This window comes from Cervus elaphus, chromosome 21, assembly GCF_910594005.1.
Source record: "Cervus elaphus chromosome 21, mCerEla1.1, whole genome shotgun sequence".
Lineage (NCBI taxonomy): Eukaryota > Metazoa > Chordata > Mammalia > Artiodactyla > Cervidae > Cervus > Cervus elaphus.
In genome coordinates, this window is record NC_057835.1 from 45,799,349 (window position 1) to 45,923,689 (window position 124,341).

The following is a 124,341-nucleotide window of genomic DNA, read 5'->3' on the forward strand; positions in this document are numbered from 1 at the left end:
GGCTATATTCCCTGTGCTGTACAATATATCCTTGTAGCTAATCTATTTTATACATAATAGTAGTTTGCTTGTTAATATCTTGCTCCAATCCAGTACACAACATTTTTATTTCAAATGTGGCAGTATCTATGATTAACAGATTTATTTGGCTGTATCTTTTTTTTCTTTAACTGCAAGCACCAGACCCACAGACTCCAACAGGAAAATACACTAATATTTCTGCTTTACCCTAGGCAAACTGATGGGAGGGCTTTGGGGTGTGGGCGGGAGGACACCGGGTTACAGGAGTGGAGGGTAGCTGAAAGCAAGGTAACCACTGAACATCGTGCCATAGCTCTCCCAGGTTGAGTGGAATACTGTTCCTATAAGGAACTTCCCAGGTGGCACTAGTGCTAAGAACCCGCCTGCCTATGCAAGAGAAATAAGAGACTCGGGTTCCATCCCTGGCTCAGAAAAATTCCCTGGAGGAGGAAATGGCAACCCTCTCCAGTATTCTTGCCTGGAGAATCCTATAGACAGAGGAGCCTGGTGGGCTATATTCCATAGGGGTGCAAAGAGTCGACCGCTACTGAAGCAGCTTAGCAGCAAGAGGTCTCATTTTCCCCAGCCCAACATCAAGCTCTTAGCACTGGACAGAGAATGGGTTAATTCCTTGTTGTCCACAAGGAGTAAGGTGATGTCAGGTGAATGCTTCACTCAATGCAGTTAATTATCTCTTATATTAAATTCTGCTCATGTCCCTTACAATTTTTAAAACATAGACCTTTCCATTTGGATACGGAGAAGCAAGCAAGCAAAAATAAAAATAAAAAATAAAACCCTTTATTTTTAATGCCCTTGATCATTCATTCAGTGAAGTCTTCTGAAAATGAATGTAGTACAGAAAGATAGGGAAAAAAATGTATTAATAGGGACCAACTGAGATGAAACTGAGCCATTACTTTCATCTGTCAACTTAAAGGGTTTCTCAGCCTGTTGTTTACCTGGTTTTAGTCGTTTTTAAAGGGTTAACGTTTATTCTGAACTCAGATGCACTCCACCTCCCAAACACACCCAGAGGCACGCACGCACACGCATCTCCACATCGGGTTATGTAATGATGCCAAAACTGACAAGGAAGGGAAGTCAAGATTAACAGCAACAAGGATGCTGCTGATGAAAACAAGCTCAGCAAGTTGTATTCACACCGCATTTTCCTTCAAGAACCGCAGAGCTCTAGGCAGATAGGATCTCGCTAATCCTCAATGGAGCTTTCTCAAAGCGGCTTTATCCAGGCTCTCTCACTGGAGGAAGCCAGGCACCGCGAGCCTGCGGCGAGGTTGGAAACCGAACCCAAGGCTCCGGACTTGCAGGCCATTGTCCCGTCCCTTCCCCCAGGCCAGCTTCCTGTCAGGGGTCTGTAAACAGGTTAACCGATCCGGTGATTAGGGTGCCTCCCGCCTACATGCCAAAGGGACTGGGGGAGTGCAGCTTTTCCTTATTAACACATCTTTCAGTACAAACCGGTGAAGCTGGAGATCCAGATATTGTCTCTAATTGCAGAAAACTGGCTCCGACCAAGCTCGATCTGGGCACGGGCGTCAGGAGCTGGCGGGGAACCGGTCGGACCCCGCGAGGTCGCTGGGGAGCGGCGGCCGCCCGGGGGTACCCCTTAGTGCGAGCCCAGCCCAGGGGAGGGAGAGACTGAAAACCAAGCCTCATTTGTTCTTTTTCTTTTTTTTTTCCTATTCGCAAATGCCACTGGCACATTCCTTTAAAAAAAAAAAAAAAGAAAGAAAGAAAAAGAAAGAAAGAGAAAAGGGGAAGGAGAAAGGTCCTGAGAAATGATGGGAGCTTGAACTGCGGGGCGGGAGGGAGACAAGCATCCTTTGGCGGCCGCGGCGAGGCCAGCGCTTTCCCAGGCGGCCGGGGGCGATGGGGTGACGACTCCGCATCGTGGCGGCGGCTTTTCACACCAGCACCCAGCTCCCCGCGGCTCCCCGCCCGGCTCAACCCGCCGCCGAGCCGACCGCGCGCCGCGGTAATTGGGCACAGGGGCCTTTTTCAGAGTCGCTCAGTCGGTAAATGAAACGTCCGTTCCCCGGTGATCCCGCGTGTGTGGGGCTGCAGAGCGGGGCTGCTCTTTCACAGCCCCGAGCCCTGCGCTGCCGGCGGCGGCTGGCGGCCTCCGGTCCCTCCCGGGCGCGCCCGCTTGGCCTCTGTCCTCTACCGCCCCCAGCCCCCACCCCCGACACAGTCGTCTAGGTCAGCCCTCCAGAGATAACCAGATTCGTTTTGGCCTCTGCCTTTTATTTAACGTGTATCTCAACGGGGACTTGTCACTCAATTCGATTAGACGCTAGCCCTCCTAAAGTCATTTCATTGGAAACTGTCAGAACCGGAATGCACTTGGATCAACCCAAGCCAGCCCTGGCCTAGATTAAATTTCTTCTACCTGTTCAGGGATTAGTAAATCGCCCAGCCTTTCTTAGTCTTCTCTGCGGCAGCCACTGAAACGTGGCTTCTTTCACCATCGCCTTCATTCTGCTTCAGGAGAGAGAGCTTGAGCTCTTGGGAAGGACAGGAGGTCCTTATTCTTCTCAGCATCACGCACAATTAGGGGCTAGAGGGGTCACCACTGACTGCCTTGGGGTATCTGGGCTTCCTAACTGGTGTGATGGCCTCAGGAACAGGCCTAAGGGAACAGATGCTTCCCACCTAGGAGAGTGACTCTTTGCGACCCCATGTTCTGTAACCTGCCAGGCTTCTCTGTCCATGGAATTCTCCAGGCAAGAACACTGGAGCGGGTCGCCATTCCCTTCTCCAGGGGATCTTCCCCACCCAGGGATGGAACCTGGGTCTGTCACTTTGCAGGCAGATTCTTTACCACTGAGCCACCGGGGAAGCCCACACCCATTTCTGCACCTCCCAACGAAAACAGAGCAGCACCATTTACTTGGTACCCACCATGCACGATTTATTGTTACCTTACCTCTCACAGCCATCTATTTTGTGGTGGAGGTTCAGAAACTCATTCAAGCTGCAGTTAGTATCAGGTTTAACTGACTCGGTCATAATGGCTTTCTCTTCCTCTTCTTATAAGGCTACAGTCCCGGAACACCCACCCTTAGGACTTCATTTAACCTTAAATACTTCTTCAAGGGGCTTCCCTGATAGCTCAGCCACCTGGGAAAAATCCGCCTGCCAATGCAGGAACCATGGGTTTAATCCCTGGGTTGGGGAGATCCCCTGGAGAAGGAAATGACAACCCACTCCAGTATCCCTGCCTGGAGAATTCCACAGACAGAGGAGCCTGGAAGGCTACAATCCATAGGGTTACGAAAGAGTCGGACATGACTTAGTGACTAAACAACAACTTCCTAAAGATCCTGTCTCTGATACACTCACATTAGGGGTTAGGGCTTCAGCTATAAATTTGGGGGGAGGGGATACAATTTGGTCAATAGCACCAGTGATTCAGGACAGATCCAAAACTCAAATTTGTGGTACCCAACCTCCAGCTGTAAGATAAATAAGTACTAGGGATGTTGTTTATAACATGATCTCTGTAGCTAACACTGCTGTATGATATATATAAAAATTGTTAAGAAAGTAGATCCTGAATTCTGACCACAAGGAAAAATATTTTCATTTTTTTCTTTCTTTAAAATTGTATCCATATGAGGTGATGGATATTAACTAAATCTGTGGTGATCATTTCATGACATATCTAAGTCAAAACATTACGTTATGTACCTTAAACCTATACAGTGATGTATGAACTTATATCTTTATAACATGGGGGAGGTGGGGATGCTGTGATACCTTATACAGCAACAAATACTTAGATATTCATTAATGCATTGATGTTAATGGAAATGGGGTAGGAGTAAAAAGGAGAGAAGAAAAGTGATGCCCTTGTTGCTGCTGTAGAATCATTTTATATTTTAGAAGATATGACTTAATATTCATTATTTGGCATATACCAAAAGCACAGCTTAAAGCCACCTTCAGGGTCTGATACCATGAGACCTTCTTCAGGATGGAATTATTGTATAATAATGCCTCTGACACTTCAAAAATTAGATTCTTTTCCAGAAAGGGAAATACACTCTGCATTATAGAGAATCATATTTTCAAAAGTTTTTCTTGTAGCTAGAAGTAACTTACACAAACTTACTTCTTTACAAAGCTAGAATCATTTCTTTAATAGGGCACTATTGTTTATTTTTTACTATTTATTTATTTATTTGGCTGCATTAGGTATTCATTGTGTCATGTGGGATCTTTCCCTGCAGCCCACTTTTCCTCTACTTGTAGCAGGGCAGCTCCAGAGTGCGTGGGTGGGCTCAGTAGATGTGCCAAGCTGGCATAGTTGCTCCACAGAATGTGGGATCTTAGTTTCCAAAACAGGGATAAAGTCCATGTCCCCTGCATTGCAAGAGAGATTCTTAACCACTAGACCGCTAGAGCAAATAGAGCAGCTTGGGTTCAGGCTAATATGTCATGCAGTTCAGTTGCTAAGTGTCCGACTCTTTGTGACCCCATGGACTGAAGCCCTCCAGGACTCCCTGTCAATCACCAACTCCCGAAGTTTACTCAAACTCATGTCCCTTGAGTCGGTGATGCCATCCAACCATCTCATCCTCTGTCATCCCCTTCTCCTCCCACCTTCAATCTTTCCCAGCATCAGTCTTTTCAAATGAATCAGTTCTTTGCATCAGGTGGCCAAAGTATTGGAGTTTCAGCTTCAGCATCAGTCCTTCCTATGAATATTCAGGACTGAGTTCTTTTAGGATGCAGTGGTTGGATCTCCTTGCAGTCCAAGGGACTCTCAAGAGTCTTCTCCAACACCACACTTCAAAAGCATCAATGCTTTGGTGCTCAGCTTTCTTTATAGTCCAATTCTCACACCCATACATGACTACTAGAAAAACCATAGCCTTGACTAGATGGACCTTTGTTGGCAAAGTAATGTCTCTGCTTTTTAACATGCTGTCTAGCTTGGTTGTAACTTTTTTCCCAAGGAGCAAGTGTCTTTTAATTTCATGGCTGCAGTTACCATCTGCAGTGATTTTAGAGCCCAAGAAAATAAAGTCTGTCACTGTTTCCATTGTTTCCCCAGCTATTTGCCATGAAGTGATGGGACCAGATGCCATGATCTTAGTTTTCTGAATGTTGAATTTTAAGCCCTGGATGTTGTTTTAAGCCAACTTTTTCACTCTTCTCTTTCACTTTCATCAAGAGGCTCTTTAGTTTTTCTTTGCTTTCTGCCATAAGGGTGGTGTCCTCTGCATATCTGAGGTTATTGATATTTTCCCCAGCAATCTTGATTCCAGCTTGTGCTTCATCTAGCCCAGCGTTTCTCATGATATACTCTGCATATAAGTTCAATAAGCAGGGTGACAATATACAGCCTTGAAGTACTCCTTTCCCTACTTGGAACTAGCCTGTTGTTCCATGTCCAGTTCTAACTGCTGCTTCCTGACCTGCACACAGATTTCTCAAGAGGCAGGTCAGGTGGTTTGGTATTCCCATCTCTTTAAGAATTTTCCAGTTTGTTGTGATCCACACAGTCAAAGGCTTTGGCATAGTCAATAAAGCAAAAGTAGGTGTTTTTTCTGGAACTCTCTTGCTTTTCAATGATCGAACAGATGTTGGCAATTTGATCTCTGGTTCATCTGCCTTTTCTAAATCCAGCTTGAACATCTGGAAGTTCGCAGTTCACATCTTGCTGAAGCCTGGCTTGGAGAATTTTGAGCATTACTTTAGTAGCGTGTGAGATGAGTGCAATTGTACAGTAGTTTGAGCATTCTTTGGCATTGCCTTTCTTTGGGATTGGAATGAAAACTGACTTTTCCAATCCTGTGGTCACTGCTGAGTTTTCCAAATTTGCTGGCATATTGAGTGCAGCACTTTCACAGCATCATCTTTCAGGATTTGAAATAGCTCAACTGGAATTCCATCATCTCCACTAACTTTGTTTGTAATGATGCTTCCTAAGGCCCACTTGACTTCACATTCCAGGATGTCTTGCACTAGATGAGTGATTACACCATCGTGGTTATCTGAGTCATGAAGATCTTTTTTGTCCAGTTCTTCTGTGTATTCTTGCCACCTCTTCTTAATATCTTCTGCTTTTGTTATGTCCCTACCATTTCTGTCCTTTCTTGTGTCCATTTTTGCATGAAATGTTCCCTTGCTATCTCTAATTTTCTTGAAGAGATCTCTAGTCTTTCCCATTCTATTATTTTCCTTGAATCTATTTCTCACTTCCATTGTAAGGGATTTGATTTAGGTCATACCTAAATGGTCTAGTGGTTTTCCCTACTTTCTTCAATTTAAGTCTGAATTTGGCAATAAGGAGTTCATGATCTGAACCACAGTTAGCTCCCAGTCTTGTTTTTGCTGACTGTATAGGGCTTCTCCATCTTTGGCTGCAAAGAACATAATCAATCTGATTTCAGTATTGACCATCTGGTGATGTCCATGTGTAGAGTCTTCTCTTGTGTTGTTGGAAGAGGATGTTTGCTATGACCAGTGTGTTCTCTTGGCAAAACTCTATTAGCCTTTGTCCTGCTTCATTCTGTACTCCAAGGCCAAATTTGCCTGTTACTCCAGGTATTTCTTGACTTCCTACTTTTGCATTCCAGTCCCCTTTAATGAAAATGACATCTTTTTTGGGTGTTAGTTCTCGAAGGTCTTGTAGGTCTTCATAGAACCATTCAACTTCAACTTCTTCAGCATTACTGGTCGGGGCATAGACTTGAATTACTGTGATATTGAGTGGTTTGCCTTGGAAGCGAACAGAGATCATTCTATCATTTTTTAGATTACATTGAAGTACTGCATTTCAGACTCTTTTGCTGATTATGATGGCTACTCTATTTCTTCTAAGGGATTCTTGCCCACAGTAGTTGATATAGTGGTCATCTGAGTTAAATTCACCCATTCCAGTCTATTTTAGTTTGCTGATTCCTAAAATGTCAATGTTCACTCTTGCCATCTCCTGTTTAACCATTTCCAATTTGCCTTGATTCATGGACCTAACATTCCAGGTTCCTATGCAATATTGCTCTTTATAGCATCAAACTTTACTTCCATCACCAGTCACATCCACAACTGGGTGTTGTTTTAGATTTGGCTCTGTCTCTTCATTCTTTCTGGAGTTATTTCTCCACTGATCTCCAGTAGGACATTGGGCACCTACCATCCTGGGGAGTTCATCTTTCAATGTCCTATTTTTTTTTTTTGTTTTTGCTTTTCCATACTGTTCATGAAGTTCTCAAGGCAAGAATACTGAAGTGGTTTGCCCTTCCCTTCTCCAGTGGACCATGTTTTGTTAGAACTTTCCACCATGACCCATCCATCTTGGGTGGCCCTACATGGCATGGCTCATAGTTTCACTGAGTGATCAGATTGGTTAGTTTTCTGTGATTGTAGTTTTCATTCTGTCTGCCCTCTGATGGAGAAGGATAAGAGACTTACGGAGGCTTCCTGATGGGAGAGACTGACTGAGGGGAAAACTGGGTCTTGTTCTGATGGGCACGGCCATGCTCAGTAAATCTTTAATCCAATTTTCTGTTGATGGGTTATTTACCTGGGGCCAAGCTCTGGTGGAGTAATGAAGACAATGGCGACCTCCTTCAGAAGGTCGCATGCATGCACTGCTACGCTCAGTGCCCCCAGCCCTGCAGCAGGCCACCACCAACCCACACCTCCGCCGGGACTCCTGGACACTCACAGGCAAGTCTGTTTTGGTATAATTTTCATTTATTTAAAAAAACAGATCCAGGGAGGCCAGATTGATCAGGAAATTGATTATATTTCTCCATATGTGAAAGAAGAATCCGATTGAGAAGGCTTATCTTAGTCGAACATAAGGACAACAGAAGGAATGATTTCCTGTTTGCTTTCTAATGGCATTTTCTGTATTGGGTTGATTGTGGGAAAGAGCTAGGAACTAATGGCTGCCACATTCTAATAAAATTCCTCTCTGACCTCAATGCTTGGAAAAGAAAAAGTATTCCCTGAGACCCCGAATGGCCAAGGAGGACAAGAAATGATGGCTATAACACTGACCTAAAGAATTGCCTCCTTCTGCTAGTAAACCCTTCAGTCATTTACATCAGTAGTGTGAACTTGCTTTTCTCTTAAGTGATAGATGGAATTAATATATTTCCCCACAGTTTAATCATTTCACAAATCATTATATAGTTTATAGTAGAGAGTGTTTATTTCCATGACCTCCAGTCACTGTGAACACCTATTATTAGATCACTAGAAGCTTTGATATGATAGAAAGAGGTGCAAGTCAAGATAATTCTAGTTGCTTATGCCTGGCTTCCTGGATGGCAAGTCTGAGGGTAAGATGAGTATCTGATGGCACGAGGATTAGGACTTCAAAACTTAGCCACTGAAGGCATTTTACTGTCCAGTGGGAAGGGGAAATAAGATTTCAGCAGATAGATAATGAGGAAAGGAAGGGAATTGTAAACCAAACTTCATATGCTTTATGATTTAACCAGATTAGGTCCTGAGTAGGGGCAGAAATATCGTACACCAACCCTGGGACATGGCCCACTCTTGGCAGGAAGGTTCATGCGGACCTTTACAGCACTACTTATTAAGTCAGAAACAGAGGTTACAGAACTGCTATTATTATACATGATTGAGACAATTATTGCTCAGAAATAATCAAAGCATGGCATCCTAAATTATGGGCTTCCTAGGTGGCGCAGTGGTACAGAATCCACCTGTAATACAGGAGACGTGGGTTTGATCGCTGGGTCAGGAAGATCCGCTGGCAAAGGAAATGGCAACCCACTCCAGTATTCTTGCCAGGATAATTCCATGGACAGAGGAGCCTGACAGGCTACAGTCCATGGGGTCACAAAGAGTCAGACAAGGCTGAGCAGTTGAACACACACACACACATCCTAAATTATAACCTTTCAACTTTCCTGGGTTCCTAGGCTAGCTATACCCCTAGGTTTACACATTCGTCTTTTACTTCAATAGACAGACCATATTAAGCCTAATTTCCTGGAAAAAATTAGGCTCTATTTCTTCTTGACCAACAACTACAGACTAATCACTTAAAAACATTTTTATTGTGGGAAAATATCTATAATACCATAAAATTTATCTACCCCCAAAGAATTACAAGTATGATAGTAAAGATGATCCAAGATCTTGGATAAAGAATAGAGGCACAGATTGAGAAGATACAAGATGTTTAAGAAAGACCTAGAAGTTAATTACAATTTAACATTTTAACTATTTTTAAGTGTAGTTCAGTGCCATTAAGTATCTTGTGTGCATCCCTCACCACCATCCATCTCCACAATTTTTTCATCCTCCCAAACTGAAACTCTACCCATTAAGCAATAGCTCCCCACCCTCCCCTCCTCCCAGCCTCTGATAAATGCTGTTCTATTCTCTGTCTCTATGTATTTGACTAGGAACCTCATAGAAGTGGAATCATATCTGGTTTATTTCACTTAGCATAATGACTTCAAGTTTTGTCCACATTGTAGCATGTGTCAGAATTTCATTCCTTTTAAAGGCTGAATATTGTTCTATTTTATGTATATACGATATTTTGTTTACCCACTCATTTATAGACGGAAGTAATTAGTTTTTAACAAGCATGCCAGTACTTACATGTAAAAACTACACAGTCTTTCAGGTTAGAGTGGGGCTTTGCTGATAGCTCAGTTGGTAAAGAATCCACCTGCAATGCAGGAGACCCTGGTTCGATTCCTAGATTGGGACGATTTGTTGGAGAAGGGATAGGCTACCCACTCTGGTATTCTTGGGCTTCCCTTGTGGGGCAGCTGGTAAAGAATCCACCTGCAATGCGGGAGACCTGGGTTCGATTCCTGGGTTGGGAAGTTCCCCTGGAGAAGAGAAAGGCTACCCACTCCAGTATTCTGGCCTAGAGAATTCCTTGGATTGTATAGTCCACGGGGTTGCAAAGAGTCAGACAGGACTGACCGACTTTCACTTTCACTTTCAGATTAGAGCACATGTAAAGCTATACACTTACTCAGTGATGACTGTTGATAATGGCTGAATTGTGTTAAGGGCTGAATTCTTCTATACAGAATTCAAATGCTGAAACACTAACCCCACATATCTCAGAATGTGACTGGAGATAGGGCCTTCAAAGAGGTGATTAAGTTAAAGAAAGCTGTTAGGGTGGGCTCTAAACTAATCTGACTAAAGTCCTTGTAAGAAGAAGAAATTTGGACACACATAGATACACCAGGGATGCACACGCAGAGGAAAGACCATGGGAGGACATAGCAGGAAGATGACCATCTACAAGCCAAGAAGAGAGGCCTCGGGAGATACCAAACCTGTCAACACTTCCGCCTTGGACTTCTAGCCTCCAGAACTGTGAGAAAATAAACTTCTGCTATTTAAGCTCCTCTGTCTATATTACTTTGCTATGGAAGCCCTACAAACTTGTGACAAAAATACATTTAGGGAATTGCCTCAGAATTAGCTTAAGCCCAGGTACCAAATCAGCCCTGTTGTTTTCGAGTGACAAACAATATTAGCCAGCTTAATTGCTAGCTTTATTCCATCATATTTTGCTCTAAATGGCTTTTGACTCTTTAACAAAAAAGTAAATCCTCTCTTAAAGGAAAAAAATGCCTTCTACTGAGCATATTCAAAAGAATACTCTGCCAACTTCACGGGCACTTCTGAAAGGAAATTGTTTTGAGCAATAGCGACAGAATTGAAATGAGTATTTTGTCTACCATGGTAACTTGCACTGAAGGAAATAACACTCAGTAAGATATGAATGCTCTGTTATATTTGCTAAAAGTCTATCACTTAATTTTATTTTTTAAAAATTTTATTGAAGTAGAGTTGATTTACAATGTTGTTTAGTTCTTCTGTATAGCAAAGTGACTCAGTTATACATACACACACACATATATACATATATGTATATATTCTTTTTCATATTTCTTTCCATTATGGCTCACCACAGAATATTGAATATAGTTCCCTGTTCTATACAGTTTGACCTTGTTGTTTGTCACTTTATATTTCTTCCTTTTTATCTAAATATGATGCATGTGCATTTGGAACTTGCCTCACCTTTTTTTTTTTCCTCCCAAAGCTCAAACTCTTCAAAGAGTGCCATGACCTGACACTTAAACCAAAGCTTCAGAGCCTTCTGTTTCCTTAATCTGCAGCTGGATTGCTTTGATACTGTGGTCAAAGGATCAGCTCTCAATGGGGCTCAGTTCACTGGCAAGCTCCAGGGCGACCCTCTCTGCCTTGCCCTCAGAAGGAGCAAGTGAAGGTGGGGGTCATGATGAAAACACTGAGAGGTAAGGAGGAGAAAGCAAGTTCTGGGAAACTAGGCTTTTGTGTCGTGAGGGGAAATGACTTGAAGTTGGGGAACTTAAGCTATTACATGCACTGAGATTGGTGGAGACTTAATATTCTTCAGGTACTCTCCAAAAAGCTTTCAATTACATAGTCTGGTAGAGTTATTCCACCAGGAAAGAGGAGTTTGGAACTAGGAATCATGGTCACTGTCATAATCACATTGATCTCCGACTTTACCCACTGTTCTTGTCTGCCAACATCCCATTCGAAAAATTTCAAAATTGGTGCCAACTAAGAATTGCATTTATTCTTCTAAAAAATTGAGTCCTGTTTCTCACTGGGCTGAGCTCCTTAAGGGTAGGGTCTGTGCCTTCATCGCCTTCCTAATTCAGCACAATATCGGGCACCTAGTGCATGCATGCATGCTAAGTCGCTTCAGTCGTGTCTGACTGTGCGACCCTGTGGACTATAGCTCACCAGGCTCCTTTGTCCATGGGATTCTCCAGGCAAGAACACTGGAATGGGTTGCCATGCCCACCTCCAGGGGATCTTCCCAACCAAGGGATGGAACCCACGTCTTTCATGTCTCCTGGATTGGCAGACAGGCTCTTTACCACTAGCACCACCTGGGAAGCCCCAGGCACTTATTGGCACTCTGTAAATGAATAATGACCTGTAGTCCTTCACCAGGATCTCAGTTCCTGTAATTCCAAAACCCATTATCCTCCATTGTGGTCCCTGTTTCTGTTCCATTATCACTTGATTTTCTCTCATTCTGTAATCTTCATGTTGAAGCCCAAATTTACAGTAAAATGTTGCCCCTGACCAGAATAGTTGTTAGGGTCCTCACAGCTGTGAATCTGAATTGTAAGGTGGGTGGGGGCTATGAAAAGGAAATGGGTGCTATAGAAGTCTGGATGTGAATCGGTTGAAAAAGGACTTAGATTCATGCTGTGTCCTCCTTTGGTTGACCATCTCTCAGACTGGTAAAGGTGTGTCCAAGTCAAAGGAACCTGACCATTACAGTGGACTTAAGCTCCTGTAAGTCATTTAGACTTCAGAAGGTTCATAAAATTAGGTTAATGCAAGAGAATTCTTTTGGTTAAGAAAAAAGAAATCCTAGTGCATGGTGACAATTCTTTTCATGGGAAAGAGACAAATGGACCAAAATATCCATTAAAAGATCCACCTTTGTCCTTGGAGTTCCATGGCTGGTGTGAAATTGAAAGAACTCCTTCCACTGTTAATAACCAACCAAAACCTATTGTACAGCGCATGGAACTCTGCTCAGTGTTATGTGCCAGGCTGCATGGGAGGCAAATCTGAGGGAGAATGGATCCATGTACAGGTATGGCTGAGTCCCTTCACTGTTCGCCTGAAACTATCACAACATTGTTAATTGGCTATACCGCAATACAAAATGGTTTTGGCTTTAAAAAAATTAAGTTTAAAAAAATGAGATCAGGTGAAAGAACTCTTTTCACCGTTACCCCAAAACATGCCACATATAGAATGACTGTATGTGGACAGAGGTTAAGAAAGATACCCCCTGCCCCATAGTGAAAGAAGTGTGAATTCTTTACCCTTAGGAAAATACTTTTCCAGCAGACTACCATGTAGGCTGGCAGGGGGAGGGCAGTCCCTTTGTGGACACCAAATTCCTAAGCAACTTAACTGTGCCTGAACTTGGCAATGATGCCTATTGAGAAAGAGTTCTCTTTTTTTGCGGACTGAGGAATGCAATATGTACAATGTACTTTTTTTTTTTTTTGCTTCAGGAATTATTTTATTCCTCATTAAAGCCAAGACAAAGGGGTTATAAGGGCCCTTGACATGTAAATGTCTAATTAGGAAATTTTCAAAGCTGACATCTAAATCTAAAATGCTCATTTTTTTTTAAAGTCAAGAAAAAGACAAGAGTTTGTCATTATATGGCTAAAGAAGCCCTCAAATAAAATAAGCTTTTTTATTTGTATCGTCCATGCAAGCGAGGCTAGGCTGCTGCTTTCATCCACTAAGTCAAAAGTGCAAGTTTAAAAAAAAAAAAAAGTGCACGTTTTCATTTAGAACAGCCCTGGGGGCAGGTGGTATTTATTCACACACTCCTGGTCTCAGCTTGGGTTTCCCTGGAGGAAGAGCTTGACACCAGGGCTTGTGTGCAAATAGATAATTTGGGAGATGATCTTGGAAAGGAAGAGACAGAAAGTAGAGACAGAAAGTAAGAAAACAAAGAGAACACAGGACTATGGGAAACAAGGGCTTCATTCTTTCCAGAGACCACCCAAGAAACCCATTTAATGCCTTCCAGAATCGTCCTCTTGAAAGACAGGAAGTAGGTCCATTAGTTCGCATCCCATCAGTCAAAGATCACCTTTAGGAGTGTTAACTTCCTGATCTATGCGAACGCTTGGGCCAAGCCAACAGTCATCTTATCTGTGGTTCTCCAGGGGAGAAGGCAAAAACATGTGATATATTAGCTACTGCTGCCTGATAGATAACCTTCAAAGTTAGTAGCTTTAAACCACAAGCAATTATTATTTCATAGTTTCTGTGAGTCAGGCATATAGAAGTAGCTGAGCAATTCTAGCTCAGGGTCACTCATGCTGCTGCAGTCAAGATGTTGACCCAGGCTTCTGTCAACAGAAAGCTTCATGAGGGCTGGGGGGATCTGCTTCCAAGATGGCTCTCTCACATGGCTGGTGGCAGAAGGCCTTGTTTACTCATCACTGGGTCTCTCCATAGGGCTGCTTGAGTGTCCTCACAGCATGGCAGCTAGCTTCTCCCAGGATGAAGTTTCCAAGACAGTAAGGCAGAAGCTATGACGTCTTCTATGACCTTGCCAGTAGTGTCTATACTATTGGCCACACAGACCAATCCTGATACAATATGGGGAAGGACTATGCAAGAGTGGGAATACCAGAAGGTGGAGATAATCAAGGGTCATCACTTAGGCTGGTTACCACGTGTGATTATGTGCTGAAGGGGCTCTGGCAGCACAAGATATACCAAAACCTACACAGCCAACCATGACTGAATAACAACATGAGACCATGAAGATAAAAGTCATGGCGTCCAGATATACCTTTTGGAAACTTCCATCACTCAGATCGGATCGTTTCTTGGGCTCCTCCAGTTCAACCCAGAAGGATGTTCAAATTAAACAAAGATTTCAGAAAATACTGATGGGCAGAGCTAAGCTATAGAGTTCTAAAACACAAATGCAACAGATGATCTGAAAATGGCATGCATCTTGGATTAATTAAACCACCTCAGAAAGTTTATTCCTTGGTTTTCTTTCACTCTGAACCTATAGCAAACAGGCTACAGAAGCCAACACGAGACTGTCTGCTTGTAACAGGGAGAAAAGCTGATCTGATGCTCGAGTTTTAGGGAACAAGGCAAAACACAGCCCTAAGGGGAAGCAAATTTGTGTTAAAACACTAATGTGAATTGAATGATTCATCAAAGAAGATTCATTTTGGTTAAGTCCAGTTAATGCTGCAACAGACTCTTTCAGATTGTTGGGAGTCATTGAAATACATGTGACAAATTTTGCATGGGTGTAGAAAAAAGCAATTTCACCTGCAGAATAGGCTTAAAAACTGTAAGTTGCAAAGACAACTAATTGTCCATCCAACACCTATCTTCCCCCTTTTCCTAATTACAGAAGCTAAACTTAACTTTCATACTTAGCTTTAAAAAGTTTCCCATCTTCTCTGGCAAAGTGAAGTGGTCATGTGACACTGTTCTGACCAATAAAATTTATATGAAGTCTGCTGATGGACTCTGTCTGAAGTTTTGCTTTCCTGATACACAAGTCACTGTTACTGCCTGGAAAACTGAGATAGTGACTCGAGCTGGAGCGTAAGCAGCTATCTTGTAGCCATGAGGAAAAGACCAAGAATCACAGATACCTTGAACCACCAACCAGTCACTAAGAACAAGAAACCTCTCTGTAGCTTTAGCCACTATCGTTGACTTTTCTCTTACATACGGTTGAACCTAATCCTTAATAAACACAGCTCACACAAATACTTTTGGATCACCCCTAACCAAGTGGGTTTCCCTGGTGGTTCAGTAGTAAAGAATACACCTGCCAATGCAGAAGACACGGGGTGGGTCCCTGGGTCAGGAAGATCCCCTGAAGAAAGAAATGGCAATCTACTCCAGTATTCTTGCCTGGGAAATCCCATGGACAGAGGAGCCTGGTGGGCTATAGTCCATGGGGTTGCAAAAGAGTCAGACACAACTTAGTGAACAACTTCAACAACCAAGTCATAATTTTACTGCATTAGTTAAAATTTCACATTTTTCTTCAGCTTCAAAGAAACAGTTTCAAAGTTGTCAGTTTTGTAAAACCATCATTATTGATTTTCTCCTGAAAAAATACTCTCCCCAAGATAATCCTGACCCTTCTGCCCATTGATATTTCTTCAGTCTTTGCATCTGGCCAAGCTCTTCCACAATCCAAGGTCTTCATACGTGTGCCTGCCCCCAGTTTCCCCCATATTTCTTTGCTGAGATTCTTCAATCTAAACCAAGTCACCCAGTTATAGTTTCATGTAAACTGAACTTTTTCTTTACAGAACTTATCAAATTTCTGCTCATATATTTATTTTTGAAAGTATGTGTACCCTATCTGTTTCCTCACTGAAATGAAGCTCTGGGAGGCCAGGGCTGTACCGGCTTGGCTCACCCTTGTAGCCCAGTCTCCACAGTAGTGCCAGGGGGAATGTGATGGCCACACTATCTTTCAGGTAAGCCCTGGAAACTTCCAGTGTCTTGCTCTTGTTCTGAGGATGGAGAAAACTCAGACACTGTCAGAGGTGTTCCTCATACTGGATTCTGCTCATCAAGATTTTTAAGCTTTTCTACTTGTTTCTCTTTGTCGAGTATTCCTCACTGAAATCCTCTAGGTAGCAGGAATACTCCCAGGAACGGGGACCTCCACCACACAGTCCAGGTGGGTTTCCATGAAGTCCAGACAATTGGTCAAGCTTCCAGGGGGACAGGCCAGGGTCTTACCCCTCAGTCTCCCTAAATAGCGGAAAAATACTACTAATTGTCCAAAGTTAGAGACGAGAACCGCTTAAGGCTTTTGTGAGTGTGTGTGCCCACGTGTGTGTTTTAAAGTGCTGCATTTTGAAGAGGTAAATACAGACTGGAAAATATCTGTTTACACTCTGGTGGCAGAGCAAGCATCTGGAGAGCATTTAACTATGGTGATACTTTGCTCCCAAGTAAAGGTTCTGCTTGTTACAATATGACAGAGTTATTTGACTTTTCAGAAAGATGCCATTCTCCTTCTGGGTTCTCTACAAAACCAAAGACAAGATAAGATATTTTGAGAATATTAAAACATGTGCAAACCAAAGTGAAAAGACCAGGAAAAACTGGAAAGGAATCCAACAAACCATGAGAAAATTTGAAAATATATTACCTACTTGGAAAACATGTTATCATTTGCTGCTGCTTCTGTTTCTTTTACGCACCTACTACCACAGAAATGCGCTAGGTGAGTCTTGCCTGCCCCGAAGTCTAATTAAGCCAGACCATCTGAGGCTTGAATGATGAGGAGGCAGGAAGTGAGATAAGAGAGGTAAGGAGGAAGAGGTTGGTTGGACGCTGCATCTCCAGGCAGAGATTACACAATACGAGGCTGAGAGGTCTTAGTTACAGTGGGTCAGCTTGGAGACAAGTGTTCTGAGATATTTGGGTGCTTATATATTCAGATCAAGGAGATCAAACTAGTCAATCCTAAAGGAAATCAACCCTGAATACTCACTGGAAGGACTGATGCTAAAGCTGAAACTCCAATACTTGGGCCACCTGTTGCAAAGACAGGGTCATTGGAAAAGACCCTGATGCTGGGAAAGATTGATGGTAGAAGGAGAAGGGGACGACAGAGGATAAGATGGATGGATGGCATCATCAACTCAATGGGCATGCATTCGAGCAAACTCTGGGAGTCAGTGAAGGACAGAGAAGTCTGGCGTGCTGCAGTCATGGGGTCACAAGGAGTAGGACACGACTGAGCAACTGAACAACCACAAGTATCCAGATAACTCAGGTTCCAAAGGAGCCAAGGAGAAGAATTTCTATTGAATAAATTAAATCTTAGCAGTGACTGAATTCAAGGTAGTAACTTTTATAAATTGCTCATTTTCTACTGGAATTTTAGGATATAAATCCTAAAAAATTAACATTTAAATAATTAAAAGTGAACATGAAAGTAGGCTATATGAGGAGGGACACAAATCAACTTATGAATCCTTTAGTATTTGAGAGATAACTACTTGAAGAAGGAAAATATACTATTATTGAGATTTTTCAGTGTAACCTCAATACACTAAAAATACAGTGACAAAATAACATTTTGTAACTGATGATACTTTTCACTGCCTTTTACACAAGAACTTATCAAAGGTTACTGGTAAGTTATCTACCACAGAGGTGACTTATCATAAAGCATTGGCCAGATGGAGAAGGAAATGGCAACCCATTCCAGTATTCTTGCCTGGAAAAGTCCATGGACAGAGGAACCTGGCAGGCTGCAGTCCTTGGGGTTACATGACTGAGCATGTGTGCACAAGAGTGGAAGGAGATGGGTTGGTAGCAATAAACTGGTAGAACTAAAAAAAAAAAAGAATTAGCCAGAAAATATCAGAAACATGGACATAATAAATCTAAGATAGAGAATTGTATACTTTTGTACTTTCTATATCTCTATAACAAGGGTAATGGGTTTAAATTCAAATAGGAGGTGTTGTCTTTGCCTGAGACAGATATACTAAGTCTGAATGTTTTTCCACTGGAAAAAGTGTTTTAATTTTTAAAAAAAATTTAATATACTTTTAAAGGTTACTCTCCATTTACAGTTATTACAAAACATTGGCCATATTCCCCCTGTTATCTGATATACCCTTGAGCCTATCTTATCCCCAGCAGTGTCTACCTCCCCCTTCCCCACATTTGTATTGCCCACCCCCCACCACTGGTAACCACTAGTTCTCTCTATCTTTGAGTCTGCTCCTTTCTTGTTATGTCCACTAGTTTGTTGTATTTTTTAGATTCTGCATATAAAAGCTATCATATAGCCTTTGTCTTTTCTGACTTCTTTCACTTAACTTAATGTCCTCCATGTCCATCATGTTGCTGCAAATGGCAAAATTCCATTCTTGTGATGGCTGAGTAGTGTTCCACTGTGTACATATATAACCACATCTTTACCCATTTGTCTGTTGACGGAGACTTAGGTGGCTTCCATTTCTTGGCTATTGTAAATAATGCTGCTATAAACTTTGAGGTGCATGGATCTTTTTGAATTATTATTTTTTTTTTTGGATGTCTACACCAGAATGGGATTGCTGGGTCATATGGTAGTTTCTAGCTTTTTGAGAAACCTCCAAACTGTTTTCCATAGTGACTGCACCAATGTACTTTACCACCACCAGCGTACAAGGGTTCCCTTTTCCCCACATCCTCGCTAACACTTGTTATATGGGTGCTTTTTGTTTAAAGCCTTTCTGACAGGCGTAAGGTGACACCTCATTGTGGGTTTGATTTGCATTTCCCTGGTGATTGCTGAGGTTGAGCATCTTTTCATTTCCTCTTCGGAAAAACGTCTATTGAGGTCTTCTGCCCATTTCTTAGTTTACTTGTGAGTATCTAACACACACACACACACACACACACACACACACACACATATATATATATATATAACTCATACAATTCAACATCAAAACAATTTTTTTAAAAGCCAAATGGGTCAGAATATCCATCTAGAAGTTATGTACTTATAATTAAAGTCACTTTCAAGTCCACAAAAGCAAGATGCCCTCTCTTTATCTATTCCCTGGGGGATCAGATGCATAGAACTGAACTTCCAGCATATAGATTATATTAGTGACAAAAAAGCTTAGATAATGGCTTAAAAAACCTTTTTTTAATTGTTGTTGCTGTTTTGTGTTAACTACAACTTGGGATGAACACAAAAAAAGAACAGTTGTACATATCTGTTCTGAAGTTCTAATAGATAAATAGATGAATAAATTCCTAGACCTTGCCCATGAGGGTACATGTAAGAAGACTGATGTCATAAGTGAGTCTAGCCGGGCCTTTTACATATCTTCCACTGCTTACATTTTTAGGTAAATAATAGAAATATTTTACCTACTATGTCACAGCTTAATCCGTGGGACTTGGGCTAGAAGAAACACAGATGGAACGGATGGAAGTTTTACTGTGTAGACCGTGCAATTACTCACTATGTCTGAGTGACATTGTTTTGTGTATAGACGTGGAGAAAAGTTTAACAAGCCATTGTTAATTATGAGAATGGTGGCATAAGAGTGGTTCTCAAACCAAAGAGCAGAGATTATCTCTTCATGAGGACAAACTTGACTAAGAGGCATTCTTGTTCACTTTGGGGGCCATTGAACAGGGAGTCAAAAGATTAGCTCCAATGGAACCATCTTTCCAGCATCCTTGAGGAAAAAGCTGCTTGTCAACATTTGGGTAAACAACATCTCTGAGTGATGGAGGGAAAAGTACCGAGAGGCAGAAAAGCAGTGGGCACTGAAGCACCAGACCCACAGGCAGCTCATGAACATACCAGAAAGTTCCAAAAAAAAAATGTGGAATTCAGGCCTTCCTCTCTTCTGTCTCCTCAAACTTCCCACATCCTTTAGGCTCAAGTACTCCTTCCCTGGTCACAATAAATATAGTGACTACTCTAATGTTTGTGCCAACAGAGAAATAAAAGAGCCCAGTTAACATAAAATAATGAGACACCCTTTCAAGTAACACACACAGTTACTGCCTCTGTCCCTGCTCTGCAGGCCAGCAAAATGCTAAAGTAGGAGACATGAGCCCAGCAACCAGTTTTTGCTAGAAAATTATTAGGAGACATGAACCAGACTCAGATGGATACATAAAATCTGTTCATGTAGCATCACCTCTCAGAGCTTCTGTTCAAAGTCTCTAAAACAAGTGGTGGCTTGGAAAGCATGGGGTGGCAGTGAGGGGAGGAGGGGGGGTAGAGAAGAGCAACGTGGAAGGGAATCCAGGAGATTACTTGTACCAGTCTCATTGCTAACTGTCTGCTTCCTACCATGGTGGGCAGAGTTTAGAGACCATCTAAACTTTCTCTGTTGATAGAGGTTTTTCTACAGTGATGACAAAATGAAACCATTCAGTGTACACTGCATCAACTAGATTACATTAAACAGATACAGATGAATATTTCCTCTGTGTCTGACACTGTTGAGCACAGAAGACACGAAAATGAGTAAAACATAATCCCCATCTTGGAGATATTTACAATTTATTAAGAAACTGTAAATAACTCTCTAAGAGATAAATTTACAAAGTACAGTACTAATAGGCTTCAAAGCAGAAATAATTAATCAAACCATTCATCCATCACTTATTTACTTAGATGCTTCAGGCCTAGAAAATTGTATCAGGATACTCTTAAAATTGATCTAAAATCTCATCAATTCTTTTCTTTTTTTTTTCTCTTTTTTCTAAAACCTCTCATTTCAGTGATAGACTGATAGCAATTTTTAGCATCTAAAACAGAGATGTGGTCTTGAAAATAATGGATTAAAAGGCTTCAAATAGAAAAATAGATATCACGAAACATGTGCACATTTCTACAGTTCTACAAAGTGTCTCTCAATCCTCTTCCAAACTAGTGTAAAACAACCATTTAAATTAGACACAGAGAAGAACACTGACATGAATAAAAGTGACAGCTGACAGAAGAGGAAGGAAGGGGCAAAATGTTTGAAGCAAACAGAATAGCTGAAGGATAGTCACTGAGACTCATTTGGTGTACAGCCACAATCCACTGAAGTTAGATTAAGGGCAGCATGGGGATTATGAGAAGAAGCAGGTACACTGGCATAAGTAAAAAAGCATCGGGCAATAGCAAGGGAGGTGATAGGTAACAAGTTTAAAAATTTCAAATAGTGCAATGGTCCTGGACCACTCAGTAGGAACTGGCAATTCTACTCACCTTCTTAATCCCTGGGAAATCACATCATTTTGAAACTGTTTTCCATAATGGTAGCCCTGAGTCATCAAGGGAAACTTTAAATCCTGTTCAGTATTCTCTATTTTGAAAAGCAGGAAATGTCTGGGGGTGGGGGTGGGGCAGAAGACTGAGTAATCCATTTTAGAGGTTTTTAGGCAAGATTTGGTTGTGTAGACATTTACATTTTTCTGAGCAACTGACATGTCTCTGATTAAACAGGAGTTTACCGTATTTTGGATCAATAAAATTTTAAAAGAATTTTCTTTAATAAATACCAAACGTGTTAACATATAATTAGAAATGGCTAGTCAGAAAAATAATAGATTGTTTTCCATATATCTCTAAAATTATTTTTAGGTATAAATGTGGCTTATACTGGAGAAAGCATTTTGTGTTGAATGTATATTGATGAGAGATGACAGGGAGAACATTGAAAGCAGCAAAACAACTTGAAGAATATGTGGTGTTTTGGTACCTTTGCTAAGGCTCGTATGAACTCACTGAGCTACCAGGTCTGTACTGCTCAGCGCATAGTCCAATAAGTCAAGAGGCGTCGGGGCAAGGAAGAGTGACTTTATTTAGAAAGCCAGCAGATTGAGATGATGGTGGACGAGTGTCCCAAAGAACCATCTTGCCCTGGTTTGGATGCTAGTTTCCTTCATGGAACAAAGAAAGGGAGGTGAGGAGGTAAAGCAAAAAAAGGCAGTAAATTGTTGCAATTATTTTCTGGTTCCGGCCAAGACTCTGGAAGGGATGTGTTAATTTCTTGCAGCCATTTACAGGTTGGCCAGGTCAGGCTGTTTCCTGTGAGCTAAAAAAGAGGTATTTTAACTTAACACTCAGGCATGGGAGGCAGAACTCCCAGAGATGGACCATTATGTGTACTTTAAGCTATATATAGGCAACATCCCTTTGGTGATTAACTTCTATTGTGTGTTGGTCCCTCAGTCATGTCTGACTCTTTGCAACCTCATGAACTGTATCACCTACCAGGCTCCTCTGTCCATGGGATTCTCCAGGCAAGAATACTGGAGTGGGTTGCCATTTCCTTCCCCAGGGAATCTTCCCAACCCAGGGATTGAATCCGGGTCTCTGGCATTGCAGGCAGATTCTTTACCAGCTGAGCCACCAAGGGAAGCCCTTGTAGCAAAAGCAATAGATACAAAGGTTAAAGTAAAAGAAAGGGATCTGGTATGGAGTCGGATTTGGTCTTCCCCATTACCACTGCACAGAGACTGTGGTGGAAAGTGGAGGTGGGACACCGCATGTGAGGCCCTGAGGTTTGGAGAACGTGCTTCTATGTATCTCGCTGCAAAAGATGTGAAGACTACAGTGTTTTACCCCAATATGCAAATCCTGTCCAGGCCCTGGGGAAGTGGTATACTTCTGGGAATGGGAAATAAACCTGACAAGCAGGTCCTTACATAAGGGAGAGAAGACACCTAAGTGTCTCAGAGCCTCGTTTTTCTGGGCTTTGACTTGGAGCTGTCTAGATATGCTTGAGGTGCTGTGTGAAGGAACACCTGGATGAAAGCAGAAGCTGCTGTCTTGAGACAGGAAGGTAGGAACATAAGCCAAAACACACCCTCGGGTCTTATAAGGATAAGCAAATCTCGTCTAATGAGCTCAAGTTCTTTGTTACAGGTGGGTTCTGAGTCTGTTTGCCTGAATATCTGTGGACACTTTGTAGAGTCTTCCCTAAACATTACAGCCTCTTCTCAAGTGGTCATCCAATCCACACCGTAAATAACCATGATGGATGACTTCCTACGCTTAGAGAATTATTTAGAAGGTAGTCACTGTGAAGTTAGTTCACCTCACATGAGTAAGACCTTAATTTGTGGTTTCCCAGAGGATCTCACTTTATAATCACTCTTCTCGCTCTTTGTGGAATCATGCCTTTTTTGTTTTTTCTAGTTCTGCTCCACACCAATCAAGGAACATTTAAGTTAGAATATGTGGAGGCTGATTATAATATCCACTTGGTAGATTTTCCAGGACGTTTTCTCATCCTTTAGTCACAAATTTTAACACCTGCACCAGAAGCTGAGTGGGAAGGGAAAGGTGTTAACAAAGATAGAAATGACTAATGGACCAGGATTTTTTTAAAAAACAAAATTATAGGCATGGGATTACCTTAAATTGTCACCTATCTTGTGTGTTTTTATGGAAATTTACTAGTGTATTGGTCATCACTAAATATACCTAAAAGATAGTCCTGCTGCCACATAACTCAAATGTACCACAATTTCCCACCAAGAGGCTTGCAGGGTTTTCCCACAATCCTTGTCTCAGCTGCCTGCCTGAATGGAATTCCCACTCCTTTGGTCTGGTTTTGGGAGTTAGGACATCATTTTTATCTACTGGCTTCTGTGGTATCTACTGCATCTAAAAATGAAAGACGCTGTATTTAAATGTTGCCTGGAAAAAAACACAGTATCTTGCTTTCTTTTATTCATTTGAAGTAATTATTGCTATCACAGTCTCATGTGCATTTTTCTCAAACCATAATAATTTGAGACTTATAGAGTATGGTAAAAAAAAAAAAAAAAAGTTGGACTGTTTTTTTCAAGCAGGCAATTTTGTAAAGCAAATGGTTGTAATCTGAGCCACTTTTTTGGTTTCTAAAGATTTCATCTGTCCACAGGATGATTTTAGGGTCCCATGCAATTTCTTACCTGGAGGCTAAGACCCTGTATTCAAAATCCTGTTTTCCATTTCCTACACATAGAATGCAGGTGTGAGAACATAAAAGCACACACATTCATTCATAAGGGTTTCCTATATCCTTTGGCTTAGAGCATTTCTGAGTTCTTTGTAATTCATTTAAAAGAAACATGGGGGGAAAGTTACAGTCATTTCAAATAAACTACAAGCTTCCCTTAGGAATTTATACTAAAATGAGTATTTATTTTTAAAAACCAAATGATATAAATATAAGACATGCAATACTGGGTCAACCCAATGGTCTAACAGTCTGTGGTTTCAAAGTCTCGTAGTAGTGCATTAATGTTGGCCTCAGAAGTTTTCGGATTCATTTCAAACTCCCTGGTTTCCTTTATTACTCAAATCTGGATTTACCATTCATAGATTCATATAAATGCTTCCTGAACTTACTCATATCTTTAGGTTATATCAATTATGGAAACAATGAGTTCCCCAGCAGCAAGGGTTCTACACCCCATACATCATGAGACTAAGAGCAGGGGTTCTACTACAGAGGAAAGAAGAAATGGGGTGAAAAAATTCAACCTATTATGGTTGTCCTCTTGGATACAACTATTCACATCTCAGTCACATGAAAAACTTATTCACGCCCATCCAGTGACCACCCTCTCCCCTAAGCCTCATCTAATTATGGTATTTGTCAAAAGTCCAGGATCCTATGATCTGCATCAGGTCCAGACTCCGCTACTCTCAATCCAGAGACCTATACACTGAATAGAAAATTATGTCTTCCACATACCTGAGGCAGGCAGCCTCTAAGATGACCCCAATGACCCCCACCTCTTGGCATTCATGGCCTTGAGCTATCTGCTTCCTTTTAGTAACCTGCTTCTAACCAACAGAATATGGTGATGGCAAGGGGATGCCAAATTTGTGATTAGGTCATATAAAATAGTGACCTTCATCTTGCCAGCAGTGTCTTTCTCTTTTATCTTGATGACTTTGTTGAAGCAAAGTGCCACATGGAAGATGCTCTGAAGGCGACCTTTACTCAACAGCCACCAGGGAGTTGAAGTCTTCAGTATAGAAACTCCCAGGGAACTGAATCCTGCACCTGCCTCTTGAGAAACCTATATGCAGATGATACCATCCTCATGGCAGAAAGTGAAGATGAACTAAAGAGCCTCTTGATGAAAGTGAAAGAGGAGAGTGAAAAAGTTGGCTTAAAGCTCAACATTCAGAAAACTATGATCATGGCATCCAGTTCCATCATTTCATGGCAAATAGATGGGGAAAGAGTGGAAACAGTGCCTGACTTTATTTTTTGGGGCTCCAAAATCACTGCAGATGGTGGCTGTAGCAATGAAATTAAAAGATGCTTACTCCTTGGAAGGAAAGTTATGACAGCCTAGCCAACCTAGACAGCATATTAAAAAGCAGAGACATTACTTTGTCAACAAACGTCTGTCTAGTCAAAGCTATGGTTTTTCCAGTGGTCATGTATGGATGTGAGAGTTGGACTAGAAAGAAAACTGAGTGCCAAAGAATTGATGCTTTTGAACTGTGGTGCTGGAGAAGACTCTTGAGGGTCCCTTGGACTGCAAGGAGATCCAACCAGTCCATCCTAAAGGAGATCAGTCCTGGGTGTTCATTGGAAGGTCTGATGTTGAAGCTGAAACTCCAATACTTTGGCCACCTGATGCGAAGAGTTGACTCACTGGAAAAGACCCTGATGCTGGGAGGGATTGGGGGCAGAAGGAGAAGGGGACGACAGAGGATGAGATGGTTGGATGGCATCACCGACTCAATGGACATGGGTTTGGGTGGACTCCAAGAGCTGGTGATGGACAGGGAGGCCTGGTGTGCTGAAGTTCATGGGGTCGCAAAGAGTCGGACACGACTGAGCAACTGAACTGAACTGAACTCTGTAAGCGAGTTTGGAAGAGAGTCCTTCTCTAGTCACACCCCCAACTCTAGCTGACAACTTGAATGAAGGCTTGTGACAACTCAGAATCAGAGGACCCAGTTAAGTTGTGCCTGGAGACCTGATCCACAGAAACTGTGAGATAATAAATGTGTCTCATTTTAAACTGCTAAATTTGGGGATAATCTGTTACTTAGCAATAGATAATTACTTTAACACCTAATGTGTAACGCTGGAACATGATGATGACAAATAAATACTCCAATTTGAAAAGGTAAAGAATTGAGGGCACACAGCAATCACTGGACCACAGCAATTCTAAAATCCCACTAGGTGTTACAGACTCCCTATTGTTAACCAGCCAGGCCCCTCTACCTTAAGTTAAGAAGTGTTCCTTAATTAGACCCCTATTCTGCCTCACAGGAGTAGCTCTCAAGTCCATTTTTCTCCGTTGTTCCTGGCTTCTCTGAGGTTCTGTTCCATCATGCTCCTTGCTATCTTGTGACAAGAATACAGGCACATAAAAACATACCAGCTAAGGCATTTTTTAAAGACCCCTTTCTTGCTGTAGGGTTCAGGCCCAAGAAGTCTTTTTATATCTTGAACAGTTTCAATCTAGACTGGAAGCACTTTTGTCAAATTGTGTCTTCCCAAAACTTTATGGGCTTTCTACTTATTTGATTTCAATAACATCATATGCCAAAAAGCACATCCACTTTTTTTGTTGTTCTGATAAGCCTTTATCTCTCTAAGCTTAATCACCTCAGTTTGGGCACAGTCAGGCTTCTATGACACTCTGACCTTAAGATTTCTGAGTTCTTCTGTGCATCCGAAAGAATCTACTAGACATATTTTAGTCCTTTTGAAAAGTCCTTTCAAAATGTTTTAGTTACATTCTAGATTTGGTCTTTACCCTGGGATCATGTCAACATTGTGGATTTCACTTTTGTTTGAGGTGTTTTAACACCTACACCTTTGATAAAATTGTCCCTGAATTCATTTTAGTACCTTATTAAATGCAGCTTATGCTTTCAACATTCTGCCTCAAATGTGTCTGTTAAATAGGTAATTTTTCTGCCTTCTAAGTTACCTTAGGTGACAGTTTTAACAAATGTTTTGCTACTATTTAACACAGACTGCTATTTTTTCAGTCCCCCATAACATTTTTTTTGCTGCCCACCACTTAATCCCAGGACCAGTGTCACTTTCAGGTACTAATTTCTGTATCAGTTAACAAAAAGCCACAAAAATGTTAGTGGTTTACAATAAGCTTTCATTTCACTCACTGGTCTACAAGTCTGGGATGGTTCTGTTTTAGGCTTTACCCTAATGTGGGTCCATCAGGCTTGGCTCTACTCTGAGGGTCTGTGCCACAGAGCAAGACCAAACATTAAGGCATGCTTGTCTCTGCTCACTGCCATTAAGATACCATTGGCCTGACAAAGTCATACACCCAAGTCCAAAGTCAAGGGGTAGAAAAGTAAACTTCACCATCATGAGACCATGTTGAGAGCATGCATGTACAATATTACTACATTGAAGGGAAGAAGTGAGGTCAATAATCCAACCTTTCACACCAAATAAAATTTTATTTGAATAAGGGTTTCTGTGCTGACGGATGTTTTAAATTCCTAGCCTAAATGATTTCTAAAGTCTTTCCTAGTTGTTTGAAACACCATGGAAATAGAAATAACATTTGGGTGGAAAAGGGTAAATCAGAAAATACAGAAAGAATGCAGTACTTTTTGTCAAAACATTGAGGGTGGTTATAGATTTCATCAAACACCTGAAGGAGTGCAAAAAAGGAGTTTGTGAAGATGCTGCACAATGAACCAGCTTATCTTGAATCAGCCCATTATTTATTATGGGATAGCATATTTCTCTTGCGTGCCCCAAATTGTTCAGGTCACAGACTCATTTAATTGCAGGTTGAAAACTATATTCTTATATATAGACCATTCAGGTATGGTCAAATCTCTTATGATTATACAGTGGAAGTGACAAATAGATTCAAGGGATTAGATCTGAAAGACAAAGAGCCTGAAGAACTATGGATGGAGGTTCATGACATTGACAGGGATCATGACCATCCCCAAGAGAAAGAAATGGAAAAAGACAAAATGGTTGTCTGAGGAGGCCTTGCAAATAGCTGAGAAAAGAAGTGAAAGGCAAAGGAGAAAAGGAAAGATACACCCATTTGAATGCAGAGTTCCAAAGAAAGCAAGGAGAGATAAGAAAGCCTTCCTCAGTGATGAATGCAAAGAAATAGAGGAAAACAATAGAATGGGAAAGACTAGAGATCTCTTCAAGAAAATTAGAGATACCAAGGGAACATTTCATACAAAGATGGGCACAATAAAGGACAGAAATTATACAGATCTAACAGAAGCAGAAGATATTAAGAAGAGGTGGCAAGAATACACAAAAGAACTATACAAAAAAGATCTTCATGACCCAGATAACCACAATGGTGTGATCACTCACCTGGAGCCAGACATCCTGGAATGTGAAGTCAACTGGGCCTTAGGAAGCATCACTACGAACAAAGCTAGTGGAGGTGATGGAATTCCAGTTGAGCTATTTCAAATCCTGAAAGATGATGCTGTGAAAGTGCCGCACTCAATATGCCAGCAAATTTGGAAAACTCAGCAGTGGCCACAGGACTGGAAAAGGTCAGTTTTCATTCCAATCCCAAAGAAAGGCAATGCCAAAAAATGCTCAAACTACTGCACAATTGCACTCATCTCACACGCTAGTAAAGTAATGCTTAAAATTCTCCAAGCCAGGCTTCAGCAATATGTGAACCGTGAACTTCTAGATGTTCAAGCGGGTTTTAGAAAAGGCAGAGGAACCAGAGATCAAATTGCCAACATCCAATGGATCATCGAAAAAGCAAGAGAGTTCCAGAAAAACATCTATTTCTGCTTTATTGACTATGCCAAAGCCTTTGACTGTGTGGATCACAATAAACTGTGGAAAATTCTGAAAGAGATGGGAATACCAGACCACCTGACCTGTCTCTTGAGAAACCTGAATGCAGGTCAGGAAGCAACAGTTAGAACTGGACATGGAACAACATTTCCTGGAGTTTGCTCAAATTTGTGTCCACTGAGTTGTTGACACTAAACAGCAACTTTCAAATGTCTGATACAGTATTAGTAATTATAGTCACCATGCTGTACATTACATCCCTGTGGCTAATGTATCTTGTACCTGAAAGTTTGTACTTTTTAACTGCTTTCACTCATTTTGCCCCCTGTTACCACCATCAACTCCTGCCCTCAACTACCAACAAGTTCTTTATATCCATGAGCTCTTTTTCTTAGATTCCACATATAAGTGAGATCATACAGTTTCATCATTCTGTCTGACATTTCACATTACACAGTGCCCTCAAGGTCAATCCATGTTGTCAAAAATGGCGAGACTTCCTTATTTTTTAATGTCTGAATAATATTCCATTATATATATATGATGCATGTGTGTGTATTTATATCACAATTTCTTTATCCATTCATGTATTGATGGACACTTGCAAGTGTTATTCACTTAGTCGTGTCCGACTCTTTGCGACCCCGTGGACTGTAGCCTGGTAGGCTCCTCTGTCCATGGAATTCTCCAGGTAAGAATACTGGAGTAGGTAGCCATTTCTTTCTTCATGGGATCTTCCTGACCCAGGGGTCAAACCTGGGTCTCCTGCACTGCAGGCAGATTTTTTTTTTACTGATGGAGCGACCAAAGAAAACCAGTTTCTTTATCCAGTCTTCCATTGGTGGACACTTCAGCTGCTTCCGTACCTTTGGCTATTGTAAATAATGCTGCAATCAACACAGGGGTGCATATCTTTTTGAGTTAATGTTTTCACTTTCTTTGGAAATACACATAAGTGGAATTGTTGTATCATGTGATAATTCTATTTTTAATTTTTTGAGGACCCTCCATACTGTTTTCCATTGTGGCTGCACCAATTGACATTCCAATAACTAGTGCACCAGGGTTCCCTTTTAAAATTCCACATTCTCACCAACCATTTTTACTTCTTGCCTTCTGATGACAGCCACTCTAACAGGTGTGAGGTGGGATCTCGTGGTTGGACTCATTTCCCTGACGCTGATCACCCTTTCATGTGACTCTCGGCCGTCTGATGTCTTTTCTGGGAAACGTCTACTCACATCCTCTGCCCCTTCCGCTCTACTCTTGTCCTTAGCACCCATCACTGTCTAACACGCTATATATTTTACTTACTTGTCACCGTCCCCAGCCAAAGGTAAGCCCTACTAGGCAAGCAATTTCATCTGATTTGTTTACCACTGTTTCTTTTGTATTTAGAACAGTGGCATACACATAGAGAACACCCAAAACATATTTATTGAATGACAGAATTTCTCAGTACAGTTTATGCTATTCCAATCCAAGGAAAGAACAGGCATAAAAACAGGGGGAGGGGAGATACAGCTAAAGAAAATTCTAACAAATAAGAGCTATAATTATAGCTTTCATTTACTATGTCTTTTTCTAATCATTTATTCATAATTGTCTAATTGTGTTCTTGATGAATATATGCTTTCCACATAAAAGGAGTGAATGCACTCAGCAAACTTCATTTACTTTTCACGACGTTCCTCTTTTGATTTTGAGTCTTTACTCTCCTGGAGTCCTAACAGAATTGCTTCAGCCTCTAGGATGGTTGTGTCTGTTGTCGCTCCCAAGAACCTAGACGTAAGTTCAAGATCTAATAGTCGCAGCCGGACTCTGGTTCCTTTCTGGTATTTCCTAAATAGTAAGAAAAAAATTCTGTTAATTCTTCATATCATAAAATGAACAACTGAAATCAAACTCAAATTCTAATTCTAATTTGTGTTGGCTCCAGATAAGGAAATTAACACTGGTATCAGGGAAATAGTTGTTTTTGACAGAAAAGTTATTTAGTTGTATCAAAATTTTAATGTTAAAGTCACCTTTAAAGATTTTATAACTGAAATGAAAATGTATTCCAAACTAAATTCAAACAAGTTGGTTCTTGAAACTGACATTTATTTTAATGTCATTCATTTTTAAAGTCAAAGAGTATCAAGGGGAAAAAATGTTTTCAGAAACATTTTGTCTTCTAAAATTAGTATCTTCTTTGAAAAACAAAATGGAAAAAAGTCTCACTGCAAAATACTTACTATAGGGGATTGACTACACTGTAATTAAAATATAACGCTGGCCATACAATGTATGATGGCTCAGTTTGGTAAAAATTAAAATATTCAAGTATTTCACAATACCAAATGAAAACTGATGCTCATTTGTCTTTCTTCCTTGATCAATCATTTTAAGAGCTTAATATCCATATTATGAAAAGGTACGGGAGAGTGAAAATATTGCTACTGAATGAAAATCACAACTCTTTCTTAAAAACATCTAAATACACACCTCAAACACTCTAAGGTAATTTTAAAATTAAAATAATTTTATATAAACAGAAAATGAAGAAACAGAGTTCTCCCAAAAAGAGAAAATGATTTTGGTAGAGCATATAATGAACAGTCTCCATATAATGTTTGATTAGGTATTCTGGAGGAATTTATAGGTAATTCATCAAGTAAACCTTTAGGTTATTTGGCTTTTTTCTAAGTCATTTTTCTTTCTGATTACAGAACAAAATGTCCTTCTGTAAAATTTGAAAAATCACGTCAGTCACACTTCCTAGTCTTTCTATATGTGTATTTATATATATGTACGTGGGTGTGTGTATATGATGGCATAGATCATACTTCTTTGTTTAAAAAAACTGAAGAGATGTCCTAGAATAGCAAGGTTTATACTCTTAGTTGGCCTTTTGCACTGCAGCGCTGATTGGACTTTCCTTATAAAAAAATCCTATTGGTTCCCAGGAATCCAGGTAGAATGTATCAAACGCAGCCCTGAGAGCTTCCACATTTCCCTTATCAGAATGTAGATTCTGTCACTGGAATTTCCAAGAAAGACAGCATAGCCACAAGTAAGCACAAATGTTAGTACCCTTCACTCACCTCTACTGGTTATTTGTGTAAATCTCTGATTTCTCATTAGATCAAACGCTCCCCAAGATCTGTCACTGTTTTTACATCTGTATCCTTCTAGGGCCAATGCAGCAGGAACGCAAATGTTTGTCAATAAATTAACAAGACACTTGCTGACAAAAGCCACCACCTCATCGACAGTCTAGATGCTCCATTCTCTTGGCTTCAGCAGCGGTGTGGCCTGGCTTATTCACTCAACCTCTCCGAAGTTTGCCAGGCACAGTGCCTGGTGCATAGTGGTTAATACATGTTAGTCTTCTTCTCCTTCCACTGTTCAGAGTTGGACAATAAACTGACCATGATAAAGGAGAACAGTGATTTTTTTTTTTTTAAATGAAAAGAGTTGAACATTCACAAACACTTGGGACACGCTATCTGGGCATAGTCACACTGAAGGGGCAGCTCTCAGTGGAGACAGTCCTGTGTCTTGTAAATGTTAGCAATCTCCTGTTACAAAAATAAAATCAGAAATACCATGAGTGCCCAGTATGCTTGGTAGTTTGTGGAAAGCAAAGCTGTCCCTATGTTTAGGTGCAGGAGCCTTTATTTATTTATTTATTTATTTTAGGAGCCTTTAATAATATGAAAGTTTTGCCTTCATCTCTAAAAAGCATGGAAATTCTAGAAGCAATCCAGTGAGTTGTAACAGAAATGAAAAGTGAGCTGCAGGCCTTTACGTGTGCTGAATGAGTTAAGAGTCACCCACACTGTGCACTAAACAACAACAAAAATACCTCTAGAAGATTCGCTGACTTCAGTTGTCTGGAAGCAGCTGTTTCTACTTCTAAGGTACTTAATTTTCACTGTGCATTATTTCTCTGTGTTATCTTCCCTAGCAGACCATAAGCTGGTTAAGGGCAGGGCTTTTATCTCACCTGTCTCTTACAGTACCCAGAAACCTATACATTTCATACATCAAAAGCAACTGCGGTGCTCCTTAAAAATGCAAATGAGGGGAGAACCCCCAGAGAGTGAGTTGGCAAATCTGGGGTGGGACTCAGGAATTTGCCTTTTTTTTGTTGTTGTTAAGAGTTATGTTTTATTTGGTGGGAATTTTTAGGACTTCAAGCCTGGGAGACAGCATCTCAGGTAACCCTGAGAGAACTGCTCTGAGGAGGCAGGGGCACGGAGGGGCAAGGAGCGGGGAGAAGTGAGGTTACAGAGAAGTTTGCAACAAAGGGTGGGTAGTCTGAACATCAAAAGTATTTTTGTGAATTAAAGAAAACCAGATTATCTCAAAAGTTAAGGAATTTAGTGCTTTCTACTTTTCTATGTATGGGAAGATGCAAGTGCTGGGGCTCACTGAAATCATTCCTTCCACAGGCATCGCAGCGATCCGGAGCCAGTATGCTGAGATTTTTCACATCCTGAGTTCTTCAGGGCTCACTGTAGGGAGGGACTGCAGGGGAATCTGCCTTTTTAAAGCTCCCCAGGTAACACGGAGGCAGTCTTCTCTGATCAGCATTTGAGAAAAGTCTGGCCTAGAATTACCTGTATTATATACAAGGCATGGCACCCTACGTACACACAAAGGGCCAGTAAAACGAGGCCTTCTGATGGACTGTGTGGCCACCATGAACAGCCTTTGAGAGTAACAGACGTTTTCCACAAGTGATGACAAAACCAACAAACTTCAGGATGACTAATTTAGATAGACCAAAATAATAATAATAATAGAGCCAGGCAATGACAATATATAGTGGAGAAATGCGTCTTAAAAGAGTCCCTTGAACAAAGCCTAGTGACCACTGGGGCGGGACTGACTCTCCCACACACAGACTGTCATCTGAGAAACCTAGGCCGTGGAAAGGTCAGAAGTCCTCACTCAACAGGGACAGCAGCCATACCTTTAATGTGGAGTTCATCCTTGCTTTAAGTTTGAAATAATTCATTAGAGGGCAGTAAAGGAACGACTGATGTACTTCGGAGAACTCCATTTCTGCCAGTGTAATTTGAGGTGAACCTCCAGTACTGCGGTCTCTGATAATCACTTACAGGGCTTAGTCTTCCCAGTCGGGTTTCCATTGTTCCACATAACAAGATTTAAAACGAATATGCCAGCACACTCTTTCCCCAAGACTGCATTGTTCATACAGTTTCCAAATGCTCCTTTTAGTCAAAGATTTTGGCCTAAGTATAAATATCCAGAAAAAGCAATGAGGTGGTGAAGACTGCAGACTCTGGAGCCAAATGACTAGAAACGTGCCCAGCTCCATCCACAAACATGCAGCTCTGAGCTAGTTACTTCATCTCTGTCTCAGTTTCTTCATCGGTAAAATGGAAATAATAATTATGGGCTTCCCTGGTGGCTCAGATAGTAGAGTCTGCCTGCAGTGCAGGAGACCCAGGTTAGATCCCTGGTGCAAGAAGATCCCCTGGAGAAGGAAACTGCAACCCACTCCGGAACTCTTGCCTGGAAAATCCCATGGATGGAGGAGCCTGGCAGGCTACAGACCATGGGGTGGCAAAGAGTGGGAAAGGACTGAGCGACTCCACTTTCACTTTCAGGTTACTGTGAGCATAAAATGAGTTAACACCTGCCAAGTCCTTACACATGCTCAATAAATGACAGCTACCATCATTAATCACCACCACTACCACCACCATCACCATCAAAACAAACCCAGTCACAGCAGATGCCCCAGCCTTGGCATGATGGAGGGTACAAGAACACTCTCGGGGATACAGGTATATGTAAGGCTGACTCACTTTGCTATACATCAGAAACATCAGCAGTGTATAGCAACTATACTCCAATTAAAAAAACTGACTACAAGAAAAAAAATAAGAACACTCCAGATATAATTTCAAGTTATAATTAAATCAGTAAAGGATTTCTACAGACAGTAAGCTTTGGGGATGGGTTTTCTTTCAATAATTTGCTTTGATTCAAATCTTACTTATTTTAGTGGTATAAACATTCCTCTCTTAAAATATATTATAAATGTCCTACCAAAAAGAAAACAACTATTTAAAATGAATGTTGAATTTCTTTTGAGGATGTGAGGCAAACTAGCACTGAACAAAAGCAAGTAAAACTCACAGAACTACATGCCACATTTAAAGGTCCACATTTCCCCGCATTAGCTACATTATACCTGAAACAATAAAAGCAGAAATATACGGTGAGTCACAGAAGGGTCACAGTGACTCATACTCCAGCATTCCTTTTGACAGGGGTTCAATGAACACTGAGGGGCAGGCAGAGCTGTCTAATTTTACCTTCTCCTATCACTCCTTAATTCTTGACGGATTTCAATGAATCTATTTTTAGCACATAACTATTTCTTGGAAGGGGAAGATGATCCTTTCTATAGGTTCATAATTTTTTCTTCTAAGAAGCAATTTTTAGCTCCTTTTAAAATTTACCATTTCAATAACAGACTTAACTTCTAACCTGTCAAATATCCCTTTCTTTATAGAACTGACTCTACTTCCTCTGTCTTCTATGTGTGTTGGTCACTTGATCATGTCTGACTTTTTGTGACCCCATGAACTGTAAGCCCCAGACTCCTCTGTCCCTGGAACTCTCCAGGCAAGAATACTGGAGTGGATTGCCATTCCCTTCTCCAGGGGATCTTCCTGACTCAGGGATTGAACCTGGGTCTCTTGCATTGTAGGAGGATTCTTTACCATCTGAGCCACCAAGGAAGCCCTTTTCTATAATGAGGTTTTATTCTTCTTTTGGACTTCCAAGGAGACACAGTTGGTAAAGAATCCACCTGCCAATGCAGGAGATGCAAGAAACACAGGTTTGATCCTCGGGTTGGGAAGATCCCCTGAAGGAAGAAATGGCAAACCATTCCCATGTTCTTGTCTGGAAAATTCCATGGACAGAGGAGCCTGGCATGTCTGTGGGGTGCATGGGGTCGCAAAGAACCAAACACGACTAAGCATGCACGCACAACAAATTATTTTTTTAATTATTTTTCCCTCATTCCTTTTCTTGTATCAGTGGACTTTTCCTTCTAAGAGTCACACAAATGCCCATAAACATACCTGGGCTACAATTTCAAGAGGCTCACAGATTACCTGAAGGTCATCTACGGAACTCTAAGATTAAGAAGTTCTGTTCTAGATTTTAAGTCTGTTTATATTTCTGGATATAATATAATTGGGAAAGGAGTACAACAAAGCTGTACATTGTCACCCTGCTTATTTAACTTATATGCAGAGTACCTCATGTGAAATGCCAGGCTAGGAGAATCACAAACTGGAATTAAGATTGTTGGGAGAAATCCCAACAACCTCAGATATGCAGACAATACCACTCTAATGGCAGAAAACAAAGAGGAACTAAAGAGCCTCTCAAAGAGGGTGAAAGAGGAGAGTGAAAAGGCTGGCTTAAAACTCAACATTTAAAAAATACCCTAAGATCATGACATCCAGTCCCATCACTTCATGGCAAATAGAAGGGGAAAAAGTGGAAACAGTGACAGATTTTATTTTCCTGGGCTTCAAAATCACTGTGGATGGTGACTGCAGCCAGGAAATTAAAAGATGCTTGCTCCTTGGAAGAAAAGCTATAACAAACCTAGAGAGTGTATTCAAACATCGCTTTGCCGACTTTGGATAGTCAAAGCTATGGTTTTTCCAGTAGTCGTGTACAGATGTGAGAGCTGGACCATAAAGAAAGCTGAGTGCCAAAGAATTAATGCTTTTGAACTGTGGTGCTGGAGAAGACTCCAAAACTCCCTTGAAAAGCAAGATCAAACCAGTCAATCCTAAAGGAAATTAACCCTGGATGTTCACTGGAAGGACTGATGCTGAAGCTGAAGCTCCAATACTCTGCGTACCTGATGAAAAGAGTCAATTCATTGGTAAAGACTCTGATGCTGGGGAAGATTGAAGGCAGGAGGAGAAGGGGCTGACAGAGGATGAGATGGTTGGATGGCATCACCAACTCAATACATGAGTTTCAGCAAACTGCAGAGATGGTGAAGGACAGGGAAGCCTGGCATGATACAGTCCATGGGGTCGCAAAGAGTTGGACACGACTTAGGAAATGAACAACAATGGGTTCTCATTCTATTACACAACAACATGGCCTTATGCTAATTATTTCTGTTGTTTTATTTCCAATGTGTTTCTTAAGGAAACTCAGGACTTCAATGAACAAGCTCACCGGGCCACTGCTTGCAGCCACAGAGCTATAAGTGGTAGAGCCAACCTCTACCACAGCCTCATTTTCTAGTGGAAATAAGACAAAATTCACAGCATATGTAAGTAAAAATGGAATTTTTCTTTTATTACCCCTAGTCACTTCCTTAAATCTAACCCTATTATGAATGAATAAGGACAAGTCTTAAAGAGAATTAGGTGCACAGCAGCATAATATTTTCAACTTAAAAAATATGGAACAGGGTGGGGAGGAGAGATAAATTAGGAGTTTGGGATTAGTAGATACAAACTATTATATGTAAAATAAATAAACAACAAGGTTCTACTGTATAGAGAATGATGTTCAGTATCTTATAATAAACTATAATGAGAAAGAATATGAAACAATATATAACTGAATCACTTCGCTGTATAATGAAACTAATACAATATTGTTAATTAACTATCAGTTCAGTTCAGTCACTCAGTTGTGTCCGACTCTTTGCGACCCCATGGACTGCAGCACGCCAGGCCCCCCTGTCCATCACCAACTCCTGGAGTTTACTCAAACTCATGTCCTCTTGAGTCGATGATGTCATCCAACCATCTCATCCTCTATCATCCCCTTCTGCTCCCACCTTCAATCTTTCCCAGCACCAGAGTCTTTTCAAATGAGTCAGTTCTTTGCATCAGGTGGCCAAAGTATTGGAGTTTCAGCTTCAGTATCAGTCCTTCCAAAGAATATTCAGGACTGATTTCCTTTAGGATGGACTGGTTGGATCTCCTTGCAGTCCAAGGGACTCTCAAGAGTCTTCTCCAACACCACAGTTCAAAAGCAACAATTCTTCAGCGCTCAGCTTTCTTTACAGTCCAACTCTCACATCCATACATGACTACTGGAAAAACCATAGCCTTGACTAGATGGAACTTTGTTGGCAAAGTAATGTCTCTGCTTTTTAATATGCTGTCTAGGTTGGTCACAACTTTTCTTCCAAGGAGTAAGTGTCTTTTAATTTCATGGCTGCAGTCACTATTTGCAGGGATTTTGGAGCCCAGAAAAATAAAGTCTGTCACTGTTTCCACTGTTTCCCCATCTATTTCCCACGAAGTGATGGGACCAGATGCCATGATCTTAGTTTTCCGAATGTTGAGCTTTGAGCCAACTTTTTCACTCTCCTCTTTCACTTTTATCAAGAGCCTCCTCACTTCAATTAAAAAATAAAAAACATGGAAAAATTAAATTAAAAAATGTATGCAACAAAAGAACAGGCTTCAGATGACGATCTTAAGAAGTTGAAGGAGGCTACGATCCTGAATATTTATACCAAATATTTCTATCAAGATATGTTCAGAGGTGCTGTCTGGTTGTCACAAAGATCAGGTTGACATCTGGGAGGTGTGGATGGGATGGAGACATTGTATAATGCAAGGAACTCTTCCATGCAAGAGTTGTCCTGCTAGCCATTGATAGCAGTGAGAAATCTGCTTGTAATAATCTAAGCCTGGAACTCTGCCTGCTAAATATTTTTTAAAGGTTGGTTTTTTAAAAATAAGAGTTTAAAAAAACACTATATTTTCAAGAATGAGATTACAATGTGAATTAGGGGAAGACTGATTTTGTCCAGAATGTTAGCAAGAGTTGTTCACAATTTCAGAAAACTCACACTGTCATAAGCAACACCATCATTTCATTTTTGTGTCTTGCTACATGGGTTAAGGGCTTCCCAGGTGGCACTAGTGGTAAAGAACCCGCCTGCCAATTTCAACCTGTAAGAGATGCAGGTTAGACCCCTGGGTCAGGAAGACTTCATGGAGGAAAGCATGGTAACCCACTCCAGTATTCTTGCCTGGAGAATCCCATGAACAGAGGAGCTTAGTGGGTTATAGCCCATGGGGTCACAAAGAGTCAGATACAACTGAAGTGACTTAGCATGCAGACCCATACACATGGGTTAAATGTATCTTCTTTACAGCTTCAGCTTTGGCTTATCCTTTGCATTGGGAGGAGATCAGTCTCCTTTATGCCTGCTATCTAAAAACATACAGTTTATCTTCTTGGCTTTCAATGGAATACATTGATAAAACTTGGCTTCCCTCCTAGCTACGTTGGTAAAGAATCTGCCTGCAATGCAGGAGACCCGGGTTTGATCCCTGGGTCAGGAAGATCCCCTGGAGAAGGAAATGGCAACCCACTCCGGTATTCTTGCCTGGAGAATCCTAATGGACAGAGGTGCCTGGTGGGCTACAGTCCATGCAGTCACAAAGAGGCGTCGGACACGACTGAGTGACTAAGCACACTGGCACACATACCTACTATCCAAAAATATGCAATTTATCTTCTTGACTTTCAATGGCATACATTGATAAAACAATTAAAATATCAACAATTCCAAAACATAACTTTCTATAATGACAGAAACATTCTACATAATGTGGTCGTGGAACTCTTGAAATATAACTAATGTGGAGAGGAACCAATTTTCTAATTTTATTTAATTTGAATTAAATTTAAATAGCTGCTTGACACTGCAGCTGTAGACAACTTCAAATTGACAATAAAAATAGTAAAATACTTGTCCTACAAATATATAAACACAACACTGACAGAAACTCTAGTTTTACAGGAAAAATAGCATTTTGAGGTAATTTGTTATAATAAATAGCTATTCCTAATTAGATTCCACCAAGAGTAAACCATCAGATCCACGCTTGCCATTCCTAACTGCTCATGTGTTTCTCTCCATTCTGTTATGTTTTATATTTTTCCTCATATCTGTGTGGCACTGCACTAGACACACAGCAATTGAACTATCTTTTAGATATTTGGAGGTTAAAACAAAATTCCCTGTAAAGATAGCTTACTCCATGTTATAGGTAGAAACTTAAGATACATGAAGTCATTTGCCAATACACAAAGTTGTATAAGACGATTTACAGATTTTTTTTTCCACTTCCTTTTCTTCAGTTCTCAATTACCTTGATTTCTTCCAAGAAGTGTAAACCTAATCCCTTTGGGAGTGATAAGAAGTTACCACTTCATGTAGTCCCATAATGTCATCTCTTTGAAATAAAATGTAAACCATGTTGCTGCCACCCAAGTCATTGTTTTAATTAGAAAAATGGTTACTTTCAGTGGTAACAAGCAATAAATTATAAAAAAAAAAAAACAAAAAAAAAAACCCTGAAACTGTATGGCTTCATGCAAGGTTGTCTATTTTTTATACCTTTTTTTTAATTAGGAGGAAAAAAACTTTAGATATTAGTTTTTCAGAAATGCTGTATTTCATATCAGAACTGTTGAATACTGCTGTCTTGAAAGCAAATAGGACGTCTCCAGTGAGTACGTTCAAAGTGAAAATAGTCTGTGTTTTCACTGGTCAATGTGTTTCTTTAACTTTGAGCGCTTGCCTCTGCTGGATCTTTGTGAATTCCAGCCTGAACGGATTCAATCTCAGCCTTCACCATGACTGCTCTCTTCCAATGTGCACTTTCGCAGACCATATGCTGCAGTAAATGAGTCTGCATGTCTGAGCTGTTTAGGAAAAGGGCAATTAAATCTGGTTTTGCATTTCTGCATTAAGGACATGGTTTAAAAACTTTCCTTTTGGGGGAGGGTAGTTTGACATTCTTTCCACAGACATTCTTTAACATCTGTCAGTGCAGGCTGGTGATGGTTCTTGTAGACTTAAAATAGAGACAGTGTCTTGACTAGTTCTTTGATATACATAAATTAAATAATACAAAGCCGACAAATACAAGTCTTGGATTGAATCTCAGTACCCAAAGAGAAATTTTGTAAGGAATTCTGCCTTTGGGAGTCAATTTAGCTGCCTTACTATAATCAAAGTTCACAGAGATTTCAAGAACAGTTGTTTTGAAATCATTAACCATCCATGTTTTCATCCCAACAAGGTAAAATATTTTAGAACTTTTCCTGATTTTCTTACAATTTGTTATTTTAAAGTTTTAAGATATTGGGAGTAAAATTGTCTTTTCTTTTTTGAAGAGAAACAGCTAAGCTATCTCTCATGGTTTAATTACTCCCTATTTGCTTTTTCTGATTCATACAAACGTTCCCAGTAATGCTGACCTCTGTGTGAAGCCAGCACTTCGTGTGCGTACGCTCGCGCACGTGTCTGTGAGAGCACCTGAGCAGGAGCGTGAAGGAATGTGTGCACTGTGCTCTCCCTTAATTGGACTCCCTGGGCATCAACTTCCTCATCTTTGAAAAGCATAATCTTAGAACAGACCTAAGGTCTTCTGCAGTTCAATGATTTTATTCTACTTTTATACAACTTAAAGTGTTTGAAAACTAATACAGTGCAGAGAGCTACTGAGTGTCAAACTGACTGGATACACAAGCAAAATGCAAACTGTTAAGGCTTCTTATTAGCTACATAAGATACTATTACAGTCTTAAATATTTGATTACCAAGTAAAATTTCATATGCAGGCTCTCTGATATATTTCAGATATGTCTCCCTTTTTCAGATACCAGCCCCTGGGTTTCTTTGACTGTGTTTCTAGTCTGCTGCTTCTTTCTGCTCAGTCTGCAGGACGCCTATGAGACTGACTCACCACCACACTATTCTGTCTTATCAAGCACAACAGCCACAGTTTTAAAAAGTAAACGTAAAAAGTGCTAGCTTTCTATAATTCCAATAATTATAACTCCAATAATTCCACTGATTAAAATTTAAATTATTGTTCATAATGCTAAAATGTACCTCCTTAAATTGCAATCATCCTGGAATTTAATCTTTTTCTGCAACTCTACGATAAACATAGAATTTTGTTTTTCCCTTAAACAAAACGCTATTTAACCTTGCCCTGCTAGTTAGTATTTTGTACCACAAACAAGCTTTATCTCTTGTTCAAACATTGATTTATTTTATGAAATGAAATATTTTTAAATGTCCAATAAAAAATTTCACTTTTTAATAATGTGGAACATGCATTTAATGTAATACATTACATATAGCATCAATAGTGATAATTATATACTTTTCTCAGAGTTAGCAAAATAAGATGTGTCAAGAAATTAGGGAAAGAAATATCCTAAAACCTAATGACTATATGGAGTCTATTTTTATTTTTTGAAAAAAACCAAACTATGTGTTGCTGGTCAGAATATACATATGTAATAAAAAAGAATATATATATTTGGAGGGACAAAAAAATCCAAAGGAAACAGAAGGAATAAATGCTTTCAGGCACCTGAGATATGCTGATAACTAACATTAGAACAAAGCTGGAACTAGAATTAGAGTATCTAAGCAAAAAAAGGATATACCTTGTGGTATACAAGTTTTGTTTTATGAGAGAAGAAAATATATACTTATATTGTCAGAGATAAGTTTTGTCAGGGTACAGCAGAGGAAGGAATATGAGTTTTAAAATGTCGTAGAAAGGTCTAGATTTGACCATGACTGGGTATGAGGCACTTAGCTCGTATGGACTGCCTGCCTGAGTGCTCAGTGCTCAGTTGCTCAGTCATGTCTGACTCTGAGATCCCACGGACTATAGCCTGCCAGGCTCCTCTGTCCACAGAGTTTTTCAGGCAAGAATACTGAGTGTTGTCAATTCCTATTCCAGAGGATCTTCCCAACGTGGGGATCGAAGCCCCGCCTCCTGCATCTCCTGCATTGGCAGGTGTACTCTTTACCACTGAGCCACCCTGGAAACCTTGGGCTGCTTACTTAGCTGTAAAGTGAGTATATAACACTTGGCAAAGCTGCTGAGGTGCTTAACACATTATAAGGTATGGCACATAGTACACGCTCAATAAATAATAGGTATTATGAAAGTCATTACATTGATTCTTATATATAATATAAAGTGTAACAGATAACTGAAAGGATAAAAATTTCAAATATAAACTAGAATATTGCTCCAATGGACAAGTCTGACAGCAGCCTTCAATATATACAAAAGAAAGACAAAACGGACTGAAGGCATTCTTTGAGTCTGAATTTGGGGCTGAGGGATGAGGATAATAAAATCCAGAAGTTACTTTATAATTTATAGGGACCGACTTGATGACTCTGCAGGGAGTCAGGGCTGGGAGGCAAAACACAATCAATTGGCTGTGGAAGCTTTTTATAATTTTTTTCTTTCCTCTTTTTATTTTTATTTTTTCTTTACTTTTCTTAATAAAAATACTGATGGCTGGGGTCTAACCCAGACCTACTCCATCAAAATCAGTAGGGTGGAGCTGGAGATTCACACACATTTAGGAAAAACTCCTCAAATGAGTCTGGTTTGAAAAGCATTGGCTACAGTATTCATAAGTTACATTCTCTGAGTCTCTGTCTCAGTCAAACTCCGGATAAATGGTTCATGACAGTCAGGGACTGAGCTGAATCTTGGTCAATTCAAGCTTTAGTCTCACTAATGAGTGCATGCAGTACAGACATTACATAGAAAGTCAAAGTTAGAACTGCACATTTTAAATATTAAATATGACATAAGCAAAAAGTTGTTTTCCTATTATGAAACTGAAGAGATTAATAATATGTATTTCTCTCTAAACAAGGGACTTTGCTGTTGGCTCAGATGGTAAAGAACCTGCCTGCAATGCAGGAGACCTGGGTTCGATCCCTGTGTCAGGAAGATCCTCTGGAGAATGGAATAGCGATTCACTCCACTATTCTTGTCTGGAGAATTTCATGGACAGAGGAGTCTGAAGGGCTATAGCCCACAGGGTCACAAAAGAGCTGCACACAACTTAGCAACTAAACAACAGCAAAGTACAAGTTCCACATTATATTTCCCACATAATAATTCCAATCTCCTTTCACTTTTCTGACCACATCTAGGGAATTGTCATCTGTTTGGAGAGAAGACAGTCAAAGAATCTTGTAGTACGTGAATGAACAATTAAGGGAAGGAGCAGTTTGAACAAAAAGTAGAAAAGGATCTTATACCTGTCTAAAGAATTTGGAAGTCTTTAATACTAAAGAGGTCACAGTATTTATTTTGTGCATCTATTTTGTATGCCTCCAAGAAAGCAGAAATAAGAAAAATAGAAGTTATAGGGGAGGGCAGATTTATAGCAGATTCAGCTTTAGTATGAGGAAGAACTTGTAATAGAGTTGGCTGGAAGGGGAACTGGTTGTTTTGTGCATTACTAGAGGAAATCACAGGGAATTTTCTTGACAGATGAGCACTGTGGCACGGTCATCTCATGACGAAGTCTGAATTCAGTAAGGGCTGAATTAGATGACTTCTAAAATTCCTTTCATTTCTAAAATTTTATGAGTCTATGATTCAAGATACTTATTAGGTCTCCCACCATCAGGAAGCACAAAAGCTGGGAAGCAAGTTAAAGAAAGAGCAGCCAGTCAGAAAGTAGGCCAGGTATGCAGTAAAAAATTTTAAATCAGATCAATTTTTAGTGTACCTTTCAGTACTTAACTCTTTTAGACCATGAAGTACAGTTACTCTCATTAATGACTTACTACCTCCTTTGGTGCCTCGACTTATTTTTGGATAGCAAGACCTGTTAGGCACAATTAACTTACTCCTCTGTCTTGAATTTGAAACTAAACGATGCTTCTTGACATGACTGCTTGCCAGATGGCCAGCTAAATTTTGTTTCAGATAGAATATACACTTAATTGAACACAAAGATATTTTACCCTTTCTACTTGTCACTTCCCCCTGCTTGGATGGACTTCCCTTGTGGCTCAGCTGGTAAAGAATCCCCCTGCAATGAGGGAGACCTGGGTTCGATCCCTGGGTTGGGAAGATCCCCTGGAGAAGGGAAAGGCTATTCAGTCCAGTATTCTGGCCTGGAGAATTCCATGGACTGTACAGTCTGGGGTCACAAAGAGTCAGACACGACTTGAGTGGCTTTCACTTTCACTTCACTTCTGCTTGGATACAAATGAGAAAAGTGACAAATAAGCCAAACATAGCTACCATTTCCTGTTACCTATGGTTCTCTCTTTAATAAATTTATGTTAATGTGATACTTTTAAACCTCTACTTTGTAGCACTGTGCTACACTATACATAACAGGCATTTGATCACATCTGTGGAAGACTATAATCAATACACTGGAGAAGGAAATGGCAACCCACTCCAGTATTCTTGCCTGGGAAATCTCACAGACAGAGGAGCCTAGCAACCTACAGTGTGTGGAGTCAAAGAGTCGGACACGACTGAGTGATTGAACATGCGCACATGCGCATACACACACACACACACACACACAGTGAATACATATTCTCAAGTGCTGCACAAAACTTCTGCAACTGGCTCTGTAAACTGGGAGCCTACATTTGACCCCAGCGCATCCCACCTCCAGTCACACGTGCCTTAACTGAGCTCCAGGCTCAATGCCACATGGATTTATTCACAGTCCTGAGAGCAGCCTTCGTGCTGTCAGTGTGTTACAGGATCTGCACACGCTGCCCAATTGCTGGGTCCTTCCTAGCAGAACAGGAATGTGACTGCACAGTCACCAGGGGCTTCTGCTCAGCCAGTTGAGGATTTTTTTTTTTTTTGCTTCCAATTTAAGAAAAGTAAATTTCTTAAATTGTTGTTTCCTATTAACAGCTAAAGAAAGCCGCTGTTTATTGGTTTATTGTTCAGCGATAATCAGGACCATGGTAACAAACTGACAGTGTCTAAGAACAATTCTGTTCCCCAATTTACTCATCTTATGCAAACAATTCTATGATCATTATGTAATGCTGGGCAAGGTTATCTTTATTGTAAAAAGGGAATCACCACAGTATCTACCTCTTAGGACTGCTGAGAAGATGTCCAAGAGAATGCAAATAAAGGATGGAGGAAGCATTCAGCGTGAGTCTAGTTTGCACAGGCCTTGCTTTAACAAAGCAATAGTTCAGGCATATAACTTGCTCTGTCACAAGTAACGCAGGCCTGGCTATAAGGCTCACTGGGGCCGGCAAGTTGACTTGGCAGGTGGGTTGATCTGGGGATAGACACCAGTAGACAAAAAAAGTTTTCAAAGATCTCCTGCTCAAAGAGATTAGGTTTAACTTTTGACGGATGTCGATTGCTTATCTACTGGCTAAGCAGCTGGATTCTTGATGAAGAAGTGTGTTCCTAGGCCCTAAATGGCCTTTCTGTGGCTAGCAGGACTCCTGTGACTAAGGATACAAGAACAGTATATGAACCCTGAGAAAGGTGGCCCTCATGAGTGCTTGCCAGGGACCTGGGGCTCCAACTCGTCAGTTCATTGATTGCTTCATTCATTCAACAAATATTTCTCCAAGGCCCATCTGTGGCAGGCACTCTTCCACATGCTGGAATAACCAACAAGACAGACAAGGCTCCAGTGCTCACTGGCTCATGGAGCTTACGTCGTGGTAGGAAGGAAAAGACAAATAAACAAATCAGACAGGAGTAAGAGCTACGCAGAAAATTAAAATAAAGTGGTATTATAGAGAGGAGACATATAATGGGGTAGTGAAGGAAGGAATCTCTGAAGAGTGACATTTCAGTGGAGCCCAGAATGGTAAATCAGGGTCCAGCTGTGTAAAGATGGGGGCAGAGCCTTTCAGGCAGAGGCACGGTGAGTTCAAAGGCTCAAAGGCAAGGACAAGCTGGCATGTTGAGAAAAGCAGGAGAAGGCCACTGTGGCTGGAGGGCAGCCAGTGACAGGGACACTGGGAGGAGTCAGATGGCAGAGAGGAAGGCAGGAGGCAGGCCACCCATAGTGCCTCAGATGCCAATGGAAAGGGTTTGGGGAAATGCACCATCAAGTTTGTTTTTAAGATCATTCTGGCTACTCTTCGGAAAGTGAATTGTAGGAGATGAGGATGGAAAGACGCTGGGTCTGGAGGGCTGAAGTGCTAAGTAGGAACATATCCGTGGGCAAGGGTGTTGCACAGATACACCTGTGTTGGCACACCACAAATCCAGGCTCAAAGATCTAATCCTACTGATAACGCTGTGTGTCTTGGTTACACTTCATCCAGGGTCACAGTAGAACTCAGCTGAACCTTTTAATACACCGCTTGTATTCTTCTTGTTTTAACAAACAATTTACCCAGTGCAGAGTCACCTACTTCCTGTTATAATTGGCAGAGCCTGGCTGCAAGGTCCACTGCGCTGGCAAACTGCCTTGGAAATGGAGTCGGATTCTTATGAAGATAGACAGCGGTTGACAAAAGTTTTCAGAGATGTATGGTGGGATCTGGGGAAGCATGGCTTCTGAGATTTCCTAAAACAATGTCTGCTCCTACATTTGTTTACGGAAGTGCATACTAGTGTGTTTGGGCTGCTGTAACAAAACTGGGTGTTCAAACATCAGGAATTCATTTTCTCACAGTTCTGGAGGCCTGAAGGCCAAGGTTAAGGTTCTGGCTGATCTGGCCTCCGGAAGAGACTCTCTCTCAGCGGGCAGACTGCTGGGCTCTTGCACACAGCGAGAGAGGACTCTCGTGTCTACCCCTCCTTTTGTTGCAGGAAGGGGGACCCCTTCCAGGGCCCAAAATGGCACTCCTGTCTAACACTTGGAAATGAACTGTCTGAGGAGAAACACATACTGACAAAGCAAGAGACTTGACTGGGAAGGGGCGTCCAGGTGGAGAACAGGTGGGCAAGGGAACCTAGGAGGACTGCTCTGCCACCTGGCTCACAGTCCCGGGTTTTATGGTGATGGGATTAGTTTTTGGGTTGTCTGGCCAATCACTCTGATTCAGGGTCCTTCCTGGTGGCACATGCATTGCTCAGCCAAGACAGGTGCTAGTGAGAAGGATTCTGGGAAGTGGTAGGACACGTGGGGTTTCCTTTTGACCTTTCCTGAACTCTTCTGATTGGTGGTGGCTTGTTTGCTCCACGTTCCTTACTAGAACCTCCTGTCGTAAAATAACTCATGCAAATATTCATAGTTACTATGGTGCCTGGCCAGGGTGGGCAGTTTCAGTCAGTGTGTTTCCCCTAACACTTTTATAAGGACACCAATCCCACTGGATACCAACCCCACTTAACCCTTAATGCCTTAGCCTCATCCTGACCTCACTTAACCTTTATTACCTCCTCATAGGCTCTATATAGTCATAATGGGAATCGGGGCTTCAAAATATGAATTTGGGGAAGACAGTTCAGTACATAACATTGTATTATTATGAATTCTTATTTGTGTGAGTACATGCAAATGTTAAACTTATTTGAAACATATTTATTGCCATTATATGTCAAGGAGATATTCAGTATATGAAGAATAAATCTGTGCTCTCAAGAAGTTTTACTGTTTATTTGCTCAGTTGTGTCTGACTCTCTTGCAACCCTATACACTGCAGTCCACCAGGCTCCTCTGTTCATGGAATTTTCGAGGCAAGTATACCGGAGTGGGTTGCCATTCCCTTCTGCAAGGGGATCTTCCAGACCCAGGGATGGGACCCGTGTTTCCCGCATTACAGGATTCTTTACTGCTACTGCTACTGCTAAGTCACTTCAGTCATGTCCGACTCTGTGCGACCCCATCCCTGGGATTCTCCAGGCAAGAACACTGGAGTGGGTTGCCATTTTCTTCTCCAATGCATAAAAGTGAAAAGTGAAAGTGAAGTCGCTCAGTCATGTCTGACTCTTCGCGACCTGTGGACTGCAGCCTACCAGGCTCCTCCGTCCATGGGATTTTCCAGGCAAGAGTACTGGAGTGGGGTGCCATTGCCTTCTCCGCTTTACTGCTAAGCCACTTTATATTAGCTTAAAGTGAGTCACTGTGCTTTGGGTAATTGATCTACCATGAGGATTTCCTTTTTCCTGCTTCCTTTCCCTAAACTATCCCTCCTCCCCATCTGCCCATACCTCATCCTTGGCCCAACAATGAAATGTGGAACACTATACTAGAGGTTAGAGGCCATTTATACTAGAGGCCATTTCCTTCTCCAGAGGATCTTCCCAACCCAGGGATCGAACCCAGGTCTCCCGCATTGTAGGCAGACGCTTTACCATCTCAGCCACCAGGGAAGTCCATGCTAGAGGTAGTATATATGAATGCAGAGAATCCTCTTAGGGGAAAAAATGTCAGGAAACCCATAAGGAGAAGAACTGAAAGTTACATTAAATTTTAGAGAATAAGTGGGAATTCACCAGTGAGGCAGACAAGAAAATCCATACCTACTTCAAAACTCAGCTTCTATGAAAAAGATTTTCCTTGGACACTCTCAGCCTGAAGACATATATCCTTTTACTGAGTTTCAAGAATAATTATTGTTTGCACAGTTCCTTTGGCCTTTAAAGTACTGCTTCAAGATACAGCTTCTAATATTATCTTAAATTATTAAGTCTTTCATTATCAGTAAGTTTTAATGAGTGTATGCTTATGTTTCTTTAAGGTGAAAAACATATCTGATGAATTGTTCAAGAATAGTAAATGAACATTCTTTGATTTGATGAGACTGAAGGATGTACAAGAGAAGACTAAGATAAGAGAATTAAGAGCGTTACAATCAGGTTCTGACACCTCATTCACAAAGAGAATATTCCTGGTTAATTTCTCTGGGTCTTCAAAAGAGAGTTGACAGTTTTTGCCGAAAGAAAGAGTTGACTAGGTAGGTATCTATGGTTCTGTCAAAGTCTATGAACATACAAGTTGAATCTCCATGAACCTTCATGTACACACTAATTCAATCTCTTATTCAACAACCCTATTTAATTAGGGGTTTCTTAAAGGTACTAGTCTTCACTACTTTAAAAAAATTTCCTTTCCCTTCTCATTCAGATTTTATACAATCAAAAAATTCACCCAATATGATATTTAACATAAACAGAGGGAAGGAAGGAACAACAACAAAAAATTCAATTATCAATCCTTCAAGTTTAAATGTTAACCTTAAAATACAGTTAACATCTAAGGTAATCGTTCTATTTCAGGCAAACCATATGGAAAATCATGACAGAAAACACTGGCAAGCAAATTAAATACTCACTTTTGCTTTCTAATGATTAGATTTAAAACACATGGTCCACGCATTTCACAATGTAGTATTTATGTTTAAACAAAAACACACTCCAGCTATACACAAAGAGATTGCTAAAATGTAAAACATGTAAGCCATGCACCTTCTATTTTGTAACAAAAGCTCATCCCAAATGATCCAGTGGGTTGAGAAGCAGCAACTCAATTAAAAAGATATTTTCTACAACAATTCAGAAACAGACTAGTTTAGTAATTATCCAAAAACTGAAGAGTTCCAAATTTGAAAAGTTGGTTACAGTTCTAACTTTACATTCACAAACTCTTTTGTGGGGTGATGTGAAACAAATTGGTTGTTAAAAACTAGTGCTTGCAAAAGGAATTCTGATGCCCAAGTAAGGGACAGGCTCCATGACCACAAACCTACGCCAGCTCTACCTTTTCAACAGAGTTTGCCAAGATGAGCGTGTTATTAGCCAGGCTTGGCTGGAACAATCCACTGCCCACAAAGTTACTTTAATGTACTGTCTCTATTGAAAATCACAGTAATCCAACAATACATTACGATACTTTCCCATCACTGCGGCAATTCCCACCACAGGCAACACGTTGTCTCCAACAAAGAAGCCTCACATCCTACGTCTGCACAGACCCTGAGCCTGCCTCGTCCTGTGTGGCTGCCAAGTGGAACAGCTGTGGGCTCCACAGCACACAAAACCGGCTCTTTTCTTTTTCTTTTTCTTACTTTCTGTTTTCTTCTTTTTTATTTCCTAGACAATAAACCGTGTGATTGCTGGTAAGGAATGGTCTTTCATTCCCTTCCTCTTCCCTTTTATTTACTTGTTTGTTTGTTTAAAGTGACAAACAACTACATCTGCCATTTACCCTTACTTTAATTCTAAATCCCGAAAGCACATTATTTTAAGTCCAAGCCCTGATTCCCTACGAGTTTAGACTTGTGATCATCTGAAGAGTATTGACTTTAAAGATAAAGATCCTTACAGGTATATTAACAGAAAGAATATATTCAATTCTAAGAATATTCTAGAACTTCATTTATATTTACAGAGTGAAAAAAAAAAAACACTAAAAAATGGTAATATACTCACGAGAATAAAAAACTCATAAACCAATGTTCCTTGTAGAACATTACAACAAAAAAGCTTACAACAAAGCTATTATTTCCATAAAAGATTACATTTTGATGTTTCATGCCAAAGAAAGACTTTTCTATTATGTTTTTCCTACTATATTTCATCTCAAATAAATAGTTGGGCTTAAAAAAGTAAAAGAAATTAAGGCACACCAAGAGACAACTGCACAAAGAATATGACTAGGAGTTTACTAGAGACAAATTACATATTATAAACCAACAACTTCTATCTGCTCCCCAAACAAAAGAGGAAAAACTGCTCAATTTCATTAGTCATCAAACAGACACAAGTCAAATCTGGATACTTTTGCTATCAATATGACTAATATTAAAAACCAGAGTACACAGGTTTGCAAAGGAAGGGAACAGTGGGCATTTTAAATTAGCACTACCCTTCCAGAGAGCAATTTGGCACTATGAGTGTTTATACCAACTGGCCCAGCAATTTCACTTTTTGGATTTTATCCAAACCAAGTGAGAAGACAGGCATCCAGATGTCTACTGTAGCTTTATTTAAAATAGAAACAATTTAGAAACAGATTAATATCCAATTATAGTGGCTTTGTTAAATAAATTATGATATATTTCTCTGAGAAGTACTATACAACCAAGAACAACAAAGTTTAAGGGAATGTATAATTCATGGCATAGTTGAAAAAATTTATTGCATAGTTACATGAAAATAGCAGGTTATAAAATATGATACATAATGGCAATCCAACTTTTAAAAAATGTATGCCTGCTTAGGAAAAATAAAAAATGTTAACAGTATTTTTTCATGGTGATGTAAAAATAAACTTCTCTATTTTATAATAAACATCCCTTTAGTTTTAAACCAGAAAAAAGTCCCTGAATTATTTCTTCTTAGAATTGATGGAAAATTTTAATTTATTATTATTAAAAAAATAAAGGGTCATTCATTTCTTCTCAAAGATACATTAACATTTTCCCAGGTTTTCAAAAACCTGTTCCATTGAAAATCATGAAAAAGTTCACATGAAAGCAGTACCAAGAAACAAACAGAGGGAATCTGTACAATAATTTCAGATTGAGAATGGAAAAATCTCTTAGATTTACCACTTTAAGTAGAAGTTGGCAATCATACAATTGTAGCTCAAAAAGTTTAATGAAGATAGATAGAGCTGACACTGATTTCAGAGCCTGAAAGACCAGTCCATGTGAAATGTATCTCTAATTTTAGTAGATTAAAACAACATAAACAAACAACTATAATTTATGTGTGTGTGCTTATTGACAGAAATGGAACAAATAGAAAATAATGAAGTTTTTAGTCTTTAATTCAAAGACAACATGGAGAGCATTTTTTTTCTATCTGTCTTACCTTATACTACAAAACTGGATTAATAAGGAAGTGACTTTCCAGTTTTATTCTAACACGATAAAAGGAATTTTCTGCTACTTTATATTTAATATGTTTACTTTCTTCTGACATCTTGCACAGGAGCCAGAAAGCTACAAAGAGAAGATCTGTGAGTTCTGAAAGCAGACAATGTGTGAGCTTTATCCTTTGAGTTATATCATTCTTATTCTATGACAAACTCTATAAATTAGTTTTGTGCTACAATCATCTATGTATTTCTTTTGAAAAAAAATAAAGTTAACTGCTAAAATGGCCATACACAAAAAAAAGTGTTTGCAAAGCAGCTGTTGAAGAAATGAGACAGGCAGAGCTGTACTCTATTAATTGACACCAGTTTACTACGTGGTATTTAAAAGCCATCACAGGAAAAGCAATAAAAAGCGTCCTGCTTTGTGATCTGGATTTCCTCTCACTGGACACAGAGTGCATGGGATGTTTTTTAAAGTATTATTATTCTATATGCTAACTTGTCCATCTATTCTTCACGTTCACTAGCATATGACCAAATATGTTCATAAGTAAAATTAAAGTTCATAAGTAAAATTATGTTCACTAATATATGATCAAATACATTCAGAAGTAAAATTAACCCCTTGCGTTGGAAGTATGGAGTCTTAACTCCTGGCCGCCAAGGAAGTCCCAGTCAATGCTCTTTTTACCAAGTTATCGTGTCAAGAGAAATTGATTGATTGAATTCTGAAATTGTAGGACCCCTTATGGTTGAAGGTTCAGCAGTGACAGCATCAAATCAAAGATACCTTACTTCTTGCCAGTGTTTTCCCTCTCCTTAAGACACTGGCTAAGTCCATTTGTTATGGCACAAGTTAGATCTAAACCACGTGTTTGACATGAGAATTTATAAATAACTGGACAATAACCTTTTTTTTTCCTCTTTCTCTTTTTTTTTGAAAATCTGTCAAAAAGGCATAGCAGACTGTCAAGTTCTAACCTGACATCCAGAGAAGCTGTAACTAACAGATAAAAATGGGTTTTCTGTTCAGGGAATTTTGATTTGATCACGTAAACAAATGAAAAAGAAACAAAATTAATCTTTACATACATTTGAGAATATTAAGTGAAACCAAACATTCAACATAAAATCCATGAGTGGGGCACTCTCTGCCTGTGGGAGAGGGGAGGAGGGTGGCAAGATGTCTGCAGTGACGACTACTTCCACTTCTAGTTTTTGTTGATAGGCATTAGCAATCATAGTTTGAGACATTTATTGAAAGATTAGGGCAGAGTTTCTCTATGAATTTCTTAAGACCGCATTCAGCCACCTGGTTTCATGAATGATTTTCATCCTTCCCTTCAGGATAATTTTGCTTACATTGGAATAAAATACCTTTTGGGGTCACACCACATTCTTACACATTTCAAAGTCACTACTTGCCGAGGGGCTTATTGATTCCTAAAGTCTCATCATGATACAGTCAAGCAATCAAATATCATCCAAGTCATCAGTTGGCCATTTATCATTTTGTTAATCTGTTAACACTTTGCCTGCATGATAATTTTATTTATTTATTAAATTTTTCTTGGTGAATAGGTGATTTACAATGTTGTGTTAGTGCTAGGGGTACAGCAAAGTGAATCAGTTATACATACACATGGACCCACACTCACTCTTTCTCTCTTTTTTTTTAAAGATTCTTTTCCCATATAGGCCATTATTGAGTATTGAGTAAATACATGGTGATTTTGAAGCAGAATGTATACCTAGTCAGAGTTGCCTAAAATATACATAATATCTTGCCTTTTTTAGGTCACTGAGTATACAACTGCATTTAAAATATTATTGTACAAGCAATGTTATAATAAGAGGTAAAACTTAAAAAAAAGCCCAACATGGTCTCAGTCATCATTAAGATGACTTGGTACTTGCCTCAATTTCCCATTTAGTTTTTACAAGTAAACCACTTCTGATCTCCTCTTAGCTGAGAAACCAAAAAAAAAAATCTTACTAAGGAATACAGGTTAATGAAGGTTGGTGAAGCTCTTTACAAGTGTTGGAATTATACAAACATTCATTTGGAATGAGCACTTGAAGTAGCTGGGGGATGTGTTAAAGGCGGATTTCTGGGCCTCATCCCCAGATGTTCTGATTCTTTACATTTGGGGTAAAATTAAGGGATTACATATTGAGCAGAAAATGTCTAATAAGAAGATATCAGGTTTTAACACAGAAGTTCTATGGCCACTGTTTTCAGAATTCCACATTATTTTCAGGTTCTCTGCTTTGTTCTGAAGAGCTATCATTATTGGAATCTTATTCTAGATAAGTGAGTTTTAAAGTTTTTCTTATAAATTTTGCTTTTGAAATCAGTTTTGTAGGATGGGGTGCATACTATAAATTTGGAAAGAACAACAGGCAAATGGTTAAGAAGCCCTGACTTTATTTCACAGCCAAAGAAACTACACAGCAGAACTATATCCTTCTATTTTTCTGTATATTTATTCTATTAATTTTTTATAAATTTATTTATTTTCTAATTGAAGGATAATTGCTTTCCAGAATTTTGTTGTTTTCTGTGAAACATCAACATGAATCAATCATAGATATACATATGTCCCCTCATTCTGTTATTTTTGAAAGTTTGATACTGAAATTCCAACCACAAATCTTAATTTATCTACTTACAAAATAATTGTGATATATAGTGGAACTATCCATAACTTTGTTCTGTATTTTCCAAATCTCCTGTAAATGTGTTATCATACTTTCATAATTGAAAAAAATAAAAAAACAAAGAGAAAAAAGAAAAAAAGAAACTATACAGCAGAATCTTTCTTTTTTCACCATCTCCAAAGGTGGCGTGTAGCTTTCCCACAGTATCGGGTTGCTGGTCTAGGTACAAGTACAACTTAGGTGATAATTCACTCAGATTTAAACTACTCTTTGCAAAGCCAACTTTCCCCAACAATGCATCATCTACATTTTAAACGGTAGGTGAAATTCTACCACCACTCTCAAAGAAAGGGAAAAGGAGGTGTATTGTACTGGACAAAAGAAGTGGAAGAACGTATTGACAGTACAATCTATAGTACCCCTGGGTAGAAAGATTTGTTGAAAGTTTTCTCACACGAGAAAAATGCAATGAAGCAGGTAACATTGATTATATTTCATGATTATTTGGACCGAGGTGTTGAAATACCTGAAAAGAAACCATCATTTGTGAATATGTGTAATTCCTTTTCCCCTACTAGTAAAGAAATCAGTGATATAATCCTATGCTTAAATATAAAATTAAAATGTTAGATTAGTAGAACATTAGAAAAATAGGTGTCTCTAGAAAAAGTAAGACATATAGTCAATCGCTGGTTGCTGCTTTATAAATTTAATCATTTGGAGAAATCTATGAAAGGCTCAACTATTCCAGTCCTTTCTCAGTCCCAAATGTGGGAATGTAACATCTTGATCTATTTGTTCCCTCTGAAAGGTGCTCCGAAGGGCACAAGGATGGAACTGTTATTCTCCACATCCTTACATTTGTGTAACTTTTTTTGCATTTGTATAATTTTTTAAAAAATTTTTATTGAAGTATAGTTGATTCACAATATTGTATTAGTTTCAGGTGTACAGCAAAGTGATTCATTTTATATATATATATTCAGCTATATATATAGTTTATATATATTTAGTTATATATGTATATATATGTTCTTTTTTACATTCTTTTCCATTATAAGTTATTACAATATATTGAATTGAGTTCCCTGTGCTATACAGTAGGTCCTTGTTGTTGTGTTTGTCCAATCTCAAACCCAGAGATGTTCAATACTCACACTAAGCTGACACTAAGTTCCCTACACTAAGCCATTACTGATTAAGAAAGGCATCTGTAGAACAGAACAAACTAAATATAGTATAAAATTTACATTCTTGAGGCTCTGAGAAGTCACCCAGTCAAACCTCCTGCCCTTGGTCCTCCTAAATCAAAAGGCTGTATACAGCCATCCTAAATCAACAGGAGCCTGAAATACAGCTCCTTCAAGATTTTAGGTTCAATTTTTTTCATTAAAGTCAAAATTAGCTGGCATCAACTAATGAGCTGGAAATGAATTTGAGAAGTTTGGTTTTATATGTTGAAAAGTTAAGTTCAGTGTTACTTGCAAAAGAAGGAGAAAACTGTCAACAATTTATTCAGATCTAAAGAGGAGACAGATATATCTTCCATTATACCATCCATCACAAGAATTTATAAATTGAGTACTGGAGAGCAGGGCGAAAGGGATTAAGGTGAAAAATGTATTTCATGTTCATGCTCATGCTAAGTACTTTGACCATTGCTATGGAAGAAGGAAAAGCATAGTATGTGCATTTAACTTGGATTAATGTGGTCAGATGGCAAGAAAATTTGTTGAAGAGGTTAGTAAGGAAGCTACATCAGATAAAGCACCTGGAGGTCTGAGACTCGACTTAAGACTCCCTAGTGCACACAGAATTTCTTACTGAGGGGACAAGATGTCTGAGAATGGTGACCTTAAAATCTGGGGGTAAGACATGCCGGGTGCAACTAAGTCCGCACACCCAGGGAAGCCTGAGAAATCCTGCGTGCTGCAGCTAAGACCTGAGACACACTCAAATAAATAAACAAGTATTTTAAACATTTTATCTGGGTAAAAATGAGAACATTTTGATTTGCTTGAGGAGGTTCAGGGTCGGTCTTCTAATCCCGTAGAGACGTGGGTAAGGAGATGGTGATAGAGATTACACTGCCTCCCCCGGCCAGGCCAGGCTGCACCTAAGGAAGCGATACACTTGGAAGATGGGTAAAGGTAAAGTCACAATTTCAAGAGAGCCATACATTTTCAACAGCATAAACTGTGCTTTGCAGCTACCTCAGGATGGCTCGGGTTCAAGAACTGATTCTGCTCAAAGTGAAGGCATGACATTTCTGGGATTTTGAAGATGAGTCTCAAAATCCCGGAATTATCCTCAAATTTCTGGCTAAACGACCAATTCCAGGCAATGTTTGTATCTATCTGGTTCTGTGACACTAGTTTCTTTCATAAAATTTCTGTGAACAAAGTCGAGAGGACCAGTACTTCTAGGCCTGGAGTCAGAGTTGTTATGGGTCAATATGAATTTACCCAACCATTCACAAGAATACCAGTGTATTCACTGACTTCATCAAAACTCATCTCTGGGCAATACTAGACCACTATTTGTACACTTTTATCATCCAAAGTTAATTAAGCTGGTCTTAAGATTGTTTTAAAAATACTTTAAAAATTAGTATTTTTAAAGTTTCTAACAAGTCATTATAACTATGGCTAACCTAAGATAAAACCTCATGTGCTGTCTATAGGTAAAAGCAATTTTGAATATGTGGACCTACTTTGAATAAAACAAACAGTTGTATATGTCCCTGTCCTAAGTAACTCGGAAAGGGTAGATTGTGAGGGAAATAAAAGGCTAGCAAGAAACTCAATTAAAACTACTTCACTCTCTGTCCATTAATTATCTATATTTTTAGAGGAATAATAGCCCTATTCCATTTGAACTGGCCAAGATCTAAGATTAAAAGACTCAACCCAGCCCCTGCCAATTGTCTTTTTCATACTTCTGTTAAATTTTGTTGTTAATACCAAGTGCTATTTCCCCAGCTGTGAAGTCAGGCTAGCAGCTGCCATAGCAAACTATGCCAACCAACACTACAACAATACATAAAGACAGCTGCCTTGCCTGTCTTTACAGATGAAAGAAGAGTGCTGAAGGCCTAGAAAAATCTCTAGTACTGGCAATGGCAGTGTAGGCAGCTGCCTGCCCATCATACTGCTGTAGAGTGTGCTATGTGACAATAGCTACAAGAGACCAAGAAAGGATGAATACTACTAATTTCTACCAATGACACATCCTATTTCCAAACTGTTTTCTCTTTGGGATATTACATGGTTTTTGATATTTAAAATTTTAGATTCGTCACCATTCTATGCATAGAGGCAAAACTTCACTATTACATAAACAGTACTGATTTCTATTTTAATTTTAATAAATTAAGCAATAAAGGATCTTATAGATTTATACACAAAAATTTAAGAGTTACAAACAATAATAGATTTTTCTAACATTAACACTGTTATAAAGCTTCAAAATAATCTGACAATCATCCCAGGGTACAACTGACTTTCAGATTGATAAGAATTTGATGGGAACTAACATGTGTAAGAGTGTTTCTGTTTCATTAAAATGGTCCACTTTGTATACATTTCATATGGATTAACGTCTACATAGAGTTTATAAACAGATCTGATATTTAGATTTCTTTTTTAGAAGACATGTTTACTCTAATAAAAATATTGCATACCATACTTGATCAGGATGCCTGCAATTTACTTTGAAATATTTAAAATTATACTTACATACATTTCAGAAGATGGTTAATTGTAGTCATTAAAAAAAAAACAAAAACCATATTCTAAAGGTAGTCCCTATAAGTGCCTCTAACATCTGTATTTCAGAGGACAACTGATCTTTTGCTTATCACCATACTTGTCAGAAGAGGTTTTGCTGGTGAATATAGAAGCTTATAACCAGTATGATGAATACTAAAAATGGGGTCCCATTTGGGAAATAAAAAGCATATAAGAAATATGGGTTGGATAAATAGTATTTTATCAACTTGTGTCATTCTTTCATGAGAAGAGCCTAGGGATCAAGTGGGCATAAATGCTTTCCTTGATGGAAAGTACACTATAAAGCCCTAATTTAAAATGAGAAATCTTCCTAAAACTACTAAATCTAGTTTGTGTTAGGAACCAATCCAAAAAGGTCTAACACAATTTCAAGACCAAATTTTGCTTATCCAAGGTTCTTAAAATGGAAATCTAAAAAATCTTTTTGACATCAATGTTCAATTTTAAATATCAATTCCATGGCTTAATACTGTCTAAATATTTCATGAATCCATTCTCGCCTTACATCTCCAATCAGTTCAGTCCAGTTCAGTTGCTCAGTCATGTCTGACTCTTTGCAACCCCATGGACAGAAGCACTCCAGGCTTCCCTGTCCATCACCAACTCCCGGAGTTTATTCAAACTCATGTCCCTTGAGTTGGTGATGACATCCAACCATCTCATCCTTTGTCGCCCCCTTCTCCTCCCTGCCTTCAATCTTTCCCAATCTTTCAATCAGTTCTTCGCATCATGTGGCCAAAGTATTGGAGTTTCAGCTTCAACATCAGTCCTTCCAATGAACACTTGGGACTGATCTCCTTTAGGATGGACTGGTTGGATCTCCTTGCAATCCAAGGGACTCTCAAGAGTCTTCTCCAACACCACACTTCAAAAGCATCAATTCTTTGGTGCTCAGCTTTCTTTATAGTCGAATTCTCACATCCATACATGACTACTGGTAAAACCATAGCTTTGATTAGATGGACCTTTGTTGGCAAAGTAATGTCTCTACTTTTTAACATGCTGTCTAGCTTGGTCATAGCTTTTCTTCCAAGAAGCAAGTGTCTTTTAATTTCATCGCTGCAGTCACCACCTGCAGTGATTTTGGAGCCCAGAAAAATAAAATCTGCCACTGTTTCCACTGTTTTCCCATCTATTTGACATGAAGTGATGGGACCAGATGCCATAATCTTAGTTTTCTGAATGTTGAGCTTTAAGCCAACTTTTTCCCTCTCCTCTTTCACTTTCATCAAGAGGCTCTTTAGTTCCTCTTCACTTTCTGCCATAAGGGTAGTGTCATTTGCCTATCTGAGGTTACTGATATTTCTTCCAGCAATCTTGATTCCAGCTTGTGCTTCATCCAGCCCAGCGTTTTCATGATGTACTCTGCATATAAGTTAAATAAGCAGGGTGACAATATACAGCCTTGACGTACTCCTCTTCCTCTTTGGAACAAGTCTGCTGTTCCATGTCCAGTTCTAACTGTTGCTTCCTGACCTGCACATACCACTGCCCAAAGTTAAATCATTAAGTAAAGTTAAATCACACCTTGACCATGGCAGTAATTGGTACCTCTCTTCTGGGCTTATCTCACCCTTTCCTCCACCTAGAAAAAACTCAGACAATTCTGTGACAACAGTCATGCTCTGATACACCACACTGTGGATTCTCGGGTTGCTCTCTTAATATGTGTTTGCTCGACGGAAAGAAGGAATAGATGTTGGAACATGAGTTCTTTCCTACTACTGAAAATACAAACAATCCTCCTAGCCAAAAGAGTCTTACTTTTTTCTTTTTTTTAAACTGAAATCCAATTTAATATTCACTTGGAGGTTCAAAATCTAATAGGATGAGAACCAATTTGCCAAAATCATAGCTAGCTTTTAAAATTATCATTCAGTCCTTCTCTGTTCAAGATATCATACTTGGGAAACAAATCCTTAGACTGCAACACACTGTTCTATTTCCAATGGTCATTTGCGAGTGGTATGACTCTTTTTCTTCTTTGTTTTTACATAATTTCTAAATTTTACAGTAAAAAAAAAATATATCAGCAAGTTTGATCCTAGCTGTAGGTTTTTCATGTGTGCGTGTTAAGTTGTTTCAGTAGTGTACGACTGGACCTATGGACTGCAGCCCGCCAGGCTCCTCTGTCCATGGGATTCACCAGGCGAGAATGCTGGAATAGGTTGCCATGCCCTCCTGCAGGCGATATTCCCAACCCAGGGATCAAACCTACATCTCTGTCAACTCCTGCATTGCAGGTACATTCTTTACCACTGAGCCACCAGGGAAGCCCTGTAGGTTTTTCACATATGTCTGTATTAAGTTGAAGAAGTTCCCTTCTATACCTAGCTTGCTGAATGTTTACTATTGAATGTGTGTTGAATTTTGTCAAATGCTCTATGGCTGATTATATTATTCTAATAACATGATAAATTACACTGATTGTGCAAAGCTTACATTCCCAGAGGAAAAACTACACTTGGGTCAAGACTCCTTTAAAAAGTTATTTTTGGATTGCTAGCATTTTAAGGATTTTTACGTCCAAATTCACGAGATACTGTCTGCAATTGTCTTTTCTTGGGACACTCTGGTCTAGTTTTGGTAGTCTACGTGCATGCACACTCAGTCTCTCACTCCTGTCCAACTCTTCGTGACCCCCATGGACTGTAACTCGCCAAGATTCTGTGTCTGTGGAATTTTTCAGGCAAGAATACTAGAGAGGGTTGCATTTCCTACGTCAGGGGATCTTTCTGACCCAGGGATTGAACCCATACCTCTGGCATCTCCTGCACTGGCCAAGCGGATTCTTTGATACTAGTGCCACTTGGGAAGCCTTTCTATTCTGATCATTATGAGTTGGTGGAGAGTGGGCCACCCCACGGAGATCTCTTGGTGTGTGCCACTCAGGGCCTCATGCACAGAGAGGCTCTGTGTTTGGGGTAATGCTTTAAGGTCCTTGACTTGAAAATTTTAATAAATTGACCTTTGCATTTGTATTTTTAAGTGAAATATGATGAAACAATGGTGCATGCACTCAAGGCTTCAAGCCTTGCCTTGCGTGTAGCCTTGCCTTCCTAGGGCAGGGTCTCAACTCCCCTCCTCCAGGCCAGGATCAGGGAGGAAAAGCCCACACTCCATTGTCACCCTCCAACCACGGCGGGGGCGGGGGGGGGGGGGCCTGGGCACAAGTCCAGGAGCCTCTCACTCATCCGCAATCCAGGTTCCCCTGGGCACCATGGCATACAGGTGGCAATCCTTTGGGGTTGCCCCCCAAGGTGAATTAGGGTTGTGGGACCACGGGAAGGGAAGATTAATTTCCCTGCTCCTGATTTGGGCATCACACTTTCAGTCTGTACTGAAATCTCGCAAATTTTGCAGCCAGCCAGAGCAGATCCTGACAAGTCTGAATCAGTCATGGTGGTCTCTTCCACCAATTCTGCTTCATATCTTGGCATATGTTGAAATTCCAGCCAATAACAGAAGGAGAAATATTTGCAGGGGAACCTTTGGAAACATTTTCTTACTCTTAAAAGAGACATAAGAGATACTCCCTTTTTGCATGTGTAATCTGTCAATTCTGGATGTGATACTTGTACTGTCACCACTATTTTATAATCAAAAAGAGACCAGCCTGAGTACAAACCTATATGGAGGGGAGAGCTAGTTAGACTACAGAATGACAAAGGGGAGGACCCAGGGCACTTACCACAACTAAATTACAACTGTCCTACCTCTGGATTCCTTGTGATGTTAGTTAATACATTTCCCTATTGTTTAAGACAGAGTGGCACTTTCTGTTAATTGCAACTGAAGCATTCTAAGTGCTGAAGACATTTTGATATATAAGATACTACAGCTTTGATAGCAATACAGACCTCATAGAACCTACTTTACCAACTGTGAAAAATAACTGCCTATTCGTCCGAGTGAATTCTATGTATTACACTGCTCATATTTTAAACTAAACCATTCAAAAACATGCCCTTTCAAAACTTGTGAGAATATTCTCATGGTTTCTAGATCATAGCTAGCTAGATAGAAAAAAATTATATTCCTATAGATTCAGGTGAATCATCATGATGGATTTAACATGGTATATTAGAAAGAAGCTAACTTTCTATTAAATCTATTTTCTTTCTCTTCCCATCTTGGCCTTCCAAAATCAAGCTCATCATCAGTGAAGAGTGAAAGTGTTAGCCACTCAGTCATGTCTGACTCTTTGTGACCCCATGGACTATAGCCCACCAGATTCCTCTGTCCATGGAATTCTCCAGGCAAGAATACTGGAGTGGATAGCCATTCCCTTCTCCAGGGGATCTTCCTGACCCAGGGATCGAACCCAGGTCCCCTGCATTGCAGGCAGATTCTTTACAATGTCTGAGCCACCAGGGAAGTCCAAGCTGGGTACCACATAAACAGAGAATATGAACATATTTCCACTGAAACTAGATATGTCACTGTATTCTATCTGCTAAGAGAATGACAGGAGCTTTTGGGCAGAGGTAGAAATGTTCTTCCTATGGAGCATTCCGGTACCAAGATCCAAATGGTCTGGAATCTCAGCTCCACATAGCAAATCCATCATCAAGGAAAGCACCCCAGCAGAGGCATCCCTGTCCTCCTACTCCATACATCTGGATCCTCCACACAAGGAAGGGTCCCACACCCTCAACAGAGTTCCTTTTTTTCCCAGGAGCAGTTTCACTGCTACAGGGAGCCAGCTGTTTGATACAATAGATGGTTAGGCATCTTCTGAGAGCTGCCTGGGTCTGCACAGCAAACGGTCTATTCATGGACAATAATAAAAAGAAGACACCATGCTGACATTCACAATTGGAGAAACGATAAATCTGTGTTAGGTAAAGCCTCTGAGCTTTAGGGACAAAAATCTCATCAGATTTGGGGGGAAAAATCATAACTGACTGCAAAAAACCCAACCAGTTAAAACACATGATTACAGCTTTCTTAGAGCTAACTTTTGGTGGTGAGAAAACTAATTAAACATTCCTTGGAAGCCATGGGGCTGAAGTCAGTGCGCTGACAACGGAACAGCTGTCGGTGCCGAGTGGGTTTCCGTCCTCGTCCTGTTCCGACCTCAGACTTGAGCCTGAGAACCTGTCAGAAAGGTGCTCTCACAGTGCAAGACATCGAGCAGCAGCTGTCCGCGCTCCGCAGGCTGCAGCCGCTGTCTCTCGATTTAAAAAAAATACACCACCACTCTGCTTGCATACTGCATGACACACGGGGTGGGCGTAGTTCTCCTGCTATCACAGAGGACAGTGAGGTTTCGACTCCATTACTCTGAATACACTGCTGTCCCACAACAAAAGTGACTCCACTCACGTCACATGCAGGAACACGGTCATCTCAACAGGCTAGCGAAAGAAGCCAGACACAAAACCACCTACTCCTCCACCGGTTCCATTTAAACAAAGGCAAAAACCAGCCAAACTCATCTCTGGCATTAGATGTCAGGAGAGGCCTGACCTGTGGAGAGGAGAGGAGGTGATGACTGGTGGGGTGGGGTGGGGGGACATGTGAGGCACCTACGGTACTAGTGTTAATGGTTTCCTATTCCTTCAACCGGGCTTCCACGGTGGCTCAGACAGTAAAGAATCTGCCTGCAATACAGGAGACCTGGGTCCAATCCCTGGGTTGGGAAGATCCGCTGGAGAAGGGCATGGCAACCCACTCCAGTATTCTTGCCTGGAGAATCCCATGGACAGAGGAGCCTGGTGGGTTGCAGTCGTGGGGTCGCAGAGAGTCAGACACGACTGAGCAACTAAGCATAGCATAGCAAATTCCTTAAACTGGGTAGTGGTTACGTATGTATGTTCACTTTGGGATAAGTTATTGAACTGTACACTTAGGATTGGTATACTTTTCCTTATGAATGGTATTCTTCAATTAAAGATTGAAAAAAGATTGAAAAAAGAAAAAAAAGATTAAATGCCAAACACAACAAAACTCATAACCACTCTGACCAAGCAACCTACCAACCTCGAACTAGGCAGCAGTTCTGAGCCAGGGTTTCCCACATGGTTTCCAGGCATGGCATGTGACATTAGATATGGCTGGGACCTTAGCTGGGGCTGTCACCCAGGATACCTACCTCTGGCCTCTCCATGTGGTCTGGGGTCCCTCACAGCATAGTGGCTAAATTCCAAAGCAGAAAGTGAGGTAGGATCACCTTATGACCTAGCCTCAGAAGTCAGGTCACTTCCTCAGTCACTTCCACTGCCTCCTATTTGTGAGAAGTGAATACTGTAAGGCAAGCCTGTATTCAAAAGGAATGGAACTAGACTCCACCTCTAGGTGGGAGGAGCATCAGAGTGTCTGTGGATATGTTTTAAAATCACCATAGCCCAGTGCTGCCCACAGATTATTTCCACTCCATGCCCAAGATCTCCACAAGTCTCATTTATTAAAATAGCACCAGGCTGTGGCTCAAAGTCCAAGGTTTCGTCATCTAAGTCAAGCTCAGGTGCAGATGAGATAGATGCCCCTATCGGGGTTTCATGGGAACAGATCCTTTATAAGCAGTCCTCTTGATGTGAAGCCCTGTAAACTGAAAACAAACAAAGATCACACCCTATACATAAACACCCCGCAAACACTGGTGGGACAAGCGTAAGGTAACTGCTCTGAACCCTCTGTTCTAAAAAGCGGGGAAACAGGAGGCACACAGCAGACTGTAACAACTCTGAAATCCAGTCAATGTTGCCACTTGCTTGATTAGGACTTGGTCTCACTATCTGGGAATATCTCTCCAGGGCTCTTCTCTGCCTTCTGCATTCGTAGTTCCTCTGAATTATCTTTCCTTTTTCAAAAAATCCAACCTGCATTTGCAGAAGAATGGTAGTTTTCTTAGCCTGGTACCTCCCCTTAGAAATCCAGGAGTCCAAATACCTCTTCATTTTAGACAGTCTACGTCCCTTTTAGTCAAAGCCAGCAGTGACTCCTCCAATACAATTCTCTTCAAAATTTTGTGAGTTTTCTGTAAGTCATACTAGAAGTCACTCCATTAGATCAAAGCAAAGACACACCACAAATCTTGTTGAGATAGCCCTTTACTTTAAAACTGCTATAGAATAATGTCCTTAAGAATATTAGAAGCTCTATTTAATCTATTTAATGAAAGAAGATAAGTGAGGCAAAGCCATAAGACTTGAAGAGAACCTTTTGTCTGTTTAAAAGGGTCGATAAGATACCACCTTATTAAATCATTCTGAGGTCTTGAAAAAGGGTTTTACAGTGACATTCTTGACTTCATCTTTAGACCATGTTTCCCTGAAAACACCCTTGGATTTCACCTTGGCCCATAAGCCATTTCTTAATTTGAGAATCATCTACTATCTGGAGAGGCTAAGAATGAAAAAATAAATTTATTTTTTGAACCCAGCAAAACTTGGCTGATTTATAGTTAACATCGTGTATTTTAGTTTATGTCTCCTCTCTTGTCATTTTATTACAAATGGTAGAAGAAGCTAAGGGATTACCTTTAACCTCTGTCTGGAAAGTTCTTTAGCTAGATCATCTGGTTCCTTAGGTACATTTTCAATCTTCAATCACAATATTGTGATTATGTTGCTAAATTTCCTCCACTTTACATTAAAGATCCCTTTCCTTCAACTTCTGCTAACATCTAAGCCCTCACTGATGGTCTCCGTAAAGTCCTTTAGGCTCCTACTAACATGTCAAGATTCTTACAGCTTAAATCCACTGCCTTTTCCTAGTCCCAAAGCCAAAACTACATTTTTAGGTTATTTTTATATCAGTATTCTACTTTCAGGTACTAGAATCTATGCCAGTTATCTTTTTCTCTGCAAGATACCACTCCAAAACTCAGTGGCTTAAAACAAAAACAGTCATATACTTTATAAAACTATGACTTATCAAATTTCAAAACAAAGGTTTTGGTCTAAACATCTGTTCTTTGAGTAAAGTTCCCTGGTAACTCAGCTGGTAAAGAATCCATTTGCAATGCAGGAGAACTTGGTTGGATTCCTGGGTCGGGAAGATCCCCTGGAGAAGGGACAGGCTACCCACTTCAGTATTCTTGGGATTCCCTGGTGGCTCAGCTGGTGAAGAATTAGCCTGCAATGCGGGAGACCTGGGTTCGATCGCTAGGTTGGGAAGATCCCCTGGTGGAGGGCATGGCAGCTCACTCCAGTATTCTTGCCTGGAGAATCCCCATGGCCAGAGGAGCCTGGTGGGATACAGTCCATAGCGTCGCAAAGAGTTGGACATGACTGAGCAACTAAGCACATGAGTAAAGTTGACCTTCTATAGGTGAAGATGACAATTTTTCACAATTTCTTAGTTATTACTGGACAGTATTAGAAATGTTTCTGAAAATTAAGAATAGCTAGCATTTACTGAGTGCCACAAAACCTTTCAGCTTCTCATTTTCCAAAAGCAAGTGATAAAGGATGAAAGCTGTTGGAATGGGAATCAAAGAGTTCTAGGTGTCAGTCCTGGTTTGAACAAAGTTCTCTGGTTCTTGGTCTAAAAAATGAAAGGCTGAACTGAATACTTCCTTTCTGCACTTGAGTGATTATATATTTCTTAAATAAGAAATGAACAGTTCTTAGAGCTCTTCTTTTGAGAAATTAGCAAAGCCTATCAGGTCCTTGGTACTAGGACCCTGACTGCCTTTCTGGCCTTGCTGGTCTCAGGTGGCAGCTCCTACCACATGGACTCTGACCTAAGATAAAACCTGGGCCACTTGCAGTTCTTGAATTGTCTGGGCTTGTTTTGTTTTCCCCTCATCCCTAGGCCTTGTCACGAGCCATTCACTCTTTCTGCCTAGAAACCTTCATCTCCCTGGTCCATTGTCTTTTTCCTCCAATTAGACCGAACTCTTGTTCTCAAAGAAACTTCCCTCATGCATTGAAGCAGATATAGCATCCCCCAAACCCACTCTAGGATGTCATGTATGACACTGACTCATGTCAGTTGTGCTTATGCTTTTGTCTGTCCACTCTCCTAATGGTGAGACTCTGGAGGACAGAAACTATACTTTTGGTCATGTCTATCTTTTTAACATGTAGACTATACCCAGAATATAGTAGAAATTCAACAAATATTTGCTGAATGAATTGTATTTTAACTCTGCTGATAATATGGTCCAAGAAGCCACAAGGTCTAACTAACAGTCAACTTTCAGGACTGTATTGATTAACTTCTATATTGTGGGTATTATTACAAGATATTAAAATCAAGCTAGGCTAATGGTTTAGTTTACATACAACTTTTATTTACTATGCTAAAGTAGTATAATTTGGGAGAGATTATCTATTATGCAAAGAATATTAATTTTTATCTACAGTATTCTATGACTACAGTTTTTAAAAACAGCTTTATTGAGTGAATTCATACATAAAATTTACCCATTTAAAGTATACAATTCAGTGACTTTTAGTATTTTCACAGAGTTGAGCCACTATGGCCACCAATTTAATCTAAGAACATTTTTATCACCCCAAAGAGAAACCCTGCACTTAATAGCAGCCACTCACCACTTATCCCTCTCCTGGCCCCTGGCAGTGACAAATCTACTTTCTGTTTCTATGGATTTGCCTATTCTGCTCATTTCATAAAAACAAAATGATACAATAATGTGGTCTTCTGTGACTGGTTTCTTTCATGTAGCATAATGTTTTGGGGGTTCATCCATGTTGTATTATTACAACATCTTTATCTTTTGCAATGTTTGCAAAATAAAGAGCTAGAAGAGAAACATGTTATCATCACTTTTGCAAATCTCCCCCAGAGAGCATAATATAAAAAGAGATCGCTGAGAGAAGGAGAAAAGGTTGAGATTCAGAGGAACACAAAGCCTATTTAAAAAATAATTTTTATTGCTAATTTTGATTGGTACAACAATGAAAGACATTTACACACACACACACAAAGAACAGTCACTAAGTCGATTTTGTTGGGTTTCTCCTTAATGCAAATGGGAGTTCAGAGGCTTCGCTGATGGGTGTGTATCAGCACAAACTGACATAGAGAATGGCAGCTGCCCTGCTCTTCCACCCCGTCCACACAGCTAAAACACTCACAAACGTGACACATGCTCAAAACTACAGACACGGGGTTCTGCTGGTATAAAGGGTCAGGGTGAATTTTTCCTAGGTCTTGTAAGAAATGTTTCAAATTTAACCCCTAAGTATACCAATACTAGTTTGGATCTGCTCAACTCACTTGAATCAAGCAAATTACACAACTGCAGTTAATAAGGGCTCACTGTAAGCCTTTGTACAACACTGCCTTAAAAAAAATATGGGGTTACAATCTAGTCTGGAGAGTTAAATAAATAATACAAGCCCATCTACGACTAAGTACCAAAATAAATGTGTGATATAGACAATGGCAACAGCCTTTTTACAGCTGAAGTTACACAATAGATTTTAAAATGAAATTCTTTTCTGTTTTCACCTGTCAGTTTATAAACATTAGAGTATATAGGATTATGTTATTTTAACTGCAGCAAAGATTACTGAATTAATGATAGTCTATTGTTAATCTGACTTTAATTGTAGGACCAAATCAATTCCAAAATACTAATTTTCTTATGATGGTGAAATAGCACTATATAAATAATGCTTCAAGAGCAGGTCACAGGCTGAGATCTTTGTTACACAAAAGAGTATAAAGCAAATAAAAAACAGAACTGCTATTCCCAGGGAGGCGTTGTATCTTTTTGTAATAATCATAGGAAAAGTGACCTTTCTAAGTAAAATGACGTTAGCACAGCTTTTTCTAAGATCATCAAGATTTTAAATTTACATGTTTGTTGGAGTCACAGTTTTTTAAAGCTGAATTTTATCCTGAAAGATTAAACAGTATGACACTAAATAAATGGGACAGAAGGAGGTTTCTAATGTGAAGTGGTTTCCCCTAACTGAAAATTCACCCAGAAATTTTTTCTGGCAGAAAGAAATACGTTTACTATACGGATTCTTGGTACAAAAGGAAGTTTACTATAGAAGCTTTAAAAACTTTGAGTTATGAATCATCAAACAGCAAATCAATTTATTTTAGCCAGAAAGAGAAGTAAAAGTATTTAATTAAAATCCTCAGTCTTTTAGTTTTGGACACTTCACAAAACCAGTGTATATGTTTTAAAAACTCACACTGTTAATATCTTATTTCAAAGGCTCATAACCTTGTGATAGATGTTGATTTTACCATTAATAATGACAACAGAACTCTTATACTTTCTTTTCTTGAAAAAGCCCTGAGGCTAAATAAACATTGGTGGATTGAAACTTCTCAACCCTTCCAAAGCTCCCCAGGGACCATTCCCAAACCTCAAATCCTGACAACATCCTGAGCCACAGGGAGGACCTCTTTCCATACTGGTACAGCCTCAGAGAGAAGACGGGCTTTCCGCGGGGGTTTAAACCAGCCCCTCCCTGCATGGCATGAAGTGAACCACTACTGTCTGGATCACAGGTACCCCTGCTCTCTTTCAAAGAGACAAATTACAACAGGAAAGCTGGATGGGAAAATGCCCGGTGCTCTGTCCCTCGTCTGGACGGCCTCTCTTTCCCACAACAGGTAGGCACAAGCACAGACTGTTGCTGAGTGCTCCAGAGCTTGCCAAGATGCTGAAACCCACTGGTTTCCGCGGCTGTCCCATTCTGTACTGATCCTGGCTCTTCGCCAGAGCTTAATTAAGCCACTGAAAATGCTAGATGGTTAATCCTCTCTGTATTGCACCCACCTACAATTATTTGCAAAAGCACTTTGATATGTTTTTCCTCTTCCCAAAGATAAAGATAAGCACCAGACTATTAACAGTGTACCTCAGGGTGTGTGGATGGTGCGTGTAGGCACCCAGGGTACTGGTAATTGCTACCAGTACTTACTGTAAAGGAGAAACTCAACTGCTAAGGCCAGGGCTCAGAAAGCCACTCCAAAATACATGTGGAGTTTGGTTTTATTTGTTAGGGTCTGGAATAAAATACAGAAGACTTCTACAGTTTAATCATGTTTAACCTTAGGGAACTAATTTTCCATTAAGAGAAAGAAAACAAGTATTTGGATCACCCTCTATGCTGTGAGTCCTTTTTATCATACAAACAAAACATTATAGCGCTTTTGAAATTCCCAGAGCCTCTGCTGTTCATTAAAAGGAGAAAGCACCCTTTTAAGACTGAGGTGCTTTATCTTTTACAAAATGAAAAGATCAAACATAAAACCTTATTTGTAAGCAGGGCAATGGTGTCTCTGGGTCTCTCGCTAAGATCAACAGCAATGAGGATGAATGAGGGGAAGCGGTGACAATGGTCAAAATGGGTGAAAGGAAGCTCTCTGTTGAGGCCAGCCTTCCCTGATTGCGATCTTTAGACCCAAGCCCATAACTCTGTTTAACTACTATATCCTGACTAAAAAGTTAATTCTGCTCTAATGAGAAGCAAGTGAAGTCACGTGAGGAGAGGAAGCCTGAGTAGCCTAACTGAGCCCCTACAATCTTATACCAGAGAAGATCTGTATTTGAAGATAATTTAAGGATATCTGAATTGGATTCAGGAGAAATTCAGGAAATTGTTTGGTCAGGGTAATTATTCTCTTTTTTTGACAACAGGGTATCCCACTACACACACCAAATAATTAAGTGATCTTTTCTCATTCTGTATTCTCTAGCAACAGACTCTACAGATGCTCAGCTTCCATCTTCCTGATAACAATGAGGAAATTTTAAAGGAACCAAAGTGACAGGAGTCACTTGTCAGCTATCCAGGGCCAAATTCATATTTTCACTTTATCCCCCAAATTTTCCCCATTCTTCTTGGGCTTCAAACACTTGTACTTAAAATTTCCATTACTTTGTAGGAGAATAACACCAGAAGTTAACTGCTTTTCCTAATAACTACGATGGATACACAGGAATATTCCTGTTTGCTTAAGACAGAAAATTTCACACCTATATACACCACAATATGGTCAAAACAAAAGAGTGGTTTAATTAATTGCTGGCTGAGAGCCACGTTCTTTCCAAATCGAGGCTTCTGCAAGATGGCATATGGTTTCTTATTTCTTACAAATATGTAAAGCCTTTTGAAGTGATTATACTTGTATCTGTCAAAATAATTCTATACATGAAACTGTATAAAATTTTTTAAATATTATTTGTAAAAAAAATTCATTATAAGAATTTGGAAATAGTTTTCATTTCTAAGAGTTAAGACAGTGACCAGCATGCATTTTAGCAAATATCTTAATTTCACATAGTGGTTGTTCCATGCAGAATGTACCAACATTACTTAGGAACATTAACAGGAAATACAACGTTTAAATTTTTATTTATTAAAAAAAATTTTTTTTGGCCATGCCATGCAGAATGTGGGATCTTAGTTCCCGGACCAGGGATCAAACCTGAGCCTCCTGCATTGGAAGAAGGGAGCCTTCACCACTGAACCGCCAGGTAAGTCCCAACAAGAAATGTAATTTTTAAAGTGAAAAGATTATTTCTTCATTTTTGGTCAATGTTTTCAAAGGCAGAATATATTCAACACTAGATTTATTATTATTTATTCTATTAAATTTAATCATTATGCCATTAAAAAAATTGTGCTTATATTGAGGATGATTTTTTTAATAAAAGCCATTTAATCTGAGTTCCCTGATGGTTAAGAGTTTTATATTATTCATCATTATAGCTCCAGCACCTAGGATACAGGAGGTTGTGATGATCTGTCATCCCTGCATAATAACAGTCTCCCTGAATAACCTCACAGTCTCAAAGGCAGCGCACCCAGCCCTAGCACTCTCAGAACAGCACACAGCAAGAAGGCGTGGGCTAAGCCGGGTCCACAGAACTCTGGCTCAAAAGGCAGCACCATCCAAGCGCTCGGGCATCCGGGGTGTTCTCTCCTCAAGGGCCCAGTGGGATGATAACTATCCACTTAGACACATACTGCTGCTGCTAAGTCGCTTCAGTCATGTCCGACTCTGTGCGACCCCATAGACGGCAGCCCAGCAGGCTCCCCTGTCCCTGGGATTCTCCAGGCAAGAATACTGGAGTGGGTTGCCATTTCCTTCTCCAATGCTTGAAAGTGAAAAGTGAAAGTGAAGTTGCTCAGTTGTTTCCGACTCTTAGCCACCCCATGGACTACAGCCTACCAGGCTCCTCTGTCCATGGGATTTTCCAGGCAAGAGTACTGGAGTGGGGTGCCATTGCCTTCTCCAGACACATACTATATACAGCTAAACATTTAGGAGATGGGAAGTGTCAAAACATTAGAAAAACCTCGAAGCTGCAAGGTCTTAAAACTGTTTTACTCTGTCTCCTGCCTCAGTTCCATCCTGATAGACTTCATAATGCTTGCTATTAGTGATCATGTGAATCAGAAAAACTAAGATGGCAGATTTTTATTTTTAAATGGTAACCCAATACCTACTCCAGAGTCGATCACCTACCAGGCTTTAAATAAACATTGTTCAATAATGAATTATGGAGGTACAGTGTGCTCTCGTAGTAAATGGATTTTCATGGTTGGTGGGAACATATTTCTAAAAGTTTTTTCTTCTGCTAATATAAACGTATTTTGTCTCCAAAGGACATCGAAGATGTAAGGTATCAGGGCTGACTTATTCATAACTTTGGCTCCTTAGAATACTGAAAGAAACTAGAAAGGACAGAATTTATTAACATAGTTAATAGCCATAAAGGCTCAATTCACTCCGGTGGACTTCTTATGACTGGGGAACACGGACCTCTTGCATATATGATCCGAAACTGGGGGATCAGGGCAATAAAACACAATGGATAAAGCCAGTAGGCAAGCAAGCAAGACAAAGCTATGAGAGGTAGATCTTTCAAAGTGACTTAGTACGATGGGCTTATATGGGATGGAAACATAAAAATTATCTTTACCTCACACACCTGAGAGACTAAAACTGAGCCAGGCTTTCTCCATCTTGAGTCCTGGGAACACACTGTGTCATCAAAGGGAAGTGTATGTGCCAACAGCTGTGGCAGAGGCTATTTTTAAAGTATCCACCTTGCTGCTCTTTTGGTCTCCCTAATCCATTATCTATTTTCAGTTAAAAATCATTAATGTCCAGCATATAAGAAACCGAGAGACAGACAAAAAACACACATTTTTCTTTTCCTATGGGGGTGGTAACCAGATGTCAATAGCTGCAGCTGTGACTATATAATTACCTGTTTGCATTAACGGAGACCACAGTTTAGATTTAATAGGTCAGATGACAATGCAGGCAAACGCATTTAGCCTATGATTACCCCTTTTCAAACATTCTCTCACTCGCAACTTCGACCCTGGGAACACAGCAGGCACAGACTTAGGTCAATAAGAAACACTGGCCGGCACAATGGGCCTCGCCTCAGACAGCGCTGCTGACAGACACCAGCACAAAGGGAATGAACAGAGTCCCCCTCAGTTCTCACACGGAGCGAAGAGTGACTCAGCGCGCTCTGCTCCGCGGCTCCGTTTGTACAGTGTGTGCGGCTTTTGTCCGGCCCAGTGGGGCTAGAGGGCCGAGGAAGCGGAGGCGGGAGCACGGACCACGCTCCTCCCGGCGGCCAGCAGCTGTCTCCACAGGCACAGCACAGGTCAAGTGAGAACTGGGAAGTCACTCGATAAGACTCCCCCTACCCCAGCCTACAGGACTAACGGGATTTCTGAGTTAAAATACAAAGAGGGCATTATTTAGAGTGCCTAGAAAAGCCTAGAAAAGTCACCGTTGGTTTGATACTAATACATGTATTGATTGAACTACTGGCCTTTTGGCATTTCGTCTTCTGTCACATTTCTTATACTTCTTTTTTAAAAGCTTATGTTAGGTGCAGAGAGAAATTGGGGCCAGCTCGCAGTAGGGAACTAAAGTAATGCAGGCCAGGAGTCACTAGAGACCACAGGAAAAGGGGTGGAGAGCAGGTGAGGAGTCAAAATCCAGGCAGGGGGTCTGAGGCATCAGTAAGGCTGGCAGAGGCATTTCTTCACTTACATTAATAGCATACTGTCCCAGGTATATACACATCTCTCTTTATGCCTACTTCCCAAGTTAACAGGAAAGTGAAAGTGAAGTCACTAAGTCGTGTCCCACTCTTTGTGACTCCATGGACTGTAGCCTACCAGGAACCTCAATGGGATTTTCCAGCCAAGAATACTGGAGTGGGTTGCCATTTCGTTCTCCAGGGAATCTTCCTGACCCAGGGATCGAACCTGGGTCTCCTGCATTGTAGGCAGACGCCTTATCATCTGCTACCAGGGAGTTTAACGTAAATAACCCAACCCAGGGATAAAGCAGACTTCTAAGACAATTCAGTGGAGACTATGAACAGATAGTACCATAGGTTTAAGACTGGTTTGCTTGATACTGGCCAAGAAACCTAAATAAAGTGAGGGACAGGTGCCAGTGATGAATGAAATGTCATTGCCTTCAGCCAAAACCATTCTGGCAGAAATGTATTTCCATTTATGTACATGTTTTGAAATTCGACTGTGTTCAAATTCAAATCATACTAGCTGTGTGATTTTGTATAACCCCTCCAATTCTTAATTCCTGCATCTGTAAAATGGGATGTCCCTCTATTTCTTTATCCAAAAAAACAATTATGGAGATATTAATTAATAGTATATACGTGGACCACTGATGCAATGGACATGAACCTGGGCAAACTCCAGGAGATAGGAAGGGACAGGGAGGCCTGTTGTGCTGCAGTCCATGGGGTTGCAAAGAGCTGGACACGACTGGCTGACTGAACAACAACAACTTCATTGGTTGCTGTGAAGATAAAATACACATAAAGCACCTAGAAGAGGACCTGGTATCGTGTAAATACTCAGTAAATATTGCCTATACTCAGTGCTAGTCCCTATTGCTATCAGAATCACTACTCTAATTCTCTAACTAGCACTAACATCACAAACTCCATCACTGCTCCTGCAGAGAGAACTGCCTTTGCAGGACTCCACAGAAAATTCTTGCCAGATAATTAAGATCACTGTCCCCTGAGTCCAGGGGGGTATTTCATGTACTCAGAGGCTGTTTTTAGTGGTTCCCAGTAAAGAAATTCAAGCTTTATTAACTAACACTATGCTGCTGCTGCTAAGTCACTTCAGTCGTGTCCGACTCTTTCTGACCCCATGGACTGTAGTTCACCAGGCTCCTTTGTCCATGGGATTCTCCAGGCAACAATATTAGAGAGGGTTGCCATTTCCTTCTCCATGTGAATGGTATACATGTGACATAAGTTATAAATAAGACACATAAGCTTATTAGTATTCAAACTTTTTTAAAAAATGTGTATGATTTGAATTTTTCTCAAATCTACATCAATGTAAAGCCTAATAATTATTTCTAAGGGGGAAAACAATAGCGATTTTACAGAAGCACTAGTTATTCTGTTGTCTAAATACTCTTCTAAGAGACTTATCCAAGGTATAATATTTTTACAGTGAAGAAATTAAAGGGCAAAGCATTAAGTAACTTGCTTAAGATTACACTATTAAATAAGTAAATCCAGGCAATAACATTCCATCTTGTGCTCATCAACACTACATTGTACTGTTTCATTAATATTCCTATGAAAGAATCTGTAACAACTTGCTAAGTAGTAACTATCCTTACTCTTATACTTAACAAACAAAAGAAGTCCTTTCATGGAAGGTTCTGGCACAGAATCAAACCAGATACCCACAGCAGTCTCATAAATGATAACATACTATGAATTAAAATGTTTAAGGTATATTCTTTCACCCTTTTTGAGGAACAGGTAGCTGCTGACTACGAGTCTAGCAGGAGTCGAAAAGTAAAATGCTTTGCTTAATCGCTTTCATCACCACACAACTCTAATTAGTTTCCTGCTTATGAATTTAATCTTACATGTTAATTATATCTGCAATGATTCTGAGACTGCAGTGAAGTTAATTAATGAAAAGAAACTGCCTTGAGGATAGATGCTTTAAGAATATAAATGATTACAAAAAGAAAAAAAATGTACCCAACTTCAATAACTTTCAGAATGCCTCCCCACCTCTGAATCTCTCATGGTATTGGTCAATGAAACATCAATACCAAGCAAGAACATGTCAGAAGTTTAAGTAAAATTTTGCCCTTATTTAAAAATTCACTCTGTATGGCTCTGATTTATTCTTCAAAATCTAGACTTATATAAACATAGACAAATATTCATGAGTGACCTTTATTACAATGAAATTAAAAACAAAGATAACAGACTTCCATAACCAGCAGTATGTTAGGATAAGTAAACTGACCAAAGCTCCTGCTAAAAAGAAATAAACACAGTGGTTAAAATACCTTGCAAAAAAGTTTTCTTTAATTGTGTCAGAGTCAGCAGTTTACAATTAATTATAGAAAGGTAGAAAAAGAAAAGAGAGCCAGAACTCAAAGAATAAACAGAGCACTGAAGCTGGGTTTTGAAAACTTGAGCTTCTTTTAACATTTTTATAGACACAAAGAGTCACTACACAATGGGAAAAAAGGGGATAGTTACCTAGAGGATAGGAAATTCTAAATTTGTATAAAAGAGGTAAAAAGTCTCAAGTTAAATACAGTAAAAATTTAAAGGATTCCTGGCAGAAAAGGCAAATCCACCATAAAAATTCTTTTAAAAATGGAACAGTTAAAAAAATTGATTCAAAAAATTGACTTTTAAAAAGGAAATTTTAACAAATATAAAAAATCTGGTAATATTTTCTCTGGCCACAAAACAATTATGCTAGAAATTAATAATAAAAATATATGGTTTGGAAATTTGGAATATACTTCTGTACAATTCATAAATTAAAGAAGAAATAATGGAACTTTGAAAATAACATGAAAATACATAAATTAGCCAAGTTGTTCAAACGTACTATATGACAATAAAGCAGTTTAATTCTTATAAACTATTTTACTGAACAGCCTGCAGTTTGTTTGGCTTTAGTTTTTTATAATTCATAAAAAGAATACTTGATTATCACAGTATAATCATTTATGCTAAGTATAAAATGTAATCAATATTTTTTCATTAAAATAAACAATGTTCTGTTTGCATGTGTGCTCAGTTGTGTCTGAATCTTTGCAACTCCACGGACTGTAGCCCGCCATGCTCCTCTGTCCATGGGATTCTTCAGGCAAGAATACTACAGTGGGTAGCCATTTCTTCCTCCAGTGGATCTTCCTGGCCCAGGAATCAATTTGCATCTCCTGCATTGGCAGGTGGATTCTTTACCCCCTGAGCCACCTGGGAAGCCCCGTGTTCTATTTTACTTTATATTTATCAGGAAGCTTCCTTGATTAGGTTAGCCCAAAGTATTATCTGTTTGAGTTAGTTTGGCATCTTACAACTTTTCATCTTGAAGGTATATAGTTATGATTCTTTGATTTTTATGTAAATATCCTTTTAAAAAACTTTTGAGCAGTTGCATACATGCATTTAAGGCACCCTTGATCCCTGAACACCACAGAAATAATGTTTATGTCCCCCTAAAATTCATATGTTAAATCCTAATGCCAAAGGTGATGGGTATTATTTGGAGTTGGGGGCTTTGGGAGGTGATTAGGTCACAAGGGTAGAGCCCATATGGGTAGAGCGGTTAATGACCCTCTGAAAGAGACCCCTTGCAACTTCCACCAACTGAGAACACAGCGTGAAGATAGCTGCTATGAACCAGGAAGTAGACCCTCACCAAACACCAAATCTGTAGTGCCTAGGTGATGGGACTTCCCAGTCTCTGGGGCCATGAGAAGGAAACACTTGCTGTTTAAGCCACCTCATGTAAGGTATTTTTTTTTACAGCAGCCCAAAGAGACTAAGATACTGAATAAGTTCTATTTTTCTCTATATTAAAAAACTGGCTATAAAACTTGGCAAGAATCATTTGAAAAAAGTTAGGAAAAGAACAGTAAAAACCAGAACCCTGAATTAAGAGTTCAGAGATATACTGGATATGTACTTGGATTTAAAAACTTGTGTTGGAACCCATACCACTGTGTTTCCCACTTAAAATGGCTAATTGCGGTAATGTTCAATTCAAATGCCTAAGCTGGACTGAAAATATGAAGGCCTGACCTGTATTTTGAATCACTGAATCCAAGGATGTGGTCTGAAAGCCAAATACTTTTCAAAAATGGCAGCCTAGTGTGCTTGACAGCACATCCCGGTCGCCTATCTTTTAAAAAACCAAGAAAGAGACGAGAAAAAGAAGGGTTTGATGTACAGATACTGACTCTCAGCTCTCCAAAACGGAAATTAACCTAAACTAGCTTAAGTGTACTTCCCCGGTGGCTCAGACAGTAAAGAATCTGCCTGCAATGCAAAGACCTGGATTTGATCCCTAAGTTGGGAAGATCCCCTGGAGAAGGGAACGGCTAACCACTCCAGTATTCTTGCCCAGAGGATTCCATGGACAGAGGAGCCTGGTGGGCAACAGTACACGGGGTTGAAAAGAGTCAAACACAATGAAGCAACTAACACTTTCACTTCACTTTCAGCTTAAGAAGAGAGAGAAAAAATGAATTCATTATAAGGATATATGGTGCCTTCAGCAACCCTGGAGCAGACTTCTCTTGCGTCTCTTGCATTGGCAGGTAGGTTCTTTACCACTGCACCACCAGGGAAGACCCTCAAAAAGGGCAGGGTCCAGAAACTATGAGGAGCCATGAGAGACTCAGGCAGTGAACTTTCTCTAATGCATCTCACCTCTCTTCTTGCCACATGACTATGTAATTCCTTCTTCTTTGAACCAGCTCTGTTCTTTAGTCTGCATGGCATACAATATGGTTACTCAAAGCCTTAGAATGTATGTTAAACGCCAAGATACGTGAAGAGACTAATCACCATTTCCTTGTTCACAATTCCAAAATCCAGGGGATAGAACTCTGGTTTGATTCCAGCTTGGGGTCGGTGCCTACTCTGGTCTAATCAGGTGCAAGAGCCCACATGGCTTCAGCATGACTGCCCACAGACCACTGTTTGAGTGGTCAGGTGTCACTAACGGTGCTGTCGGTAAACAGTAATGGAAACTGCAAAAGGCACTCAGCATAAGCAAGAAACAAGGGTTGTGCATGAGCAGTATGCTTTCTGATGGAATTTCCTATCGCCCTGTACAGATGGGGCTAGAGGTAAAGAACCCGCCTGCCAATGAACGAGACGTAAGAAATGGGGGTTCAATCTCGGAGTTGGGAAGATTCCCTGGAGAAGGAAATGGCAACCCATTCCAGTATTCTTGCCTGGAGAATCCCATGGATAGAGGAGCCTGGCGGGCCACAGTCCATAGGGTCACAAAGAGTTGGACATGACTCAACTAACTTAGCACTGTACCTGGTAGATAGGTGTCATGTTGGATAACCAAGGTTGAGGGCATTGACTGAGGCCTTGTGTAGGGGGATGGGAAACCAACTGGGCTTCAAGCAAAGAGGTGGAGGGTAGATTTCCTCAAGTAGCAAAAGCGGCTACAGCAGAGAGAAGTGTGGCCAGCACTGCCCCAAATAGCCAACAGGACATGTTGAACGCACATTCAACATGTAGAGAAACATATAGGTTTCTCTACATTTGATTAGAGACTTCTGACAGAATTGCTAAGTTCCTTTTCCCTGGAGCCTTTACTATCAATAAATATCTTGAGATTTTGATGCTTATACTAAATATTCTGCTTGGTCTCAATTCACATAATTCGACACATACTGTTTATATTATCTACTCATTCTTTAGGAATCAATTCAAATATGACCGACCTCCTCTGTGAAGCCTTCCTTGACTGCCTCTGGCATTTATCCACTCCTGATTATAGAGTTTAAGAGGCAATCTAGAGGTGGTTAAGAGTATAGGCTTTGTAATCAGACTCCAAATGCTTGAATTCAAGCCCTGTGAGTGGGTGACACTTGGCCTTGGACAAGTTATTCAACTTCTCTGTGCTCTCAGCGGCCAACACTATAAAACAGGAATGATACTGTGTGCCAACTATAATGTTGTAAGGGTTAATGAGTTGATACATGTAAAGCATTTGCCTGGATCATAGCAACTGATCATTAAATATTAGCTTCTTGTTTAAAAGTTACTCCTATAGCTGAGATTATGAGCTAGACTTTTATATTAAGTCAATCAATTTAAGAATTACCTTCCTTAGGTGTGGTATAAAACAACAACAAAACAAAGAGGGTAAGTTATATGTGAACTTCAATGTAATTTCATTTACTTCTCAAAAAGGGACTGAGGATAATGTACTAAACCTATTTAAGAAAAAAAGGCACTTATATGGAAAGGATTTTCTTTTGAAGTCATTCACTAGGGAAGTAGAAAAAACTTCAAATCTTAGATATCTATTTGAATTTCAGAGAAGAAAGCAAATATTGAGCCCAGCTTTGGGCTATTGTTTTTTAAATGTATAGAAAAAGAACTTAGAAATCTGGACTGAAATCTCACAGAGCAAAATTTCCATCATTTATAAAACCAAAAATTCAGCCAAAACTGTATTTCACGAAATCCTGCAGATTTTCAAAATAAGTAGAAACAGTACAAAACCTTTTTATGAGACCTGCCTTTCCTCTAATTACTAAAGTAATGTCCGAAATGGAAAAGACCGAGGGATGGAAAAATCTGGTCATCTGCAACAAAAGAAAAACAAATGATGGCTATGCAAGGTGAGAAGTAAATGGTCCTCAAACGCCTCCTCTGTAATGTTATTAGATGCATTCTCATTTTGTCTTATTTTGCTTCTGAACTATCAGCTATTAAGAAAGGGTAGACGGTAAAGAATCTGCCTGCAACGTGGGAGACCAGGGTTTGATCCCTGGGTTGGAAAGATCCCCTGGAGAAGGGAATGGCTACCCACTCCAGTATTCTTGCCTGGAGAATTCCATGGACAGAGGAGCATGGGGGGCTACAGTTTACAGGGTCACAAAGAATTGGACACAAGTGAGCAACTAACACTTTCTTCACTTTCAGAAAAAAGATACACAGAAATCTGGAAATAAGAGTCACTTCTTCCACAGAACACATTTCTCCTTGGATTAATTTCATTCATTCAATATTTACAGAGCACCTACTATGACACATGTTTGGACACAGCAGTAAATCGAAGAGCCAAGCATGTGTGTCGCTATTTCAACAAATCCAGCCACCTTATGTGCTGCCATTAGGAACATATGGCTCTACCTCCAAATTATCACCATTAGTGACTCCAAAAAATAAAATTATCTTGCTCCCAGATTTCCAGACCATGGATTTTTAACCTAAGTTCATGGGTCTCTGAAGGTTAATGAATGTGTTGGGGGAATTGTGAACCCTGTGCTATTACATGCAAAACGTGTGCATGTAGATACAAGTGTAAATTTCCTAGACACACAATGTGCTTTCACTATATTTTCAAGTTGGCCTATGACCCCCAAAGTACAAACCGTCACTGCTCTCAGCACAGGAAAACTCCTATAATCCTATCCTACTGAAGAGACTGCTGCTGTATACCAACGTGGACGGGCAGCTGGTAGATTCTCATCTGACATTTTATAGCACAACATGCTACAATTTTATTGACAAGTTACATTTTACTCATCTGAGTTCTGACTTCTGATGTTCTGAGTACCAGCAATCTAGCCAAGTCTGTTAGACAAAGACTTCTTCCAAAAAAACTGTTTACAGAACTTGGGCTCCAGCAACTCTTGCAATATAATTCTTGTGTATAACTGAACCACAGAAAAATAACTCCTTAATTTGTGGTTAGAATAACCACTGCAGAAAAACCTACGGTGGGTGGCATGAAACTATCACAATTATAAAGTAACCAAGCAAATAATATACTACGTCTATAACAGATAGAATGTTATAAATCCAAAACATACAGTGCTATAAATAAAGCCTGAGGTTATTTGCTGGGATCCTCTGACTAACAGGGCAATGACAAGGACCTCTCTGAGCCTGTTTTATAAAGGACTAACTAGAGCCATTTGACGGTAGACTCTGTGGCACCACATGTATTGTTTGGGCTAAGAAATGAGGTGAACTGCACTGTATAGTAACTTTGGGAAAATGCTGCCTTTAATATAAACAAACAATGGACTTTCCTTTAGAAGCCATGATAAGGGAGAGGAGGGCAGCGGGATTAGTCCTATGAAATCAGCATGCCTGCAATTTTGGAAACCATGAATAAGAGCAGTCTAAATGCCTATTTGTTGACAGCTGTAATCAGATCATTTCCCCCCAAATTAAAATCATAGATTCTAGAGTTGGTAAGTCACGAAAAAGATCAACAAGCTGATGGGACTGAGGACCAAAGAACATGCGTGACTTGCTCAAGTTCACAAAATGAAACAGAAAAGAAACTGGGCATCCCTAATGCTGCCATTTCTTTTCCAGGAAAGACTATTGCTCTCTGTTTGCATCTACTCAGGATTCAAAATGACCTGACTTGGGGAGAGAGAAGGAGACACACCTAGCTTTATGGCAGGTGACACAAAACTTTTGAGTCCTTTTCTTGGCAGGGAGAGTTGGTCAAGTGAGTGAGTAGCAAGGACAGCATAAAAATCTAACTTTTAGCATAATCTGACTCCTTTCAAAAACTACCTGTTACAGTAAATCAAAGGGAAGCAGGAAGTTAGAAACGCAAATTCTCATGTGTAGCTCCAGAACCATGCCCTGAAAACCAGCTGGGTAACAGAATGTTCTGTTGGCCAGGTGCTCACTGAAATTTATAAGGAATTCCAGAATACAGTAAGTATGGATGGTTCTCTTAAGACAGTACAGTGCTTTGACCTGGGCTCCCAGAGACACTTTCAGAGTACTTATGAGATGAAAAGTTGTCATAATGCCTCGAAGATATTACTTGGCCTTTTCCATCATTTTCAAGTAAACACTGGATTTTCTAACTACAAAACTGAATGAAAAGAAAACAGAAGCCTATGAAAACCTTTTTTATTTTTCACTCTTAAAGGGATCTACGACAGTTTCAAATATAATCATGAATTATAACAAGATAACCATATGAAAAAAGTTAAAATATAATTCACATAGCATATAATTCACCCATTTAAAGGACTTCAATGGCTTTATGTATACTGTACTCACTTAAAAAAGGGTTGTGCATTCATTATCACAATCAATTCTTAAATACCATCATCACTCCAAAAAGAAACTCTATAGCCCCTAGCCATCAACCCCTTAAGCCCTTCCCCTCATCTTCACATCCCTAGGCAACCACTAATCTACTTTCTACCTCTAAATATATTTGCCTACTCTCGACATTTCATGTATATGTAATTGTACAATATGTAGTCCTTTGTGACTGGCTTCTTTCATCTAGTATAACGTTTTCAAAGTTCAGCCAGGTTGTATCTTCATTACTTTTTATGGCTAAATCACACACACACACACACGCAAATAAATACCACATTTTGCAGTTGGTGGGCATTTGAGTTCTTTCCACCTTTTGGCTATTATGAGTAATACTGCTATGATCATTTGTTTATAAGTTTTTGAGTAGACATATGTTTTCATTTCTTCCGGTTATAAACCTGGGACTGGAATTGCTGGGTCATGTGGTAACTCTGTTTATGTATTTCAGGAACTACTAAACTAAATTCAAAGTGGCTACAGCATTTTATGTGCCCATTTATCAGAAAGTTCTTGCTTTTAAAAATCGTAACACTTAAACAGATTGTGAATACAAACTCCTTATTTTCTCCTAACAGGTAACTGAAGAAAAAAATACAAGTATTGATAAATATGATTTTTAAAAACTACATACTATTAGCATATGAAATTCAAACACAGAGATCAAAAACACAGAAAGATAGCTTTAAACTGCTATTTTTAAAAAGGGTTGCCATGTACTAAATATTCCCTGTATTACTTAAACCAAATGAAAATATTACACATGGACTATATATATTGGGGCTTCCCTTGTAGCTCAGTTGGTAAAGAATCTGCCTGCAATGCAGGAGACCTGGGTTCGATTCCTAGGTCGGGAAAATTCCCTGGAGAAGGAAATGGTAACCCACTCCAGTATTCTTGCCTGGACATTACATGGGGTCACAAGAGTTGGACACAACTTAGAACTAAACCACCACCACCAGTGATATACATCCCTCTAAAATAGTGGGGAATCTTAAATATAAGTTTAAAAGGACAAAATTAATTTCTCAGAAACTACACTAGAATTTATCTACTCAAGGATAGCTCATATTTTCAGTATTAGAAAGAAGAAAAACTATCTTTAATATGGAAAACTAATTCATAGGGCAAAGTAAAGGCAGTATGCTGATCTGGAGAAGAAAATGAATGCTAGCTTCAACAACCATATAGTAAAGATGAAAAAGAGGTATTATCCAACAGGTTTGTGGCACACAATTCCTACAATTCCATAGTAGGAAATTTGCTACTTCCTAAACTATGCAGTAAACTGCATATTCTGGACAGTGAGGGACTTTACTTCTATAAATTGGGTGAGCTTCCTCTACAAGAAGACAAGGCAAGTTAGTATCTATAACTAAGTGTGTAGCAGAGATTAGAAGAAAATTTGGCCAAGCGCCACTACTCCTATGGGTGCTTCTGCCAGGAGAGAGTTTATAACATTGGAAACAGCAGCAGGCTGACAAATGACCAGGGGGAAAGTGCCATTAGCAGCAGAAGACAGAGGGAAACTATTCAGAAGATCCAGGCACACACAAATCAGAGCTTTTATCACACTCCAGCACCAGCCGCTTGGTCTTCTCTGTCAGCAGTGGTTTCAGTCTTCCACAATTGCCTTTAACCTCACCTTTACAGTCTTCCCTCGTGGCTCAGACAGTACAGTGTCTGCCTACAATGCAGCAGACCCAGGTTCGATCCCTGAGTCAGGAAGATCCCCTGGAGAAGGAAATGGCAACCCACTCCAGTACTCTGGCCTGGAAAATCCCATGGACAGAGGAGCCTGGTAGGCTACAGTCCATAGGGTGGCAAAGAGTCGGACACGTCTGAGCAACTTCACAAATGTCACAAATCATCTTTACAATCTCTGGACAATGATGGCTGACAAAGTAAGAAACACAGTTTACAACATAACCTAGCACCCTCATAAAGAGAGCTCCTTCTGGGATTCCCTGCTGGCTTAGTGGTAAAGAAACCACCTGCCAATGCAGGAGACACAAGTTCGATCCGTGGTCTAGGAAGATCCCACATGCCACAGAGCAACTAAGCCCACAGGGCCACAGTGATTGAGCCCGTGCTCTCAGGAGCCCATGTGCTGCAACTACTGAAGCCCACGCACCCCAAAGCCCAGGATCTGCGACAAGAGAAGCCACCACAGTGACAGCCCTGAACATTGCAACTAGAGAGTAGCTCCCCCTCAACACAACCACACAAAAGCCAGCACAGGAACGAAGACCCAGCACAGCCAAAAATAAGTAAGTAAATATTTTTTTAAAAAAGAGAAATCTTCTATACACACATTAACACACAACTGAAATAAGTTTCCTAAAAGCTATAATTAGTCTTGCTATGTGCAGTGCATTCTAATATATCCTATTCTATTTTACCAATGAAAAAATAAGTGCTGAGAATGACACAATACATCTTGATTTACAGCGTACATAGCTCACAAATGAGTTAATAATATAAGTGGTCAAAACTAGGAGCTTCCCTGGTGGTCCAGTGGCTAAGACTCCATGCTCCCAATGCAGGGGCTGGGGTTCGATCCCTCATCAGGGAACTAGATCTCACATGCTATAGCTAAGACCCGGCACAGTCAAATAAATAGATAAGAAGAAATATTATTTTTTTAAAAATAGTTAAAACTAATTTTGCATATGGGCAGGCAGTGACAACTACGTCACAAGTGTCACCTGGACAATAGAGATTTTAAGGAAGTTAGAGAGGTTAAAATTAAAATAAATCAGTCTTAAGAATAATAAAAGAAGGTAATATGAACTCAATGCATATCAGTAATTCTTATCACGGAGGGCGGGAAGTAGCAGTTCTGACTTGTTCCAAGATAAATTTTAAATATTTTAAGATAAAGACTGAAATATAAAACTATAAAATACTAGAAGGAAATATATGCCAATATTTCCATGGAGACAATGTTTTTTTCTGAGCATGAAGACCAAAGTAAAAAGCATATAAAATATATAAAGTATATAAATCAATAATAATAGGAAAATGTTATATGACAAATGTAACCAACAGTAAACTGGTAGTAAATAGTTCTAACAGTTTGACAAAGGGTATAAATTAAAAAGTGACAAATCCAAAGACTAATGAGGAACTGGAATAGGCAAATGAAACTGGAATACAACATTCATTTCAGAATTTAATAAATGGCAAGATGTTAACCACTGCTAGTCATCAAAAATGCAAACTAAAACAATGCCAGTATTTTTGTCTATTAGACTACATGAAAGGTAAAATGATATAACAACCAGTGTTAGGGACAAATAAGTCTCTTTGTGGCAAATGGAAGTATGTGTAAATTTTTAGAAAATATACATCCTTTCCAATCTTCCCATTCCAAAGAATTTACTTGAAGGAAATAATCAGATAATCATACCAAGATTCATGCAGAGAATTATCTCTGAAGTGTTTATAAAAATACTGGAAACAGGAAATGTCAATATCAATAGTTTAGTAATGGAATGCTACATGAAAAGTTAAAGTGTTAGTCGCTCAGTCTTGTTCAACTCTGCGACTCATGGACTGTAGCTGTAGCCCGCCAGGCTCCTCTGTCTATGGGACTCTCCAGGCAAGAATACTGGAGTGAGCAGTATTCTACAGGGGATATTCCTGACCCAGGGATCAAACCCAGGTCTCCTGAAATGCAGTAGTTTCTTTACTGACTGAGCCACCAGGGATGCCCACTCATCATATACATAGGTCAGGAAGACACTGTAATCTCAACAAGATAAATCAACTATTTATTTGAAACTGATAATTAAAAAAAAAAGGAAATACTATTAACAAATAAACCTATGAAATGTTCAATTGGTTTGCATACGCCTGAAAAATATTAATAAGCTTTGTGTGTGTGTGTTAGTCGCTCAGTCGTGTCTGACTCTTGTGACCCCATGGACTGTAGCCCACCAGGCTCCTCTGTCCATGGGATTTTCCAGACAGGAACACTGGAGTGGGTTGCCATTCCCTTCTCCAGGGGATCTTCCCAACCCAGGGATTGAACCCAGGTCTCCTACACTGCAAGCAGATTCTTTACAGTCTGAACTACCAAGAAAGGCCAACTTATTTCAATTAATCTTTCTTCAGGAAATAGTCCTAGAAGTCTAACCCTCAAGGATGTTCATGGTTGTGCCACTTACAAGGGTTAAAACAGCAGAAACAACCTACATGTCTAATAAACAGGACTGCTTAAAGAAATTTTGTTATATTAGGTGATATATAAAGCATTCTTCATAACAAAAAAGGATGTGCTACAAAATTAAGTGAGAAACTTGTGATTCAAAATTATACCGGAAGATTAAAACCATATACAAATAAAATGAAAACCTGTATCTAATGAAAAGACCAAAAGGAAATTCACCAAAATGACTGGTGGATCTATGAAGGGGTTTTTTTTTTTGTTGTTGTGCCTGTCATCTTAGCAGTTGTATTTTATTTTTTTTGAGGTATAACTGACAATATAACTTTATATTAGTTTCAGGTTGAACAACATTATGATACAATATTTGTATACATTATGAAATGATCAACACAGTAAGTCTACTTTAACACTCATTTCCATACATACTTAAATAATTGGATCTAGGAATTTTTCAAATTTTCCTACTTGGGAATTTCCCAGAGCTTTTTTATGAGACTGCATTACTTTCATAAGTTGAAACAAAAAGAAAAAATTAACAACAGAAATTCCAACGTAAGTGCAATTTTAGTAGTTTGGCATGATCAATGGAGATAATTAGCTTTGACACTGCAGTGATCAATACATAGAATAAATAAATGAATTAAAGTTTTAATCTAAAATGAAGGAACCAACAGATTCAATTGGATTTGGTTTGGTCAGTAGCATATTTTTTATTACAAACAAGAGTATACAGAAAAATGGGAAAGACCAGTAAGCTATCAATTTTCAGTGTAAAAAGAACACAGTATTGGATGATATTTACAATGATAGATGTATACTTTTTTCTACTTTCCTTTTTTAATAATAAAAACACATTTCAAAATACTCTGCTTAATTATCCAATTACAGAAATCAAAAGGATAAACTATGGTTTATACTTAATAATGTTTATTATTTCACAAAAGCTTATTGCAACGAAAATGTTGTTCAAATGTAAAAAGTGATACCTAGAGGCATTTTTTTCCTGGAGGAGGGCATGGCAACCCCTCCAGTGTTCCTGTCTGGAGAATCCAGTGGACAGAGGAGCCTGGCAGGCTACAGTCCATAAGGTCACAGAGAGTCAGACATGACTGAAACGACTTAGCACACATGCATGCAGAGGTATTTTTTATTTGATAAACATGTTATTAAATATTTTAAAAGAAACAGAATGATCTGTCCTAAGTGAACAGACTGCTAAGGTTTCTATCCTCCCAACACATCGTGCAACAGGTTGGGCTCCAACCCAAACCCTACCACGTACTAGTTCACTGACTGCGGAAGTCGCCTTACTTCTCTAGGCTTAGTCTCCTTGCCTACAAAATGTGAACAATGCTGCCTGGCTCAAAATATTACTGTATCTTATCCTTTTATCTCTACAAAATTCAGTGCAACTTATCTCAAATATTAAAAAGACAAAATAAAAGAGTAAGCTATGGTTATGTACTTGAGGGCTGAATTGAGAATTTGGATTATGACCTTCATTTCACCCACTATTCATCCCACCCCCATTTCTGAAAAAACAAAACAAATAAATAAATATGCAGTTTCCAAGAATTGTGACATAATTTCATTCCAGAAAATGAAATCAGTGGATAACCACCCCTTAGGAAATGAGCACAGAACAAACTCATTTACCATGAGTTAAAACATAATAATTAGAACGGAAAGAGGCAAAACCTTATTACGTTAATGATGTATTGAATATTATGGGTGTTTTTTTTACTACAGAAAGTTGAAAAATGTTATCAGAAATTCCCTGAAATAAACATAACTTGGTAATCATATCTAATAGAAAAGCACTCAATCATTAATTTTTGGCTTATATTTTATTTGAAGATAGGGAGGACACATAATTTATACCTTCAAAATTCAGCCAGCCTAAAAAGGTAAGTAATTTTTATTTTGAAAAACACAAAATTTCAAGAAGAAAAACTGCCTGTACACGGATGTTGGAAATGGTTCTTCAAATTGTTTGTGATGATGTCTTAATTCTTTGAGAGGCAGAATTGGAGAAATAAGCTTTGAAGCAAGACACACCTGGATTAGGCGATTCCCTGGTGGCTCAGTGGTAAAGAATCCCCCTGCAGGAGCTGCAGGTTCTTTTCCTGGGTTGGGACGACCCCCTGGAGGAGGCCTTGGCAACCCACTCCAGTATTCTTGGCTAGAGAATCCCATGAACAGAGGAGCCTAGTGGTCTACAGTCCGTGGGTTGTTAGAGTCAGATGTGACTGAGCACATATGCACACACACCTGAGTTAGAATCCCAGCTTTGCCACTGAATAGTTGTTGGAGCTTCAGGAAGATCCTCTGGAGGAGGACATGGCAACCCACTCCAGTATTCTTCCCTGGGAAATCCCATGCACAGAGGAGCCTGGTGGGCCGCAGTCCATGGGGTCGCAGAGTTGGACATGACTGAAGTGACTTAGCATGCACAGGCAAAGCTGCAGGGCCCTCTGGCTAGATAAGAGTAACTCCCCTCCCCTATTCCCTTGTAGCACATCACAATGAAAAGATTAAACTGGCTTTCAGAGTTTTCTCTGCAGTTAGGGAGGAGCCATCTTATACAGGACTGATCAAGGAAAGGTAGGCTGAACTCTGGAAGAGATTTCTAAGAAAGATTTTGTTTTCCTGATAAAAGAGGCAGAGAAACTGACTGCACCTTCCCCCACTCTCTTCCTCTCTTGAACACAAGATATGTAGCCCAGGGGAATCAGCAGCCTTTCTGTACCCCTGATGCAAGAAGAAGGTGACGCTGATGTCAAACAGCTGAAGCCACCCCAGAAACCACCAGCATCCAGGATTCTTATGCAAGAAAAGTAAGTCTCTTATTTGTTTAATCCACGAGTCTTTAAGGTTTCTGCTAAGTGTAACTGACAACCTAAATGATTTGGAAAGTCACTTAATTCTGTGAGGCTCACTTCCTTCCTCTGTAAAGTAAATATGAGAGTTAAGATGTGTATGTAAAGTATCGTTATCTGTTTGACCTGTAGAAAAGGTAATGTCAGCTGTTCATGAGGATGATGACAATGATGACCTTATTTAATTTTCACCCAAACCAACTGGACTAATCATCTCATTCATCCGTTTTAAAGGCAACAAAACTGAGATTCCATGAAGTTAATTGCCTTGACCAAGATCACACAATTAGTAAGTTGAAGAGCCAGGATTCCAGTTCAGGAATTCTTATTTCAGGGCCAGTGGGCTTAAACCACTATGATGCTAAGTAAAGCGACTCAACATAGTAAGAGCTAAAGCTAGTAACTGCTGGCTATAATGATTATGATAATGTTAGACAACTATGAAGACAAGAACAGATACATCCTAATTTTCATTCTGGAAAATAATAAATTCTCATTAATTCAACATTAATTTTCTTTTTCTGCTTAAAATTAGGATGATTTCACTTATTTATTGAAGCAGGAATACATAGTACTCATCACTGAAGGCAATTTTGTTCCTTTATAACACAAAAAGGGAACTAATAACAGTGTATCGTGTGTACATCCGTGCTAAGTCATGTCTGACTCTTTGCAACCCCATGGACTGTAGCCCATCAGATTCCTCTGTCCATGTGATTTTCTAGGCAAGAATACTGGAGTGGGTTGCCGTTTCCTCCTCCAGGGGATCTTCCCAAACCAGGAATCAATCGAACCTGCATCTCCTGCGGCTCTTGCATTGGTAGGCATACTCTTTGCCACAGCGCCACTTAGAAAGCCCAATAACAGTATATGCCAACCAAAACTTGCAATACCTAATGTGAGCTAAATGCTTTTGTGACTCTTGTCTAACAAAAAGGTAAGCAATGACTATTTATGGTGAACATCTACAAGGCACTATACCAGATATTTTAAAATCATTTTTGCCAAAAGGGAGATTTCATAAGCCAGTGCTAAAGTTTGGAAGTGGCTGCTGCTGGTAGCAATCATCAGTGTCACCATAACCATCAGTTACATACCTAGAACTTATATCAAAGTAGCATATACTCGGCTTTAGGTACCATTTTGGGAACACTTTCCTTCAAACTCCAGAAAGTTTTCTTTGGTGAAATAAATGAAACCAACTTAAAAAAAATTCATGCGGAAGGTATAGTATTTGGAAAACAAGCAAAATTTGAAATTAAAGTTTCTAAATAAATTACATTCAAGAAACAGGCAGGCTAAAATATTTCCAGTTGTAATTAGGAAAAGATATTTAGTTTCTGGAATAGGCTGAGACTTCAAGAGTTTATGTTTAGCTGTTAACATTCAAAAGTAGTTTGGCATATGTCTTTCCAATAAATAAAGGTAAAGGCTGAAACTAAATGGATGGTGAGTAAAATAGAAGTTTTGAGGTGATGTTAATTCAAGTAAAAATGTTAAGTCTCAAAATACGTACCTTCACATCAACATATTTTGGAAGCCAGATAACTTTAAATCATATATTCCACATTGGAAGACATATAGCTCTCTCCACTACATATCATAACAAGTACTCAATAACCACATTTTCAAAGAAGGACTGTGTATTTTAAATGCTTTCAAGGAAAATACATCAAGGAGAGAATCATTTGCTTAATAAATTCAAAAATGACACAGGCAACAGCATAAAATCCACATGAATGCTATAATATGTTCAATCAGTACTAATTAAGGGTCTAATTATACCTATTTCATAGCTAATTTGCATTTTTAAAGGAACACAAAGTATTCTATTTTAGGTCCAAAATTAAGGTTCCAAAATAAAATTTTAGAGGAAATCTAATTATAGTATACTTATGGGAAAAAATCTGTTCTTAAAAATTAAAACAAGCAAAAAGCAAAGCATCATATTTTCAAGTACAGGACTATGTTGAACCTGAATTTACCAATGAAAGAAGAAGCAATACATATAAACTGAGACATTTATAGGCTTTTAAGAGGGCTTCCCAGGAGCTCAGTGGTAAAGAATCCACCTGCCCATGCAGGAGATGCAGAAGACATGGGTTCAACCCCTGAGTCAGGAAGATCCCCTGGAAAAGGAAATGACAACCCACTCTCGTATTCGTGCCTGAAAAATCCCATGGACAGAAGAGCCTGGTGGGCTACAGTACTTGTAAACGCAGAGTTGAACACAACTGAGCACTATAGTCTCTTAAAGTATTTTTCAATTATTATAAAGCTGGGATTTTTTAAAACAGGAGAGCTCCAATCCACTGCTTTTCGAACAATTCTCTTGGTTAAAGTAGAGCTTCCCAGGTGTCGGAGTGGGAAAGAATCTATCTGCCAATGCAGGAGCCACAGGTTCCATCCCTGGGTTGGGAAGATCCTCTGGAGAGGAAATGGCAACCCCTCTGGTATTCTTTCCTGGAATACCCCATGGACAGAGCAGCCTGGTGGGCTACAGTCCATGGGGTGACAAAAGTCAGCCACGACTGAGACTGAACATGCCTGGCTAAATTAACCTAGGCTTAAATTCTGGGGTTCAGTTCAGTTCAGTCGCTCAGTCTTATCAGACTCTTTTTGATCCCATGGACTGCAGCATGCCAGGCTTCCCCGTCCATCACCAACTCCGAGAGCCTGCTCAAACCCATGTCCATTGAGTCAGTGATGCCATCCAACCATCTCATCCTCTGTCGTCTCCGTCTTCTCCTGCCCTTAATATTTAGCAGCATCAGGGTCTTTTCTAGTGAGTCAGTTCTTCGTATCAGGTGGCCAAAGTAATGGAGTTTCACCTTCAGCATCAGTCCTTCCAATGAATATTCAGGACTGATTTCCTTTCAGATGGACTGGTTGGATCTCCTTGCAGTCCAAGGGACACACAAGAGTCTTCTCCAACAGTTTGAAAGCATTAATTCTTCAGTGCTCAGCTTTCTTAATGATCCAACTCTCACATCCATACAAGACTACTGGAAAAACCATAGCTTTGACTAGATGGACTTTGTTGGCAAAGTAATGTCTCTGCTGTTTAAGATGCTGTCTAGGTGGGTCATAGTTTTCCTTCCAAGGAGCAAGCATCTTTTAATTTCAAAGCTGCAGTTACCATCAGCAGTGATTTTGGAACCCCCAAAAATAAAGTCTCTCACTGTTTCCATTGCTTCCCCATCTATTTGTCATGAAGTGATGGGACTGGATCCCAGTCCCATCACTGGACTGCCCATGCCCAGTCACTGGATGATCTTAGTTTTCTGAATGTTGAGTTTTAAGCCAACTTTTTTACTCTCCTCTTTCACTTTCATCAAGAGGCTCTTTAGTTCTTCTTCGCTTTCTGCCACATGGACATCACCAGATGGTCAATAACCAACCGAAATCAGACTGATTATATTCTTTGCAGCCAAAGATAGAGAAGCTCCATACAATAAGCAAAAACAAGACCAGGAGCTGATTGAGGCTCAGATCATGAACTCCTTATTGCAAAACACAGACTTAAACTGAAGAAAGAAGGGAAAACCACTAGATCATGCAGGTATGACCTAAATCAAATCCCTTACGATTATATAGTGGAAGCAACAAATAGATTGAAGGGATTAGATCTGATAGACACAGTGCCTGAAGAACAATGAAGAACAATGGATGGAGGCATTGTACAGGAGGCAGGGATCAAGACTATCCCCAAGAAAAAGAAATACAAAAAGGCAAAATGGTTGTCTGAGGAGACCCTACAAATAGCTGAGAAAAGAAGAAAAGCAAAAGGCAAAGAGGAAAAGGAAAGATATTCCCATCTGAATGCAGAGTTCCAAAGAATAGCACGGAGAGATAAGAAAGTTTTCCTCAGTGATCAATGCAAAGAAATAGAGGAAAACAATAGAATGGGAAAGACTAAAATCTCTTCAAGAAAGTTCAAGATACCAAGGGAACATTTCATGCAAAGATGAGCACAATAAAGGACAGAAATGGTATGGACCTAACAGAAGCAGAAGATGTTAATGAGAGGTGGCAAGTATACACAGAAGAACTGTACAAAAAAGATCTTCATGACCCAGATAATCATGATGGTGTGATCACTCACCTAAAGCCAGACATCCTGGAATGTGAAATCAAGTGGGCCTTAGGAAGCATCCCTACGAACAAAGCTAGTGGAGGTGATGGAATTCCAGTTGAGCTATTTCAAATCCTGAAAGATGATGCTGTGAAAGTGCTTCACTCAATATGTCAGCAAATTTGGAAAATTCAGCAGTGACCACAGGCCTGGAAAAGGTCAGTTTTCATTCCAATCGCAAAGAAAGGCAATGCCAAAGAATGTTCAAACTACTCCACAATTGCACCCATCTCACACACTAGCAAAGTAACGCTCAAAATTCTCTAGCCAGGCTTCAACAGTATGTGAACTGTGAACTTCCGATGTTCAAGCTGGATTTAGAAAAGGCAGAGAAACCAGAGATCAAATTGCCAACATCCATTGGATCATCGAAAAAGCAAGAGGGTTCCAGAAAAACATCTACTACTGCTCTGCTGACTACACCAAAGCCTTTGTGTGGATCACAACAAACTATGGAAAATTCTTCAAGAGATGGGAATACCAGACCACCTTACCTGCCTCCTGAGAAATCTGTATGCAGGACAAGAAGCAACAGTTTAGAACTGGTCATGGAACAACAGATTGGTTCCAAATGGGAAAGGAGTATTGTCACCCTGCTTATTTAACTGCTATGCACAATACATCATGCGAAATGCTGCACTGGATGAAGCACAAGCTGGAATCAAGATTGCTGGGAGAAATATCAATAACCTCAGATATGCAGAGGACACCACTTCACCCTTATGGCAGAAAGTAAAGAAGAACTAAAGAGCCTCTTGATGAAAGTGAAAGAGAGTGAAAAAGTTGGCTTACAACTCTGGGGTAAAGGAGTTTTCACTGTACATACTGATTGACGGAGGATTAGAACCAAGGGCCTTCTGCCATCCACACTCATGTTCTTCCTTACACTTGTCCTGCTATCAGCTTCCCTACACATTCCAAAAACCAGAGTATCTCCTTCCTATCATTTTTATTCTCTAAAATTTTAGAAAGCAGTTTTAGAGGAATGTAAAAAAAAAAAAAGAACAAGGAAAGAAGGAGAACCAAGAAAAAGAAGGTATATGACAATTTCAGAAATGAAAATCATCAACAGACAGTATTGAATACTATGGAGAGCTTCAGCAAAAACAACTGGGCAGAGAACCAGAAGGTCACTGATGAATTTAAGAGGGTGCTTTTAGTTAGCACTTGGTGAGGGCAGAGTCAGGCGGGTTGAACTGAGGAAGAAATGAAATTTAGAAAATAAGGGCAATCTGGGAGACAAGAAGGAAGGGAATAGTTTGAAGGGTAAAATGTTTCAAATATTATCAAATTTTCTAGAAAAGATAATATCAGAGAAAATTTAAAGTCGAGAATAGGAAAGCCAGGGAGCATTAAGCTGAATTCATATAATATTTCAGATATTCAACTATTTTTTTACTTTAAAAAGTAGCAATTTCATACAGATTAAACTAATGTATGAACTTAATTTCAATAAAGAAGGAGATAAAGCAATCTGCTAAGGAGGTGGAAGACAGGAACAAGAGGACTAAGAGTGAAAAAGGTAAAGTAACAAGGACTCTACCAGAAATAAATGGAAGCATTTTCAGAACTCTGCTTCAAGTCCTACAATATGATCCTGTGCTGAGTACACATGGCAAGGTTGTTACTCTGAAAGGACCCATCTGTTAGTTTTACCTCTGCATTTATTTCACTTTTAGAAACAAAGCTATTCTGCTCTAACAGGATGCCTGAACCTAAACACTGCAAGATTTCTTTTGGGGGGGAAAAAAAACCACTCTTGCTTAATGGAGCACAAACACAAACCTGCACTGATGCTGTTGCCTTTGTTTTTTTATTTTTTGCAGATACAGAAGATATAGAAACTTAGAGCCCAATATGAAAAGCAGAGACATTACCTTGCCAACAAAGGTCCGTCTAGTCAAAGCTATGGTATTTCCAGCAGTCATGTATGTAGGTGAGAGTTAGGACTATAAAGAAAACTGAGGGCCAAAGAAATGATGCTTTCGAACTGTGGTGTTGGAGAAGACTCTTGAGAGTCCCTTGGACTGCAAGAAGATCCAACCAGTCCATCCTAAAGGAAATCAGTCCTGAATATTCATTGGAAGGACTGATGCTGAAGCTGAAGCTCCAATACTTTGGCCACCTGATACAAAGAACTGACTCACTGGGAAAGACCCTGATGCTGGGAAAGATAGAAGGCAAAAGAAGTAGGTGGCAGAGGATGAGATGGTTGGATAGCATCACCAACTCGATGGACATGAGTTTGAGCAAGTTCTGGGAGTTGGTGATGGACAGGGAAGCCTGGTGTGCTGCAGTCTATGGGGTCGCAAAGAGTCAGACACTACTGACCAACTGAACTGATGAAGTTGCTAATTTCAGGTCTACTGCTTTTCTATATCCTAATTTCTCATAAACTCAGCTGCAAATGGCCAAACATCTACAGAATAACCACATGTCTAAAACCAAGCTCCATGTCCTGCCCTATTAACAGCAACTCTATTCAACTCTCCTTTTGCTGTGACTTCCATCTTTCTAGTCACCTAGGCTGGGAACCTCAAGTACCAAAACCTATCAGTCAGCTTCTTCGAACAGTCTCTCCTAACTTTCCTTTCCCATTTCTTCTTACTCTAGTCCAACCAGTAGTCAGCCTGTCTAGATATCTATGATAGTCTCAGAACTGGCCTTGCCTATCCGTCTCCCATATCACTACCAGTGTCATCATCCAAGAACACCAATCCCCAAATTCAGCTCCTTTGTATCTCTACCATCACAAATTTTCATCTTGAAATTCAGTTTTCTGTAAGGATTCTTGCCTGTCTAGTAAAGCAAATATTTCATTGTTGTATTTTAGTCACTAAGTTGTGTCTGACTATTTGTGACTCCATGGACTGTTGCCCACCTGGTTCCTCTGTCCGTGACATTTCCCAGGCAAGAATACTGGAGTGGGCTGCCACTCCCTTCTCTAGGCGATCTTCCTGACGGAGGGACTGAACCCAGGTCTCCTGCTTAACAGGTGGATTCTTTACCACTGAGTCATCTGGGAAGCCCAAATATTTCATTACTCCTTAAAATTTCATCCAAGCCATGGGCTCTGGACCCATGATGATTTTAAATATGTACACACGTTACGTTCACACCTCCCTCTAAAAGGTGGGGACTAACTCCTCAGCCACTGAGTGTGGGCTGGGCTTACTGACTTCTAATGAAGAGAATATGGCAGAAATGACAATGTATGACTAGGTCATAAAGGACATCACAACCACTTCCAAGGTCTCTCTCACTCAGGGGAAAGCTAACTGTTACGTGGTGAGGACACTGAAGGAGCCCTGGAGAAGTCCATGTGGTAAGGCCTAAGGCCTCCTGCCCACAGCCAACACTAACTTGCCAGGCATGCGAGACAGCCTCTTTGGAAGCAAATTCTCCAACCCTAGTTAAGCCTTCAGATGACTGCAGCCTGGCCAATATCTTAAATGAAGCTCATAAGAAACCTTGAGCCAGGATGGTCTAGCCAAGACACTCATAAATTCTGGACTCATAGCAATTGCATGAGATAACAAATGTTTATTGTCTTAATCCATGAAGTTTTTGAGTAATATGTTATACAGATGGAGAAGACAGACTCATTTTCAATTCTGGGCCATTGCTCAGGCCATCTCCTCCACCGCTGTCCTCTCATTATCCATCGTCCAATGCCCCTTCCCCTACCCTTCAGATTCAAGCCAAAGTTCAATCTCCATGAGGAGCCCCCTTCTTCTTTTCATAAAACCATTTCAACTCTTACTTCTCCAGTTCTACTTTGAACACTTCTATGCTTAATCACATCATTCACTTAGGCATTCATTCATATATTCCTGTGTTACTGGGCTATATGCATCTCTCCTCTTAAAGACATCATACAGTTCTTCTAAACTGTATTCAGCACACTGTAATTAAGATACTCAACATCTGCTGAGAAAATTAGCAAGTCACACATACACGCGCACCCTGGAAGTGCATTTGATGAGTACGTATAAAGTAGAGGTTAACAATATGGACTTAGAGCTAACAGTCTCTCTTCTCCGCTTATTTACTAGCTGCTGTCCTTGGGCAAGTTACTTAAAATCTCTGTAAGCCTTTATTTCTTCAGTGCCTTTTAATAAGGATTCTAACAGTATCTATTTTAGTATCTACTTAATAAAAAGATGTTTAAAAAAACACATGCAAATCTCTTAGCAAAGTGCCTGGAACAGAGTGTTCAACAAATGTCAGTTATTATTGCTTGTATTATTAACCACAAATGACAAAGGACATGTTGAAATTCTGGGTTCCTGAAAGTCGCTAGATGTTATCAAGTGGCAATTTAAATTAATATGAAATTCTACAAACTAAAACAGGATTTACAATTTCTATTAAGATAACTTAATTTTTCTAAAATCTACTTTTAAGTCAATAGAACTACAGCCTGAACCAATTGTACGAGTGCAGCCTTGACTTTTTCTCCTTGTTGTCCTAATCGGATATTAACTTCAAAGCTTTTGTGGGAACACTTAATTGCTTGCATTCCTTAACAAGTAGCCACCATAGGAGTTTCCAGATTCACGTTTAACCTTTACAGTCCTGAGAAAGTATATAAGGCAAACTTACAAGACATTTAAATTTACACAATCTCTGGGTTAATACAGCTGCACGTAAGTGAATAAGCCACAAAAAGTAAATGAATTTTGTACATCAATCAAAATAGAATCCAACAGAAAAAAAATCAAAATAAAAGAACACTGCTATACCATATACCTGAGGGGAGGTGGGTGGGAAACTATAATGTTATTTAAAAAAATTTTTATTGTGGTATAATTGACATTTGCCATTATATTAGTTTCAGGGGTACAATGTAATGATTCACTATTTCTATATATTGTGAAACTGTCTCCACAAGTCTAGTTAACATCCATCACCATAAACAGTAACAAATGCAACTTTTCGTGATGAGAACTTTTAAGATCTATTCTCTAAACTACTTTCAAATATGCAACACAGTATTATTAATTGTAGTAACCATGTGGTACATTTTATCTCCATGACTTATTTATTTTATAACTGGAAATTTGTACCTTTTGACCACCTTCACCATTTTAACCACCCTGCAACCTCTGACAACCACCAATCCATTCTCTGTATTTATGAGCCCCAACCCCTGTCTTTTTTTTTTGTCTAATGTTATTTAGAGTCGGAATTACATGTGTTTCATGAACTCAGATCATTCCTAAGCTATTTTATAATTTACATATATTCTTAACCATTTCCTGAAAAATAATCAGAGCTCTGTTGAGAAAACCTAATGGAATGATTTTCAATAACCACTGTATTTAAAAACAAGCCTACATTTTAACTGTGAACCAAGTCCTCTAGAATAAAAAGAGCTACTTAATTTAAATTCTTATTTTCTCTTTCCCCCTACCAATATACCTTGAAAACTTTAGTTTTTGAAACATTCAGTATCCATTCCACTCTTTATGTGACCCTATACATCATACAACCTGAAATAGAAACAAAGACTGGAAAATTAACTTGTTTATTCCACCTCAGTGTCAAACAAAAGTACAAATAATATTCAGTGCATGTGCTAGTTACCTTAGAACTGCCAATCATGCTTGTTTTGAAACCTTTTGATTTTCAGAGCTGTCAATCTTGTGTGTTGTAAGAGAGAAGTGAGTGTAGAAATAATGCTTTAAGAGATGCAATCTTCATGAAACATGAATAAATCAATGGACTTTACTCATAAAATTGAATTTGAGGATTTGACAGAAAGGTACACAATTCTCACAAAAAAATAAAAATATAAATTAATGAAATAAAAACACTTAGCGAATAAGGCTCTTTAACCAAAAAGGTAAGCATGGTTCAGCCTTAAGGATTTGATATTTCAGTAAAAAAGAAGGAACATTCTTTACCTGATACTAATCAGAAGTATTATAACCACTGAGTGGGAAAGGGAGAACCAAACTAATCTAAATCTGGACATTAAAAAAATTTTTTTTGAAGCAGGCAATAGTATCAATTTAATAAATTTCCATTCTCCACTTCCCCAATGCAACTCAATTTTCTATTTACCTATTCATTCATGTCTAAAATCAAACACCATCAGAAGCTCTGCCCTCTGACTTGCAAGCCACAATTAGTCACCAACACCGGTTTCTTCTATCTCCTAAATTACTAGTAAAAATCTCCTTTCCTGACCCCTAGACTTAATTCACATTCTTGTCATTTCTTTCCAGAAGCTTCCTTACTGGCCTCTCTAACTCTGGTTTCATTCTTCTAGTACACACTCCACATCACAGCCAGAATGATCTCACTGAAATACAGTGTGGTCCCTATTACCTGTCAGGATATTTTAATATCTTTACCACTTTCAGAGTAAAACCTCAATGTTTGAAAATGATACATAAACTCCTTGAGGATCTGGCACCTGCCCATGTCCCTAGTCTCCCAATTCACTCCTCCTAAACTTAAGCCAACTAAGCCACTTGAGTTCTCTCCCACTGAAAACTTTGGCAAGTACAGCTCCCTCGCATTTTCTGCACTTTGTATCTCCTATCCCTCCTCTACAACTCAGTTCAACTGCTAGTTCCTCTGGGAAACTGTCTCTGACACAAGCTGACTCCATCACTGATCCCCTCTTCTCCATGCCGGTAGGATACAGTAAATAAAACTTGACATGATACTTTGTGTATTGGTTTACATCTCCATCCCCCAGCTGAATCACAAACTCCCTGAACACTGGGACTGTCTTTCATCTGGACATCACTAACATAAAACAAGAAGTGGTACACAATAGCTGCTCATTAAATCTTTGCTGACTCAGTGAAAAATTATACTATGGCCTCTTTGTTTAAAAATAAGGTTAATAAAATCAGCAACTTAGTTCTTGAGATTAATAAAATGTATTATGGGTACATTCCAAGCCAACCAAACTAATCAATGCCATAAAGCAATACTGCACACAAGGGCTTCCCTTGTGGCTCAGCTAGTGAAGAATCCTCCTGCAGTGCAGGAGACCTGGGTTCGAGCCCTGGATTGGGAAGATCCCCTGGAGAAGGGAAAGGCTACCCACTCCAGTATTTTGGGCTGGAGAATTCCATGGACTGTATAGTCCGTGGGATCGCAGAGTCGGACCTGACTGAGTGACTTTTGCTTCATTCACTTAAGAACTGGCACCATCTCAAGTAGTACTTGAGATCCAATAATTCCATTCTATTTTCACTACTGTTCCTACTAGAGGTGTTAAAGTCTCAACCACGACAACTGCTCCTGTCCAAGACACTCAGTACCTTGATTGATTCAACAACACTTTTCTGATGTGTGACCATCCCTATCAAGGGCTTCAGTGAACAGGTAGTCAACATAGGGGCAAAACCCCGACCTGGTTACACGTCACTGATCAGGAAGTTAGTTATCTGGTGACATCAAGTCTCCACAGAACCCAGTGAGAATCAAGCAGGGGAGCTTAAGAGTGGTCAAGATACACACTGACGTTCACGTACTAAAGTACATACACTTTACCTACTTAAGAGGCTGTGAGGTCCTTACTCAAACTCTAGTTGTCTTACTTTAAGCACAATTTTGATGACTGATTTCCCAGGCATCAGAATATTAGAAGAAAATTAGGAAGTCTAAGAAAGCTAAAAATGCAGACACAAATACAAATAGAAAAAGAAACATGACACCCAAAGGTGAAACACAAAAACTACAAAACTGGAGGGTTATGTGGCTGAGGAACAATAATTCCATATATTTAAGTTGTGATACAATACAGAAATTAACGTTCATAATTATGACCTTGGGTCATCAAAACAAAGACAAGTTAAACAACTTTAGGTCTAATAAGGTTCAAGGAAACAAATGATACATTTTATAAAATGAATCAATTAAAAATTGTGTTATACAGAAAGAGTCAACTTTCTACCCTTTGCAAAATAAACTTTTTTGAAATATGTCATGCCCAAATAACAAGAGGCATGCTGACTCTAAGCTACTTATCACTGTCAGACATTAACTAGTTTCTGTGACTACAGGCGTCACCACAATCATGATTCACAACCATTCCAAAACAAAGCCTGGACCTGCTGGCCATTAGATTATCGGTGGTAGTACTAGCCAAACACACTGTCCCACGGACACCATAACCCAGGATATTAGAACTGACTGCCTACCAGTCTTTAACAGACCTCCATAAAGATTCACTACCATACTGCTTTCAAGGTCCCTGGTATAAAGCTGGTTCATAGGTCAGACTATTTTAAGGAAGTTTCTGTAACACTTTAGTACTATAGCTACATGCCGTAGGATTTAAAGAGCGTCACGGCAGACTGAAAGAACACTCCTGAGTGATGGATACACACAGCCCTAGGCTTTAATCTCTGCCTTGTTAATTACAACTGTGACTGCAGCACCTTGTTTATGCTCAGAGACTTACTTTCATTTGGGAAATGGGGACAACATCTTCTACTGCCTATGTTTCTTGTGCAGAACAAATCAGATAATGTACATAAGGTGCCAACATAGGTTTTAAAAAGCCTGGCTATCAGGATTATCAGATATAGAAATGAAATGATCTTAATCCACACTAGGATAAATTTTGTGAAATTGTGTGCTGTATTAATAACACACAAATGTTTAAAGGGAAAAGTACTTTATATTTCTAAGTCACAGTAGAAGTCCCCTGACTCATAGACTGGTTCATGGAAAAGCAGGTCAAAGTGAGGACTCCATAAAACAAGTATGCACATAAACTGTAGAGATATTAACTTAGCAATTAACGCAAATATTCTGAGAGGGGGCAGGCCTTCTTACTGAGGAGAGGTCCACTCACTGGAGCACTGCTCTGATCTCCTTAAATAAACAATATCTACACTGCAAAGTCTGGGATTGCCAGAGTCAGTCACTTTAAACTAACACAGGGACAGAAAGAACTGCCGCCCCCACCCCCATCTTTACAGTTTACTTAAACTAATTCAATAGCAATTTTATTTTAAAAAGATTCCTTTACGGTGCCTTTCTAAACATTAAAATTAGCTTTCATAAGAACAAAGACCCTTTCAAAACTCGTATTTTATTAATTTATGTAATAATCAAATAAATTATTTAGCAATAATATAAATGGGCTTGGAAATAAACACAACTAGCTTTTGCTAAATATATACCTCAACTGAAAGAAGCAAAAATGCCCAGTTATGGTCCAGAACTATTAGTTTCTAATTGTCTAATTCTAAGTGCTGGTACCATCCTAAAGTAGATCAGTCCTGGGTGTTCATCGGAAGGACTGATGTTGAAGCTGAAACCCCAATACTTTGGCCAGCTGATGCAAAGAGCTGACTCATTTGAAAAGACCCTGATGCTGGGAAAGATTGAGAAGGAGAAGGGGATGACAGAGGATAAGATGGTTGGATGGCATCACCGACTCAGTGGACATGGGTGTGGGTAGACTCCGGCAGTTGGTGATGGACAGGGAGGCCTGGCGTGCTGCAGTTCATGGGGTTGCAAAGAGTTGGACACGACTAAGCGACTGAACTGAAGTGCTGGTATGGGTTAATGGGTTTTATAAAAGAAAATCTTGATTAAATTTAACAAGTCAGTTAATTCAAAGATAACTGCCAAAAAAGTTAATGCCAGGGTCATTTTGGTTTGCTATAATCTGACTTCTGATTCCAAGTCATAAACTGATGTTTAAAAAACAAAATGATTAAAACTTTTGAGGCTGGTATTGTAAGAGTTAGGTCCCAACCACACTGCCAAAATTTCTGAATGTAATTATAATATGTCTACTTTGCAACTCACTCAAAGTAGGTCACAACACTATTATTCATGCCTAAATACTATACTTTATATTCTAAATATTACTATTAATGCAATGTCTTTCTAGACTTAATTTTTCTTTTAAAAGTGTTTTTCAAACTTTTTTTGTATGATAGAAATACTCACCACCACTCCCCCCAACACCTTAAACAAGACATTACCAGAACTGTAATATATAAAAACAGTGAAAGCAGAGCTGCTCTGAAATAGGACCTAACTGCCCCCTTTTCTCCCAGAGTAATCTCTGAAGCCTTTTTGCATAACTCTATCTGATTCAATGGATATGAACCTGGGCAAACTCTGGGAGATGGTGAGGGTCAGAGAAGCCTGGCATGCTGCAGTCCATGGGGTTGCAAAGAGTCAGACATGACTTGGCAACTGAACAACAGGCTTCTTGGGACAAAAACTGAAAACTTGTTCTTTTAAACAATCAGAAATGAATATTAAAACAAAAAAAGCTATAGAACTATTAAGAGGCTATAATTGAGCTAATTAGAATATTCAGTTAACCAAAACAATTTGGGATCCTTATCAGTTGTTTACCACTTTTTTTAAAAAGAAGCGTTCTGGTGGCATTTTAAACATTTAGCAATAGAAGCAAGGGTCAAAGGTCTTCTCTGATTACTGTTATCTTCTACTCACCAAACATCTTGTCAGCATATTACCTCTTCTTACTCATTTAATTACCAATTTTTAAAACTGATTTGTGCACTAGTTTATTATCTATTCTCCATTCTCCCAAGAGACTAAGTTCCCCCAACTTCATGGACGCAGAGAGCCAGTCTGTCTTGTTTATGAGTCCTTACAACAGTGCCTGCCAAACTGAAGAGATCCTAAACTCTTGGGTACTGTTAGCAAGAGCAACAGCAGATCATTTTTCATTAATAGACAATATATCAGTAATTTGAAAATGAAGTACTGCTTTATTTCATGTAAAGAAATCCTTTCTTCTCTTCCCTACAACTGATAAGCTTTACATCATGCCACCGTGGATGCCACCCAGTTGAACTGGCCATCCTTATTCTTACAAGTTGACCTAATGTGAAGCCAGACCAGCGGGCATTAGCTTTATAAAAAGATGCATTTTATATATAAGTCTGCTGAATTATGAATATTTTACCTGCTCAGCCAAATTTATTATAAACTGGCAAATGCCAGTGATATACATGTTTCTTTATATTTGTATATATTAAAAATTTATGGAAAAAATTCATTTCCATCTTGCTGACTATTGTTTTCTAATCTCAGAGTTTCAGTTCTGCATCTCTGTTCCCTCTTTATATTCTACTCCCAGGTCTCCCACCTTAGTGGTTTTCATAAGGCATATTTATATTCACAATTATCTTTATTTACAAAGACAATAAACAGAATGAATTCTGTTCAAATAATAGGAAAAATGGTAATCCAGAGAGCAGACGCAAAACAGGAAGAAAAGAAAATGATAAAGAATCAGAATTTGGTACAATAAGAGAAACGAACACAAAGAAAGAGAAATCAGAGGTTTCTCTTGAAAGGCAGATAGAGACTGTGAAAAAGAAGAGGCACAAAAGTTACACATACAATGGGTTGAACAGCATGTATTACTCCAAAGATGGTTTTAATTTTATGATGTGGAACGGTTTATTATCAGGATGGACATTCAAATCTTCCCCAAAACTGATCTCACTGCTTTGAGAAGACATGAATCTAGCCTAACTTGACTAATATAACATGAGGTGAACTTAGCCTAAGTTGACTAACTAGCATGATGAAGAGAAATAATCATACTTTCTATCTTTTCAAAAAAATCACCAATTAAAGTCCACCAATACTTTTCAGATATCTCAACTTTTATGCATACTCTTAAAGCATCTGGAAATGATTCTACTTACTCTCCGTCCACTTCCGGTCTTTTACATACACAATGAAACTTGCCACCAAAATCTATATAAAGATCGTTCTCCACGATATGAAAGATTCGTCCAATGACTATTTTGTCCTTTGCAGGTCCCATCTGTGTAAGAGGAGAATGTCTCAGCATAGACGCGAAGGATTCCACATTTTTCGGAGAGCCCTAAATATGAAAAGAGACATTGATATGCATGTAATTCAATGCAAAGGTATAATATGGTAAGCACAGTAACAGCTTCCGTGCCCATGCAGCCACAACCTCTTGACTTCTCTGGTGACTCCGACAGTAAAGAATCTGCCTGCATTGCAGGAGACCAGGGTTCGATCCCTGGGTTGGGAAGATCCCCTGGAGAAGGCAATAGCAACCCACTCCAGTATTCTGGGAAATCTCATGGACAGAGGAGCCTGGAGGAGTCTCAAAGAGTTGGACACGACTGAGCAACTAACACACACACACACAGAGTAATAGCTTACAGGGGAAGTTTTTAAAAGTCAATTCGCTGTATGTATGTTTTGCAGCAATAATAAAAACACTGAAATAAAATCTTGCTTTAAAAAGTCAGGTACACTCTTCAGCTTCCTCCTCATTCTTTTCCTCCTTGAAGAGCCAGAGAAAAGCAGCCATCTGTGCTTGGGTGGAGATGTGGTGGCCCTGGATGGAATCTGGAAGGTGAGTAGGTAAGAAGTGTCTTTAGACAAAGCCTCAGGTCTGGGGTGAGGAGAGGGTGAGGAGGTGAGTATGCAGGGAGGGTATCCAAGAAGGTAACTGGCTTCATTCCTATATACTGTGCTTAGTCACTCAGTTGTGTCTGATTCTTTGTGACCTCATAGACTGTAGCCCTCCAGGCTCCTCTGTCCATGGAATTCTCCAGGCAAGAATACTGGAGTGGGTTGCCATGCTCTCCTCCAGAGGATCTTCCCAACCCAGGGATCGAACCCAGGTCTCCCTCATTGCAGGTGTTCTTTACCATCTGAGCCAGCAGGGAAGCCCTCATTCCTATATGACTAACCGCAAAAAAAAAAAAAAAAAATGCCTTTGAATACGGGTTAATGAAAGTGACTATAGTTTTAATACAAATTTAAATAAACATTAAGATAAAAATGATTATGGGTCATATAATTAGTAGTCTGAATTAGCAGTTCTTGTTACATAATATTTTTAAATGACCTGACTTTAATTTTAACATTATATTGTAAGGCTGTAATTTTCTTCTTTTTCCTAAAATAAAATTTTAAAGGAAAGACAGCTTTAACTGTTTTGTGGTACTCATTTCTAGAAGTTGTTTTACATACTGAATTTATTTGAAGTAGGGTTCAATATATAATACAGGCTGATTATTTCTTTTTTTTTTAACTTACAAAAATTTTTTTTCCAAACACATGCTTTTTCAGAAATCCATGAGTACAGATTTGTGCCTTCTACTCATCTTTGGCAGAGAAGGCAACGGCAACCCACTCCAGTACTCTTGCCTGGAAAATCCCATGGGCGGAGGAGCCTGGTAGGCTGCAGTCCATGGGGTCGCTACGAGTTGGACACGACCGAGCAACTTCACTTTCACTTTTCACTTTTCTGCATTGGAGAAGGAAATGGCAACCCACTCCAGTGTTCTCGCCTGGAGAATCCCAGGGACGGGGAAGCCTGGTGGGCTGCCATCTGTGGGGTCATAAAGAGTCGGACACGACTGAAGCGACAGCAGCAGCACTCATCTTTGGGCTTCCCTGGGGCTCATTAGTAGAGAATTTGCCTGCCACTGCAGGAGACACAGGTTCAATCCCTGGGTAGGCAAGATCCCCTGGAAAAGGAAATGGCAACCCACTTCTTTCTTTTTTTTCAACTATTTTTTGGGGGTGGGGGTATTAGTTAAAATTTTTTAATATATGAAGCATATGTGCATTGATGAGTGGTCATTCAGCCATGTCCAATTCTTTGTGACCCAAAAGACTGTAGCCTACCAGGCTCCTCTGTCCATGGAATTTTCCAGGCAAGAATACTGGAGTGGGTTGCCATTTTCTTCTCCAGGGGATCTTCTCGACCTAAGGATCAAACCCTCATCTCCTGTATCTCTTGCAATGGCAGGGGGATTCTTTACCATTGAGCCACCTGAGAAGCCTATAAAGCATATGCATAAATTAATATGTATAAAACTATCATGCATATGAAGATATTTATATACAGCTTGGAATCAGAGGAAGCACGAGATATCAGTGAGTGCAGGCACCTCATTTCACACATGAATACCATATCTGCTACTCACAACCACGTGACAGGCTGAAAAGTGATTTTAAATACAAGTTGCCTCAAAAGATGGAAAGTAGAAACATAACAAAAACTTAAAAAGAAGCAAACAGTACAGCAGAATAACAAATATTCAGGAAATCTGGGTTGTATGAGTAACTCAGCCACTAAATAGCTAAAAATCTTGCCTGTCACTTAACCTCTCTGGATCTGTCTTCTCACTTATTAATGAAAAGGTTGGATACCTATCAAGTTTAGTAGTAGGAATTCTTAAATATTCTACACTATAAATATGGTTTTATAAAGTAATAAACCATTGAAAAGGCAAATCCTACCCAGCTCCCTCTTTTAACACAACAGTAAAAAAATAGTGAAATGGTATATGTGCTTTACTTCATATTAGTTAGCAAGAAAAACATCTTAACATGTATCTTCTCTGACAGGTAATTTTAAAATGACTTCCTTCTATTAACTGTGCTGCAACAACTTCAGTTTCTTCAACCCTAACCAATAAATGCTATGCTCATAACAATGTTCTTTGAGTAAAATTAATGGAGTAGTGGTTCAAGATAGCACAGTGGATACTTAACATTTCTCTCTCCCTCCCTCTGAAATTCCATTCAGTGATGGTAAAGAAAGAAAGTGAAAGTCGCTCAGTTGGGTCTGACTCTTTGCGACCACATGGACCACAGTCCATGGGATCTCCAGGTCAGAATACTGGAGTGGATAGCCATTCTCTTCTCCAGGGGATCTTCCCAACCCAGGGATGAAACCAGGGTCTCCTGCATTGCAGGCACATTCTTCACCTGTTGAGCCCCCAGGGAAGCCCAAGAATAATGGAGTGGGTAGCCTATTCCTCTCTAGTGGATCTTCTCGACCCAGGAATTGAACCAGGGTCTCCTGCATTGCAGGCAGATTCTTTACCAGCTTGAGCTCCTAGGGAAGCCCAACGATGGTAAAAGAATGAACAAAAAAATTACAAACTGCCAATATTAAAGAGAACAGAATGGAGACAAAAAGTATGCAAGAAATTTAAACACCTTTCTAGTGGACCAAAAGCATGCAGAGGGGTGATAACTAGTGAAGGAGAGTGAAGGAAACTGCAGCTAAAAATACACAGAAGAAAGAAGCTATGAAAATAAGTCAATCTATTCTGAAGCATCCCATAAAGGCACAGGACTCCATCATGCCAGGAATTATAGAAAGCTGGAATGAGAAGCGAGGCTGAAAACAAGTGGAATAATTAAAAGAATATAGTCAGGGAAGGCAATTTTCTGTCCAGCACAGAACATTTGACAGAAAGGCCAAGTGCACCACACCTAGAAATAAGGTGTTTATTGCTCTGGCAAAATAAATACAATATATTTTTTCTCTTAAAACATAATAATTAAATAAATGGTCTAGAGAAATAAGTCTGGAGGGCTGATTATGCAGCAACAGGTAACTCAGTCCACCAGGAAAGAGAAGAATCAAAATGACAGCTGTCTGGCAAGGTGTGAACAGTGAGTAGGGCCTGGAGTAGGAGCACAAGGTCCTAAAGGCTCTGAGGCTGGACCATGAGGCTCAAGTCCTGACGGAACCGCTCACCAGCTCTGCGGTTGGGGCGATGCACTCAGACTCTCTGTGCTACTGTTTACTCACGTGTAAAAGGGGGTTCATAATTACACCTATTTCACAGGGCTGTTATGAGGATTAAATAAATTATAGCCACATGTAAAGCTCTCAAAATATGCCTCTGGTAGGACCATCACCCCCTAAAATGTGGCTTAAAAAAATTAATCAATTCACTATAGACCCAGTTATCACTGGGGCTTCCCGGGTGGCTCAGATGGCAAAAGAATCTGCCTGCAATGCAGGAGACCCAGCTTCGATCCCTGGGTTGGAAAGATCCCCTGGAGGAGGGCATGGCAACCCACTCAAGTATTCTTGCCTAGAGAACCCCACGGACAGAGGACCCTGACAGGCTACATTTCAAGGGGTTGCAAAGAGTCAGATACAACTGAAGCAACTTAGTACTCATGCATAGGCAGAAATTTAGATTCAATATAATAGCTTAAGTGGCTGGGAGAGGCTTTTAATAGCTTTCTTGGTGGACTGAATGAAACCTGGACCCAACGACCGACTACACTAGATGAAGCTGAAATACCAGAACTTCCTTAGTATACCATTGAGAAAGGTATTCAAAGGCTAGAAGAGAATATAACGTTAGGATGAATTTATTATTTATGATCTGTTCACCACCTCTTATTATGGCCCCAGGAGGATCCATAAGATACGCACTTTACCAAGACTAAGAGAAACACCTTTGAGAAGGGAGTACCAGCATTTCTGAGAGCCGTGTGGTAGCTGTTCTCCGTAGGTCAGGACTGACGGGGAGAACCGCTGCCAACAAGAGTTCCCTGAACCCAGTGGGGAATAATGAGATCCTTTAGTGGCAGGAGTCAGCTCAGCGCTTCTTAGCCAGCAACATGATGGGCATGGTTACCATAATGCTGCAGAGCCTAACAACCTGTAGAGTTCTCTGGTACTAACTGGTTGGTTATGGTGTCCTTAGAAATAAAATAGATGGGAAAACTCTAATTCTAGAGAACAAAAGTCTGATTTGAATCACCACATATGAAACTCACAGCCCCTCAACCAATTCCTTTGAACAAATTCCCAGACATCCAAGTTTTTCGAATGAAGAGGAGGTTTACCGGACCACCAATCTTCCTTCCAACTTTCCCAAGGGATATGTGGCTATTTACCAGAACTGAGGGAGGAGAAATTAGCAGACTTTTCAGAGATAATCTGAACTGACACTAACTCTTCAAGAACAAATTCAGTGGCAGTCAGAACAAGGGCTTATGGAGATCGTGTGATATGAACTGACACTAACTCTTCAAGAACAAATTCAGTGCCAGTCAGAACAAGGGCTTATGGAAATCACATGATAAATGGAGTTTCAGCTCAGATCTATCTCATGAACCTGCTCTATGGTTATTCTCCCTAGAATGCACAATTGGAACACGTATAGTCAGCCATTGGCAGGATCTCCACACTGGTTCCTTGATCTGTGGAGTGAAGGCTATTACAGCAGGAATGGTCAAGTAAGAGATACTAGAACTTTCGCTACCTAACAAAAAAGTAAGTCAAAGGCAAAATACCACCTTCCTAGTGCACTGCGGCAGTCAGCACCTCTGTCAAGGACCTGGAAGATGCAGGCTGGTGACTCCTACCACATGCGCATTCAACTTGCCTACGAGGCCCTGCAGAAAACAGACAGGTCTTCCAGAAGGACAATTTATTGTCATAAATTTAATCAAGGGGTAACTCCAATTGCACCTGTTGTTCCAGATGTGATTTCATGGCTGGAGTAAATTAAAATATCCCTCAGCACCTGGCATGCAATAATTATCTAACAAATGCTTTCTTTTTCTAGACCTGTTAGTAAAGATGATATACCTCCAGGTTACATTAACTCTCTAGCTCTATACCACAGTCTAGTTTACATAGGCTCTGAAGGCCACTCCATTCCACAAGACAGTATGCTACTCCACTACACATGCTGACTTGACCTGGAAGCAGCAAACTGCAACTACTCTCGACACACGGTAAGACACCTCTATGCCAGAGGGTGGGAAATGAATCTCACAAAAATGCTGGGCCTTGGTTGAAATTCCCAGGGGGCCAGAGGTCTGGGCTATGTCGAGATATCCTTTCTTACCACAAAGAAGCTCAATGCTTAATGGGTCTCTTTGATTTTTGCAGGCAACAAATACTTCATATGGACATGCCTCTTCAAGTCTTTGAACAAGTAACACAAAAAGCTGCCAGTTTTGAGTGGGGCCCAGAACAAGATAAGACTCTGCAAAAGGTGCAGGTCATCAGGCAAGCTCTTCCACTACTTGAGTTTTATAACCTGGCAGACGTGATGCTTGCAGTACAGAGATGGACAATGAGTACTCCGAGAGGTCTCTATGAGTAGCGTATGCAGAACTAGAGTAGCCCTGAACGACAGCAGTAGAGGGCTCTGAGCAGGGCACTTGAATGATTATCTCTCTGCAAAGACAGATGGCCTAAAGTGAGGACCAAAAATGATTTGTGTCAAGTGACTAATGATTGTGCTGGATGGTCAGAGATTTAGCAGAAACAGGATTGGGAAATATGTGGCAAGAAGGTCTGGGAAAGAGATAGGAAGACAGACCTCTTTAAAACAGGCACAGAGTGAGAAAATAAATGAGTCACACGTGAATAATTTCTTTAGCAGAGAAGAATCTTAATAATCAAGGGACAAGACAGCTAGCCATGTGGAGTCAGTCAACGTCTCTCCCTGACACTCTTGTCCACATCCCCAGTGGGTTCAAGAACAAAGCTGCAGGGATGTGCTTCTGTCTTGCGGGTAGGAAGAGTATCTCAACATGGCCCAGACCACTGGCCAATTAGAAATTTTACCAGCTGCTAGGCCCCTGAATTTCTGTGGTATGGAGCTTATGCATAGATTCAGGAATACTGACTTCCACTCACCCTGTGAGTAGTGATCTGGCTATGCTGCTGCTGCTGCTGCTAAGTCGCTTCAGTCATGTCCGACTCTGTGCAACCCCATAGACAGCAGCCCACCACGCTTCCCCGTCCCTGGGATTCTCCAGGCAAGAACACTGGAGTGGGTTGCCATTTCCTTCTCCAATGCATGAAAGTGAAAAGTGAAAGTGAAGTTGCTCAGTCGTGTCCAACTCTTCGCGACCCCACGGACTGCAACCCACCAGGCTCGTCCGTCCATGGGATTTTCCAGGCAAGAGTACTGGAGTGGGTTGCCATTGCCTTCTCTGGATCTGGCTATAGTCACTGCTAAATGACCAATCTACCATGGCAGAAACCAATACTAAGCTTCCAAGACAGTATCATTCCCTGGGAGCATCAGCCAGACACCTGGTGGCAAATTGGTGATATAGGACCATTTGAAATGGAAAGGACAGTGACATGTTTATCACTGAATGGACATTTATTCTGAATATGGATTTGCCTTCTCCGTCCACAAAGCTTCTACCAAAACCACCATTCATGAACTTACAGATTCTCATGTTCATTGTCATGGTATTCCAAATAGCATTGTTTCTAACCAAAAAAATCATTAATTATGTGGGATAATGGTGTCACGCTTATGCACTTCACTGGGCTGACTAGTGCTGGACCTGGCAGACTAGTGAAATGAAACTTTTCTTTAAATTAAATTTTCTATTTTGAGACCATTGTAAATTCACACGCAATTGCAAGAAATAATACATGGAGAGCTCCTGCAATGCTTATCAGTTCTCCCAATGGTAACATCTTGTAAACCACAGGATAATATTACAACCAGGAAAGTGACATTGACGTAATCCATCAGTAGTACTCAGATTTCACCAGTTTCAGATGTAATCATTTGTGTGTATATTTAGTTCTATACACTTTTATCATATGTGAAGGTTCATGTATACACCACCACAGTCAAGTCACAGGACGTTCCATCACCACAACCATCCCTTGTGCTGTCCTTCCACTCCTTATCTCCCTTCTGCCCTATCCTAACTCTTAGCAACCATGTACCTGCTCCCCATCTCAGTAATTACACTATTTCAATAATGTCATATAAACAGAATCACAAAGTATGTAACTCTTTGGGATTGGCTTTTTTCACAAAGATAACTCACTTGAGAGCCATTCAAGTTGCTGTATGTATCAATCACTGGTTCCTCTTTACTGCTGAGTCGTATTCCACAAGATAGATATACCACAGTATGTTCAACCAGTGACCAGTTGAAGGATATCTGGGCTGTTTCCAGTTTCTGGCTATAATAAATAAAAAAAGCTCCTATGGCCACTTCTGTGTAAGTTTTTATATGAACATAAGTTTTCATTTCTCTGGGATAAACATCCTCTGCTCCAGTGTGCACATATCTCCTTTGGGAGGATCTGACCACCTCAACCTGAGTAGTTGGCCAGAAGCCAGAGGACTTGACTCCTGGACTGGGAGTCTATCATTTCATGTTTGCCAGGTGACAACAGCAGAGTGCCCCAAATTTTACAAAGAGAGGGAAAAGACAAATGGGATCATCACTGTTTAATTTTATTCCTAAATCCCTACAAACCAGGCTCCACTCAAATGCTATTGCTTTCTTTATTTCCTGTTATTTAATGCCAACAGATAAAAACAAATTTAAGCATCATAATCACATTAGAAAAATTAATCAAAAGAGAAAATCTTAATAAAACCTTTAAAAGTAAAAACAAAATAAAGGAAAATCCAAACATATTAAAAGAAGAAAGTGAGATGTCCAAGTAAAAATAAGAGTTAGGAAAGAGACATAGTAAGTGAAAGCTAATGCTGAAACTCCAATACTTTGGTCACCTCATGCGAAGAGTTGACACATTGGAAAAGACCCTGATGGTGGGATGGATTGGGGGCAGGAGGAAAAGGGGATGACAGAGGATGAGATGGCTGGATGGCATCACCGACTCCATGGATATGAGTTTGAGTAAACTCCGGGAACTGGCGATGGACAGGGAGGCCTGGCATGCTGCGATTCATGGGGTCACAAAGAGTCGGACACGAATGAGCGACTGAACTGAACTGAACTGAACGCTGACTTGGGGCTTCCCTTGTAGTTCAGTTGGTAAAAAATCTGCCTGCAGTATAGGAGACCCGGGTTTGATCCCTGGGTTAGGAAGATCCCCTGGAGAAGGAAATGTCTAGCCCACTCCAGTATCCTTGCCTGGAAAATCTCATGGACACAGGAGCCTGGTGGGCTGCAGTCCATGGGGTAGCAGAGTCGGGCACGACTGAGCGACTAACACTTACTTACTTACACTTAATGCTGACTTGGGAAATCACAGGAGTCTGATTGTATATGATCAGAGCAGATGACCACCCAAGAAACAGAATACATACAGAATATATTCATCTTTTCTTTTAGGAAATGTATAGTACTATTTATATCAATATGTATATTACAGATGTTGATAAAAACCTACTTTCCTTAGAGATTTATATCTACCTCAATACACTCTTTCATTGTTTTTATATTAATTGGTCATTTCCTCTGAACCTGCTTTGAAAATGTTAGACTCTACCGTGAAACCAAATATTTCAGAAGGATTTTATTACTAACTTAGAGATAATTCTCCTAGAATTCTATAATGTAAAAATCAGGGAATACTATGAAAACCAGAAATGTTTTGCATCATTCCTTTACATATTAGTTTTTAAAACATTGGTGTAATTTTTTAAGTCATCAATATAAAACTAGTGAGAAAACAAAGGGGTAAATAAGGCTGTATGATATTGCCAGTATATGAATTTAGAAGACTTATATTAAAAATTAGACAACTGAAACCAATCCTTCAAATAAGCTATTTTTGGATTTTTCAGGATTCTGAAAAGACAAAATATCTGATTTAAATATTTGGTTGGAATATTCCAACATTTTGAAATAAAAAATACCAATAAGAAATATTCATGAAAACAGTTAAAAATATTCACACAAAATCTACTATATTGCTAAAAGGAAACTATAAAGTGTATTATAACATTAGTATTCTACACAAATCAGCTAAAATAGTTACTCACCATCCTAAAACAATAAAATGTTCTGTGTGGCCTTAAAAACTCTTGCAAACGATTTCTCAATGTGCTGTAAAGTAACATGCCACCCTCTACTGTTAAGAAACAGTAACATTCATAAAGCAGAAAACCAGTTATTTGCTCAACTGTTGCCACCTGGTGGCTATAAGGTGGGTTTTTCACTACACCACAGCTCCCAATCAGCTTAACAGGTTCAACAAATTTCTGTTCTCTAAAGGGCATGGCAACCCACTCCAGTATTCTTGCCTGGAGAGTCCCATGGACAGAGGAGCCTGGCGGGCTACAGTCCATGGGGTCACAAGAGTTGGACACGACTTGGCAACTAAACTACTACTAAGTGCCATAAGAGGGTTAAAGGTTTTAAAATATTTTTAAAAGGAAAAAGGCATTTGACTTTAAAAATATAATATTTAGCAAATATTTACCAGGTCCTCTATACGTAAGCGTGTGTTATGTTGGTTACAAAAATGAAAAGGACTTGGTCCCCATCCCACAAAAAATAAACAAAACACTTTACAGAGACACATGAATAAGTCAATCTTAAAATAATGAACCAAGGAAAAGAGAAATGAATAAGTGAGCATGGACAAATAAATGGACTTTCAGGTCACTGAAACTTGAGATCCCTTGAGATGGCTGAAATTTTAAGATAGGGAATTCACATGAATTGCCCTTGATTAAATTCCTGCCTGCAGGGGAAAAGAAAGTTCCTTTTAAGGATAACTTGCTTGGTTCTTACTGAATATTTCCTATTTCTGAGGTGCACATATAGATACATGTGTCTACATTTTAAAGATAAGAATTTAACCAATGGGTACAAGGTTAACTTTCATTCATTCACTCATATATATATGTGTGTGTGTATGTGTTCACTTTCATATATACATACATAGGCTTCCCTGATGGCTCAGTGAGTAAAGAATCCGGCTGCAATACAGGAGACACAGGAGATGCAGGCTCGATTCCTGGGTTGGGAAGATCCCTTGGGGGACAGCATGGTAACCCATTCCAGTATTCTTGCCTGGAGAATCCATGGACCTAGGAGCCTGGCGGACTACAGTCCAATGGGTCGCAAAGAGTCGGACATGACTGAGCGACTAAGCACGCACACACACACACATTTTAATCAAAGCCCCTGGACTTTCAATACAAGTTTCATCTGGTTGGTGAGATGATAAAGGCCTAAAACAAGAGATGATTTTTACTATGGAGTTTGTAGGTAGGGAAGCTAATTTTAGGGGGAAGAGCAAAGGTAAAGATATCATGCTGTGTTTAGGGAACAGCAAACCGTCTACGCTCCAAAAGCTTTCTTTAAAGCAGAAACCATGTTACAAATTAAATCTTATATAGAACCCAATATATATAACAATAAGCATAGTATTTTGTTGGTATAAGTGCATTTTATCAGTTCAAATTCACAGAATTTACTTAATATTAAGTCAAAAACTGTGAACATGCAATTATTTTGATAAAAATTATAAACTAGTATCAGAAGTGAGGGATAAACAACCCAGTTCTCAATTTCTGTATTTTGTTTTGACTGCCCAATACCAAGAAAACCCACTTATAATACCCCCCATGTATAAGTGGGTGGGGAAACAGGCACTGTCATGCACTATAAGTGGGAGTGTGGTACAGTCTGTATCTATCAAAACTCAAACTGTGTGTGCACACTGTTAGTATATATCCCATATATATGGATAAGGGCGTGTTCAGTCATGTCTGACTCTTTGCAACCCCATGGACTGTAGCCCATCAGGTTCCTCTGTTCATGCAATTTTCTAGGAAAGAATACTGAAGCAAGTTGCCATTTTCTACTCTAGAGGATCTTCCCGACCCAGGGATTGAACTGGCATCTCCAGCATCTTCCGCACTGGCAGGTGAATTCTTTACCACTGAGCCACCTGGTGGCTAAGTCATGTCCAATTCTTTTGCAATCCCAAGGACTGTAGCCCCATCAGACTCCTCTGACGGCGGGATTTCCCAGGCAGGACTAATGGAGTGGGTTGCCATTTCCTTCTACAGGGGATCTTTCCCACCCAGGAATTGAACCCCCGTCTCCTGTATTGGCAGGCAGATTCTTTACCACTGAGTCACTGGGGAAAGCCCTATATATCCCATAAATATGCAGAAAAATGTAAATGCTCACTGTAGTACTGTCTGTATTAAGGGGAGGGGGGAAGAAAGCCTAGAAGCTCACTAATGAAGGTCTGGTTAGATAAATAATGCTACATCCAAACCATGGAATGCCAAACAAGTATTTTTTCAGTGAGGTATACAGATAGCCCCCTGTATTTGCAGATGTGGAAGCTGCAGAAGGCTAACTGTACCATTTATATAAGGGACTTGAATATCCAGGATCTGGGTATCACAGAGGATCCTGGAACCAGTCCCTTGTTGGATACCTAGGGAGAAGAGTAAGCACACTACACTACACATATATAATGATAAGGAAAAATATTCTAAGTTATACTTAAGTGAGAAGAGCAATTTTCAGCAGCAGCAATGAAAATATACTGAGTGCTCATTACCAGGTCCCTGTACTAAGTGTTTAAATAATGAATTCATTCAGTTCCATAATAATCCCATGATAGAGTTTCCTGTTATTAAAAAAAAAAAAACGAAAAGAAGATACATGGATATTACTTAACTTTTCAAGGAAACACAGGCAGTAAATGATAGAAGAATCATAATTCAAAGCAAGACTGTCTGAATCCAGAGCTTTCATTCTTAAACACTAATGATGTAGTTCAAAAACCTGTATGTTTTTAAGTATATCTGTATATATAAATAACTTATACTCATATATGCACACATAAAATCTCTAGTAGTATACATTTATAAAAATACACCTCCCAGCTTTGAGAAAATGAGGGAAAGGAGGCTTTTATATGCACATAGTAACCTTCAACACTATTTATATTCTCCTTTCACATCACTTTTATTTTTTTTTTTTTTCTTTCACATCACTTTTATACTTTACAATTTTTTTCAAAATTCCTGATCACACAATAAAGACAAACTTTATTCATCTTGTAATGTCAGGATACTCTGCAATTGAATGGTTCCAGAAACTTCGAAGAGCGAAATGAAAGATTTTTCACAAAATTGAATCTTTACACCAATACCTATCAATTACTCATAGTCCTCATAATAAATATGGCAGAAAAACACTGAATACCTCCAATAAACACTAAAGTAAAACTAACGTGGTGTGTTCGGTTTTCTTATTACTCTGACAATTGTTCTTGCTCTGTTATTATTCTGGACTAGCACGTTTTATTTACGTGCTCAAGCCTGTGCTATCCTCACTTGTTTAACTGTTTGTGAGCTGCCACACAGAAATCTCAATTCAAAGACTGCCCAGGCTGTCTTGAAGTTCAAATGTGCACTGTGCGTTCTATTCCTTCATTCTCTCATCTGGCAAACACGGAGTGCCCACTAACAGTCAAGCACTGTGCTAGATGCCAGGCGGTTTCCTGTAACCCAGGACACTACCCGTCTGTGAACTGTTTGGGGCTGGTTCCCAAGGGGCTAAGTACAGAAACTGGGAGTTTATTTTTATACAGTTTAATACCGCCAACTTCATGTCTGCTAGCTCAAAAAAAATCTAATTTGTATTTCTGCCTATGTCTTCCATTTCACCTATCTAATAATTCTATCGTATTTTACAGAATTATTGCCTGGGGCAGACTTCTTTTTTTTTTAAAGGTCATTTACAGAAAAAGTGAAGCACTGATAGGTTAAATTACTTGCTCAACTTCATAATGACACTAACTCTGTCATTTACCTATCCACTGAATTAAGAAATATTTCTTAAGAGCCTGGAACACCAGACACTGAGCTCCAAGCTGCAGCTACAGTGCACAAGAGAAGCCGAGAGCCCAGCCTCTTCCAGCGTTGAGTCCCACTCGGAGTCCCAGGAGTCGCCCTAGACGTGCCGCCGGCAGCTCTCGCTGCTGGTTTCCCTTCTAGGACTCAATTCAGAAGACGCGTTCAAAGGAGTGTGGACAACGCAGGCCCAACATGTAGATACCATACAGAAGTACAACAAACCGACGAAACACACGGCCGCACATTTTTCCAAGCGACCTGCCCAGACTCTACTTCCTACGCTGGACCCCGCCCCCGGCCCCGCCTCTCGGTCTCACCCAACTTAGCCCGGCCCAACAACGACGCCAAGCTCCGCCCTGCCCCCGGTTCCACCCATAATGGCGGGCTCCACCTTGACTCCGCCCCCAACCCCGGCCCAGCCCGCCAACGAGTGCCTGGCTTAGCTCTCGCGACTCACCCTCGTCCGGCCGAGCTCCGCCTTCCGCTGCAGCTCCGAGAGCCGCTCCAAAGCGTTCGCGAAGCCGCCTGAGCGCGGCCTCGGCTCCGTAGAATCAGAACTCTCGCTTCCGGAACCACTCTCAGTGCCTGCTCCTCGACAGGATCGAGAGAAGAGAAACACTCGCAGAAAATGACTCTCGGCAGTCACGGCACGGGTCCGACACAGCGCCGCCATGACGGATCCACGACCTCTGACCTTTGGCTTCTCCGCAAGCGCGCGGGTCGCGGGGCGGAGCAACAAGGGGCCGCCCATTGCAGAGCCCTGTGGGCAGTGGGCGTGGTCTGGTCGGCGTTGGGGCCAAGTGTGGGTCGAGAGAGATTCGGGTTGGTGGACAAAATCATTGATGGCTAGAAGTCCCCTGTTAGCAGCGGCCAGCTAAGTTTTGCCTGGAAAGCGTTCTGACTCGCAGCAATTTTGCCCTCCCAGGTACCCGTTGGGCCTTGTGCTGCTGTAAATTCTGATAATGCGACACTTGCTGCCCCCGCCTTCCGCGTCCTGCCCCAGAATGTCCGAAGGTTCTTACCCCACCGCTCTTCAGGACTTTGCTCAAACGCGAGGTTCTCCTTGGCTATCTTACGTAGAATTGGAACTCCAAATAACTGTCGGACCCCCGCCACTTAACACTTCTTAATATGCCATGTAATTTACTTACAGTAGTTGTGCTTAGCGTGTGCTCTGAATTTATGAACTCTATGAGGGAAGGAATTGTGCTGTTAAATCCCTGACAGCGAGCACATGGTAGGGCTTAAACATTTGGGTTCCAAGTGTGTCCTTCTTTGCCTATTCTGTGGTCAGCCCAGCCACGTTACAAAAATATTAATTTGAGACGTTTTGGGTTACCTCTGGCTGCAATCCCTTCTCTTGGGGAATAAGTTCCTAATGCCTAAATATGCACCACCCAGAGGATCCACGCTCACTTAAGATTTTCTCCCTTCCGGCGCCATGTTAATTGCCAGAATTTGCCCACTTTCTTCAAAACTGAAGAAACAACACCATAGTTGTGTTAATGAATTAAGCTGTCCATCCTTCTACCCAGGATTTTTATAAAAATACACATTTACTTGAGCAAGCACTGTTCCATCGCATTTGCAAGTACTTTGAGGGAAGGAATTTTTATGTATGACCCCAGACCCTATTTTAATAATGCTTTTGACTATGAGACTTTTGTTTTTGGCCAGGCCAGGCATCTTGTAGGGAGCTTAGTTCCCTGACCAGGGACTGAACCCTGAACTGGACAGTGAAAGCTCAGAATCCCAGCCAGTGGACCTGCCAGAGAATTCCCAATAATGCTTTTGACTCTGGATTTTATAACTCTGATATTCTCATCAATTGTGTAGACAGTGGAAAGAACACAAGAAGTGGACTAACCTTTGTTGTTCAGTCGCTTAGTCGAGTCTGACTCTATGACCCCATGGACTGCAGCACACCAGGCTGCCCTGTCCATCACCATCTCCCAGACCTTACTCAAACTCAAGAAGCTGAAGTTGAATGGTTCTATGAAAACCTACAAGACCTCCTAGAACTAACATCAAAAAAAGATGTCCTTTTCATCATAGGCAATGCCAAAGAATGCTCAAACTACCACACAATTGCACTCATCTCACATGCTAGTAAATTAATGCTCAAAATTCTCCAAGCCAGGTTTCAGCAATGCATGAACTGTGAATTCCAGATGTTCAAGCTGGTTTTAGAAAAGGCAGAGGAACCAGAGATCAAATTGCCAACATCTGCTGGATCATGGAGAAAGCAAGAGTTCCCAGAAAAACATCTATTTCTGCTTTATTGACTATGCCAAAGCCTTTTTGACTGTGTGGATCACAATAAAGTGTGGAAAATTCTGAAAGAGATGGGAATACCAGACCACCTGACCTGCCTCTTGAGGATTATGTATGCAGGTCAGGAAGCAAGTTAGAACTGGACATGAAACAACAGACTGGTTCCAAACACAAAAAGGAGTACATCAAGGCTGTATATTGTCACCCTGCTTATTTAACTTATATGCAGAGTACATCATGAGAAACGCTGGGCTGGATGAAGCACAAGCTGGAATCAAGATCGCCAGGAGAAATCAATAACCTCAGATATGCAGATGACACCAACCTTATGGCAGAAAGTGAAGAACTAAAGAGCCTCTTGATGAAAGTTTAAGAGGAGAGTGAAAAATTTGGCTTAAAGAAAACTGAGATCATGGCATCCGGTCCCATCACTTCATGGCAAATAGGTGGGAAACAGTGGCTGACTCTATTTTTGGGGCCTTTAAAATCACTGCAGATGGTAACTGCAGCCATGAAATAAACAGATGCTTACTACTTGGAAGAAAAGCTATGACCAACCTAGACAGCATGATAAAAAGCAGAGACATTACTTTGTCAACAAAGGTCCATCTAATCAAGGCTATGATTCTTCCAGTAATCATGTATGGATGTGAGAGTTGAACTATAAAGAAAGCTGAGCACCGAAGAATTGATGCTTTTGAACTGTGGTGTTGGAGAAGACTCTTGAGAGTGCCTTGGACTGCAAGGAGGTCCAACCAGTCCATCCTAAAGGAGATCAGCCCTTGAGTGTTCATTGGAAGGACTGATGTTGATGCTGAAACTCCAATACTTTGGCCACCTGATGTGAAGAACTGACCCATTTGAAAAGACCATGATGCTGGGAAAGATTGAAGGCAGGAGGAGAAGTGGGTGACAGAGGATGAGATGGTTGGATGGCATCACTGACTCAATGGACGTGAGTTTGGGTAAACTCTGGAAGCTGGTGATGGACAGGGAGGCCTGGTGTGCTGTGGTTCATGGGGTCGCAAAGAGTTGGGCACGACTGAGCAACTGAACTGAACTGAACTTTCATCATGGGGGACTGGAATGCAAAAGTAGGAAGTCAAGAGATACCTGGAGTAATAGGCAGGTTTGGCCTTGGAGTACCAAATGAATAGGGCAAAGGTTAATGAGTTTTGCCAAGAGAACATGCTGATCATAGCAAACACCCTTTTCAACAACACAAGAGATAACTGTACACATGGACATCACAAGATGGTCAATACCAAAATCAGATTGATTCTGTTTTTGTAGCTGAAAAAGCAGCTATGGTCAGCAAAAACAAGACTGGGAGCTGACTGTGGCTCATATCATGAACTCCTCATTGCCAAATTCAGACTTATACTGAAGAAAGTAGGTAAAATCACTAGGCTATTCTGGTATGACCTGAATCAAATCTCTTATGATTATACAGTGGAAGCGACAA

At 39.9% G+C, this 124,341-nt stretch overlaps 1 protein-coding gene across 1 annotated transcript; it reads right to left on the minus strand.

The window, feature by feature from the left end:
• Positions 1–30,312: 30,312 nt before the first annotated feature.
• On the minus strand, positions 30,313–121,303 carry LOC122679003 (28S ribosomal protein S28, mitochondrial). The gene is made up of 3 exons (XM_043879218.1): positions 121,060–121,303; positions 106,914–107,095; positions 30,313–30,740 (listed from the first exon to the last, which is right to left on the minus strand). Exons 1-3 carry the CDS (start codon positions 121,273–121,275, stop codon positions 30,572–30,574), a joined length of 567 nt encoding a protein of 188 aa, XP_043735153.1. The 5' UTR covers positions 121,276–121,303; the 3' UTR covers positions 30,313–30,571.
• Positions 121,304–124,341: the final 3,038 nt, after the last annotated feature.

What these genes read in the sequence shown, in the direction of transcription:
- LOC122679003 (XM_043879218.1), bottom strand. Translation starts at nt 121,275, where the DNA reads ATGGCGGCGCTGTGTCGGACCCGTGCCGTGACTGCCGAGAGTCATTTT. An exon ending in CGGAGCTCGGCCGGACGAGG is followed by an intron (nt 107,096 to 121,059) that starts GTGAGTCGCGAG and finishes TTTCATATTTAG; the next exon opens with GGCTCTCCGAAAAATGTGGA. An exon ending in AGACCGGAAGTGGACGGAGA is followed by an intron (nt 30,741 to 106,913) that starts GTAAGTAGAATC and finishes CTTACTATTTAG; the next exon opens with GAAATACCAGAAAGGAACCA.